Source organism: Tamandua tetradactyla, chromosome 6 (genome assembly GCF_023851605.1).
Source record: "Tamandua tetradactyla isolate mTamTet1 chromosome 6, mTamTet1.pri, whole genome shotgun sequence".
NCBI classification, from domain to species: Eukaryota; Metazoa; Chordata; class Mammalia; order Pilosa; family Myrmecophagidae; genus Tamandua; species Tamandua tetradactyla.
The window spans coordinates 8,764,550-8,908,728 of NC_135332.1; the positions used below are offsets into that span (position 1 = coordinate 8,764,550).

Below are 144,179 nucleotides of genomic sequence, written 5' to 3' on the forward strand. Positions count from 1 at the left end.
AGCTTCACAAGAATAAGCCTCAACATCAAGGGCTTGGCCTATTGATTTGGGTGTCCCTAATGTTTGACACAGTTTCCAAGGTTTCCCCAGTGGTAAAGTTTAATAGTCCCATATTTTTTCTCTCCCTCAAGGGACCTTGCCAATACTTTTTGGTTATCTGCTTAATATACTCTGGGGTGTATCCAGGCATTGCATTAAATTATACAGGATTGAAGGCCCTCATTTTTATTCTGGGCTCCCTGTGTTTGGATGGTTTAAATAATCAAATACGGTTTAATTTTATAGCCATTTACCAAATATTTTGCCAAAGAGAAAAGCACATCTCTCTTCTCTTGACCCACTCTCGTCTTCTTCATCATACCTTCCTTTCCCTGCTTTCCCAACCCAAGATTGTATAATAGTCCCATCATGTTAGACCCTGAGTATTAATATCCATTCTCCCCACCTTCCTTCCTACTATTATAAACTCCAGAAAATTAACTGTTCACACATTGGCCTAACTAGAGACTACATTCCCAGCCTCCTTTGCAGCTATGTATGGCCATTTGGTCAAGTGCAGACCAATGAAATGTGAGTGGAAATGATGCCTGTTATTTCTAGGTTATGAACTTAAAAGGACACTCCCTTCCCATCCCTTCCTCTTTACCCTGTCCTCGGGGCGTGAGCATGGAGGTGGGTATGGTGAACCAGCTTCAGTCACTTCCAACAGTGGTTCTCCACGGCCTATAGATGTTGAACTCACAGGGAGGGGCTCAGAACTGTCTTGACGCTTGGACCCACCCCAGGAGATACTGGTGTGACTGGAATGGGGTGTGGCCACTGCATGGGAAACTTTCAATATTTCCCAGTGGATTCTAACCTCTGGACAAGATGGAGAATCATCATACTAGGCCCTAGGCACTAGGGGATAGGTGGAGTGACAAGGTAAAAACATTGGTCCCTGGATGTCCTCTGTTCCTTGGGCTCCACCAACCTGGGCTGTCCTCTTATCTTTGGACAATTATGTGAGAGAGAAAGAATCTCCCTTCATATTTGAACCACCTCCTTTTTTCTGGGGTCTCTTTGCTGCTGCACTTTTACCTCTTTAGTCTGTATCTTAATGAACCCAACCACAGATGCTGGGGATCTACATAAGATTTGTTTCCTTTAAAACCTTGGGGGGTGGTTAGGAGTGGAGCTCCATAAATACTAGTATCTAGGTTCAGGGTTGAGATTCTTCTGATTCCTTAACATATCAGCAGGTACTAAGCTAAGGTATGGATTGCTTCACCTTAATTTCATTTTACACCAGCTTTGCAAAAAACAAAACAAAAAACTCCGATATGAAATGAATCAGCCCACTCACCTTCTAGGAAAGACCGCCATCTATTTCACTTGCTGCCTAGGGGAAATGTCATTTATTCCCTAGATGAGTGACTCTTGTAAGCTCAGTGGAGTAGATTCTGCAGAATTTGAATGAGTGATTCTCTTTTAGCATTGAAGTTTCTGGTTTCCCTGCAGGGATCCGCAAGTCCAGTTCTCTGCCACACACCTACCAAACACTCATCTTTAGATGGGTGCAAATAGATGGGCCAAGGGAGATAGGTTGGCGGAGGTTCAAAGCAATGAAGGGACTTTGATCTACTAATTGAAATCTTATGATGTTCAGGGTTAAAAGGGAGGGGAATAGTGAGTGGTTTGGATTTGGGGGAACTTTTTTCTTTTTCCATGAGGACTTTCAAGGAACTTCTAAGAATTGTGTTTTTTTCACATGGAGCCCCTAACCACAACATACTGCCAAACCACTTACAATGCCAGCAAGACACTCTGGGGAGGCGCTTCAGGGTGCTAGGTGGAAATGAAAGCCAAGTGGCATAGATTCAGGAGCACGTGGTTAATCTGCAACCTCCAAACAGAATTTCTCAAGCTTGGACTATTGATATTGTTGACTGGATAACCCTTGGTTGTTCTGCACATCTAAGGATGTTTAGCAACAAAATATCCTTCTGCATCTACCCACTAGATGTCCCTCAAGTTACGACAACCAAAAAATATCTCCAGACATTGCCAAATGCCCCCCTGAGGGGTGAAATTGCCCCTGGTTGGGACCCTTGCTCTAGATAAACTCCACGAGGCAGGATGTTGCACTATGTCCTCACAGTGCACCTCCAGGGCCTGGCAAAGCACCTGGCATATGGTAGGGGCTCTATAGGTACTTACTGGATGAATAACTGGGAGAAGACATAAAGGGACATGGTCAAGGCCCAAACCTCCAGAAATGTCTACTGGCCCTGTGCACGCTCAGCCCACTGGCTGCAGGGAGAAGATGGATTGACGATGGCCGCCGCCCCATAGGTCCACTGGCCCCAAGCTTCCCACAGGCACTCCCAGCCAGTGATCCAGCTTGATGGGAGTGTGAATGCATGACGATTACATGAGCGCCAGGGATCCTCCAGTGGTGACCTTGACCCAAAGATGCCCCAGCAGCCTGGTCAACCCTACTGGGAACTGCACCCTTCTCTAGCCCCCAGCCCTTCTCCTTCACAGGTGTTTCCACCATGAATCTCCTGCCCCTCTAATCCCATCTTGGTGTCTGATTCTCAGAGAATCTGAACCAACATTTCCTGGTACTGCCTATAGGTAATTGAATGGTGGCACCAAAAAGATATGGGAAGGTCATATCTGGGAAGTTGGAGGAGTAGGGAGCTCTGGGACTCAGTGCTTCTACCAAAACAGCTACTAAACAGGAAGAAACTGTCTGAAACAACTATGTGGAAACTCCAGAGGCCTAAAGAACACCGTACTGTCACCCAGGGAAGAAGAGTAGGAAGAGGCAACAAATTAAGGTCAAAAACTGTAAATCACTCTCTCTACATAGCAGCTACTGGTGCTTATCCCCCATTCTTGTGGCAAGTCACCATGGGTTTCAGAGCCTGGTTAGCTGCTAGTGACCAAAATGGTCATAAAACGTCTTCCTTGAGAACAGAGGCAGACATAGCCTATCACTGAGCAGGGCTTTTGATTAGTAAATTTAAATCACTGACTCCTGGCTCTGAGGGTAGACAGGGAGGAGGCAGTAGAGATTTAGAGACACAATATTCTCTCAGGGCTACAGAGGACAGTTAGGTGAAGGGCTGCATTTGGTGGGCAAGCCCAGAAAGCTCAGTTTTGGGGAGCCGAGAAAACAGTGGTCCCCCCAGTGAACCCCAGTGTTGCAAAACACCCTCCCCAGCATTTGGAGAGAAAGTAAGGCTGCTAAGGAGGCCCTTGGAAAGTGTGGGCCTGCCACTTTCTAAAACCCAAGGATAAATGACTCTCATACTTTGAATCCAATGGAGTTTGCCCTGCAAGTTTTCAGAATTGTCTGGGTCCAGTGACTCCTGTTTACCTTTAGATTTCTCCCTATGGCAATGGAAACATGTATCCTATGACTGTTCCTCCTTTATATATTGGCAGCAGATAACTTGTTCTGAATTTCATAGGTCCAGAGCCAGAGAAGAATTTTGCCTTACGACAGACCACGTACATAGCTGACTTTGATGAGATTCTGTATTGTTTCTGACTTTGTATGCATTTGTATTGTTACTGTAATGGTTTAAGGTTTTTGTGATATTGTGATATCAAGTGGATGTATTTTGTATATGATAGGAACATATCTTTTTGGGGATCCAAAGGGTGGAATGTGCCGGTTTGAAAGTATTATGTACTCTAGAAAAGCCATGTTTTAATCCTGATTCAATCTTGCAGGGCCAGCCATTTCTTTTAATCCTGATTCAATATCGTAAGGTGGAAACTTTCGATTAAATTATCTCCACAGAGAAGTGACATGCCCAGTTGTGAGTGTGGCCTTTTGATTAGATGGTGCTGTGACTCCACCCTTTTCAGGTGATACTTGACTAGTTTACTGGAATCCTTTAAAAGAGGAAACATTTGGAGAGAGCTCAGAACAGAGACACGAATGTTTGGAGATGCTGGGATCCCACCAGATGTCATCATCTGCCTTCCCATGAGATGTTAAGCAAGCCAGAACCTGGAGAGAGCCAAGGGAAGCCAAGAAATGAAAACCAGCCCCAGAGAAGCAAAGCAAGGAAACCCCGCAGAAACAGACTGAGGAGCAGAAAGAAAAAAAGAAATATTAAAGGTGAAAATAGCCTAAAATAGCTCCGGGATACCATCAGGCGGACTGATATACACATTGTGGGAGTCCCAGAAGAAGAAAGAGAGGAAGGAGCAAAAGGAATAGTGAAAGAAATAATGACAGAGAACTCCCCAAACTTAGTAAAAGGCATGAATATGCACAACCAAGAAACTCAAAGAGCACCAAAAAGGACAAACATGAAGAAAAATGTGCTCTGTGATATATTGAATCAAATGCAAACGACAAGTAGCTCTGAAAGCTGCAAGAGAAAATCAACGTGTTACATACAAGGGAATCCTAATTAGATTGAGTGCCAATTTCTCATCCGAAGCCATGGAGGCAGAAAGGTATTGGCTTGAAACACAGATGCTGAAGGAAAACATCTCCCAGCCAAGAATTTTATATCTGGTGAGACTCTTTCAAAAATGAGGGAGAGGGTGCACGCCGGGGCGGTTCGGAGGTAGAATGCTCACCTTCTATGCGGGTGACCCGGGTTTGATTCCCTGAGCACGCACCCCACCAAAAAAAGGAGGGCGAGATTAAGATATCCTCAGATAAACAAAAGCTGAGGAGGTGTGCAACCACTGAACTGGCCCTACAAGCAATACTAAAGGGTGTTCTTCAGACTGAAAGGGAAAGACACTGGACAGGGGTTTAAAACCACCTAAAGAAATAAAGACCTGTTGCAAAGGTAACTATTTGGGTAATTATAAATGCCAATATTATTGGATTGTTTGGTATGTAATTTTACTTCTTACTTCCTACGTGTGCTAAAATACAAAGGCATAAAAGGTGATGATAACTCTAGGTTTTTGGACACACAAAATACAAAAATAGAAGAGGTTACAAAAACAAGAAAAATGGCAAGGGCACAGAGGGGTAAAGCAAATGCATATGTGCATGCTGTTGAAGTTAAGTTGGTATCAAACTAAATAAGTGTCGTATATTTAGGGTGTTAAATTTTAACACCATGGTAACTACAAGGAAAACAAAAATATATCCATATAGAAATTAGAAGGCACTCAATATAGTACAACACATGATAGCAAGTAAGTGAGCTTTACAGAAGTGAGGGACAAACAAGGTATAAAACTTTCAGAGGCTAAATAGCAAAGGGCAGAAGTCCTGTATTATCAGTAGTGATTTTAAATATAAATCTATTAAAGTTTCCACTCAAAAGGCAGAGACTGGCAGAATGGATAAAATAGCATGGCCCAACTATATACTTTCTGTAAGAGATTCACCTTAGGGTCAAAGACAATTAGGTTGAAGGTGAAAGAAAGGAAAATATATACCATGCAAGCAGCAACAGAAAGAGAGCTGGGGTGGCTATGCAAATATTAGATCAAACAGACTTTAAGTAAAAAACTGTAATGAGGGATATTTGGGTTTGTTAATGCTGCCATAAATGCAATATACCAGAAATGTGCTGGCTTTTATAAAGGAATTTATTGTTACAAGTTTACACTCTAAGGCCATAAACAATGTCCAACTGAGGCATCTAGAGAAAGGTACTTTAATTCAAGAACGGGCTGATGATGTTTGGTGTTTCTCTGTCAGTTGGAAAGGCACATGGGCAGCATCTGCTAGCTTTCTCTCCTGGCTTCTCATTTCAAAATGGCTTTCCCAGGGGTGTTTTCTTTCTGCATATCCAAATGTCTCTCTCTGCATCAACTCTGAAGCCTTTCCCAAAGTGGTTCCCTCTTCAAGGATTCCAGTAAGCAACTTACCTGAGACATATCTCCATGGAAACCACCTAATCAAAGGCGTCTCATCACAATTGGGTGAGACATATCTCCATGGAAACAATTTAGTAAAAAAAGATCCCTACACTACTATATTAAATCAGGATTAAAGGACATGGCTTTTCTGGGGTACACAAGTTTCAAACTGGGGTACATTACACCCTCTGAACCCCAATAAAAAGACATGTTCTTTCCATATACAAAATGCATTCATTCCAATACAATATCGCAAAGCCATATTAAACCATTTCAGTAACAATACAAATATGATACAAAGTCAGAAACAATACAAAATCTTACCAAGGTAAGTTACAGGCATGGTCGGTCCTAAGGCAAAATTTTCCTCTGACTCTGGACCTGTAAAACTCAGAATAAGTTAACTGCTGCCAATATGCAAAGACGAAACAGTCATAGGGTAAATACTTCCATTTCCATAGGGAGAAATTGGAAGAAACACAGGAGTCACTAGACCTCAAAAATTCTGCAAACCTGCAGGGCAAATTCTTGAAGCGCTCCAGTAAATGACCCACCTTGTATAGGTGGAAACACATCTCCATGGAAACCACTAATCAAAAGGTCCCACCCACAATTGGATAGGTTACATCTCCATGGAAACAAGTTAGTCAGAAAGATCCCACCCTACAATATTAAATCAGGATTAAAGACATGGTTTTTCTGGGGTACACAATACTTTCAAACTGGCGCAAAAGACAAAAATGGACATTGCATACTGATAAAGGGGGCAATTAAACAGGAAGATGTAACAATTATAAATATATATGCACCTAATAGCAGAGCCCAAATATATGAAGCAAATACTGACATATTTGAAGGAAGAAATTTGATGGTTCTACATCAATTGTAGGAGACTGTACCTGTTTGAAGTTATTATATACCCCAGAAAAGTCACATCCTTTAATCCTCATTCAACATTACTGGGTGGGATCTTTCTGACTGATTACTGAGAGATGTGACCCACCCAATTGTGGGTGGTAACTTTTAATTAGATGGTTTCCATGGAGATGTGTCCCCACCCATTCAAGGTGGGGTTGCTTGCTGGAGCCCTTTAAGAGGGAACCATTTTGGAAAAAGCATTAGAGCCAACAGAGCCCATGCAGCCAGAGATCTTTGGAGATGCATTAAAAAACACCCCTGGGAAAACTGTTGAATGAGGTAGAGAGAAAGCTAGCAGACATTGCTATGTGCCTTTCCAGCTGAGAGAGAAACCCTGAACATTATCAGCCTTCTTAAACCAAGGTATCTTTCCCTGGATGCCTTAGTTTGGACATTTTCATGGCCTCAGAACTGTAAACTTTCAACTTAATAAATTCCCTTTTTAAAAGCTATTTCATTTCTGGTATATTGCATTCTAGAAGCTTTTACAAACTAATACAGACACTTTAACACACCACTCTCAATAATGGATAGAACATTTAGTCAGAAGATCAATAAAAAGTACAGGCTAGAGTGATGTATGAAATCAACTAGACCTAAAAGGCATATATAGAACACTGCAGCAAAGGAAAACAGGATGGACTTTATTCTCAAGTGCACATGGATCACTTTCTAGGATGGACCATATGTTGGGACACAAAACAAGTCTCAATAAAATATAAAATATTGAAATTCTACAGTGTATATTCTCCAACCACAGTGGAATGAACCTAGAAATCAACAACCAAGGGAGAAATAAAATTCGCAAATCTGTGGAAATTAACATGCTACTAAATAACCAGTGGGTTAAAGAGGAAATGAGAAACAAAATTAGGAAATATCTTGAAGTGAATGAAAATGAAAATACAACATGCCGAAATTTATGGGGATGCAGCAAAGGCAGCGCTGAGAAGGAACTTCATAGTTCTTAATGCTTACACTAAAGAAGAAAGACTTCAAATCAGACCCCTAACCTCAAACTGGAAGATAGAAAGAGAAGAACAAACTAAACTCAAAGCAAACAGAAGGAAGGCCATAACAAAAATTAGAGTAGAAATAAATGAAACAGAAAACCAAAAAAAAAAAAAAAACAACAGAGAGAATCAACAAAACCAAAGTTTGGTTCTTTGAAAACACCAAATTGACAAGCTTTTAGCTAGACTGACAAAGAAAAGAAAGAAGATACAAATAATGAAAATCAGAAATGAAAAGAGAGATGTTATTACCGACCACACTGAAATAAAAAGGACTATAAGAGGATACTATAGGAACAACTATAGTTATTCATAGGATGAACAACTCTATGCTAGTAAATTAGATAACCTAGATGAAATGGACAAATTCTTAGAAACACATAAACTACCTACATTGAATCAAGAAGAAATAGAAGATTTCAAAACAAGAAGCAGGGAGGGAAAGCAGCAGACGTCGCCACGTTCGCAATATACCTTCCCAGTTGAGAGAGAAATGCTGGACCCAGTAGCCTTTCTTAAGTGAAGGTAACCTCTTCACTTAATTTGGACATTTTTATAGCCTTGCTTTAATTGGGACATTTTCTCAGCCTTAGAACTGTGAACCAGTAACTTATTAAATTCCCCTTTTTAAAATCCAGAAGAAAAAGAAGAGGAAGAGTAAGAAGAAATATTGGAAGATTGCTTCTAGTAAAGTGATGGAATCAGTCATCAAAAATCTTCCAACAAAGAAAAGCCCAGGACTAGATGGCTTCACGGGGGAATCCTATCATACACTTCAAGAAGACTTAACTCTAATTCTGCTCAAACTCTTCCAAAAAATTAAAGAGAAGGGAAGACTCCTTAACTCATTCTATGAGGCTAACTTCACCCTCACACCAAAGTCAAAAATATATACCACAAGAAAAAAATGCAGATGTAAAACTCTCAACAAAATATTAGCAAACTAGGGGTGGGCCGCGGTGGCTCAGCGGGCAAAGTGCTTGCCTGCTATGCCGGAGGACCTCGGTTCGATTCCCGGCCCCAGCCCATGTAACAAAAACGGAGAAACAGAATACAATAAAACAAGAAAATGTTTAAAAATGTTTCCCTTTCCTCCTTCCTTCCTTCCTTCTATCCTTCCTTCCTTCTCTCTGTCTTTAAAAAAAAAAAAAAAAAAAAAAAAAAAAAAAAAATATTAGCAAACTAAACCCAATAACATTTTAAAAGAATTATACACCATGGTCTTCAGCCTTCTTAAACCAACGTATTCATCTCTGGCATGTAAGGTTGGTTCAACATAAGAAAATCAATTAATGTAATAAATCACGTTAACAGAATGAAGAGAAAAAACACACGATCATCTCAATTGATGTAGAAAAGGCATTTGACAAAATATGGCACACTTTCTTAATAAAAAATATGTAGAATGCTAGGGATAGAAGGAACGTTCTTCAGCATGCTAAAGAGCACATATGAAAAGCCCACAGCTAACATCCTACTGAATGGTGGAAGACTAAAAGCTTCCCCTCTAAGGTCAGGAACAAGACTAAGATAACCACTAGCACTACTGTTATTCAACATTGTACTGGAAGTTCTTGTCAGAGCAATTAGGCAAGAAAAAGAACTAAAAGGCATCCAAATCAGAAAGGAAGAAGTAAAATTTTCCCAAATTGCAGATGATATGATCCTATATACAGAAAATCTTGAAAAATCCATAACAAAGCTCCTGGAGCTAATAAACGAATTCAGAGAAGTAGCAGAATCAACATTAAAAGATCGTTAGTGCTTTTATATACAGCAACAAACAATTGGAAGAAATCAATTAAAAATTTTATTCCCAACAACTAAAAGGACTAGATATCTAGGAATAAATCTAATCAAGGATTTAAAGGACTTGTATACGTAAAATTACAAAACATTGCTAAAAGAAGTTAAAGAAGACCTAAATAAATGGAAGTGTATTCTATGTTCATGAACTGGAATACTAAATATCATTGCGATCTCAATACTACCCAAAGCAATTTATAGATTCAATGCAATGCCAAAAAATTTCTAACAACCTTCTTTACAGAAATGGAAAAGCCGATCATCAAATTTATAAGAAGGGGTAAGGGGCCCTCAATAGCTGAAGCCAAATGGAAAAAGAAGAATGAAATTGGAGGACCCACACTTTCCAACTTCTTATTATTCCCAATCTTAAAACTTATTACAAAGCTATGGTAATCAAAACAGCATGATACTGGCACAAGAACAGGTATATAGAGCAATGCAATAGAATTGTGAGCTCAAAAGTCAATGCTCATGTTTATGGTCAACTGATTTTTGATGAGGTGGCAAAGGCCACTCAATTGGGAAAGAATATTCTCTTCAAAAAATGGTGCTGGGAAAGCTGGGTCTCCAATTGCAAAAACAAAAAAGAAGAAGAAGAAAGAGGAGGAGGATGACCCTTTCCTCACATCATATACAAAAATAAACTCAAAATGGATTGAAGATATAGAAGGTAGAACTATTAAACTCCTTGAAGAAAACATAGGGAAGCATCTTCAGGACCTTGTGTTAGGCAAGGGTTTCTTAGTCTTTATACCAAAAGCACAAGCAACAAAAGAAAAAATGGATAATTGGGATCTCATCAAAATTAAAAACTTTTGTTCCTCAAAGGGTTTTTTCACAAAAGTAAACAGACAACCTATACAATGGGAGAAAATATTTGGAAATCTCATATCCAATAAAGGATTAATTCTAGTATATATAAAGAAATACTTCTTTTAACAACAAAGAAGATAAACAACCTATGCCAGTCCAAATCTGTTGTTTAACCCAGAAAAGCCACATCCTTTAATCTTCATTCACTATTGCTGGGTGGGACCTTTTTGATTATTCATGGAGATATGACCCACCCAATTGTGGGTGGTAGTTTTTTTTTTTTTGTATGTGGGTGGTAACTTTTTGTGTGTGTGTGCATGGGCAGGCACCGGGAATTGAACCCGGTTCTCTGGCATGGCAGGCGAGAACTCTGCCACTGCACCACTCTTGCACCAACCTGGGTGGTAACTTCTGATTAGATGGTTTCCATGGAGGTGTGTCTCCACCCATTCAAGGTGGGGTTGCTTACTAGAGCCCTTTAGTAAGGGAACCATTTTGGAAAAAGCTCAAGAGCCACGAGAGCCCATGTAGCCAGAGACCTCTGGAGATGAAGAAGGAAAATGCCCCTGGGGGAGCTTCATGAAACAGGAAGCCTGGAGAGGAAGACAGCAGATGTTGCCATGTATGCCACAGGCCTTTCTAGTTGAGAGAAAAACCCTGAATATCATCAGCCTTCTTGAACCAAGGTATTTTTCCCTGAATGCCTTAGATTGGACATTTCTATAGCCTTGATTTAATTTGGACATTTTCCCAGCCTTAGAACTACAAACTTGCAACTTATTAAATTTCCATTTTTGAAAGCTGTTCTGTTCCTGGTGTATTGCATTCTGGCATCTTTCAAACTAAAACAGATTTTAGTAACTGGAGAAGTGGGGTGCTGGTGTAGTTTGCAAATACCAAACATGTTGGAATGGCTTTTTAAATGGATAAGGGGAAGATTTTTAAGAAGTTGTGAGGAGCTTGATAGAGAAGGCCTAGAATACTTTAAAGAGACTGTTGGCAGAAATGTAGACTCTAAAGATAACATTGGCAAGGCTCTAGGCAGAAGTGAGGCATGTGTTATTGCTAACTAGAAGGAAAGCGATCCTTGTTTGAAAATGGCAGATAATCTGGCAAAATTGACTGGTGGTTTGGCTGAAAGACATATTTTAAAAGCCAGGAACTTGGATATTTAGCAAAAGAGATTTGCAAATTAAATGTGGAAAGTGCAGCCTGGTTTCTCCTTGCAGATTATAGTGAAATAATGACAAGAAAGAGATAAGCTAAGAACAGAACTCTTGGGTACAAAGAAAATTGAAGTTGATGTTCTGGAAAATTCTGATTTTCTAGGAAGGGAGACCCCAGAAAATAGTGCCCCACATGAGGTTTTAACCAAATGTGGAACCAGTCAGCCATGTCAGAAAAAGGCAGGATTGGAGACGGAGTTATCCAGGAAGGATTTGTGGAAATTCCTTCTATTGATGGGCATGATCCTTACTTATGACTTAGAAAGCCAACACGAGTGCTGTGGGACTTGTATAAATGGAACCACTACCAGTCTGGACTAAAAGACTCAGAAAAGGGACAAAGTGAAGGTAAAATATCTTCAGAGGCAGAACCAGGGAGACTGGGGTCTGAAGTCAAGAAGCCTCAGGCCAAGAGAGTGGAACCACCCAAGCACTTGGAGAAAGTGAGTTTGCCCCGAAGGCAGAGGGTGGGCCTTCTACCTCATTCATTCCAGTGGAAAAGTGGTGCTCCATCAGGCCTTGGAGGGGGTGGAGCACATTCCTTGGGGACTGGGGAGACCCTGGCTGCCACCACATGGAGGTGTTGAGTGTGTGCCCGGAGATGGCAGAGAGCCCGGGTGCAGCCCTGATCTTTGGAGAGGGTGAAGCAGAGAAAAACATGGTCTCCCCTGTGTCCCCTAAGGTTGCATTTGGACAGAGGCAGGCTGCTGGGTAGGCCCTTGGAAAGGGTGGGACTGTCACTTTCTAAAGTACTGAAGATAAATGACTCTCAGACTTTAAAATCTAATGGAGTTTGCCTTGCAGGTTTTCAAGACTGCTTGGGTCCGGTGACCCCTGTGTTCCTTCCAATTTCTCCCTATGGAAATAGGAATATTATCCTGTGACTGTCCCTCCTTTGTATGTTAGCAGCAATAACTTGTTCTGAGTTTTACAGGTCCAGAGCAAGAAGAGAATTCTGACTTAGGACAGACTATGTCTGTAACTAACTTTAATGAGATTTGTACCATTTCTGACTTCTTATTGTATTTGTATTGTTACTGGAATGGTTTAAGGCTTTCTGATATTGTTCTGGAATGAATGTATTTTGCATTTGGAAAGAACATGTCTTTTGGGGGTGCAAAGGTAGAATGTGCCGGTTTGAATCTGTTTTGTACCCCAGAAAAGCCATGTCCTTTAATCCTTCTTCAATATTGCTGGCTGGGAACTTTTTGGTTATCCATGGAGATGTGATCCACCCAATTGTGGGTGGTAACTTTTGATTAGTTGGTTTCCATGGAGGTGTGTCTCCACCCATTCAAGGTGGGGGTGCTTACTGGAGCCTTTAAGAGGGACCCATTTGGAAAAAGCTTAAGAACCATGAGAGCCCAGGCAGCCAGAGATCTTTGGAGATAAAGAAGGAAAATGCCCCTGGACGAGCTTCATAAAACAAGAAACCTTGAGAGATAGCTAGCAGAAGTCACCATGCTTGCTATGTGCCTTTTCAGTTGAGAGAGAAACCCTGACATCATCAGCCTTCTTGATCCAAGGTATCTTTCCCTGGATGCCATAGATTGGACATTGCTTTAATTTGGATATTTTTCCAGCTTCAGAACTTAAACTTGCAACTTATTATATTCCTCTTTTTAAAAGCTGTTCCATTTCTGGTATATTGCATTCTGGCACCTTTCAAACTAGAACACAACCCAATTTGAACAGACACCTCTTCAGAGAAGATATACAAATATCCAGAAAGCACATGAAAAGATGATCAACATCTTTAGCCACCAGAGAAGCACAAATCAAAACCACAAGATACCATTCCACATCCATTAGAATGGCTGCTATTTAAAAAACAGAAAATAACAAGTGTGGGAGAGGACATAGAGAAACAGGAACACCCATTCATTGCTGGTGGAAATGTAAAATGAGTGTGAAAGAAGACAGTTTGTTAATTCCTCAGAAAGTTGTCACATCACCAGCCAAACCCATTTCTAGGTATGTACCCCCACAGAATTGAAAACAGAGACTCAAACAGATATTTGCACATCAAAGCTCCCAGCAGCATTATACACAATGATCAAAATATGGAGACAACTCAAGTGTGTATCAACCGATGAATGGGTAAACAAAATGTGGTATGTATACACAATGGAATATTATTCAGCTATAAAAGGGGATGAAGTCCTGAAGACATCACATTGAGTGAAAGACAAAAAGGGACAAACACTGTATGATCTCACTAATGTGAAATAATTAGAATAAACAAATTCACAGAGAGTCAGAATCTAGGATATAGGTTACCAGAGGATGGGATGGGATAGGGAATGGGAAGTTAAGGCTTCCAATGTGCAGGATTCCTATTTGGAAGGATGGAAAAGTTCTGGTCATGGATGGTCGTGATGGTATCACAACAGTGTGAATGCAATTAACAGCACTGAGATGTGTATCTGGAATACGATCAAAAAGGGGACAAGTTAGATTGTATATATGTTAACAGAATAAATTTTTTTTTAATCCATGGGACTATACTACACCAATAGTGAAACATTAGTTAAACTATGGACTTTAATAGCACAATTATAAAATGGGCTATCCTCCATTGTAACAAACATTGCACACCAAGGTGCTGGGGTGGTATATGAGAATCCTGTACTTTGTGCACGATCGCTCTGTAAACCCAAAATTCTTTGATAAATAAAATTTAAAAAAGAGGTGCCCATGTCCTAATTTCCAGCCCCTGTGAATGTGACCTTATTGGGAAAAGGGTCTTTGCAAATGTAATCAAGTTATGGATCCTGAGGTGAGATCATCCTGGACTACTTGGGGGGGGGGGGGGACTAAATCCAGTAACGTGTCTTTGTAAGAGACAGAAGAGGAGACCCAGAGAGAAGACCACGTGAAGACGGAAGCAGCGACTGGAGGATGCAGCCACAAGCCAAGGCGCAGCTGGAGCTGCTGCGAGCTGGGAGAGGTCAGGAAGATGACTGCCTTTCTTCAGGAAGAAGAAAATAAATTTCTTCTGTTTTTTGTCTGTTTTAAGCCACGAAGTTGGTGATCACTTATTATGGCAGCCCTAGGTGAAAGGGCCTGCCCCCCAGGCTCCCCACCTCACCCCCTTCCTGTGAGAGGCCAAATGTCAAAGCGACGGCCTGGGAAGCTCATCTGATAAAAGCATTAGGCACAAACCAACTTAGAGAGGGAGTTCTTGGAAGTGACTCAACGTCCCTTTCATCCAGAACACCATATGAGTTTAACTTTATGAAACTAGACACACATCAACATTCCAATCAAAGAGGCTCTTACATGTCAACCTTTTATTGATTTTTAAGGCAGCAAGTAAAGTCTTCTGGTCCATGTGTCTTTCTTCTGCCTGAAGGAGGGAAGCTTAGGAGGAAGGGACAGAGTTGGCCATAGGGAGCCCCAGGCAGAGACTGCCTCCCTGTAAGCTGCCCCATTTTATCTCTCTGGCCCCCATTATGATCTTAATGCACTTTGGTTCATGAGCACGCATGTCCCGAAGCCCCACCCAGCCTCAGTGGGGCTGGAGCCAGCGTGGAGCATCTTGTGGGTCCCTGGCTCAGCCTGCCTTCCCCTCAGCCACACTCTCCCAGGGGCAGACGACCTCCTTGTCTATGGCCCGGGCGCCTGGCTCTCCCATCCTGGTGTCCTCCTCTGTGTCCATCAGACAGGTCCCACTCTCCGTAGGCAAATCCATTTTGATCTGGAAAAAGCTTCAGGTGCAAGAAGAAAGCAAGTTGTGTAGGGCAGGCAGGACAACAATTCCCTAACCTTATTCTGACACCTTGGAGAAGATTTGCACAATCGGTGCATTTACCAAAAGTTTCACATGTGAAAATTTACCCAAAGTTGCGTGTGCCATGATTGGGTCGGTGAACCCCCGTCATGGGAAGAAGGGGGGAGAGGTTGGAGGTGAGGCACATTTTCCTGCTGAATTAATGATCATCCTTAAGATGCTTTATTTTCATTTTCAAAGGGCTTGAATTTTTATGGTTTTAATAAATTCAGGATGTCCATATAGGGCATACCAGTTCTGAATTCTCACCACCTTTAAACCACCTTCCAGGGATGCGGGGCCCCTGAGAAACGGTCCTGTTGGATGTCCCAAGCCCATGTGTGAGGTGTGTTCAGGGTCACAAAGCTAGAACCTTCCTGCAGCAGGATCAGCTGGGAAAAATCCACAGACTCGCTCACACTGGATGCCGACCTCCCTCCTGCGGCCACCGGCGTCACTCTCCTCTGCCACTCCCCGACAGGCAGCACAGGAGAGGGACACCAGCTCTGCTCTCCCCATGCACAGCAGGGACACCCCCCCCTCCTCGGATACCCATGGCCATCGAGGGACTCTGCATGGGGTCTTCCTTCTCCGAGATTTCTCAGGGAGCGTTTTGCTTGGGGCAACTTCTCTTTCTGCCACTGGGCAGAGATCATGATGCGTCCATCAGAGCCACTGGGCTCTGCACCCAACTCAGGGCACTCCGAGTCCTCAGATGTCCAGCTCGCAGGAACACCCGAAATGGAGCTTGGAGGGGTCTCCTCTCAGGCAGAGCTGGACACTGCCCCTTTCACAGGAACTCCTGATCTGCAAGGTCCCTGTGGCTCTTCTTAGAGACTCGTGTGTGTGTGTGTGTGTGTGTGTGTGTGTGTGTGTGCACAGAAGGGGGAGGACAGGTCTCCTGGGGACACGGGAGGTGGGGAAGGGGGGCTGGAGCCCCTGGAACCCTGACCTGTGCAACTTACCATTTTGGTTCTACTCCTGCCTTTCCTGCCCTTTACAAATGCAATTCGTTTATGGAACTAATATTCTTGGGATGGGGCAGGGGGATAAAAAAGAGTGAAGAAACACACCTGTTTCCTCTCCTCCTTCTCAGGGAGACCGGGAGCGAAAAACCAAGTTTCTGAGAACTTTCTAGGGGCCAGGGGACTTGAACAGCCCTATCTGTGGGATGTGCTCCCAGAACCCTCCCAGTTATTTTCCCCTGCCCTGAGCTCAAGTCCACGTTTACATGTCTTAGTGCACACCCACCCACCCACAGGCACCCTCCTACACACACACATGCACACACACACACAGATGCCTCCCACAGATACCTGCACACACATATACACATGCACACACAGGGGTACCTGCACACACACCCACATGTGCATCCACAGAGACACACACACAGAGGCACCCACACACACACTTGCACTGACACACAGACACCCCCCACACACCTTCACCCAGAGTCCAATCCCCTCTGGTCCTTACTTTGGTATTTTCCTGGACTTCAGCCGTGGCAGCTGCTGGCCCGCATCCCCCAGGGGCTGCACCTTCCCGTGGGGCACAGGGGGGCACTTGGGTGAGAGCCTGGCAAAGAGCGACGAGCTTAAGCAGCCGCGTCTCAGGAACCCGCCGAAAGCCAGAGCCGGGCGAGCCTTGGGAGGGGCGCGGGGTGGGGCAGGGGGCAGGGGGCAGCCCGAGCTCAGCTCCGTGGCAGAGGAGGCTCCGGGGGGGCCCTCCAAGGCGGCCCTGCTGGGCGAGGGGCAGACGGTGCTGCTGGGCCAGACGAAGCGGCTGGGCGAGGGGAAGGGCCTCCTCGGGGAGCGGCACGACAAGAAGGGGCTGGAAGGAGAGGGGGGCACGCAGGTCCCGGTGTACACGGTCAGGTGGGGGCTGGGAGCCACGTGCTGGCCCCGCTGTAGGGAAGGAAACGAGAGGGCTCAGTGGTGAGCCAAGGGGCCCCGGCACCCCCACCGGCAGCTAACTTAGCCCCCTCTGCACTCACGGTGCAGGCTTTCCTAGGTGCTTCTGGGGCACCGGAAAGGGCACCCAAAGTTCCCTGTGACCACGGCACAGCCATGCAAAGGCCTCCTGCCCAGGGGCCTGCCTGTCCCCAAGCCCTGGCTATGGTGCCCACGCCCGGGCAAGACCCCAAGGCACAAACAGACCTTACAGGCCCGGAGTGTGGCCTCACTGAATTCCCAGTTACCCCTCAACAAACACCCCCGATGATCAATGCCTAGCACCCCATACCCCGCTACCCCTCTCTATCCCCGGCCCCCCGTGTAAGAACTGGAGGCACCCAAACACCTCTCACGGGGCACTGGCAGGGGCAGAGACGCCCCAGCGCATGCCTTACCGCTCTGCAGACCTGTGGACCCCCACCTTGCCCTGACTCCCCACCATGCCCCACTGACCACACCGCTGGGGGTTCCAAACCCAGGACCTTCCCTTTGGCTCTCCGCAGGGCAGAGTAGGGTGGCCAGGAAGGAAGGCTGAATGTGGAAGCTGGGTGCGCCAGGCAGAAGGAACCTGAGGAAATGCAGAGCGAGGAAGGGGCTTCCTAGGAGAAGGAGGAGGTCTCTAAACCTCCCTGGGCCAGCGTGCCCCGGCATTTGGGCAGAAGTGGTGGATCTGGACTGTTTTCAGCTGACAGAGCCCAGGACAGCTTTGTCCAAGCTGAGAAGAGGAACAGCGGACATGCCCACTTCTCACCCCTTGTAGGACACACAGGCCCAGCATCCAGGGTCTGCCCATCCTCCCCTGGAAGCCTACTGTGGTCATTGCTTGGACAGTTAGATCAATGCTGCCTCCAAGAGAGAGCTGGAAATGACTTCAATGAAGGACAAACTCTCTTTGAAACTGCCACCGCCAGATGGACACCCTGCTCAGAGGGACCTACCTGCCCCTGGACCTTGGCACTGCCCTGAGGGCCAAGGGTGCTGGCCCCAACCTGCAGTGGGAAGGGCAAAGACACTCAAGAACTGCTTGGGGTGGGGGAGGGGAAAGGCAGGGAGGCTGCTGAGGGCAGCAACGCCTTGAACTTGACAAGATAATGTTCTGCAACAGCAGCCACTGGTTCTGCTGTACTACTCAGAAGCCCACAGGCAGGCAAACCAGAGCCCAGGCCCAGGCCCGGGACTACTGGGCCAGTATCATAGTAATAACCGTATTTGTTGACACCCAGTGAGAAATTAGCAAATGTGATGCCTTGAACTGAGCACTTCACATGGATGATTGCATCTAGTCCTCACAGCCGCTAACTATTATCACCCCCATTTTGAAGGTAGGGATTTTAATGGTTGGAGAGATCAAAGGCCCCTCCCAGGGGCCAGGCTGACCGACTGGCCGACTCATAACCGCTAGCTGGTTTTCTCAGGGTGGCCTGCAGATCACCTGCAGCAGAACCACGGAGGGATGCTCCTTACAGATGCAAATTTCAGCTCCACAACAGACTGGCTGAAGGAGAGCCAGAGGGGCGATTCAGGGAACACCTAAGGTCCCTGCTGTGCCCAGTAAGATGGAGCCAGCCCTGCACTGTGCTCACCACTCACCACTTCCCTCCTATAGGGCGGTGCTATGGTTTGTACTGCCTCCCCACAAAAGATATGTTGAAGTTCTAATCCCAGTCCCTTAGAATGTGATCTTATTTGAAATGGGGTCATTTCAGACGGAATAGGCATGTTCAAGAATTCATACTGGAGTAGCTCAGCCTCTAATCCAATGTGACTGGTATCCTTATAAGAAGGGGAGAAGCAACCCAGGCTGATGCGGGAAGGAAGCCATGCGACCTCAGAGGCAGAGAACACTACACATGGCCTCCAGGTCATTGCCAGAAGTCAGGAGACAGGCACGAAACAGACTGTTCCCTACAGACTTCAGAGGACTTCAGGCATCTGGCCTTCACAACTGGGAGACAATACATTTTCGTTGTCTGAAGCTATTCAGTTTACGGTACTGGTTACAGGAGCCCTAGCAAACCAAGACAGAAGGAGTGTCTCCACTTAGGACACTGTTGGCAAGGAATAATTTCTCAATAATGACAGGGCAAAAGGCTGGGCTCAGAAAAAGGCTCTGAGAGACAACTGTGGAGTGCAGGAGTATGCCCTTGAATTTATTCAGCATCTAGGGCATGCAAGGCACTCTGCAAATCCTCACAACCACCCCAGTTTAAAGAGACCCAGGAGGGGTTCATTACCCTCACCAGGTTCTCAAAACTACTAAAGGACTGTGGTAGGTAGAATTCTAAGGTGGTCCCCAAGATTCCTTGCTGCTTCCCTTGAGTGTAGGCCTGAACTGTGACTGCAGTGGGATGTTCACTCCCACAATGGGGTTATGGGATATGGCAGCATTGAATTGAAAAGCCTGACCTCATCAAATGGGCCCTTTAAATCTAGGTCTAAAGATTGGAGACAGAAGAAGTCAGAGAGATTTGAAGCAGAGGGACTGACAACAGAGAAATCCTCCATTGCTGGCTTTGAAAATGGAGGGGACCACATGAAAAGGAATGGGGGCAGCTTATAGGAGCTGAAACAGGCCCCTGGCTGACAGCCAGCAAGAAAACGGGACCTCAGTCCTACAACCACAAGGAAATTAATCTTGCCAATTCCGTGAATGAACTTGGAAGTAGATTCTTCTCAAGAGCCTCCAGACAAGAACACAGACAGCATTGGCCTACATCTGGAGTGTGAGACTCTGAGCAAAGCATCCAGCCAAGTCACACCTGGAAAGCTGTGAACTAGTAAATGGGAGTTGTTTTAAGCCACTAAATTCATGGTATGTGCTGTGCAACAATTTGGAAATCCAAGTCCAGTTTCTGTGCAAACAAAAGCCTCTGTTTTTCTGCCTATGCACATTACCATCTCATTACTTCTGGGGGTAGGGATAGGACTTGGGGTTCATGAGAGTTGGTCAGAGTATCAAAATTAGGAAATAAGGTTTCTCAAGAGAGGTAGGGAAGGCATTGCATTTCCCTCCTTCAAAAAATTGACTGACGAACCCCCTGGTTTATTAAATTGAATTCCACTTATTCAGAATGTGTGACGAGTTTCTTTTATAATCCCCAATTTACAGGTCAGAAAACCAAAGCTTGTGGAGATGGTGCAACTTGCTCAAGATCGTATAGCTGATGACTGGACAAGCTGCTCCACATACCCCACACTGAAATTCTGTGTTGCCCCCCATCTCCCTTTCTATCTCTCCATGTCCCTCTCTACCCCCTTGTCTCTACTCCTGGCATCTTCTCCTTTCCAGACTGCCATTCCTAGAATAAACAGCATGTTAGGAAGGTTATCACTATTCTGCTTCACTTACCTGGACTGAAATGGTCCTTTCTTCTGGGCAAAGAGCCATTAGCCCAACTGGCCTTGGTGGCTCTATGCACTCCCACGGGGAGCCATGAATCCCCACCTCAGCCTCGCCCACACAGGTGTAGACCTTGCCCTTGGAGATTCAGGCCCACCAGCCCACTGGTGTGAAGCAGCAAGGCAGTGGCATGCAAGACACGTGGAAAAGAAATGTGACACAACAGAGACACAGTGAAGAAAGGCTTGATTTTTGTGTGTGCTGCTTTTTTATTATAAAAGAGAACAAAGAGAAGGGAAGGAAGCATGAAATGGAGAGGGTACGCTGCCTTGAGAACACAATCATAGCCTTATAAATAGAAGGCAAAGCAGATGGGCATAGAGATGTGATTCATTCTGTCCTCAGAAACCAGGTATGAATTTGGAGGACGCCTTGTGGCCACCTTAATTCCTACTTGCTAGGAGCAGCAGGGTGAAGAGAGGGCCACATTCAGGTTTAGCATGCAATATACACGGTGCCCTCTTCCAGTTCCTTCCCACTCTACCTTTCCCCATTGCCCTGGAAAGCAAATGAGTAAGGCTGACTCCATGGAGATAAATCCATGTGAGTGAACACTTTATTTTTCCCGTAGTCCGATTTGACACAGTTCGACACAAGACCTTCCCAGTTAGAAATGTCCCTCACTTCAGCCATGAAACTTAGGACCACGGGACTGACCAGTCACTAACCTGTTGCTGGACATCCCTCTCATGGGAGCTGCACACAAAGGGCATGATATCAGCTCCCTACCATACTAATCAAATGTATCCTAACATTTCTTGGAGAACTAGGAGGGCCACACTGCAAGATACTAAGAGAGCACAGAAGTAACATAGTTTGAGGCAATGATATTTAACATATACCCCAGAAATGTCTTAAATAATAAAGAATAATGAGTCACTGTGTTGGACAACACTGACAAATAGAAGAAAGCACAAGCTCATTCTAAGACCATGAAGCTAGCAGGGATAATGGTGGTGGTGGTGGTGGTGATGGTAATGGTGGTAGCGTCAGTGTGGTGGTAGCGTCAGTGTGGTGGTGGTGGTGGTGGTGGTGGTGGTGGTGGTGGTGGTGGTGGTGGTGGTGGCGGTGGTGGAGGTGATGGTGGTGGTGGTGGTGACGGTGGTGGAGGTGATGGTGGTGGTGGTGGTGGTGGTAGTGGTGATGGTGGTGGTGGTGGTGGTGGTGGTAGTGGTGATGGTGGTGGCATCAGTGTGGTGGTGGTGGTGGTGGCGGTGGTGGAGGTGATGGTGGTGGTGGTGGTGGTGGTGGTAGTGGTGATGGTGGTGGCATCAGTGTGGTGGTGGTGGTGGTGGTGGTGGTGGTGGTGGCGGTGGTGGAGGTGATGGTGGCGGTGGTGGTGGTGGTGGTGGTGGTGATGGTGGTGGTGGTGGTGGTGGCGTCAGTGTGGTGGAGGTGATGGTGGCGGTGGTGGTGGTGGTGGTGGTGGTGATGGTGGTGGTGGTGGTGGTGGCGTCAGTGTGGTGGAGGTGATGGTGGTGGTGGTGGTGGTGGTGGTGGTGGTGGTGGTGGTGGTGGTGATGGTGGTGGTGGTGGTGGTGGCGGTGGTGGAGGTGATGGTGGTGGTGGTGGTGGTGGTGGTGGTGGTAGTGGTAGTGGTGGTGGTGGTGATGGTGGTGGTGTCAGTGTGGTGGTGGCGTCAGTGTGGTGGTGGTGGTGGTGGTGGTGGTGGCGTCAGTGTGGTGGTGGCGTCAGTGTGGTGGTGGTGGTGGTGGTGGTGGTGGCGTCAGTGTGGTGGTGGTGGTGGTGGTGGTGGTGGTGTCAGTGTGGCGGCGGCGGCGGCGGTGGTGACGATGATGACGGTGGTAGTGACAATGCCAACAACAATGATGATAATGATAATAATAGCAGATGGCATTTATTGAGCACTTACCTTGTGCCAGACATAGTCCTAAGTACTTGACTTGTATTTTCTCACTTAATCCTCCTTAACTTTAGAAAAAAGCAATCTTTTCTCTAAAAGTCAAAATGGAAAATTCTACAAAGGAAATTCTGGCATCTTATAGAATAACTTTTATTCTAGAATAATAACATGGGCCACATGAGTCGAGGAGCTTATTAAGATGTCTAAATTATGGCATTATGGGGTTAAGATGGTGCCTTACGGCATAGCATAATTGAAACTACTACAGAGCCTGGCTCATTCAATGATGCTTAAGGACCTATCCTGTGCTGGTGCTGGTCTGAATAAGAGGTGATAAGTGGGTTTCTTAAAGTTAATCATCAAAAATAGTCAAGATATTTGGCAGTTAATCCCTCTGTTATTCCTATGGACATGCCACTTTTCCAGTGACAAAGTTGCTGGAAATTCTATAGATTTCTCAGAAATATTGCCAGGTTGACCAAGGAGCATCATGGAATGTAGAACTCTCTCTGAATCCCACCCTCAAGTATACAGAAGGTTCTGGATAAAGAAATTGGACCCTTCTTCCATCTCATAGCTTGTCAACTTTCCACACACTCTATGTGGCTCACCATCACATCTTTATTGCCTCACAGTGACTGTCAAGACCTTGTTCTCCTACAATCACATACTGGCCATGTTCTATTGATTCCACTCCAACCAAGAACCTTCAGGTGTCTTTTTACCACCTCAAAATCTCCCTGAGCTACAACATCAGAGAATGAAGTCTTCTGCCTCCCTTCCACCTGGTCCTTGGCTTGATTTCTTCCATATTTCTCCAGGTTCTCTATTATCAATTCTGACATTTGTCACCTCTCTGTCTCCTCTGGATCATTCCCTCATTCAGCAAATGTATCTGCATTGCTCTGTCCCTTAGAAATGCCTCCTCTGGATCCTCCATCTTCTATTACCCTTACATCTCTCACCTTCATCCCAAACTTCTTGAAAGGGTCATTTATATACTTACTGCCTCTGCTTTTTGACTCCAACATATTCTCCCTTATCCCCATGAACTCTGGCGCTTACCCTCACTATTCCATGGAAATCATTCACTCAAATACTCCCCCTCCCCATGGTTTCCTACTTCCTCCTTCATCCTCAACAAACTCAACATCTGCAGACTTGACACTGAGTAGTTAAGACAGAATAGGCTATGCGGCAGTAGCTCCAGATTCTCAGGGGCTTCGTATAATACTGACCTACTTTTGTTCACATGAAGTACAGCATGGGCCAGGTGACCTCCTGCGTCTCGTGGCTGTGCCATGTGGAAGACAGTGATGTGGACTTCAAGGTCACCATGGCACTGACAATAAAGATGGAGGTGGAATGCTGGCTCGTAGGCTCAGCACAGTTCATTGGCCAGAACTAGCCACATGACCTTCACCTAACGGCATGGGAGGATGGGAAATGGAATATTTCTTGGAATATTCCGTGAGCACCTCCTGTCTCTGCCACAACATTGTTAACAGCCTGTTCTTGCTCTCCATTTGCCTCCTCAGTGGTTCATTCCAACAACTCTCCCTCTCCACACTCAGTTCTCTTTCTTCTCTTGCACATTTAAAAAAGATCCTTCTCCAAATTCTCTTAGCCTTCTTCTTGGCCTGTCCCTCTCCTTTGAGTTTTCATCCACTCTCACCGTATCAACAATCACATCCATGCAAATGAATTCATCTAAAATCACTCCCCGTCCATAACTCCCTCGAACCTGATATATTTTCAAAGCACCTATTGCCTATTGTCTGTCATCTCTCTATTAGAACCTGAAATTATAATTCCATGAAAGGAGGCTTTGTGTGTTTTATTCGCTGCTACATCACGCATGCAGGGGTGAGGATGGGAGAATGGCTCTAGGTCAAGGAGAACTTGAATGCTTTGTTTCAATATACAACAGAATTATAAAACCAATCTGTTTCTCTTTTGCTTGGTTGTTGTCCGAAAGCCCAGATCAAAATTTAATGTTAAAAACATTTAACATTCAGTTGCAATAGCCCATAGGTACACCGGACACAGCATTACTTCTAAAACTGGTTTTTATCTATTTGAAGATTCCATCACATAGTACTGCAATATTATATGCTGCCTTTAATCTTCTATGGAAGTAGGAAGACTGTAAATATTAACCACAACTCTCTGCCTTCCACCCAGAAAATTCTACTCCATCATTAAGGTCCAGTTCACCTAAAGCTTCAAATTGGTTGACCATTCTCTCCTTAATACTCTCCTTCCACGTTGTCTACACTGCTAGGGGAGCACTGCTACCCATTGGATTACAGTGTGTTTGTCTTGTTTCTAGGCTGGAGCTCCTTGAGGGTCCTTGCATCCTAGCAATGGCTGACATATAAGAAATCTCAGTGAATGTCTATTGCATGAATGGTGTATACTTTTTCAACCTTCCTCATGCATTCCCCATTGGTACCACAAAACCCAGTCAATCTTTCCACATTGCATATCTTCCTTACCTTCCCCCATATCCTCAGACACTCAAACCTCAGGGTCATCTTCAATTCCTCCTACATAACCCCATCAGTCATCATGTCCTATCTATTCTGCCTCCAGCATATTTCTTCTTCTTCCTTCTCCACTCTCCTAATTCAGACCCTCATCCTCTTTGAGATGAGAGACCCAGCCTTCATGGCTATACTCTTCATCTTCCAGTCTGCTGAAACCCATCAAACATTCAGAGTACCAACCACATGTCCACACTGCGTGTGAGCGGAGGGCTCATGGCCTCTCCTTTTTAGCAGTTTGACAGCCCAGAGGAAGAAGAAGACATATAAGCTGATTGTTTCAATACATTTCCAATAGAGTATAGAGAGGCCTGAGCAGGATGCAAGGAAAGCCAGAGGACAAGTGTTTAAACCAACCAAGGGCAAGGTGGGGAGCACTACTTTAGGATTATGATGCCACCAGGACCACTTCCTAAAGCACAACTTTGAACTCAAGGCCAATACCCTTTCCAGCTCCCAGAGTCTACAGAAAACAGACCACATTCCATGCATGGCCTTCCATGAGATGACTCCAACACACTCTTCCATCTGTTTGTCACTTACCCCTTCTATGGACCCTGTGCTCAGGGCCAAAAAAAGATTGTGCAAGCTCTGCCCTGCTCAGGAGCATCTAGCTAAGGGGTGCCTGGGCTTGGAATCTAGCAAGGTCCCGTAGGGCTATCCATCTGGTGTCACAGGGCTTTCTCTAACCCCTACAAGTTCTTTATGGGCTAGGAGTAGCTCCTGCTGAACTTTAATTACACACCACCAGGGCTACTCCCTAATCCCTCTGGTGAAACCCTCTCCTCCTTCAAGACCCACCTCAAACATGCCTGCTCCTAAAAGCTTAGCTTTAGCCCCTTGGCAAAACACTTCTCTCCATCTTTGTGCTCCATTGCCATGTTGTAAACCTCGAAGGCTTGTTCACATTCTGCCTAATGCTACAGCATCTGCATCATGCAGTTTCGTCAGCCCCTTGAAGGCAGAGGCCGCCTTATTCAATTTCATATCCACCATAGCACCCACCACTCATTCTTATACAAAACAGGTGCAAAAATACTTTTGTGGAATCGAAGTGCTCCCTCCAGGAACGAAGTCACTTATTGTCTATACCCTTACACATGTCGAATGTTGACATGCTCATTCAGTCATTCGTCCAATAGAGAATGATCATCTCCTTTGTTAGCATGCATGGTTTCTCATTATAGCAGTGCTACCAGTGCTGGCAGAATATCTATCATGTATCTGCCCCAGAGCTAGGAACCTTGGGGAGTGGAAAGGGGTATGGTTGAGTCAAAGATGTACAAGACATAGTTCATGCCTTGAAGAATTCGGTATGTATTTGACACCCCCTACCACCCTCACCTCCATTTGCCAGGTATATAATCTCCGCTTATATGGGGTAACTAGAAGGGACAGCAAATATTCTCTGGCTCTGTACTTCTTAAACTTTCCCACCCAAGTAGGCCAAACAGCAGGAGAGCTGAGTAAACATGATCCCCAGGAGTCTGAGGGCAAAACCTGAACCCACCACAGCTAAGCATGAAATGTCTTTGATGTCTCCCATTTTATCTTTAAAAATTCATGTACATTTTGCATTCTATTTCATAATATATTCATGATTATTTTAATGTGAAATTTTAAAAATACCTAGCTTTCCCCCCATTCCAAATCTTCAAATAAAACTGATGCCCCAGGCTGGGCACCCCTGGAGTTTACCAAGTCCATTTTGAGACGTGTGGATCTGCTCCCACCCCCTCATTTCACAAATGAGGAAGTAGAGGGATTAAGTGGCTTGCTCAAGACCACATGGCTGGTGGTAGATCCATGAACAGATTACAGGAAGCCTTTTCCAAACTCAAGCCTCTTCCATCCATTCATTCATTCATTCACTCATCATTTAATACATGATTATGGGTTAAGCATTAGGCTCCAAGTGGTAAAGGAGATTGATATGGTCCCTCTCCTATGCCACTCAGTTTACAACGGCCCATCACTGAAATTTCTGCTTGAGTTACCCTCCCAGGGTTGGAGGACTCTAACCTTATTCAAAAGAGAGATGAACGAAGCATCTCTCTTGGTGCTTTTTCAGAATGTAAACTATTCTCTGACTATAATAAAAGTGGGAAGAGTAAGCTCCCCTATTTGGGGCCTGAATAATGTTGCTAACATGAAACTGAAAGTCATAAATTTCTTTGGCCTACCAACCCTCAATGACCAGCCCCTACCCATCTCTCTAATTTCATCCTATACTTCCTCCTCCTAATCCCTGACCATGTTCCATTCAGTTCCCTCCCAGCCATTGCCCACCTTTCAGTCCCCACTGCCTGGAAAGTTCTCCCTGCCTAGCCCACATTCTTTCTAAGACCAACTCTTTGTCATCCTCTGCTTATTGGTCTTCTACACATCCCCATCTCACCTATCACAGCACCATATCCCAGTGCCCCTATTACTCATTCTATAGGTTTTATCATGGGTTTGTCTGTGTTGTTGATTGCAATGATGGCCCCAATTCCTCACCCCTCCTATATCCATGTCCTTTTCCATGAGACTTTGTAGTTTCTCTCACTAAAAGGTGGAGTCTAGTTCCCCACCCATTGAATTTGGCTGGCTCTGTGGCTTGCTTTGGTCAACAAAGTCAGGAGAAAGAGATGGTGTGCCACTTCCAAGCCTTTGCCTCAAGAAGCCTTATTGTTCTACTCACTCCTTTGTAATTGTGCCACCACCAAGGGAACGTGTCCAGGCTAGCCTGTTTCAAGATGACAGATATGTGAAGCAGAGCTGAGTCAATCCGCTCATGCCAGTCTAGGCCACCACAGATCAACCAGCATGGGCCAAACCCAGGCAAGTGAGTGAGCCCAGCCAAGATCAACAGAGCACCTAGATGACCTTATAAGAATGAGCAATAAACATTTAACTGTTATATGCCACTGTAGTTTCATGGTTGTTTGTTATACAACAACAGCTAACTGATACTGTTTTTATTGTCAATCCTAGTCTATAAGCTCCACAAAGACAGGGGCCTGTTTTACCAATGCCTGGCACATAGTAGGTATTCGATAAAAGCATTCAATGAATGAGTCTTCCTGCTGTGCAAGGTTGCTTTCTTGCTCACCATTTCGGTCTATCCCAGGTGTATGGGGTAAGCCTAATTTCAAGAATGACCTTCTAGGACTCACAAGGTCAGACTTTGAACTCTCCTCTACTTCCACTCCTGACCACAGGGCTGGCTCTAGGCTACAGCTATAGAGGAAGGAAACCCTATTACCTAGAAAACATCCTAGAGAGCATTATCTTTGACCTTGAGTCATTTTGAAAATTTCACAGATATCTACTATTCCTCTTAAGTGACTGAAAACATCAGCACCTTTGTTTTACAGCCTAAAAGATATCATTTCACTGGGACTTCTCCAGAAGCCACAGGCTTGAGACTATAAGGTATTTATTTACTCTCCCAGCATGTTTAAACGAATGGGGAGACAAAAGGGAAGAAGAGGCTTCACCAACTATCAAGAAATTGTGCCTAAGAAGAAGCTCAATAAGAGAAATATCTTAGCAGGGTCTTTCCAAGCAGGAGTAAGAGAGGAGACCAGGGGAAGTACAACTCGCCCCTTGGTGGCATCTCAAACACTGCTTTAGAAGCAGAGTCTAAATTGGAGAGACAGATGAAGAGCTTCATAAATTAATATGCCAAAAAGAATTATGTCTTGGGGGTAGGGGGATGCCTTCTCTTTAATTTTTTCTAATCAAATGATGGTGTACAAACCAGCCTGTCCCTCTTCATGGTTCTTGAAGAACTTCCTAAAGTGACCAGGTGACCCGCCTTGGTACCAACCCAAACCTGTAGCTTGATGAGGTGGAGTGGGCAAACCAGCTCTAGTTGCTCTGAAGGTCAGAGGAATTGGGGGTGACCCTGACGACCCCACTGCCACACTAATGAGAAATGGAGAGCCCTAAGCCTCTAGTGCTGTTTTTCTTTCTTTGCTTCTCTCAAGTGCATACCCCCAACCCCTGGGAACAGCAGAACTACTTAGGAGGCAACTCCCTTTTGAGTTGGCTCCTACGGTCCAGCTTGCTCATGACCTGCGTGATGTCCACGGTGTTGGCTGCTTCTCGAGCCTTGGCTTCTTCTTCCAGCTGCCTAAGGACGACAGGGCTCGGGCTGGAGCGGAGGTGACGCCGCATAAACGGGAGGCTCGAGCTGGAACCAAGGACAGGATTGGCATTGGCAGAATGTCATACTGCTCACCTAGTAATGACACTGTAACACCTGACGGCAGGTGGGGATGGAAGGACAGAACCTAGGATTATTCCCCTCATTCTCCAGGTGGACCTCAAGTGAGGTCCTCAGGAGGCATGTCCATCATTAGCTCTCTTCTACCCATAAAGAGAATGCGAAGTTTTAGATTAGGCAGAAGGATGACTCTTCTGATGATGAAGATTATTTATACCTTCCAGACTGTTTAAAAATCAACATTATCCTAACTTCTAGTGGGTTCCTCAAGAAAGAAGAGGGCAGGAAGGGTTGGTACTGGTAAGCCTAGAGTTCCTGCCTCAGGAGCAAGTTGGAGCCTTTATTTTCAAAAGCCACGGTTTCAGGAAGAAAGGCAAGAGATAGACCATGCAAGAGGGCTTGGCCCCAACAGGCAGAGAGAGAGAGAAGAAGCCTGAAGAGGAGCAGTACCCTGGGCTTGGATGCTGCTTTTGCACAGTGCCCTGGGAGGTGGTAGAACCTCCTTTGTGAGCCCAACATGGACTCCTGGACCAATTTTCTCTGTCATGACCTTGGCACCAGGGCAAGGCTCTAGGAGTCTGAGTTACGCAGATCAGCTGCATCACCCACCCGTGATGGCCCCCACGAGCTCAAAGAAAAGTATTTCAGCAGCAATAGTAGACTGGAGACCTAGGGCTCACCCCCAGATTTCCAGCCTCCTCAAGCCTCCTAGAAACTTGTAACTACCCTAGAGACAAGGCAGGTTTGCCTACCAGTAACGTCTGTTATTGGGTCTCTTGCCAGCCCTACCAGGGGGAAGGTTTGGAAGTCAATTTCACTTTTCCTAAAAAGAAAAATGCAATTGTTTTAAACACTGCCTTATACCTCAGGGCCATGGAACAGATTCTCACCCACTGCAATCACTGCAATCCCTGCCTGTCTCTCCGCCAAGCTTCAGGCTCTACAAAGCACTGGTAATGATCACAACTTCCCCAGTGGTAAAAGCCCATGCTAGATTCAGTCAGTGTGGCCTTACGCCATCCCAGGCACTCAAAGCACCCAGCATGCCGCAGGAAAGACCCCAGGTGAAGTCTCGTGTCTGCCCCAACTTCTTTCTGGAGAGAAAAGTATGGGACTCCCCTTCCTCCCCTCTGGTTTCTGGTAGAATGTCTGGAGCTAGTAGGGCTTTTCTTGTGGCTTAAAGGAGAAGCTTTCAAGTCCCCCAAGGACACCAAACGCCTCTCCTTACCAGGTGAACCTAACAGAAAGCACCATAAAGGCCTCCTTTCTGCTCTTTACATAACAGGCCCATTATCCTCAAGAATGAAACCAAGTTGGGTTTCTCTTTTTTTAAGCTCCTTTGATAAAGACTCTTATCCAACTATCCCCTTTTGAATGGACTGAAGATGCTGGAAAACAGCCCAGCCTGGGACTGAGCAGGCAAACAGGAGAACATTTACTCATCATGGGGGTATGGGACATGTGGCCGGTGCTGGGAAAACCTCTGCCAAAGCCCCGTGTCTTTGTTCAAGATGTCACTGGTTACTCTTTTGACTCTTCAATCCCTACAGAGGTTTTCTCCCCATCCCAAAAGAGTTCAAACTGTCCCTCAGAGCATTATTTCATCCACTGTCCCAATGGCTCCACAAGATGACAGGATCATTTCTCCAAGGAGGAGAATGAGACAGAAGTTAACAGACTTGCTAAAAGGCAACCCTGCGGAGGCAGTAAGAAGGCTTGGGATGTTACTGTACATTTTCCCTAACAGTCTAGTATTTTCTCTTGGGGAGCAATCCGCTATTTTCTCTAAGGTCACAGGACCTAAGATACACAATGGATTAGAGGAAGCTAAATCCATTCCCATCTATTGGTTTGGAGGTGGAGAGGAGAAACAATTAAAAAGTTAATGAGATGCTTCTATTTGTGGTGAACATAATAATTAGTCTGACAATGATAATCAAAACTCAAACTGCATTAGGGAAACAAAACTTATTGGCGGTAATTACTAAGGAAATCTTGCTAGCGTGATCTCAGGGCATTATGAAGCAAATGAGGCAGTCACACTTGAAGCAATGCTTCCAGCCCCCAATATTTTCATCAAACAAATATCACAATAATGGTCATTTAGCTGAAAAAGACCCTCAGCTCTCTGTAAGCTAAACAGCAGGCAACCAGCAATTACAAACAAGTCTACTTGCCTTCTCTTGGTGGTTTCCTGAGGCTCAATAGCTTTGGCCAGCATTTCTTTATAGATTGGAGATTTTAAATAGCGAGCATAAGAATCCTAGTGGGAACAAAAGAAAAACAGTAATTACAAGAGGGAACATGTCAAATCATATAAATGCATTTGCCATTTTCAAGCCCTCCCTCAGCAATAAGAAAGCAAAGTGAAGAGAATGTGTCTCCTTATCTGAAAGGCATTTAGATGGCTGGATAGAGTAGGGTTCTCAAGTTTGGTCCAGGGAACTTGTAAGAGTTGGACATTTTGGGGCCCTATCCAGGCCTACTGAAATCAGAAACTCTGGGGGTGGGGCCAGAAGTCTGGGTCCCAACAAGCCTCCAGAAGATTCTGACACACTGCCAAATTTGAGAACTACTGGTCTACCAATCGCCATGTAGAAATCCACCTGGTAGGTCTTTGGTGAAGCAAGTATGAAACAAGAGGAGGCTTGCATTCAACCTCTCCTACCTACCACCTTCTTCCAAGAAAAGTGAGCAGAAATGCATATGGTCTTCTAAGCTCCCTAGCATTCTTGCTGCACTGTGTTTTGGGTGGAAATGCTAGAGTACGAAAAGAAGATCAAGGCTCAGACTCCCCTTCTGTGGATGTTCCCTGTAACCCAGCACAAGTTCTGAGAAGGTGCTTCATTAATGACAGCTGGAAATTCTAACCATAGCAAAAATGGGACAAAGCCCATTGCAACAACCGAGCAATTAAAATTAAAAAAAAAAAAATCTACTCTAACAGCCCCACTCTAAAGCCTATATAGTAGCAGTAAAACTTACTTAAGAAAGTTTTAAGAAGTAGGATAGGGCTTTATACAGTACTTGGGTCATGGTGAGTTTATTGTCAATGTGACAATAAACAGGACAGGACCCATGGTAACACAGAGTTCAATTAGTATTTGACATTATTTTTTCAGGCTCCCCATGACTCTGTTTCCTTCCAGGTGGTAGCTGGACTCCCTGGACAGCTCCCTAAAAAGTTGTATGAAAACTATATATCTTTTTTAGGAATCAAAACCAATTTTTATATACATTATGGAAAAGCATTATTAAAGAAACTCTGTTGTGAATCTTCAACAAACACAGGGAAATCTAACCTATGACAAATAAATAGTGAAAAATGTATAACCTGGTTTGGCAAAAATTCTGAAATATTGCATGTTTTAAAAGTAATGCACAATACAAACAGGGAACCTAAAGTTAACCATGGGCTTCAGTTAATAGTACAGTTATAAAAATATACTTTCATCAACTGTAGCAAATGTTCCATACCATTGCAAAGTCTTGATGAAAAGGTGACACATGGGAATCCTGTATTTTATGCGTATTTGTTCTGTAAACCCACAACTTCTTAATGAAAAACTTTCAAAATAAATAAATATATTTCTTTAGATTAATAAGCGACTAAAACATATCATTAATGTCACGAAAATGCACACCAAAACTTCAATAAGATGCCACTTTACATCCACTATGTGTATGGCTATAATAAGAAAAAAAAGTAAAGAACAAGCATTGGCAAATGTGCCAGTTTGAAACTTTTGTTACAAAAGTTTGCATTAACAAACTAAAATCGATTTTGGTACTAAGTGGGGTGCTGAGGTTCGCAAATACCAAACATGTTGGAATGGCTTTTTAAATGTATAAGGAGAAGATTCTGAAGAGTTGTGAGATAAAGAAAACCTAGAGTGCTGTTGGTAGAAATGTGGACTCTAAATATATTTCTGATAAGGTCTTGGACAGAACGATGCATATCCTATTTCCACCTGGGAGAAAGGCAATTCTTGCTTTAAAGTGGCAGAAAAATTGGCAAAATCAACTACTGGTTTTGGATGGAAGGCATATTTTAAAAGCCATAAACTTAGATATTTAGTAATAGATATTTCCAAACTAAATGTGGAAAATGTAACCTGGCTTCTCCTTGAAGCATACAGTAAAATACAACAGGAAAGAGATAATCTGAGAACTGAACTCTTAGGTACAAAGAAACCAGAAACTGATGGTATGGAAAATACTGAGCTTCCAGAAAGGGAGATCCCAGAGAATAGTGCCCCACATGAGGATTTAACCAAACATGGAACCAGTCAGCCATTTTGGAAGAAGCCAGAATTGGAGATGGAGTTATCCAGAAAAGATTTGTGAAAAGTCCTATTGTCTGATGGGTATGATCCCATTATACTGCATAGAAAACCAACAAAAGTGTTATGGGATCTGTTATAAATGGAGCCACTGCAAGTCTGGACAAAAGGGATAGAAAAGGGACAAACTGAAGGAAAAATAACTTCAAAGGCAGAACCATAGAAGCTAAGGTCTGAAGCATAAGAAATCTTGGGCCAGGAGAGTGGGCCCACCCGTGCACTTGGAGAAGGTGAATTTGTCCCAAAGGCAGATGGCTGGCCTTCCACTTCCAATGTTCAAGAAGAGTTTTGGTGCCCCAGGCCTCAGAGATGGTGGAGCACATTCTTTGGGGTTTGGGGAGAGCCTTGCTGATGCCCCTTTGTTCTAAGGAGGTTGTGCATGTGCCTCAGAGATGGCAGAGGGCCTGGGTGCTGCCCTGACACTTGGAGAGGGTAGAGCAGAGAAAAAAGTGGTCTCCCCAATGTCCCTCAAGATTGCAACCATCACCTCAGTGTTTGGAGAGTGCAAGGTTGCTGCATAGGCTCCTGGAAGGGATAGGACTGCTGCTTTCTAAAGCTTAGAGGATAAATGACTCTCAGACTTTGAAATCTAATGGAGTTTGCACTGCTGGTTTTAGGAACTGTTTGGGAACCTTTAACCCTGTTTTCTTTCCAGTATCACCCTATGCAAATGGGAGTATATATCCTATGAGTATCCCTCCTTTGATTAATGGCAGCACATAACTTGTTCTGAGTTTTACAGGTACAGAGCCAGGGGAGAATTTTGCCTTAGGACAGATCATGCCTGTAACTGACCTTGAGATTTTGTACTGTTTCTCATTTTGTATTGTATTTGTATTGTTTCTGAAATGGTTTATGGCTCTGTGATATTGTAATGGAATGAATGTATTTTGTATATGGAAGGAACTATGTCTTTTGGAGTTCCAGAGGGTGCAATATGCCAGTTTGAAACTTTTGTGTACCCCAGAAAAGCCATGTTCTTTAATTCTGATTTAATATGGTTGAGTGGGATCTTTTTGATTAAGTTGTTTCCATGGAGATGTGACCCACCTAACTGTGGGTGGGACCTTTTGATTAGGTGATTTCCATGGAGATGTGAATCCACTCATTCAAGGTAGGTCACTTACTGGATGCCTTTAAGAGGGAACCATTTTGGAAAAAGCTTCAGCGCCCACACAGCCACACACCTTTGGAGATGCAGAAAGAAAATACTCTCAGGGAAGCCATTTGAAAGAAGCCAGTAGAGAAAGCTAGCAGATGCTGCCATGTGCCTTCCCAGCTGACAGAGAAACCCCAAACATCATCAGCTCTTTCAAGTTAAGGTATCTGCGATGGTTAAGTTCTGGTGTCAACTTGGCCAAGTGATGAGACCCAATAGTCTGATGAGCAAAGCACTGGCTTGCCCATTGCTGCAAGGATATTTCATGACTGGCTGATAAACCAGAAAGCTGGTGTGTTAAATCATCAATCAGTTGATTGCATCTGTGGCTGATTACATCTGTAATCAAATAAAGGCGTGTCTCACATAATGAGATAATTTAATCAGTTGAAGGCTTTTAAGGGAGAAGAGAGACTCTTTCACTGCTTCTTCAGTCAGCAAGCCTCTCCTGTGGAGTTCATCCAGATTATTCATTGGAGCCACCAGCTTCAGAGCCCACCCTGTGGATTTTGGACTCCTCCATTGCCAGGGTTGTATGAGACACCTTATATAAATCTCATATTTAAAGATCTCTCCTGCTGGTTCTGTTTCTCCAGAGAACCCTGACTAACACAGTAGCTTTCCCTGGATACCTTAGTTTGGACATTTTTTATGACCTTAGAACTGTAAACTTATAACTTAATCAATTCCCTTTGTAAAAACCAACCCATTTCTGGTATACTGCATTCCATAGCATTAACAAACTAAAACAGCAGGGATGTAGAGAAACCGGAGCCCTTGCACATTGCAGGCAGGAATGTAAAATGGTTGAGCCATTGTGGAAAATAGTTTGACAGTCCCTAAAAAAACTGAACAAAGAATTACCATATGACCATATGACTCTGTAATTCCACTCCTAGGAAAATACCCCAAATAAATGAATACAGGGACTCAAACAAATACATGCACACGCATGTTCATAGCAGCATATGCACAACAGCCAAAGCATAGGAACAGCCCCAATGTGTGTCAGCTGATAAATGGGGAAACAAACTGTGATGTATATCCACACAATGGATTATTATTCGGTAATAAAAATGAATGAGATACTGATAAACACTACAACATGGATGAACCTCAAAAACATTATACTAAGTGAAAGAAGCCAGACACAAGAGGCCACGTGGTGTATGAGTCCACGTATATGAACCATACAGAATAGGTAAACCCATAGACTGAAAGCATGGGGGTAGTTGCCAGGGGCTGAGAGGAGAATGGAATGGGCAGAAACTGCTTAACCTGTAGGGGGTTTCACTTGCAGTAAAGGAAAGGTTTGGGAACCAGATGGAAGCATTGGTTGCACAACACCATGAACGTACCAAACTGTTCATTTTAAAATTGTGATTTTTATATTATGTGAATTTCCCCTCAATACGTCATTTTTAAAAGACTAAGTAAAACTACTATGAAGAAAGGAAGCTATTAAAAATTCACCATTCACACCAACCTACATCCTATAGCAAAGATTAGAGAAATTTTGCCATCTAAAGAACAATTGTAGGCGAAGCTGAAGCCCCTGATGCATCTTGTAAAGGGATGGCACCAAAACAGGAACCCAATTAGACAACATCTCTAAGGCTACCCTGAACCCTGAAGAAATTCTGATTTCTTAAGAAACTGACTTTTTCTCAGGTTCCCTTTTCTCAACAACCTCCTGAAAATTCCCACCATTTCAACTTTTTATTAATAATACATTATTCTCTCCGAGTTCTCCAGGGGTTTTACTCCAATGACACCTAACTTGTCTGTTTCAGACACTCAGCCTTCCACATCGGATACTTATAAGGACCTGGGCCACCAGAACTTCTCAGCACTCCATAGTGGAGACTGGAAGCTCCGCCTTTGGACTCAGGCAGCTGTGAGTTTGAATCCTAGCCCTGCCTCTGGTAAGTTCTCAGGCAAGCTACTCAATGCGGGTGGAGCGGTGCTCATCTAGCCAGGCTGTCTTGAAGTCCTAAGGTCCACACTTGTGCAGCAACAGCACCTCGTAAGCCCTCAGTAAACAGCTATTCCAACCACACTACGTGATTAATGTGATTATCCTACCCATACCGTTGCTGAGGGGTGGGAGAATGCGCCCAGCTGCTCCAGGTGGTCCTCTCCAACCAGAGCGCTGCTGGGGCTCAAGGAGGCTCCAGCCCAGGGGACAGGTGGGTTAGACTCTATATCCCAGCACAGGCAAAGCCACGGCCAGATGTCACCTCCCTTTTTTTTTTTTTTTTTTTTTTTTTGCCAATCTAAAGGACGTCCCAGGTCCCCAGGAAGGGAAGGGGCCCCTGGCACACGCGTGTCCTTGGCACAGACTCCCACCTACCTTCTTCATGAGCATGTAAATGTGGGTCTGCGCGGCGTCCAGGACGTAGCGGTGGGGATGCTTCAGCCCTTTGACGGTGATGTCCATGGTTTTCCCATCTATGTTTATCCACCGTCTCGCTCCTGGGGCCAGGAAGAGCCTGGGGCAGGAGAGGGAAACGTTAGCTGACGCAGTTGAAACCCAGCAGGTTCATGAAAGGTTCATGGCTGCTCGGAAGGGAGAGCCTGAGCATCCTTTTTTCTGGAGATACTGACGATTTTGAACAGGTTATCAAGCAGTTTTTCTTAGAAGCAAGAAGCTAGTACTGGGAATGCAAATATTTAACGGAGATGCCCCAACACCCAGGAGAGGGCAAGAAGCAGGGGGCAAGCCCAGGCCAGGTTAGGCGCTACCTGTTGAGGTCAAGAATCCGGGCCCCTTACCACCTTCTGCCTCCTTCCTCAGCAGGATCCCAGGGCCCAACGTCAGCCAGGCTAAGACAATCCCAAACAGGTGGTCCAGGGGCCTCTGCTCTCCCTGGGGCCCAGTACAAGCATGTTTGGTGACAACTCTCCAAGCAGCTGAGACCCTGACACCCAGAGGCCAGATGCACTGGAGTCCAGGCCGGTACCCACAGCTAGAATCCAGCCAGCCACACCTGAACCTGGGGCTCTGGCTGGGATTCCAGGGACTCAGAGCCCCCCCAGGGCTGCCAGTTCCAAGTCGCTGCGGCATCAGAAATACTCACATAGATACCTTCCTCCCTCCAAGGATGTGCCGCACCATTTCTGGAATTCCCAATGAGATTTACCTAACCAGGGAGCCCAGTGAGGAAGGAGAAATGGAGGCCACCAGTTCCCTGGCAGCGGTTCTCTGGAGTTAGCCATTGTGCCTGTGTCTGGGTGCGAGGCAGTCAGGCGCCCCCAGTTCCGGGGAAGGATGTGATGGGACCTTCGGGACAGACTCCCTGCAGGGGTGTTTGTCTTGGTGTGCAGAGCCCTTCCCGGCGTGAAAAGATGGGCAAGTTTGCCAGGGAGCACAATTGAGAGAGGTGAGCCCTCGAGTTCTTCCGTCTGTGCAACAGAGCATCTGCACTCCGCAGCATCTGCACTCCGCGTGCCTCAGGGTCTGCAGGACAGCCCTTGGGAGGGAGGAGGCCAAGGACGGCTGGTTCCTCACTGGCACGGTGGGTGGGCTCTGGGGACCATGGCTGAGCACGTGAGTATGAACCGAAGCTGCAGGCCTGGGAGTCCAAGCCCTGGTGCCTGCTGCAGCCCGGGCGGAGGGAAGGAGCCACTAGGAGGGGCGGGGGGGGGTGGGTAGGACCACCACGGGATGGGAGCACCCAGCAGCCTCCGCATGCCACCCTTCCCCTCCTCCTGGCCATAAGGAGCAGGGCTGGCCCTTCTGTACTGGAACCCTTGGGTCCCTGGGTAATCAGGAGGAGACTTGCTGCTATACTAAACAAGTGGGGGCAAGAGCCACTAACTGAAAAATAAGGGAGGGGCCCACATCTGTGCCCCAAGCTTGGGTCACTGCCCCAGGAATGCGGGAACCTTCCTCCCCTCCTCTGAGGCTGCCATCCCCTGCCTCTCCTTCTCACCACTTCCTCCTCCTCCCCTTTCTATTTCTCTTTGGCGCTCTCTCTCTCTCTCTCTCTCTCTCTCTCTCACACACACACACACACACACACACACTCACACACAGACACCTCTGTGTGCACCTCTCTTGGATCTCAGGGGTTCAGTCAAGGACAAGGCACTCTGCACTATAAATCAGGGTAGTTTGCGTTTTAAACTCCTAACACACACTCCCACAGAAGCAGGGAACTGGCACGCGCCTCAGCTTTCTTCAGAGGACCCCAGAACCTTCCAAGGCATTGCTGAGATATTTACAGCCCAGTGGGCGTGAGGCTGACAGTGACAGCTCGCAGCCAGCCACGCGTCCCACCTCCGACCCCAAGCGCAGCCCAGGTGCTCAGTGGGAGCACGCCGGAGGCTTTCCCAACTACTCTCCTTACTTGTAAATCTCCTCCGCTTTCTCCTTGACCTTGGACTGATCCCCGTACTTCAGATCCTCACAGGCTTCCCAAAATCCCAGATTCTCCCCTGCACCGGGAGGAGGGGTCCAGACAGACGAAAGCCAGAGAGGAAACAGGGTGGGAAAGAAAAGAGGAAAGAAAAGAAACAGGTCAGCTGGGGTAGAGTCCGTTCCTGTCCGGGCCAACACCTTTCCTTCTGCGAAACAGCCCATCCTGCATTGTGAGGTCAGACAAAACCCCCAGCGGGGAAGGAACTGCTCGTGGCTTCCAGGACCTGGGTCAGCACTATGAAACTGGACTGGCATGCTCACGTTTGCAGCCAGCCACTCCCACGTGAGTCCTATTTCCAACAATACACAAGTCAGATCTCATGGTCAATTCCCCCAGGGGCTGCCATGTTCATTTCGGGCTGGACTTTGGCTATAACAAAGGCTGTTTGAACAAGCAAGCATAAGATGAAGCTTATAAACAGGTATTGCTAGGCTATCCGGATGCCCTGATGCATGCTGCTCATGTCCCAACGAGTACACGACTTCTGCGTCCTCTGTCCAGCCATGCGTGGAGGCACTACCTCTGCAGCCCCTCACAGGACACATGGCAGCCCACAGGTCCTTACGCGGTAGCTGCCCCAGCTGCGATGCTGGCAGATGGTGTCTAGGGCAGGGCTGGCCCTCCAAGGGGGATGTAACTGACAGTCATCTGAGACCTGAGCCAGGAAGACTGTGCTCCTCTGGGCCCCAAAGGTAAAGCCAGACTCCTGGCAAGGTTCTCTGACCAGGTCTCCACCCCACCCATACATAGGTAAATATGTCGGTACAAGACATCCCAGGGATCAATTTTTGTCTGGGAAAATAAAGACAACCCCACCAACAGGACACAAGAGCCTGTGCGTGTGTGTCTAACTATGTGCGGTCGCAGGTGAAATGTCCAGGACAGAGGCTCTCCTCCCCTTCCACGGCCTGTCTTAGGTCCCCAGGTGTTTCAGATGGAAAAGGCTGGGCCATTGATTCTAAGCTAGTTAGTCCCACAGCTCCAGAGTGGCCTGTCTTCCTCAGCATGGACTTCAGGGTGCCCTCAGGGCTGAGTTCACAGGAGTCAGTAAGCAGGCCAGTCTGTGCTCTTACAGGGCAGCCAAGCAATTTTACACTAAGTTCAATGTAAACGTTTTGCCCATAGGAAAAGGCAGGTAACTGCTTAGGGTGAAAATTGAAAGAGCACACAAAAGTGGGTAAATGAATGTTCATAGCAGCATTATTCATAAAAGCCAAAAAAGTGGAGGTTAATCCATTGATGAATGGATTAATAAACTGTGGTGAAGCCACACAATGAAATATTAGTTGGCCATAGAAAAGAATGATGTACTGATACATGCTAAAACACAGATGAAACTAAAAAAAAAATTCTTACTGAAATAAGACGTGTACAAAACGCCACATACTGGATGATCCCTTTTGTTGGAAGTACACTTTACAGAGACAGAAAGTAGATGAGTGGTTGCCTAGGGCTGGAGATGGGGTGCGGGTGATTGGAGGGTAAGATGGGAGGTGATTGCAAAGGGAGTCACAGTTTGAGTAAATCATATATCAATTTAAAGTAAAAATATGATTAAATGAGCAAGCTAATGATTCAGCTGCACTGTTCATGCTTGAAGGTTCAGAAGTCCCGTGAAAAGGTCGCCAGTGATATGGTTTAGTAATGCAGGAAACTCTTTCCCTTGGATTCTCACTGCTAGAAGAACTGTGTGGGTGCAGTTTGTTGCTTCGCCACTAGGTGGGGCCCTATCCACTAATTTGCCAGTTGCTTCTGGCCCAGGCTAAGAGAGCTTCCCTCTCATCCACTTTTCTGCGTTTTATTATATCATGGCAATTAGTCTTGATTAGGGACAAGGATTTTCAACAATCTATATCATAATGTAATATTCTGTAACAAGCAGGCAAACTGGCTAATGGCATGTCAAGTAGAATTAGTTTCAGCAGCAACCACACAAACAAATGGGTTACTTAAGTATCGAGGCTCAAATGCAGCCCTCCCGCAGGGTGGGGACACGGCAAGGAACTAAACGCATCCCACAGAAGTAATCGTTCCAATGTGTAGCCTAATGAAATTGGTTCTCCTTTGGCCTCCTGGTTTCCCCAGATGTTTCTCAGTGCCATATATTTAAGAAGTCACAAGTACCCAGCATGATGAGACATCCAGGGACGGGATATTAAACACGGCCCTGCCAATTCCATTAAAATATGCACCTTCCCAAGGCCCTGAAGAAATCAGGCTGCGAGCTAAAGCCACGTTCTCAATCATGACTCCACATTAGAATCACCTGGGGAGGTTCCAAAGCTTTGCCAATCCCACCCCAAACCAACTGAATAGAAACTCTGGGAATGGGATCCAGGCAAAAATGTGTTTTAAAATATTCCCAGGCGAATCTAATGTGCAGCCAGGAGAGAGCAACTGAGCTAAAGAAAACGGAGGAAAGCTTGCCTTTGTCTCTTCCCCTCCTTTGTGGTTTCCCCGAGGAGCTGTACACTTAGAGGCAGGGGAAGCAGGAGCCACCAGAGCCCCTGTGGCTGGTAATCCTAGGATCGAAGAGATGCAGTGAGGGGAGCAAAGAGGAAACTGAAGATGTGGAAATGTGAAAAACGCTACCATGGCTTTGCGAACAGATGGTGGGGCCTCTCTGAACCTCTGGAAAGAATGGGTCCTGGATTCTATGATTCTTAAAGCTGTAAAATGAAGCACCTGTTTTAAGAGCACAAGCAAAGCTATGAAAACATTTGCTGAGATATCACCGAAACCCTATACTAGCCATTAAAGGAGTGTTTCCTTTTAAAAAAATTATTCAGGAAGAGCACTCACCACTGAATTCTTTCTTGAGAAAGTACTGAAAACTCTGTCGGCCCTTGGGGTCTCGGATCAACTCACTGAAGTTGAAGGCCCATCGCTCCACGCGCATCTTGGTTGGGATTTCAACCCTGCAAGGACAGTAATGTATAAATGCAAATGCATCAGAAACTCAACGCTGGGGCAGGAACTGTGCCAGGCGGTGGCCTGGGTGGGAGTAAGGGACTTGAATTTTTCTGACTGCCAATGGGCCCAGGGCTCAACCCAATGCACTCCCCTCCAATCGCTCCCTAAATATACAATCCACAGAATCACTTGCCAGGCAAATGCAGCCTCAAATAGGTCCCCTGGATCCCAGGTCGAGGAGATTGCCATCCCAAAGGTGAGGAGGAGACCTACCCTTGAGACGGCACACTCATATCCTGCTCCCTAAGCCCTCGGGGCAAAGGAATGTGAACAGCTTCCCCAAAGCTTGGAAGCAGCCTGAAGACTGGTCAGCAGAGGGTCATCAGGCTGCCATGACCAGGAGAAAATTCTAGAGTAGCACCAGTGATAGGCACTGTGGGTAAATGCCTGTTGTCACGCAGGGCATAGCTGCCACTTCACTGCAGGGACACACTGGCATCTGGAAGGGGTCGACAGCGCTTGGTGCTAGAGAGTCCATGATGAAAATGGCCTGAGATGCCTGCACTTGACACCCTGACAGTCTTGTTGACACGTCTACCTGTGTGTCTTCAGGCCGTGCGTCTTTGGACAGACACCAGTTGTCATCAGATATGAGTCGGCATTACTTCCGTGTTTTGAAAGGTTTCCCTGATCCCAGGTAGGACATCTGAGCCCACCAGTTAGCTGAGGACTAACATTCCAGAGAATCAGGAAAATAGATGTTTTTCTCTCCTATTCCTTAAGGAATTCCAACCCAACACAGTCCCATTTGAAACAAGGCTTCCAAGTCCATGTTACCACATTTCCCACTGACGATGCAGCTGGGACTGGGATCTGGATACAGTTCATGCCTATGGGATCTAAAACAAAGTAAGCCAAGCAAGCTTACAGAACACGTATAAACGCAGTAAGAATATCCTAATTCCATTAAAGCTACCATCAATGTCTGGTCGCTGCGGTTGAGGCATGGTGCTTTAAACACTGATTATTGAATCCCTAAGAGAACATTCTGAGTTGAGTATTTTCTCCCTTTTACCGCTGCAAAGACAGAGGCTCAGAGTGGTAAATACTTGCCCAGGTTCATATGGTTGGTAAGAAGCAGAGCTGGGACTAAAACAGCGGTTTGCAAACTTCAGTGTATATAAGAATCACTTGGAAGATTCATTAAAACTCAAGACTGTCGGGTCTCATTCCCAGAGTTCCTGATCCCGTAGGGGTGGGTAGGGTGGGGCTCAAGAATGTGCTCTTCTACCAAGCCCCCTGGTGATCCTGACGCTGCTGGGAATCAATACTCCAAGTGAGTCTTCTGTCCTGGCTCTCCACTGTCATCACTGGGGAGCTTTCTAAGAAATACTGGGGGTGAGGAGGCAAGCCAGGCTGATCAGTCAGAGGCTCTGGGAGGTAAAGGCTGGTGGACATTAGTTTGCTTTGAATAAGCTTCCCAGGTAGTTTTAATACTGCTCTAAAATCTAAGCCTTCAAAAGCAAGGCTTCCTAATTTCAATGGGGCCTCCCACATGGCATCTACCACGTTCCATGTGAATCAGTGGCTCCAACACAACACAGCCCCCCTTTGCCCTTCACCCACGAATCTCCACTTTGGCATTCAATACCCTATTCTCCATTTCATTTAAAATTCATCTGCCATCATGTCTCCTTTCCAAGCCCACCTGAGACAATCTTTTCCTAGCCATCTCCTCCATGGGGAACCAAATCCTGTACATCCTTTCCCACAAGCGGGTCCGGGTCACCTCCCCTATCTGACTCACTGGGAGACAGGCATAGGCTCCACAAAACCAGCCTAATAACTTGAGACTCCAAAGAGTGAGGGAAGCTTCCCAGAAGGGGATTCTAATGTCTCTGGCTTTGTGGTTGACGCTAAGCTCAGCTGCCCACTGCAAGCAACAAGTGAAATGGCTTGTCCAAGATCAGAATTTAGCTCTGCTCCCCAGGCTACACATGCAATTCCCAGAGCTGCTGGCCTGGCTGGATCTGTGTTACCTGTTTGTTCCTCCCTGCCTCAGGTAATGATGATCTGGCCTTGACCTAGATTGTGGCAAGTACTTGGCATTACTTGTATGGCCAGCTATCCCCCTTTCCCATCAACCTATTCCCCTTCTGCATACCTACCAGTCTCTCTTCCCTCATCTCCACATTTCTCTCTGACTTTTTTGTGCCCTCCTCTTATTCCTTCCCTTTTTTTTTCACATGGGCAGCCTCCCTTCTTATCTTGAACTCTCCTTCTGCATTTCTGCCTTTGCCCCTCTTCCAAAGATATTTGCAGGCACACTAAGCAACAATAATTCAGAATTATTTCAAACAGAACAAAGAAACTAATGATACAATTTACGAAGGCAGGTTTAGGGCTCTGCCCTCCAGAATCTTATGTTTACTCTAATTAGATATCAAGTATGCAAAGCTAAAAAGAGGATTTTTCTCTTTTCACAAACAATATACTGAATACATACAACTTGGCATTTAAATCCCAGAACTGGGTATCATCTGTTATCCAAGGATTGCTGGGGAGGCAGCCTGACATGATGGCATCATTGGAGGAAAACTGTTCGCTGTACTTGACGATCCTAAAAAGCAAATGAAAAATAATGTTCTAGAAGTCCAACACCCAAAGAAACTAAATCAATACTCAGATTGATGATTCTCCTTTTCCTATACTGATTTAGTTATTATTGTGTAAGTAGAGAAATGCTCTGTTAACTCTTAGGTTTGTCCCTATCCTACTTGTGAAAAAAAAAGTTATCTCCCAATCCAGTCTTTTTGTAATTTCTCTGTATCTATTTCATTAAAACCTGGCCTTTTTACATTTTATCATGAGGTTTAAAATTCAAAGCAGATACTGTTTGCATGTATTCAAATAAAGATGAGTCAGGCAAAGACTCGCTGAAATTCTGTTACCATGTTGGGCTCCACCCTCTAGCCGGATATTGTCTAAGTTTTAGAATTTAGACCAATTATTCAAAACCTGTGGTCTAATCGATGTGTGGGCCCCAAACATACAAATTTTGGACAAGAACTAATTTTCCCTAGTGGACTCAAACTTTCTGAGTCAACACTTATCCGGGCATCTGGGCAGTTTGTCAAAAAACAAAAACACAAAACCCTGTGTAGCTCCACCCCACAGCTGGGGGTTATGCCGTGGACTTGGAGAGAACAGGCTCCGGGCTCTTCACACACACACACCAGAGGAACGGGTTTGCAGTTCTGTGCAGAACTCAGGCCCTCTGGCTTCACAGCTCCCAAGACCCTCTTAGTTGTCCATCAGACTTTTATCAGTAGAACAACTGGAAAAACAAAAAACTGGCCCACAGGTTCAACTACTAACAAGGCCAAAATGATGGGAATGAGGCACCGAGACAAACTGGACAGTGGACCTAAGAAGTATTCAACAGCCCTTGTCCCCTTCAATCTCATTTCTGTTTAGTTTTGTGGACACTAAGACGGTCTTTGTCAAAGAGCAATGATCATCATTATAACGCCAGGTGAGCCCTCCTGAGTATGTGTTTGTTCTCCTTGTCTGTGACCAAGAGTCAGCGGCAGTAGACAGAAGTCACTAAAATATGTGGGTGGCATCAGGGCACATTTTCTCAGGCCGGTGGCATTTTTTTGAAGCAAGGATTTTGGAAAACTTTAGGGTTTTTGAAGATTTTTACAAAAGCTTGGCTCTTAACCATATGGGAAGAAGGTACTAGAAAAACACAGCATCCTGAGTCCTAATCAGCACCACATTCATCATAGATGGTTAGTCACATTGTGACTTCACAATAGCAAGCCAAGGCCATTTCCATGTGTGCAGAAAAATCCCTGCATTAGCGAGGTGGTCCTAACATGGGGTTCACATTTCAAAGGAACTGCATTCATTTGGGAGGCATTATACCCTTTTGTGTCTCCCAAATAATGTCCTGGAGGGACATTCAATAAATCGATATATAAGTTCAATAAATCAAATATAAGTTTCCAACTTATTCCAACTGGATTTCAAATCAAAGATGAACAATGGACATGTAGTAGAACAGTGAACCAGGAAACACAACCTATATATCCCTAATAAATGTGAATGGTTAACGATAGGGACATAGGCTACCGTGAATCCACGCAGGTCCCAAACTGTGGTCTTTTCTTCCCCATACAATTATGATGGCAAGCTTGCACAGAACTCACACTTAATTTTGCCAAACCCAACATTTGAGACCTAGAGACTGATTCTGAGTAGAGAATTAGGATACTAAGCCCCCAAGAGACTGGTTTTGCCTCTCACAGTCCTTTAGGACCTTAAATCAGTCAGTCCATGACTTGTCAAGTGAATCTTAAAGCTAAAGTTCTCCATAAGCCTACCTATTGCTCAAACCTCAGCATGACCAACAAATCAAGGACATACCCTCCAAGGGACACCGAAGACTTCACTGTGGACCTCATTAAGGCCTGCTGATAATACATGATCTGGAAGAGAGAAAAGGTGTTAGAAGCTGTCCAACATCCCCACCCCTGGAGGTCACTGACACTCCAAATTCAAAGACCAAGTATCCTTCCCAGCTTCCATTCTATGCCCTCGAGCCAGCCACCTGAGAACCAGTGGGGCTCGGGCCCACCATAGATGGATGGAACCCAGTTCCAAAGAGTGGCCTCTTTAATCCATCATGTGATGGTCTGGGCAAAGGCACCGGATGGAGAAGAAGAAGGTTCTAAGGAGAATGAAACCAAGACGTGGGGGCAGACGCTTGGCTTTTCTCTCTTAGGTTTCTGGCTGAATTGAGTGATCCTTCCTGGTTCTGCAGTTACGGCAGGAGTGAGCCATCCCTGTCTCCCACCACCTTCTTCCCTAGTCAGATGTCCACTGTCACATCCCAGCTCAAGGACCAATGCTTTCTGCAGTAGGTTGAATTATTCATCCCAACAAACACAGTGTTCTTAATTCACATCCATGTGGGTGTGAACCCATGTACATGGAAGCTCTGGAAGATATTATTTTAAATTAGGCTCTGGCCAATTGAATGATGGTGGGGCTAAACGCAGGTGACTGAAGCCCTTATAAAGAGAACCAGAGAACCCAGCAGGACAGAAACTAGAAAGGAGAGGACATCGCCATTTGACAGGAGGCCGAAAAAGAAGCCAAGGAACCCCAAGGATTGCTAACGGCCAGCATCAGATCACTACAGATTTTCAAGAGAAAACAAGCCTTGCTGATAACCTCGATTTGGACTTTTCCCAGCCTCAAAACCATGAGCCAATAAATTTCTGCTGTTTAAGCCAATCCATTGTTGTAGTGTTTACGTAGCAGCTCTGACAAATTAAGACACTTCCCAAAGCTCTATCTTGGGTCCAGATCCAAGATTTTCTAAAACAGTTCATTTTCTACCCTGGGCAGATTGTGAAAGGCCCTATAACTGCAGGTGGGGATGCGAACACTCTGAAGTGCCCCCCTCCCTGCCTTGCCCTCTTTCCCCTCCCCTTTTTCCCTTCCCCTCTTCCCCCATTCCCCCATTCTCCTGACCATTTTGAGCGCAGCCCTACTCAGACCTTACAGAGGTGCTTTGTCATTCTGTGTTGTCCATTAGCTTGGAAACAATTGTTTGCACATTACACATGGTCTTCATTCCACCACTGAATGCAGGCCATAAAGCCAAAGCATATGTAATTTGTTAGGGGGTTTAAAGTCATTTTTCTGGAACTTGGGGGACACATTACCTCTTTTCTGATGGCAGTGACTGTTTGTTTCTGCAAAACAAAGAAGCGAAAATCATTAAACAGATATCATCACATCATTACAGTTCTAATACCCATTCAAAATATAAAAATCCCTCCCTAAGATAAAACTGTCCATCTGTCCTTACTCCAAAGACAGGATTCTGCTACATTATCACCTCCACCCTATGTTACCCAACAACTGAAGAATTACACCAACTAAGAGGTGAGAGGCGGATGGCGATTTACCACCAAAACTTTACCCTGCTCTCCCAAAAGCCAAGGGGAATTGAAGATTAAGTCTGAGGTCTGCCCCCCGTCTGCCATTGCGCCCACAGGACCACGCTCAAAGGAATGAGAGAAAAAGCTGGGGACCTAGCATGGGGGCTGGATTTTTTAATTTTCCTTCTCACAAGGAAGAGCTCTGAATGAATGGTTCATTCCGCAGGTATTCATAACAACGTGACCAATACCACAAGTTGGGGGGAAAAGCCACATTGCCAAATAATAAACCGCACAATTAAACCCCTTGAGACCCGCCTCTGCTCAAGCGGAGGCCCAGAGCTGAGCTGCAGTGGAGACCACCTCGGGCCCCAGACCCTCACTGAAGCCGCTGAAGCAAGCCCAGGACCGGTAGGGGTGAGATGCAGGGAGCTCTCTCTCTCTGCGCCCTTTAAGCTACGGCAGAACAAAGGATGGTTCCAAGAAGGGCTCCAAATTTAGGCTCTTAGAAACTCCTGGCAAATATTCAGACCCATCTCTTACTAAAATACATAGATCTTCTACAGTCCTAGAGGGGCGAGCTTCCTTGGCACTGTGTGTCTGCCCCCAGCCCCTCACAAGCGGTGAACCCAGTCTCGGTTTTCCCAGGTGGGGTTGTGTACAGGGGCGGCCTGGTCCCGTGTCTCATACTCCAAGCTGGGCATCTTAATCCCTGGTTGCAAACATTCAAGATGCTTAACCCAACTGAGTCTTCACTGCGATTAGAGTCAGAATCCCGAGGAGGACACTACTTCTCATGGTCAGAAAAACAAGCTTTGACCCTCAAGCCCACTGACAAGAAATGGGTAGCCCAGTTTGAAAGGCCACATACTAGCCTCTCTTAGTCCACTTTGGGTTCTAGGGTTTGTTTGTTTTGCTGGATTGCTTTTAGGTCATTGCTTCTCATAAGAAAGCTTCTTCTGGGGTGGGGGATAGAGAGAGTTATCTCGGACAGGTATTCAGTAAGGTCTCCCTGTTTGGGACCCTCTCACACACTCTGACTTCCTCCTGCTCAGCGCTTATTACAGCTGTAATTGCATATTTATTTGCATGACTCTCTGCTTAAGGTAGGTATCGCGCAAGAGGCGTCACTCAGGGCAGGGTGACCACCGCATCTTGGGACTGCCATGTTGCCTAGCAGAGGCCTGCTGAACAGTAATCTGCTCAATATTGAACAGATTACATTCGCAGTGTGCTTGGAGGCATGGAAAAATGGGGACATTTTCCAGGCTCAATAGAATATTTTTCCACTTAAAAAAGTGAAGACTATCCAAATGATCCAAATATTTTGGCAACCACCCTGATCATTTGTTCCCATTTTTCTCCCAACATAAGGCACCGTTTTAGCCAACATATGATTCAGGTAGAGAAGGACCCTAGGGGCAGAGTGGATTTGCATTCAAATCTAATATAATCAGTTCTTCTGTTAGAGTCCTGCTGGAGTGGACTCTTCAGAATTGCATCTACTGGTCTGTGCCCTCCGCTCCTAGAGGAAGCTGGGCTTTTGCATAATGATAACTGCACATTGGTTAGTGCCAAGAAATTGACTCCTCTTTGAACCCTCACAAGACTTAAGGAAAGGAGGTCTTACTATTCTGATTCGAAGCTGAGAAACCGAGGCTGTGAAATGTCACAGGTAACTTTCCCAACATCTCCTGGTCAGTAACTGGCCATGCCAGGATTCAAACGCAGCTCTGCCAGATGCCAGGGCCCTTGGATTTGAACCTAATGACCCAAACGTCCTCTTTGCAAAACTGAGGAGTAATCCATGAGAAACCTATCAACTTTCTCCAACCTAGGCTGCTCTCTTTACCAAAACCTTCTGGGCCCTGAAGCTGAGAAGACTGCAGAATGAAATGACTCTGTGCAGTCATTTAATTTCAAATGGAAACAAAAAGAGGCCTGGGCCCCCATCATGGGATGAAACACAAACACAGGAAATACTCTCTAATTATCACTAACGACGGTAAAGATGCAATCATGCTAGGCACATGCTCAGCAGCCAACATCACAAGCGTCCTCCCTCCAACAGTCCGAGAGCAAGCCTCCTGGTGGCCACTGTTCAGTGGCCTTCTCTGTGGTCACAGGCTCCTGGGAGGCCACCCCCATGGAATGAGCGGGATGTCTCAGGCTGTCCTGCTGTTCTCAGGGTTGCACTCTGAGAGATGCACTCAGGGTTGCGGAGATGCACTCACAAGCCACAGTCCCAGGCATACTCATTTCTACCTTCTGTGGTTTTCCTTTGGCCTAGTTGTTAACTCCTAGAGCCATTGCCCTGGTCTTTGGACTTTTAAAAAAATATGTATTTTAATTCACTTCATTTGACATTATTACCTTATTAGGGCTTTTGTAGCTGGTGTGACTTGCTTTTTGTTTTTTTTTTTCATGCTCAGAATTAGCAGCTCTCTTCTGGAAACCAGACTGCCATATGCTCTCTAATAATAGGGTTTGGTTGAGTCTGAGGCTTCCCCACCCCTCTCTTGGATTGGCCACATGAATTTCAGCCTTTATTCCTAATTAAATAAAACTCTCCATATTATCAACTTTCTCTAGATTGGCACACAGGGTATCTCTGTCCTTCTAGGGGGTGGGTCTGTGTGTGCGTGCTGTGGCACTGGAAAGAGAGGGTTCTGGACTTTTCTCAGAGACAATCTGACCTCAGAGATGAAGACTGGTTTAGGAAAGAGTGTGAGCTTAGGGGTTCAGGGCAGGGCCAAATTCCTGGTTTTGTCCTTACTGGCCAGGTGACCTTGGGCAACTTGTTTAGCATCTCTGAGCTTCTGTGTCCTCACTGGTAAAGGGGGGAAATTAAAGGGGATAATGGACATCAGGGGACTGGCCTAGAGCAGAGACCCAACATACAGCAGCAATTAATTAGGGTTAATAACAGTCTGCTGCTGACCACAGGCCTGGGACACCTGTAACCCTAATTGCCAAATAAAAAGAGGACACCTGTGCAGTATTTGGGACAAACACTAAAAACAGTATTTGTCATTTTATCTGAAATTCACATTTAACCAAGGGTCCATCATTTTTATTCAGTAGCTCTGGCAACCCTATTATTAATATTACTGTCACTCAGACAAAGGCCACAGAAAACATTATTTTCAAAGTAAAGTTGTTTTAAAAAATATGTACACTTCTAAACAATTCAAAGATCACCTAGTGATAAAATAAGAAAAAACAGGCATGTTTTTCACCATGCAATCACATATAAACCCCCTCCTTTCTCGTCAGGTGGACCAGCTGGAAAGAAGCCCATCTCTGTATTTCCCAGCAGTGACAGACTTTGCTACCGTGTGAATTTTCTGCATAAGGGATCCATGAGTGCTCTGAACTGTGGAATTCTAATGACTTATTAGTCTTCACGTGCAGAGGTGCACATCTGGGGATACATCCAGAGCTTGTTTACACAGCCCCATGCCCAATGAGGTGGCCCCCAAACCAGACGGAGGCTGCAGGCAAATGCTGAGACAGGCCAGGTTGGGGTGACAGCCCTGGGAGGCCCTGGGAACACCGCCAGCAGGAGGGCAGAGCCCAGGGAAGAAGAGAGCAAGGACCCCGGCATCAGGTAGTCAGCCACGGAGGGAGACCCCAGATGGGAGAACCAAGAAAAATCGGGTGGCGCAGGCACTGAGAGCCAAGAGCGGGGCCAAAACCAGAAGCCAAAGCACCCAGAAACAGAAGAGGTTAATGCAAAGCAGACCGGAAAAACTGTAGGGAGCACCTGTCCAAGGAGACCAGAGTGCTGAGGATTTATCACCTGAAGTTAGCCTCGTCCTGCCAGATAAGTCATCTATGGGGCTCAGTACAAAATGAAAATGCAGGGCACCTTGTTCAGGAAGTCTTCAGGATTTTCAGATTGCACCCACAGAACATTAAGCCAAGCAAAGGTCCTTCTAGGGGCCCTGCATGAGTGCCCATCACCTGCCCATGGAGTCGGCCCTGGGGTCAAGCCCCAAAGGCTGCAGAGTGGCTGCATGCTGGAAGAGCAAGAGTTGTGGGGCTGCAGAGACCTAAGTGTGACTCCTGATTGGGCCACTCGGGCAAGCTGCTAAGCCTCTCTGTTTCAGTCCTATGAAAAATGGAAATGATATGACCTTTCCTGGCAAGTTGCTGTGTGCCTTTCGTGAAATCCACCGAGCTTCTACAAGTCACATAATGGACATCAGAACACATCAGGCAGGAACAGAGTGGGCTCTGGGGCCTGCCAGCTGAGGTTCAAAATTTGGTTTTACCATTTCTGAGCTGAGTGCTCTTGGACAAGGTTCTTACTCTCTCTTGGCCGGTTTCCTCAACTGTAATATAGGGCTGCAAGTAATATACTTACTCACAGGGTTATGGGGAGCCTTAGCTGCACTGTCATTAGGTGGGAAGCACTTAGCCCCATGCCTGGCACCCCGTGATTTCTGGCACATGCTCGTCAGTAGAGCTGTCCATGCCCCAGTCAGCACCTTCACACAGAGCCATGAGAAGAGAGCAGCTTGTCTCTGACGGGTAGGGAGGCCCCCCTTCACCGAGGCCCCAGGCTGAGAGCTCTGCAGAGCACAGTACTGCATACTCTGGAGTAATACTTTTGGCTTCTGCTGCCTAGTGACCAGCGTGGAGCACTAAGCAGCTATTCACTGGCCTGGGCAGAGAAGACACGACTGCTAGGCGACTTTCTCTCCCTTCCTCTCCCTGCCCCCAACAGGACTAGAAGTATAAGCAGCTCTAAGGAAAAAAGAGGGAATTGGCTAAATACAGCCCTCACCCCCAAGTTCTCTCTCCCACAGCATGGAAAGACTTATAAAGATAACAGCTCCTGTTTTGAGAATGTCTCTACATTTTGGATGCCATTCTAGTCATTTCACATAAATGATAATGCTTAATCTTCTAAAGATGGGACTATTGTTATTCCTATTTTACAGCAGTGGGAACTGAGGATTTGAATAGCTCAAGAGGTTGCCCAAGATCACACAGCCAGTGAGTGGCGGAGCTGGGACCCACTCCAATACTACAGCCCTCTGCGCGCCCTCTGGATGAAATGATGCCCCTGTCACAAGCAGCCCCTGCCTCGCCATCACTTCCCAGGCCCCCCAGGCATGCGACTGCCCCCATTCAGGCCGGAGAACAGATTCAGCTCTGTGTCTTCTCTGTGGGGCCAAATTTTCTCTGTAACACAGGGAAGGTTGGGGGCTGTGCACACTAGGCACCCTGAGTGTCAGAGGGCTCACTCCCTGGGTGGGGCCATCAGCCCATGGCCAGCTCCTCCCAGAGCGGCGGAGCTATGCTGCCCACTGGCCACCAGCCCAAGGAAACAGGTCACCCCATGGCCCGAGCCAACAGCCTACCTAATAGCCTCCATACTTACGCTTCGGTGTATTTATTTCTTTTGGGCTATTTGACTTCATTTAAGCAAAACAGACAGATACCTTTTCAAGATTTCACTAATTCTCAGAGATGGCCCCCTCTCTTCAAACCAGCTCATGCCCTGTGAGTCCTTCTCTGCACTGAAACAAAGATCCAAAGCCTCTGCACTCTCAGGACTCATGAAGGTTCCTGGCCTTCTCAGATGCCTCGACCCTCGGCCAATGGTGGGCCATGCTGGCCGAGGGTCACACCCTGCACCAGCCTCCACTCTAGGGCCGGGCTGGGGCTGGCTGAGGGGAGGGGGCTGGGAGAGGCGCCTGCAGGAGAACTATGGTTCTTTATTCTTCTGAAGATCCACAGCAGCCAGAGCACACAGACAGGAGAGAGCGAGCTGGTGGGAGAGACAGAGAGAGAGAAGATGATGGTAAACCAAGACAGAAGCACAACCCGCTTCCAGTGTCACCAGAGAGAAGACACGCTCAGTCTCACACGGAGACTCTGCACGGTGAGCTGAGGTTACTGCCAGCGTCACCCTAAGAGTTGAACTTAGAGGGTCCCTCACCCCATCTTCCCGCCCCACAGGAGGACAATCCTGCAAGGCCTCCAGAGAGGAGGACCTGGGCGCAGGCCTTACCCCCTTTCACCGCACACCTCCCCCGCGTCAGGGTGGCTGACGGGGTGCCGCCCCCAGCCTGCCCCTCCGGAGAGCTTTTCAGGGTGTCAGTTATCTATGAAAAAGCAAACCTGCCACCCAGGCTCCGTATTTCACTCGGTGATTCTGTTCCCATGGCAACCAAGCCTACGGGGCCTCAGCAATTATCTGTTATCTGACAAGGGGAATGTGGAAAAGGCTGCCGTGGGGTGGGAGTGGGAGCTGCGGGCGGGCCACAGCAGTGGTCCCTCTGGTGGGGAAGGGCCCTAGGGATCCCTTTGGGTCCACCTGGCTACTCCCAGTCTCCTCCCGCCCCCCACTGGGCCTTAAGGCCAGAGAGGCTACTTTCGACCTTTGTGGCTGATTCTTCTTTAGAAAGCCGTCCAGCCATCTCCTCAGTTTCAGGCTGATTTATTTGGATCACTAGTTCTTACCTGGGGTAATTCTGCCCTCTCAACCCCCAGGAGACGGTGGGCAATGCCAGGAGGCATTTTTGATTATTAAGACTGGGGGCAGGTGGAAGGCAGAGCTACATTGCTAAACTCCACCGAGGCACGGGACTGCCAACCCCACCCGCCACAAACAATCTGGTACCAAATGTCAACAGTCCCAAGGTGGGAAATCCTGACCTGGACGCCCACTGTTGCAACAGCTTAGGAACGGCATTTCTTTAAGTATACAAAAGATATGAGAAATGGGCCATCCAACCAACAGGAAGGAGGCCTAAGGAACATGGGAGAATCTTTGCAAAGAGGGGTAAAGAATTGTCCCACTGGGATGCCAACGAACTGAGGCATTCCAGGCCCAGCCATGTCAGTTAAGGCTTCAAGTTGATAAGCAGAGGTTTTAAACTTGGGCTGAAATTATATGCAGTGTCTATACATTTTTGGGCAGAATGGGCTCAGATTTGCACCAGGGGAAGTGACTCAGAAAAGTGTGAAAACCAACCATCTAGATGCCACTGGCTGTGACCTACACTCTCCATTCTCGTGTCCGAACAATTATAATCTCTCCTTACCTGGGAGCCCTGTCATGGTCTTCCCCCTGCCCCAAATCCCAGAGCCCGCAGCCCTCCTCTCTTTGTTAGTCTCAAAGGGGGAATGCCGTCACCGCCAGAGACCCGAGGAGACGTGTGGACACCTTCCCAGCCTCAGAATCTGACCTAGCCCCACTTAAGCAGGCAGCAGCCACCGAGCACCTCCAGTGCAGACATACCTGGTTTACCTTCATTTCGTTTGGATTGGTGACTCGGTCCAGGCCATAGTCCAGCACGTTGTCCACTCCAGGCTGAAAGAAACAAATGCAGCATAAGGACACCAGACAGTGAGTCTCCAGTTTCTGATTGACTTTGTGTCTAGGCCAAGCTGCCAAATGTGAAGTTGAGCTGTGAAGGGCATGGGGCCTAGACCGTGGGGAGTTAAGAGGGTGTGTAAGGCCCACTGGGGGAGCAGGTAAGCTCTGCGGGGGCTGTTCTGATGCCACAGCAGCTCCATAACCTAATGTGGCAGGATGGATAGATGGATGAACAGATGGATGGATGGATGGATGGATGGATGGATGGAAGGAAGGAAGGATGAAAAACATTCCAGCTCACTAAGACTCACTGGATGGATATGTAGGACTCTCAACTCTCCCTCCAGCTCTTCCCCACTCTACACAGCTCGGTGTCTAGGCTGGCCTGGAAGCAGAGGAAAGAGACCCCTCCGGTGCTGTGGGAGAGCCCAGCTGCAGCACCTGTGGGTTCCAATCCTGATTTCCTACTTCCCAGCTATGCAAAAGATCTTGGGAAACCACTTGCCCTCTCTGCACTCACTTCCTTTCTGAGAAATGGAGAGGACTCCTCCTCCCTGGCAGATTATTATGAGGATTTGACGAGATGGGGCATGAAGCTCTCAACAGTGGGCAGCTATCACTGAACAAAGGGACTGTGAGTAGAAAGGGCTGGGTCTGCGATCCTTTGTCAGGCCCCTTCTCTGCCAGGCATCCAACTCCCCAGCCAATCTCATTCTCACTCAACTCCTTGAAGCCAGAAACTTGGGTCTTTCACTTCACTCTATGGTGTTTGGTGCCAGGCACCCATCAAGTACTCAAATGTCACCAGTTACGCTGACCTCCCTAAAGCAGGGAGTGGAGGAGTAATGGGCTTTCTCTCCACCAGATTGAGCCCCAACAGGGTCAGGTACCTTTGCAGTTCAGAGGTGGGGTTACCAAATAAAATACAGGACACCCAGATAAATTTAAATGTCAGATAGACAACAAGTGATTTATCTACCAATATTAGTATACTTATTTTATTTCTATGCCAAAAATATTATATCTAAAATATGTTTTACATAAAATAATGTATTAAAAATTATTCAAAATTCAAATCTAACCAGGCATCCTATATTTTATTTGCTACATGTGGCAACTCTACCTTAGCAGGCTACTACCAGGGCAAACAGAGGGCATACAGCCCAGACCAGCGAGAGAGAATGGAAAGAAATAGAAAATGGGCAGGAAGGAGGGTAGGGAAAGGGAGACAGCGTTCTTTCCCTCCTTGTTACATATGGAATGAAATCACCAGATATTTATTAGGCACTTATTATGCGCTGGACATCGAGCTCGGTGCTGGGCCCATGGTGAATACGGCCCGAGGCGCCTGCCCCTGTGGCCCATCCAAGCTTGTAGGAAGTGGCCATTTGGCAAGTAGTCACTCAAAGATGAATAACAGTTGGAACAAGTGCTGTGTAGGGGTAATGCAGAGGTCTGAGCGTGTGTGTGTGGGTGTGTGTGCCTGTGTGTTCTAGTGGGGGCTGTTATCATCAGAATGAGTGCCTCTGTCTAAGGGAGATTCTAGAAGTTGCTCCCTCCACCTGGTATGGAGAGCCCCTTCCCCAAGCATGATTAAAGCCAGACGCCACAGACACACACTCACACACACACTCACACACATGCCTGCACACACACACACTCTCATGCATTGACACATCCAGCCCTTGCCTCCCTCACTGCTCCTGCACAAACCTCAAAGTGAGGTCGTCTGCTTCACTTGAATTAATGATCCAGCTCTTTGCTTTGACTTTGCCCCACTCTGGGGGAAATAAACTCCGCTGCCCTGGAGCACTCGTGGAACTGTCATCATAAGCAGCCCAGACTGGAGGACCTTGATCCATCGGAGCCACCAGCCTCCCGCCGGACTTCCCTGCTCTCTGCGGGTCCTGCCCTAGCTCTCTGGGCTCTCCTGCTGCCTCCATGGAATGAAGTAGCCAGGCTCGGACCCCTGCCGCCCCTGCAGAGCCACCCAGAGCTGCAGACACATGCAGGTGGTCCCATCCCAGCACTCCGCCTTCAAAACTCCCAGAGGCTGCCCTGCTGCCTTGGCTGGTTCTGGAGCATCAGGTCCCTCTCAGTCCTTCGCCAGGTAGCATAAAGCCTTTGGGTCCTCTGTGACAGCCAGAGAGCCACTCCGACGCAGTTTCTGGCATACAAGAAGGTGCTCGAAGGAGATAAGCCAGCGCTGCCTCTCAGTGCATGGGAAATAAGGGCAACGGCGCACGCTGCAGAGGGCTGCTGGGAAAGAGAGGGGCCGCTGCCGCTCCCAGCCCTGCACCCCAGACAGGGAACCTTCCGGAGAAGACCCAGCACCCTCCTCCACCCACTCAGCCAGAGGAAACGTCAACGTCGGGGGGTGACGCCCCCAACAACCACGCCTTGGGCATCAGCCAAAGATGCAATGCTTTAAATGTGGTGTACTTTAGGTCAGGAAAGGATCTGTGTGCACCTGACGACTGCTCCATGAGGGTGACAGTTTCGGGAATCAGCACTGCAGACCAGGGCCACCTACAAGGCTCCCGCCGTGCTCTCTGTCCCTCCTGCTCTCATCCCCTCTCTCACCAGCACTCTCTTTCCTAAAGCATCAGTTAAGACCTTTTTGAGGCATGGGGCAGAAAACAAACAATAAAATAAAATACCAAATAGCTGTAAGAAAAAATAAAGCAGGATAAAGACAGAGTGAAGAGGCTGAACCAGGGGAGAAGGGTTTTAGATTGGGGGGCTAGAGAAGGCTGCTCCCAGCAGGTCTCAGCTTGAAGCCCACTTCCACACGTCCCATCCTGTCAGGTCCCTTGCCTCTTACAAGCTGCCCTGGCATTCTGTAGATCTCACACTTATTTGTATAATAATCGTTGATCTTTGTCTCCCCACCAGGTTAGTAAGCTCCTTGAAGGTGTATGCCCACATTTGTCTTGGCTCAGTATCCAAATCCAAACATCCCTCACTGTCTAGAAAGTTCCTGGCATAGAACAGGCGTTGACAAAATATTTGTTGAATAGGCTGCAGTTTGTTTAAGAAAATCTAGACCACACAGCTGATGTAAATTTCCCTCCTGGTTTTATAATATAACATTATATGTCAGACCATTTTCCCAGGTCATTAAATGGCCTTTAAAAGAATTAATGTTCATTCAACAGCCTCACAATTTTCTGTCACTGTGGAAAGCCAAAGGAACGTGCCTGGGAGTTCTGTGATGAGAAAACCCAGCACATCCTTTCATTTATTTTGCCCTTCTCCATTGATGGACATGCAGCCCAACCTCAACAGGAAATGGAGGGCAGACATCCTCTTCTCTGGGGGAATGTTTGTGTAGGTGGTTGAAACATAGGCCATTTAGCTTGACATGCAATCCAGTGACCTCTTGATTTAGAGCACACACTGCCAAAGGCAGTCTCTATCCACAAAACCAGGCCTTAGCAATGGGCGACAGCCTTGGGAAGCATGGAAGCAAAACTGCTTGGAATGCCCCAAAAGTGACATTTCCAAAGGAGGCATTTCTCCCTACGTTCACTTATAAAACAAACTGTCATTTGCGTCATGCTTGGACTAGAACTTAGTCCTCTTTGCGTAAAAATGGGAGCAGAATGTCATTTTCCTTCATCACCGGATGCCAAACAATGGATGGCACTTGGGCTTGGGCCCCATGCGGAATGGGGTCGGATCACTCACCCACTGCCGGCCACGTCTGATCCTGGCCTCTGCTGGTGGCGACATCCTTGACACAACATCTGGCGCAACATTCCCTCCCTCCCGCAAATCAATGACCCCTCCCTATACTCCTTCAGCACTGGGCTCTCAGCCTGGAGAGCACTGCTCCCCTGGGCAATGGCGATTTGAATTTTGAGCTCCTGGAGAAGAGAGAAGGGCTCCACGCATGAGTCCTCCGTGTACAGCAGCAGTAATGTCAAGCTTTGGAGTCAGACAGATGTGGACTCACATCCCAGCACTGCGCAAGCTGTTTAACCTGAGCTATGATTCCTCCATCTGAACTGGAATGATGACCCTCCCCACTTCACAGGGTCACTGCCAGGTTCAAAATGAGAAAATCCAAGCCAGGAGCTTCACACAGGCACGTGGGAAGAGCTCAATAACATTTAGCTGTGATTTCATTCCCAGCACCTAACCCCTCACCTGGCTCAACAAAGCCAGGTAAGGGCTCAATAAAGGTTTCACCGAATAACAAATAGACAAATGAACACATGAATGAATTGATTCGGGAACATATGCTACAACAGTTGGTTAGCGTCAGTCCACACACTGGCTGCTTTCCACCCCCCAGTGCCAAATGCTTTGTTTGCGTTGGCTGACTTTTCCCCCACTGAACTGGCAGTGTGTTTGGGTCTCCTGGAGACAGTCTGACAGTCCGCAAGCTCCTGGGCTTCCTGGGGTTGTCAGTCAGATTGCTCAATTTCTAAGCTGAGATATTCTTCAAACAGATGCTCTCCAAACAGAACAACTTCCACCCTGCTCAGGTCAACAAGAGGCTGACAGTGTTTATAAAAAGTCTGGGAGAACAGGGTCTAGATGCACTGTGCCTCATCTCTGACTACTGGCCCAGTTTTGATTTAGGGGAACAGCAGAGAGAGAGAGACTAGATGAAAAGAGCAGTTTCGTGTCCCAGGATTTTTACGACTGCTCAGAGAACATCAAAGCCTGATTCTGAACTTTGGTCCCTAGTGCTATCAAAAGAGGGACCACGTGCATGTGAATCCACGCAGTGACTTGAACAATCTGCTAATAACCAAGGAGGTTACAAAGAGCCTTAAATGTACTAAGACATCACATAACATGTTATGGGAGATCAAACAGCACAGTGGTCAAGACGGAGAGCCCTGCAGTCAGCTGTACATGGGTTCAGATCCTCTGTCACTTACGAGCTATGTAACTTCGAACACGTCATCACTATTTCTGAGCTTCAACCCACTTATCCTTAAAATGGGAATAATATTACTGCTTTTCACACAGAGCTATGAAGATTAAATAAGACAATGAATGTAAAATGCTTAGCACAGTATTCAGCACACTATCAACTCTCAACTAATTTCTCTTGTGATGATGATGATGATGATGACAACAATGATGATGGCGGCAGAGGTGGTGGAGGTTGTAGACGTGGAGATGGTGGAGGTGGTGAAGGTGGAGGTGGACATGGTAGAGGTAGAGGTGGAGGTGGAGGTGGAGGTGGTAGAGATGGTGGTGTGGTGGAGGTGGAGATGGAAGTGACAGAGGTGGATGTGGTGGAGATGATGAAGGTAGTGGTGGTGGTGGAGGAGATGGTGGTGGTGGAGGTTGTAGACGTGGAGATGGTGGAGGTGGACGTGGTAGAGGTAGAGGTGGAGGTAGAGGTGGAGGTGGAGGTGGTAGAGATGGTGGTGTGGTGGAGGTGGAGATGGAAGTGACAGAGGTGGATGTGGTGGAGATGATGAAGGTAGTGGTGGTGGTGGTGGAGATGGTGGTGGTGGAGGTTGTAGACGTGGAGATGGTGGAGGTGGTGGAGGTGAAGATGGAGGTGGTAGAGGTGGTAGGAGTGGAGATGGAAGTGACAGAGGTGGAGGTGGTGGAGATGATGAAGGTAGTGGTGGTGGTGGTGGAGATGGTGGTGGTGGAGGTTGTAGACGTGGAGATGGTGGATGTGGTGGAGGTGAAGATGGAGGTGGTAGAGGTGGTAGAGGTGGCGGGAGTGGAGATGGAAGTGACAGAGGTGGAGGTAGAGGAGACTGGTGGAGGTGATGATGGTGATGATGAATTTGATGGTAATGGGGGTGGGTGGATGTGGGGGGAGGTGTGGTGGCAGATACATTGTGAAGTTTATGTATTTCTAGGTACTTATGTCATCCTAGGCAGAGCCATTCAACCAGGTGCCTGGAGTGAGGACTGAGAGTTTAACCCACAAGAACTGGGGGGAACTCAGATGATAAGTTTTTCAGTTGGGACTCCTGGTTACAAGATCATGGAGGAGAAGAAGGATGCTAGGTAGAGAGTTAAAAAGCCAGTGTGTGGGGTTTTGCATAGAATGCAGTCACACTGGCATTCCTACACTGCGGAGTCTCCATATATTTTCTGGAAGACATTCTCCATTCTCCCTGGTCATGGATGCTACTGGACACCCAGGCATCTTACAAGATGAGTGGTTCATCTGCCATTCTCCTTTATCCTTAGCAAGGCTCCCTTCTTCTGGAATATATGACCAGGTATGGGCTAAACAATGTACTGCTTCCTTTTCATGCAAGGATTTCCCTCCTGAGCTGTCAACAGGTGGCATGTCCTGGCACTGTTTCTCCAGGACCTGGAATTCAATCATCCACCTCCTTCCAGCCAGCCCCCAGGGGCCTGGGCTGAGCATTTTCAAACTATTGTACCTAGAAGAAGAACTGTGAAACAAATCAAAACCAAACAAGCTGCTTGGGGATCAACCCCAGGATATAATCTGACAACTAGGCATCCAAACAGACGCCTCCACAGATGGACCACCTTAAGGGAATCCATTTGAAGACAGAAAGAAAACAAACAAAATGGCCAAAACCTGATGAACCAGAAGTTCAAAAGTCCTTAAATTCTGGCACCAAGACTGACCCAATTCACGGTCTGGTTCTGAGAATTTCAGATACCTAGCAGGCGAGAAATCTAAAGAAGGAGAAACATTTGTTTTAAATGCTTCACCTTCTGGAATTCCCTTCATATTTCCCACTCCCCATGATCAGTAGGCAGCACATGGGTCTGACACAGAAGGAAACTGAGGCACTAGAGTTAGCTACAGTGGGTGGCAGTCAGTGTCTGTCTGTGTTCAGGGATAAGGCTTCCATTTCCCAGGGATGAGCTGTGACAAGTTACACTCAGTTATGTCCAGCTGGTTTCCCTGGACCTTTAAAAGTGCCAAAGCCGCAGGTGTAATATGCTCTAAACAATAAGATGCTTAGCAAACACTTATTCCTTCTCTCCTCCTCCCGTCTCAACCCCTAGTGAATGGATACGGGAAAGCAAATGGGGAGCGAGCAAGAGACATGAACCGTGCCTTTGGCTTTCAGAGTTTCAGCTGTCTATAACATTTTGATTTTCTGCTTTGGAGCCTGAGTTAACGATTTTTTTTCCTTCTTATATTTCTTTTCTAAGGCATGATATCCTGGCCCTCAACAATTCCAGCCCTTATAACAGAAATATGCATTCACATCCTTCCCTTGGGGAATTCCAACTAACTCCTAACTCCTAGAGGTGGCCACAAGTAGACCCCATGCAGACAGTGCATTTTCCTCTTTCAGCAACAAGGCACTGGATGCTACCCTATCAGTGAGCAGGTCCTTCTGCTGATCCCCTTCTAGCCCCAGGAGACAAGCTGGCAGTGAGCTGGAGAGCACGGGGAGGGGTCAGGCGCAAAGGAAGAGACGGGTTAAAGCCAGGGAGGACAATACTCACAGGGCATCGATGCACCAGCCAATATGCCTTCTCTTGGCAATCCAGCGCATACCTGTCTGCTTTGTTCCTTTCCTTTCCAGTCCTGAAAAGTCAAGAGCCATGGTTAAGGCCAGTCAGTAATACCTGGCAACTGTTGGTCAGTGATGGCCTCCATTCCTGCTGACCTGGACCACTCTCCCCAATCTGCCAAATAATCCAGACTGGCCATAAAAATAATAATGGCGAATGCTAACGTCGCACTTACGGGCGAGGTACCCTCCCAAATACTTTTGCTTGTATGAGCTTGTTTAATCTGCCCAGTGACCCTTCTTCAGTTCACAGGTCAGGGAACTGGAGCAAAGAGAGGCTAGGTGCCCTGCCCAGGGCCCCGCCATGAGCAAGCGGCAGAAGGGGGGCCAAAGCGGGGCTTGCACGTGGGCAGCCGGACCCAGAGTCCAGCCCTTTCCTGGGAATGTGCTGCTGAAATGCCATCAGGCTGCCAGGACCGAACACAGAATCAAATCAGCCTCACCCTGAAATGAGACACGGACGACACTCTGAGCTGACATGGGGACCAGCTGACTTCTTAATTTTCCCTGCTTTGGTAAACAACACAATCATCATCTGAACACACCGGCAGCAGTCCATGCTGAGGATGGGATGGGGACCCTCGCCCTGGGCTGTCCCTTCCTGTTAGTCCCACCCTTTCTCTCCAAAGAGGGGCTTTTCTGAGGCCAACTTATCATTGTAAAAGGCTCTTTCCACTTTCATCTCTTTGTCTCTCCCGTTCCCATGAGGGATAGCAAATGATGCTGGGCTTTCCTTCGACAGGAGCGAGCGACAGAAAGCACCATGCCGTGGGCCCCAGTCAGCACCATTTCCACGGCGACCCGAGCCCACGCTTAGCAATGCTTGTTTTCCCAGGCAACGCGGGGTGACGCACGAGCCCTTCACAAGGCAGAGACGGTGGATTTATTTCCCAGCTAATGTATCGTGAAGAGCACCCAGGGAGCCAGACGGGGTGAGAAGTGCCATTGCAGCGGGGTGTTTCACCAGCCTCTTCGGGAAATTAAATGTGAACACTGTCATTCCCACTTCCCCTCGCCAACCTAACTGGATTTTCTACCAGGTTAATCAGCCACGTGTCCTCAGGAGGAGGCACCATGGGGGACCTAAAGCCCATGGGACTTTCCAATAGTGGACACGCTTGTAAATAAAGTCAACCCTAAATTACCCCAACACTGTTTTCTGGCTTTGCTTTTCTATGATGTGTGTTATTGGGGAAGAGTCACGAGAACTGGATCCCAGGAGAGCCCTAAGCTAGGTGTCATTTTAGGTTGTCATATTATGATTCCTTTTTTTTTTTAGCAACAGCATCCACTTAATCAACTAGTAAGTTATGTATTTGTTGATCTTCCACTATGTTTCAGACACTGGGAATATATTGGTGAACCAAACAGGCAAAGTTCCTACCCTCGAGTAGCTTTTGGTATGAGTGTTACACACCCAAGTGAGAAATAAGTATCAATTTGCAAGTTGAATTACATGCTATAAGGAACTGTTCAAGGTTCAATAATGCAGAATTATTATAGGACGGACTCTGTGGTGATTTTAAATATGCCCACAAATCCTTTGACACTCCTTCCATTGAAGGTGGGTCTATGTCACAGACCCTAGAAGCTGGGTGGGCTCTTGTGAATGTTCTGACTAACGGAGGGGGGTCACTGTGTGACTTCTGAGGCAGGGCCATCAAAAGCGGGACAGGAGTCACCTTGCTTGCTGAAATGATTGCCCTTGAAGCTCTCGGCCAGCTGTAGCCTGAGACCACCGTGCTATGAGGAAGCCCAAGTTAGATCACATGGAGAGACAAACGGAGACACACAAACACGTGGAGAGATACAGCAAGAGAAGACGACATGTGGAGAGACCCATGGAGAGAAAAAGACACATGGAGAGACACAGGGACAGGAGAAGACACATGGAGAGACACACGGGGATAAAAAGACACACGGAGAAACACAGGTAGAGGAGAAGACACGTGGAGAGACCCTCGAAGAGCAGAAGACACATGGTGAGACACGGGGAGAGGAGAAGACCCATGGCGAGTCCCAGGGACTACACGGAGAGAGTACACACTGCCTGGCTAGCCCTCACTGCTCCAGGCCCCTTGCTCTAGCCATGTGACCACACCCATGAGAGACACTGAGTCAGAACTGCCCTGCTGGCCCTTCCAATTTCCTGACCCACAGAAACCATAAGAGATAATAAAATAATTGTTACTGGTTTGAGCCACTAAAGTTTTGGGTGCCTTGTGGGCAACAATGGTCCGTTAGAACAGCCTATGTGAGGAAGTAACATCGGAACTGAGAGTGCGCTCAGATACTGTCTGAAAGGAGTGACATGATCCTGTTTGTATTTCAAACTGGACACAAAATGGGAGCAGGTAAGTCAGTTGAGAGGACGTTGCCATGTTGCTCATTCCAAGAACTGGAGAGTATGGGGCAGGGAAGAGAGCCATGGGGTGGAGGCCAAAGACTGGAGGAAAAGAAATGCTATGGTGTGGGCAGCACAGAGCCTTGGCCAGGCTGAAGTCAAGGCCCGAGTGGTGGGGTCTCTGGGGCCATAAGAACAGGTCTGTGCTGCAGGAAAACCAGAGCCTCCTGGAAGGCACATGCCAGGTGAGAAGGAGGCTGGCTCGACCAGGTAGGGACAATGAAGACAGATTTAGTGCCAGAAATGGTTACAGGCCTGGATGACTGATTAGATATGGGGGTAAGGACGGTGGCAGATGGTGTTTTCTTTACTACTATGGGTAAAACTGGAGGAAAAGAATGTTTGGGGACTGAGGGAAACATTCAAATATGGAGAAGTTACGTGTGAGATGCCCATGGGGCATGAACATGATGATGTAGAGTAAGTGGCTGGAGTCTGAGTCTGGAACACTGAACAGGGGTCTGTGTTGAAGAACTCAGAATAGCAAGATGGCTACCTCATGGGGAACGCTACATGGTGAGACCCTAAATCTAAAATTAGAGGCCCCTTTTGAGTTAAGCAATGGAGTGAATGGAGGAAAGCCAGCACCTTGAATGGAGAGAGCCTTTTAGGAATTGCTCATTCCAAGAACTGGAGAGTATGGGGCAGGGAAGAGAGCCATGGGGTGGAGGCCAAAGACTGGAGGAAAAGAAATGCTATGGTGTGGGCAGCACAGAGCCTTGGCCAGGCTGAGGTCAAGGCCCGAGTGGTGGGGTCTCTGGGGCCATAAGAACAGGTCTGTGCTGCAGGAAAACCAGAGCCTCCTGGAAGGCACATGCCAGCGTTTGTGGTCCACTGGTCACCAGACTCATCGTGCTCAGAGCAGAGAGGTGAAGGGAGCAGGGAGCCCCAGGAAGGGTGGGCACATTTTTTTCATCTTTGTGCCCGTGGGACCTAGCCCTGTGCTGGAACCTAAGCAGGAACTCAAAATTATTACACTAAATGGAATGAAGTAATACTAGCCTGAACTCTGCCACTACCTCACTGACTAACCTTGGCCTAGTAATTTTGACTTTTCAGTTTCCCCATCTGTAAAAGTGACAGATGACAACAATTACTACATTGGCATTTCCCACACATCACTCCCCTCGCCCCAAACACAGTTGAAGACAGTCTTCAACAACTCACAACATGAAGCCTAAAAACAAATACAAGTGGTGAAGGATCATAAAGCGGTTCCCATGTTGCTCTGACTCAAACATGCCCAGGCAGAAACACGCTAGTGGCTAAAAAGCAGTGCCAGCCCTTTCTTACTGCTCTTCTCTTTGAATCTAAACTATAAGGACATAGTTCCCCCAGCAGAGGCAATAAAGCCATCTCCTGTGAGCATTTTACTTTTCCTAAACTAGCCCTCTTGCCTAACTGTGCTAACCACTTCTTCAATTCCAAGGCTGCTTATTGAGAATGGGGTCTCCAGTGTCCAGCCCAACAGTGTACCAAGCAAGACATTTTGGGGGCTGGGCTCGAGGTGAGTGAGGATGGGCCATCTGCTGTTTACCAGATAGCTCTGGTTCTCCCACTTTTCAGGCAAAATGTAGGACTGTATGTCTTCACCCATCTCATCTTTGAGGTTGGGAATAACCAAGTGGCTTGCTTTGACTGATGAAATGTGAACAGAAGTGACATGAGTCAACTGTGAGCCACACAGGCTCTCTCTCCCTCTGCTTTAACCACAGGCAAAGCCCAGATGGTGCCACTCCATCAGGATAGGTCAGCAAGTGTAGACAAGGTGGGGCACAGCTCCCAGCTGACCCACAGGGGACACGGACCATGAGAGAACAATGAGCTTTGTGGTTTCAAGCTCCTGAGGTTGGGGGTTGTTTGTTACAATGGCTTAACCTCATCCTGACTGATATGATACACTCTTCCCCATTACTCATCTTCCCCAACATTTACATGCGGCTCTCACTAAAGACTTAGAGCCCTTGGGGGGACTTTCAGCTCTGGTTCTAATGTAAATGGCAGGTAAATGAAAAAGCAAATCTGATGCTATCCCTGTCCTGCTTAAAATCTTTTCATGGCTCCCTGTGGTCCTCAGGACAAATCCCTTTCATGATCTGTTCCTATGGAAGCTTCCAGCCTTTTTCTAGTGCCCAAGCTCCAAGCTTTCTGCTCCAGCATCAAGGAAATGCTTAGTAATGGGTAAGCTCTTGCCTCCCGACTCTGGTCCTATCTGCTTAGAACACTTCTCACCCGACCCCACCTCTCCTCTTGATCCACCAACACTGGCTACTTCCTATGTGGAGGAGAGGTCACCTCCACAGCTGCCTGTGCAAACCCAGGGCAGCATCATGACCTAATGACATCTGTCTGACCTACTGTGTTCTTTTAGGCCACATGCCTCGCCCCATGTTTGCCACATCAATGCCCAATAGAGATTTGTTTTAATTAGAGGAAGCACAGAAGGGAGGGAGGGAGAGCTGCAGAGGAAGACCATGATCTCTTTAATCCACTCACCTGTACTGCTCTTTGGCCTGCATAATGACAAAGTCCCACTTGTAGTTGATTTTTTTGTTCAAGAAGTTGTAATTCTCCTAGAGAAGGAAGACATAATAAGAACACTGAGTCCCATGACCCATGCTGTGTGTGGCAGGGCAGAACACCCTAAGTCAACCAGGGATTGCCTCGATCTTGCTGGAACTGCAGACCCAGCCACTTGGCCGTCCACTCGGGCTTGGCCATGGTGTTCATTCAAGGGGTAGCAGAGACTTCGCCAAAGGCTTCACAACAAGCCCTACTCGGCTTGGATTTTTCTTTAAATAAATATATCCCAGATGCAATTAGGGCAAAAGCACTAGGGTTGGAGAAGAACATGGAAACTCAACATAAAATGCCACATATCTACAAAGATAAGCCCTATGATTGATGTGTTGCTGGTCTTTCTAAAAGCATGTCTATAAAGAATAAAAACAGTGAGATTGTCATCCTCTGCTAACAAATATTAGCCCCTTGAGGGTTAAGATGTGTTCTTTGGGATATCTGACTCACTCACAGCTGCAGTCCTTTGTATTGTTTTCCTACCACTCACTCAAGCTGGAATCTGTTACCCAAGGGTTGTTGATTATCACGCTGATTAATTGTTATACTGTTTGGGGACAGCAAAAGGAAGATGGTAAACAGTGTGCCCAGTAGCCAGTGAGGCAAGGGCTTAAGTTATGGCATGAGGAACCAAAACTAGACATGGGGAAGAATTGACTTTCACAAGCTGCTTCAAAATAAATAAACAAAAAATGAGGACAAAGTGCTCTTCTTAGCAAGGGAAGAAAGCTCAGTCACATCAAAGTGTGAATGACTCATGACCGTTTAAGAGTGACAGGCCTTTGAAAGAGGTTTCCTGGGGCGTTAATGCCTGCCTTCTAAGGCAGTGGTTCTCAATACTGGTCTCTGGCCCTGCGGCATCCCACAGCCACCGAATCAGAAACCTGTGGGGTGCAGCCCAGGAATCTGTGCTTTAAGGGGCCCTGCAGGTGATGCTGATGTGACTCAAGTCCAGAACCACTGCTTTAGATCACGGATTATCACTGATCACCCATCCTTAAATCAAAGCGAAAGTTCCCACACCTGGCCGAGCTATGGCATCACCTGGACAAGGTTGTTAAAACACAGCAGCCCGCTCCCCACCCCCACCCAGATCTGCAAAATCTCCCAGGCCAGAGTTCAAGAATGTAGGGTTTTCAAATTACTGCCCAGGAGATGTACTGGACCAGCGAAAGATGAGTAAAGAGGCAGGAGAAAAATGGGGGCTGGAGAGGGGGCAGGGCTGGTTTATGGTGCAGCCAAACCATTGCAGGCAGCATCTTTCAAAATGCTTCAGGAGGTTTCCTACCTAATCCAGGGGTCCCCAGAAATTTTTTTAACTTTGGGGTGCCAATGGTTTTATTTTGCCAAGTAAGGGCATTTTTCTTAAAAAGCCATACCATCTATTATTGCCATCATTTCAAACAGGAAGAAAATTTTAGCACAAAAAAAGCAAATCACAGAATAAAGGCTGTTCTACCCAAGAAAGGACATATGCTGGGTAGCATCTTAGACCTAAGACTCATGCACATATAACAGTCCTCATTTTCTGTCTCTGCTGCTCTTTCCACCTCTTTTTCTGGACCAGGGAAACTAGCCCAGTCCTGCAGAACACCAGTTTGAAAGTTGGGTCGGACCCAGTTAACCTCAAAACTCAACAGAGAGGGAATGTTAATACACATGAGATAGTGGACAGTACACACCCCACTTTCTTTCCCAAAGTGACGCCACAACCTACAGAGCCCTGGGTGATGGGCTGAGCACTGTGGAAGATTCGGCGCTCAAAATGAAAGAGGAAGAACATAGTAACGGGGGAAGAGGGGAATAACAAGAGCACAAGACTATATTCCATTCAATTACAATAACCTAGGCCTTGAAAGCACCTCCATACCTTCTCATATTCTTCTAAAATCCCTTTCTTCTTGATATTTCGCTTGGCCAGATAGATGGCTGGAAAAGAACAAAAACATTTGCTGTCATCCTCATAATTCAACATCATGTATGCATCTCTACGCATGAGGCTGCAGTGCTCAACTCAACAGACCTGGTCCCTTTCCCTGGCAACATCCCCAATGCAAATGTGAACTGACATAAACGTCATGAGGACAGCAAGACAAATGTCGCCAAAATGCAACAAGTCAATTAACAGCATGTTAAGCACTACCAAAAGCATGTGGTGGGGTAGGGCATTTACCGTAGTCTGTATCTTCAGCCGGCCACTGCTGGGTGGGCCAGAAATACGGGGTCTACAAAAGAAACCAGGGAAAGCATGCGTGGATGCTAGGCTGTGACTCCGTGGACCCCCAGCCCTGTGACACTTTCGCCCCCTCTGCTGTTTCTAAAATGCTCATCAGTGAGGCTATGAAACCAGCCATTGACCTTTCCAAATAGGATTAACATACGAGTAAGAGCTGAACCCCAAGATCAAGGCCAAGGCTTACCTGAAATCGGTACAGGCTGCTGTCAGGCTTGAGAACAAGATTCTTGGGGTCTTGCAGGGGATAGATGTAGCCATATTTGACAATAAAGTTGCCCAGGTTCTGTGCCTCTGGGAAGAAGCAGTTCAGACACGGAACTTAAGAGCAATAGTCCAAAGGGTGAAGCTCAATCCCCAGCCCCCACCAACCACCCCATATTTAGGGACATATACCCCCATCCTAACAGCACTGCATCCAGGCGCAAGGAGAGCAGTTCTTGAACTTCACCATGCAGCAGCAGCAGCTGGAGAGCATGTTAAAAGGAGGCTTCCCCAGTCCTATCCAGGAATGACAGCTCAGCAAGTCTAGTATGGGACCCTGAATTTTAACTGACATCATAGGTGTTCCTACGCAGGTGGTCTGGGGATGACACTCAGATCTCTGGGTCTGGAGGAGGCCACAGGAGTGGGCACAGAATGTCTCTGGCGGAGGGAGGCCATTTTTATTTGTCAATTTCTATCCCAAGCTCTACTCTGCATGCATCCAGGTCCAGATTCCTCCACTGTCTCCTCCCCATCTCACTTTAATTTCCACCCTCTTCAACTCATGGCCCTGTCTCTGGATTTGCATCAACTAAAGGGAAACCTTCCTGTTTTTTCCCCATTCTTTCTGTTCCCAAAGCACCAATGAAAGTTAGTGTCTTTCCATGCTGGAGAGAGGATTTCATCCCACCAGTCCTCAGGCCTACCATGCAACTGACCTCTCATCCCATGGCTGACCACGCCACCTCCCATCCCACGGCTGACCACCCACCTCCCATCCCATGGCTGACCACACCACCTCCCATCCGACGGCTGACCACCCACCTCCCATCCCACGACTGACCACCCACCTCCCATCCCACGGCTGACCACCCCACCTCTCATCCCATGGCTGACCACGCCACCTCCCATCCCATGGCTGACCACCCCACCTCCCATCCCACGGCTGACCACCCCACCTCCCATCCCACGGCTGACCACGCCACCTCCCATTTCATAGCTGACCACCCACCTCCCATCCCACGGCTGACCACCCCACCTCCCATCCCACGGCTAACCACCCCATCTCCCATCCCACGGCTGACCACCCACCTCCCATCCCACGGCTGACCACCCCACCTCCCATCCCATGGTTGACCACCCACCTCCCACCCCACGGCTGATCACCCCACCTCCCATTCCATAGCTGACCACCCACCTCCCATCCCATGGTTGACCACCCACCTCCCATCCCACGGCTGATCACCCCACCTCCCATTCCATAGCTGACCACCCATCTCCCATCCCATGGTTGACCACCCACCTCCCATTCCATAGCTGACCACCCCACCTCCCATCCCATGGCTGACCACCCACCTCCCATCCCACGGCTGACCACCCACCTCCCACCCCACGGCTGACCACCCACCTCCCATCCCACGGCTGACCACCCACGTCCCATCCCACAGCTGAGCCTCCAAAGCTCTGAAAGACATCCTCCCCACCTCTCCCTCTTGAAGTCCACTCCCTCCACCAAAGGCTAGACCCTCATGTTTTATGCCTCATTATAAAATATATATAATATATAAAATATAATACATATACAGCCTGTTTTTCTCATGGGAAGCCTGGCCCCCAGATGCTTTCTTCTCCAACCTATTCTTCCAATCGCTTCTAAACATCCTAGCTTCAATATGATTATCATACATACGGTCATGCTCAAAAATCTCCCGTGGCTTCCTATTGCTTAATTCCCAGTTGGAACGTGGAATCTGCAAAGACTCCAGGTATTCTTTCCTGTCTCACCCACTTTCCATACTCCGCCGAAGTCATTCCTCCCGATTTCCCTCATTACTACTCCACTTCCTGTTCAATCCGTTTCTGCGCCATTGCTCTTGCTCGTTTTCCAAGAATATCCTCTGAACTCCCCTACGCCGATTTACAAGCATCACTTCTTTCAAGATAGCCCCTCTACACATCCAATCTTTGCCTCTCTCGCGGAACTTATTTTCTCCCTGACAATCAGTTGTGCATGGACCATCACCCATCAATGAGAAGTAAACACACCTCCAAGAAGTCTCTCCTGACCGACTCCTCCCCAACTACCTTTTTACTTGCTCTCAACAGTTTGTGTACAATAATCATTTCTTCCCAAATTATCACGCCTTGGCTTTTGATTCTGATTGCTTCACGCAAGAAGGCTTTATCCTTCCAATTAAAATGTAAATTCCTCGGAGACACAGCCTAATTCTTCACTTGGCTTCTACTCTCCGAAGATTCTCACGTGCTGCTGTGCACACAGTAGGGCTGATAAACTCTCACCCAGACTGGAGATCCAAAGCCGTTGTATGATCCACTGTAGAACATCATTGCCTGCAAAATAAGAGACAGGGGGCCTTTGTCTTTGCCTCCAAACACATCTCCCAACCTCTTAACACATCTCTGGGACCATGTCCTTCTCCTGATCAAAATCTCCGGAGACTTCCCATTTCACTCCATCCAAACTCTGCAGCATGTCATTCAAGGCCATCTGTGAAGAGCTCGCACCAGATTTCCAGTCTCACTCCCGGACATGCCCTAATCTTCATCTCTCTTGTGGGGCTTATATATACATTTTTTACCTTATAACACTTTGAGTATGGGACTATTTTTCATGAACTAGAGAGTAAACAGACTGAGTCTTACTACTGAAAAAATAAATAGATAAACCAGAAGACAGCTGCTTGTGAGACTCTGGATGGAGTCTGGACTCACGGGAGTAAAACAGAGCCCAGAAATGGGTGCAGAATTTTTGGTTTGGGACGATGATAAAAATTTTGATTAAGGATGGTGGTGATGATAGTACACTGAATAATTTATCAGAAAGTGGCTAAAGGGGAAAGTTTTGAGGTGGTAAATCTGTTACTAGAATAAATTTTTTTAAAAAACCAGCTATAAGACTGTACAGCGCAAACAGCGAGCCCTAATGTAAACTATGGACTATAGCTAATAGTATGATTGTAGCAACATTTTCTCATCAAATGTAACAGAAGCACCACATTTATGCAAAATGTTAATAGTGGGGGCGCGTGTGTGGGAACTCTGTATTTTCTGCATGATTTTTCTGTAAACCTACAACCTCTCAGAGTCCAGAGTGGGAAGAGAAGGCGGCGGGCTGAGGACAAAGGGCCCACAATTCCAATAAAAACTGAGGAGTCAGGAACTTCTAAATTCAAACCTGGCCTTCCAGGTTGTTGTACTCTTCTCAGAGTAGGTCATATTTTTGTTACAATTCGCAGACTGATTCACAGCTAAGGCCACCGTTTGCACTCTTGCCCTGGGGGCCTGCAAATCCTAGGGGCCAGCCTGGGAATACTGCAGAACGAGGAGAGACATGAGAAACATGGGGAGAGACAGGCAGGGATGAGCTCGGGAGAGAACTGCGCCCCTCGCCCCCTCCTCAAGGACTCAGATTTCATCTAAGGGCTAAGGCAAACCAAGCTCTGCCAACACTGTAGCTAGAACTGCTGCAGGAGACCACAGAGGTCCCGAGTCTCCTCCTCAGTCCCCAGCCCTTGGCCCCAGAGGTGGAACATGCTCCTTGCAGGTGGAAGGCGTCATCTCAGAAGCAAGACCACATACCCTGGAGCCAACACCCCAACTCAGGTGTCACCTCGCAAACACCAAAGACCACATTGTCTAACCTGGCTTCCAAGGCTTCCGAACTGGGTCTCCTGCCTGCATGGGAACCAGCCCACAGGACATGCCACTGAGGAAAGGTAGCCACGTGCCCGGTCAGGGACTGAGACCCTGATGTCCTTGGGGCTGGTCATTGCAAATGAGGTTTCCTTCCTCAGCGGTGGCAAAGGGCATCTCTTCTGGGACCTTCCAGAGAGGGCCACAGCCCCGCTCACAAACTGTCTGGCAGCGATGGTTGTGCACGGACAGCCTGGAATGCTTCCCTTCCTCCCCATGCCCTGGGGCACAGCTGTCCACCATTCCTTCCGTCCCCTCCCACATGGCCACCACTATTGTTTTCACTGGGTTCTCCTTCTATTGCTCTCAGCCTTAATCATTCCAGGCTGGCTGTTCAAAAGCAAAATTCTTCATCTAAAATCTACTTAAAATCTTAGAACTGTGTGTTTTAGATTTTCTACCCCAAGTCCTTAAATGCTGTTTAGCGCTGTGCCAACCAAGAGAGAGACCTATGCAGACATTAGACTGTTTATCTCTCTCCACCAAGGAGCCGAGGGTTTTTTTCATCCACTTAACTGCTTCCTAAAATAGAGCAAAGAAGATTATGGTGCCACCGGCCTCTGCATTCCATGGTCTGTGTTATAGCCCAGCAGGCTGTTCAGGCTCCCTCATCCCCAGGAAGCCCTGGGTCCCCTGCCACCCGAGGAGTGGGGTGGCTGGTGACCCAACGTGCTTCCATTGCTGTCATGTGGTAGGAGCAAGGCTTCTACTTGTGTTCTGCTCTAGCAGCTAAAATTCACCTGTGCTCAGTGGGGAGCAAGGGAAAATACAGCCCAGATCCAGGAACCACATGCCTCTATTGTACAAGGAAGGAAAGCAGCTCTGACTGGACACTGGAAAGGTGTATGGACTATGGAGTCATCTACCTGGGCTCAAGTCCAAGTCACCTGTTAGCTAAGTGGCATGGGTAATTTGCTGAGCCTCTTTGTGTTTCAGTTGCTCCATCTGCAATATCTACCCCTCACTTTATTATGAATGCTAACAGATACACATGGAAAGTGCTATGCCACCCACTGAGCGTCCACCACAGGCCAAGCACTTGCACAGCACTGTCCGTTTAATTTCTGCAATAATCCTCTTAGCAGAAATTGCTATTACCGCTTTACAGATGAGAAAACTGAGACTGAAACTAGATAGCTAGTAAAGGGGCCCCCAAGGATTCAATTCCAGGGCGCTTGATTCAATGTATAGAGCTGTTTGCACAATGCTCGAGCAGGACCAATTCATACATTTGAGAAATGTTTATTGAACATCCCCTATGAACCAGGGCCCTGCTAAGCTCTGGGGTTGCCCAGAAGAGCAAGACATTTATTTCCCCTCGAGGGTCTCCCCAGCCAGGTGGAGAATTCAGGCCCCAGTGAATGAAAGCCAGGGGCAGGGAGGGAGCAGGGGTCAGGGATGCCTTCAGGAAGAATTGCCACAGCTGAATCTCAAACAATGGCAGAGGCACTCAACAGAATCTTTCCATCAGTCCCTATTCTTTGGGTGCCCAGAGCAACTCTGGTTCCTAACTTTCCGCAAGTCCAGCCCATCAGTGTTTCCTTTACTTTTGTGAGCCACCCTACAGCATGTCAAAACAATTCCTCTTTTGCTTCAACCAGCCAGAGGGGGTCTTCCAGGGCTCGCGCTCCAGGAGCCCTGAGTGACTCCTTGCAGGGGGGGCACCCCTTCCCCTGAGCAGTCAGGAAAGGGAACAGGCGATCAGCAGCCAGGCGGAAGGTCAGCAGCCAGGCTCGCCTCAACAAAGACATGGGCACCTTGAGTAAAAACTGAATAGTCAGGTCACGGACCCGAGCAGAGAGGGAGTGCACCCAGCAGGGGTCAGCAGCAAGTCCCAGATGTGGGCTTTGTTTCTGCATGCAATCTGCTTCCCCCAAAACCATGCTTTTTACTGCAAATCCAAGATCATGAAACACATGCAACACATTAATCAAAGCATTGTGGTGTCTCGCTCCTTCTGCTGTGCAGGCCCTTTGCCCCCCACAGAGAGAGGAGGCAAGGGTGTGGCGGGGGAGGGGCAGGGAAGTATGTGGATGAGAAGGTAGGGACAGGTGCAGCAAGGTAGGGGCCAATTATTTCCTTCTGCAAAATGTTTTTCTTTTTTTTTCCTGCTACTTGATTTCATAAAAACAAAACAAGCCAAAAAACCCAACAACGATAGTAAAGGTTTTAAAATGATGACCGCCTGAGAGCAGGGGCTTCAAGAAAAAAACTCCGGAGTCCTTTTCTCTTTCCTCCCTGACCTCTCCCCCCGAAGGAGAATGGAGTCGGCAAACTTACTCTGTAAAGGGCCAGAGAGTAAATGTTTTCGGCTTTGTGGGTCATGCGGTCTCTGTCACAACGACTCAAGTCTACCATTGTGGCGTGAAAGTGGCCACAGATAACACGAAGTGAAAGGGCATGACTGTGGCTCAACAAATCTTTTATTACAAGTACTGTCAGGGGCCATGGTTTGCCAGGCCCTGTGTGCGGTCTGTTCCAGCAAGGCTGTGCTGCAGGACACCTCACCTGTCATGGCGTGGGGGACGCTGGTGACCAGGACCCTCTGGTTCTGCACTCTGACCCCCGTCTCTGGGCTCTGCATGTCCTTCACGAGGGCTTGAATCTGTAAGACAGAACAGAAAAGGCTGCCTGGCGGGAGCCGCTGCACAAACTAATTGAGTGAGGCCCTCTGCTTGGCACGGGAGGATCAAAAGACAAAAATGGGCAGCATCCCTCTTCCCAAAGGAGCTTACGACATGGTGCAGCAGACAGATGGGCACTGAATAAGTATCGTAACAAGCAGAAATAAATGCATACTTCATACACATAAACAAACAAGCACCCATGTGCGAAAACTCAAAATGATTCTTTCTGTCTCAGAGATTCTGGGAGAGCCTTTAAGAGAAGATGGGATTTAGTGAAAAAGGATTTTGCTGAAAGGAAAGGGAGAGATGGAGAGCAAAGACATGGAAGGATGGCAGTGCACTGTGCATGAAAAGAACAGAAAACAGTGGGAGATGGGCTTTGGAACACTGTATCCCAGAAAAACCTGTTCTTAATCTGAACGCCATTTCTGTGGGTGTGAATGTTTACAAATAGGACCTTTTGATGAGGTTATTTCAGTTAAGGTGTGGCCCTGCTGAGTCAGGGTGGGTCTTAATCCTATTACCAAACGCCTAATAGAGAAGGTCGCAGAGAGAGAGAGAAACACAGAGGGAGCAGCCAGAGCCGGCAGTCAGCGGACGGAGAATCCAGGGGAGGCCACTGTGTGCAATGCCAGGGGACAGAAAAGCCAGAGGCCAAGGATTGCCAGCAGCCAGCCCCAGAGTGCCACAGTCTTCTGGGGGAAAGTGTAGCCTTAATGACTCCTTGATTTTGGACTTCTTTTAGCCTCAAAACTGGGAGCCAAAGACCTCCTGGTGTTTAAGCCAAACCATTGCAGGGTATTAGCTTCAGCAGCCAGGAAAACTAAAACAAAGGTGAAGGAGGAAAGGCAGCTGGAAGCCAGCCCGCAGTGGGTCTCCAATGCCACCCTCAATGGGTTGGATCTTATTCTAGCAGCTACTGCTGCAGAACGGCATAACCTGGCCTGGGTTTTGGAGATGTGGCCAATGCCAGTCAAAGAAGACCGAGATGTGAAGAAATGTGCTAAATTAGAAAAAAGCAGGGTGAGCCATTCAGAGCTACTTCAGTAGTCCAGACAAGAAATGATGGGGCTCCCTTCCAGCCAGCTGCCACCCTGCCTAGTCGCAAAAGTGCACCCACAGTGAGTCTTTAAATTAATTTAAAATACATCACTCCACTCAACCCCCTTCAGTGGCTATGTTGCTTGGAATAAATGGCAAAGTTCCCCTCCTGGTCGGCGTGGTCTGGGACCCTGCCTCTGTCTTCTCCAGTCCTTTCCGACCCAGCTCGGTCCCATGCAACACAGTGGTCGCCCTGCTGCCGCCCGACCATGCCACCCACACTCCCAGGCTCCTGTCTGTCTTTGCTCTGACCATTTCCTCTGCCTGAACCACCCCTCCCAAAAGAGGTCGTCAGCTCACCGGCCTCCCCTCCCTCCTCTGATAGTCTCACGATGCCCTCCTGGGCTATTCTACTTAATGCTGCAGCCTTAAACTCCACCCATGGCATTCCTGAGCTCCTATGCATGTCCCAACAGACCAGATGATTTACCTATTTTTCATATTGTCTACTGGTGTGCTGTACATCTCCCCTGCTCCGAGAAGGTGAGCTCCTCAAGGGTGGGTCTTTGTTGCATTCCCTGCTGTATTCCAAATGCCTAGAGCGGTGCCGGGAACACAGCAGTACTCAACAAATAGCTATGGCATGAAGAAATACATGAAGGGAGGCGGTGGCAGGGAAGGTGGTTTTTAAAGCCCTAATGAAGTTGAGAATAACTGTCTTTGCAATGATTGGGTGGTTCAACGAAAGTGGCAGAGAATAATGCCAAGATTTATAACCTAAAGACCAGAACCACTAGTTACCAAAACAGAAAACAGGGAAGACAATGTGTCTGTTTTGGAATACTGACTTTGAAAAACTACTGAGCTATCCAAGGCAATGTAGCCAGCCTACTGGAAATGACTGCCCCAAGTTCAGAAGAGATAAGGATCAGCGAGAGAAATGAGTATAGAAGACAGAGATGAAGCCAAAGAGAATCAATGAGCTGCCCACGAAATACCAAACAGTAGGCAAACAGCCAAGGATAGTCCTTAGAGTATTTAAAATTTTTTATTAAACAATATATATATTTTTGCATTTGAAAAAAATAAATGGAAAAATAATCAACTGAGGGGTGTTTTTAATGAACTGAATGTTTGGCACTCTTCACAAAAGATAACCAAAGTTTCTCACCATTCAGCGTCTATGGTGTGATGTCAACAAGGCCTTCCATGAGAGGTTGGGAATGTCACATTCCATGAGAAAAGCCCTCACTGATGGGGAAACCATCCATTCCCCCTGACCCAGATGCAATGCAGACGCTCAGTCAGTCATTCAACAACCAGAGTGAGACGATGTGGTCCCTGCATCCCAGGAGCTCACTAGCTAGTGCAAGAACATTACAGGAATGGGTACAACGATGAAGGTTTGATTAGAGTGCAGGAGTCCCTGGACGGGGTCAGGTAAGGCTTCCTGAAGATAACTCTTCAAGTGAATCTTAAAAAGACGGGGAGAAATTGGGCACAAGAAAGGAAAAGCAGGGAGGGAAAGGGCCTCCGGGGCTGAAGGGGCTACAGTGAGCAAAAGGATAAGAAGGAACAAAGGCCTTTCCCGTCCTTCCCCGACCCTCCACTCTCCCCTGAGGCTCTGGCAGCCACGCACAGCTGGCCATGTCCTTGTGGAGGAGATGCCACCTCAAACCTGAAACTCGAGCCACACCCAAACTAAACAGCTCACTGAGCCACCTGCTTCCCTCAGTTTAACTACCTGAGTTACATACTCATTACTCTCCTGCCATTTACTAAAAGAACACTCCCCAACACTGCATAGTCCCTTACAATTTCCAAAGGCCTTGTGCAGCTGGAATGTGTTTGCGGTCTAAAGAAAAAGAACCCTGGGTCCCCACCGCCATCAGAGAGCTTCCTTTTTCTACTAATTGTGAGGTCTTGGGCAACTCATTTAACGTCTCCGACTTTCCTTCCTCCACCAGCAAACGGGCACAAGAATGATATGCGCTCTGTTCACCGGCGCGGCTCCTCTCATTGTCTAATCAAAGAACTGTGTAGACATGGCTTTACGAGGAGAGAGACGAATGTTTGCGGTTATGATTAGGACTGTTAACATCAGAAGCATTCATGCAATCAATACATCTGAAAGTCTGCATGCAGGGCTGCATCTAGATGTCTGAGGACAAAACCCCAGCTCTGTTAACTAAACAGAAGTTTCTACTGAGTCTCCCTCAAAAAGCCAGGGAGACAACCAGTACAAAAACAAAGTCAACTAATATAAAAGCTAGGGCTCTTGGGTCAGAAAAAGCTCTGTCCAAACCCCTGCTCCAATTCATAAGCTAGAGGCCTGAGGAAAATTACTAAATTGCACTAAAGGTCACTTCTTCGTAAAACAGAGATTACAATAGTATGTACATTGTGGCAGGGATGTCGAGAAAATTAAATAAGATTAGTACTTAGAAGGCTTCGTCCAGAGCCATGCACAGAGAAATTAGCTGTTAGAGGACCCTCGCAGACTGAATCATGCCCCAAAAAACTAGGGAAGATGCTAATGGCAAAGAAAAGGAGAGGAGGAGGAGAGCAGAGATGATGGAGCAGGGGTGCCCAGTGAGTAAGGCAGGATGTCCCCAGATGGTGGGGAGGGGGCTGCCCTGCACAGGGAGGGATGACGTGACAAGGCAGGGCCTCCCCTGGTGGGAAAGCGAACGGACTGAGCTGGCTGCTGGAGGTTGAGGGTCACACTGTGCCTCGTGCCCCCTTGGGCATCAGGGGCCTGGCGGGTCTCAGACCACTGGGCCAGCTGAGTGACAGCAGCAAGGGGGGAGCAAAGAGCAACCCCCAGGAGGATGCTGGAGGGTGGGCTGGGAGGTGGCCAGGGGACCAGGGCGGGGGGTGCGTCATGGTCTGTAGGAGTCTCTCCTTGCAGAGTTTTCACCTGACCACAATTTGTGGTACCCCCCAAAGTCCATTAACTTTCTAACGATGGAGCCCTTTTCCACATTAGCCACCAGATTAAAGCCCATATGGACTCAAAATACCTTATGAGAGGAAATGACAGTGTTTCATGGAAACAGGAGGACCCACGTATCGAAGGAGGAAAAGAAACCTGTGGGAAACTTGAGCTTCTCCAATAAAAAGTTACCAGATTTAATTCCTTCTCTTTGTATCAAAAAAAAATCAACTTATAAAGAGTTTGAAAATAACCTTCAGAGGAGGAATAATGAGAGTTATTTTAAAAACACAATGAGGGGAGTCAGATCTCTTTCTAGCAGGTGTAGCATCCTTCACAGAGGAGGGGTTGAGGGGAGGAAGCCACATCACATGAGCCTCGCGAACTTTTTAGGGAGTTTGGTCCATGAGGAATCCGATCAATTTCCCTCAGACCCCTCCTCATATAAATAGCTCTGACAGCGTCTCCCCATGCCCCCAACAAGGAAATGACAGAATTCCTGGCTCATGGCCCCATCTCTGGGAGACTCAATCAGAAAAACCCCTTGCCTATTGCAGAGATGACAGAATCTGAATTGCTTCTGAAGTTCTCCAGGGAAACTCTTGCCTTTTAGCTCCCAACTATTCGAAAGCCTCACCCCCTTCTCCATGAATCCTCAGAGGGGCCCTGCAAAAAGTGAGTGCCACCCCAGCAGCAAAGGCCCATGTCTCTAGGCTCCTCCCAAGAAGAATCCATCAGATCTTGTTCCCAGGCAACAGACGCTGCCAAACCAGGCCACTGCCATGACCCCGGGCTGGGGGCAATGAGGGTGTCGGGCTCATGTTCCCTCCTCCACATGCCAGCATGCTAGGACATGTCAGGGAAGCCCGTCAGCACAGAGGGATCAGAAGTGACGGCTCTGATGGCTTCGGTGTCCCACCCACCCAGCCCCACACTACTGCGTGCATTAAGGAGCTGTCACTCACTTCTAAGATCTTCAGGGATGGAATTTTCCTTGAAGCCAGAAAAAGTTCCCAGGGGGACAATAATCATCAGTACTTTTATGTACAGAGAAGAGGAAAATGACCCAGAAGCACAGGGCTGTTTATCTAGTGGAAGAGAATGTGCTCGTGCTAACAAGGCTGCCTGCGGAGCCCAGTGCCCCGTGCCAGTGCCCTGACGACACAGGCTCAGCGGTGCCCTCTGCACAAACCAGACCTTCCCACCCTGGTCAAAAGCCCAGAGAGCTCCCAGATGATCCCGCCACGCAGTGACCAGCTTCTTCTGACTCGACTTTTTGTGTGTTTTAATTTCTAAATTTACAAACCTCTGTACTCACCAAGCAACAACTCTCCCTTCCTCTACTTTCCTCACACCTAGGGGATCTGCTTTCTATCTCTGAGTTTACCTGTTCTACGGACCTCATATAGTAGAATCACACAATATTCGTCTTTTTGTGTCTAGCTCATTTGACGCAGCGCCAAGGTTTCAAGGTTCACCCACGCTGTAACACAGATCAGAACTTCATTCCTTTACACAGCTGAATAATATTCCATTCTGTGTCTGTGCGAGGTTTTGTTTATCCATCTATCTGCTGGTGGGCCTTGGGTTGTTCCCACCTTTTTGGTGACTGTGAACAATGTGGCTATGAATATTAGTGTGCAGGTCTGAGTCCCTGTTTTCAATTCCTTTGGGTCTATCACTAGGAGCAGAATTGCTGGATCACGGAATAATCCTACATTTAGCTTCCTGAGGAACTGCTATGCTGCTTTCCACAGCAGCCGCAGCATTTTACATTCCCATCTACTTTGGGGTTCTAACACCTCTTTTATCTACCCACTAAATCCGGCTTAGTGGAAGGTCCTCTAACCTCCGTCCTGGATTGTCAGACTCTGCCTTTACCCAGGCGTCTGTCTCAGCTTCCAGTGCATCCTCTAGCCCAGGGGTTCTCAACTGCTGTTCTATCTGCATTTGGGGCTATATAAATTCATTGTTGTGGGGAGCTGTCCTGTGCTTTGCCAAATGTTTAGCAGCCTCCCTGGCCTCTACCCACTAGATACCAGGAGTACCCCCAGTTGCGACAACCAAAAAATGTCTCCAGATACTGTCAAATAGCCTCAAGAACTTTCACTTCAGATGCACATTCAAATCACCTTTAAAATGACCAATGCTTGGGCCCCACCCCAAGCCAAGCAAATTGCAAACTCTGAGTTCCATATCAATATCTTAAAGGACGGCCAAGGTTTGAGAACCACTGATGCCCTCGAATCTGAGTATCTTTCTAGCATATAAAGCGATTCATTTCATTCATCCCTGGTTTTAAAACTTCCAATGGCTTTCCGGCAGACCCAGAAGGCTCCAAACTCTCAACGTCATATAAAACGCCCTCCGATTCTGGGCCCTGCTTCCCTGCCCTCCTTTCTATCTATCACCCCCTCCCCCCTTAATCTGTCTGCAGCCAGCTCTGGGCATCCCAGCCACTCCTAAGTCCCCCAAACTACATGCCATCTCATATTTGCCTAAATCATCACTCATTATCCCACCTTCCTGGCAAAAACTTTCTAATATTTCAAATCTTGCCTCCGTTGCAAACCCCCTTTATGAACCCCACCCTGATCTGTCCACCCCAGGAGAAATGACCATTCCCCCTTTTGTATGTTATATAGACACATCCTCCAGCAATGCCTGCCACAAGGTATTCTCCTTATCTAAGCACCTGTCTTTCTCCGTTTGGCTCTAAGCCCAGGGGGGCAGGGGCTGTGTCTCAATCCCCTTGCTGCCCCGAGCGCCTGGCACAGCCCTAGCATGTACGTGCTCAGTTATACAAGTGCGCTCTGAGTGAACGAACGATACAAGCAAAAGATACCACCCTCTGCCCGGGTCCCCTGATGTTTCTGGCCCGGCACTCCCTTCCCAAGCAGACAGGCCAGAAGCACAGCAGTCTAAGGGGAGGACTCTCCAGGTGGCATCAAGAAAGTGAGACCCACGGGGAATCCCAAGGGCAGCGGCAACTGCACCAGCTGAGATGGTGATCTGAGATCTGAGAACCGCAGAGGGTGTGGCCAGAACTGGGACAAGCAGCCCCCCTGCCCCCACCCCAGTACCGGACCCACCGCAAGCCACCCACCCAGCTCTGCCATCCACTGCTCATTACCCACTGACTCCCCCTTGCAGAGCCCCTGGACTGGTGGGCTCCCCACCTCTTTCTGCCACCCCAGCGGGGGTGCCCACCACCAGGCCACCAGAAAGCAGAGGCAGGCGGCACCCAGTTGGCACAGCATCTCAGCCCATGGCTAGCACGGAGTCCGAACCCAGAGGCTGTGGGTGCAAAAGCCTCGGGGAGTTGCGGGAGAAGGGAGAAAGAAGGCCCTAAGTGAACTCTCTTAGCCCAGGGAATAGAAGAACTCCCAGCCTTTCCCACCTGCTCCCAAGAGAGCGACGTTTAGCCACCACAGCCACCCTCTCCAGAGTCCTCAATGGCCCCCTATGGGATAAAAGTGTACCGTCAAAAGGTTCAAAAGGACTTTTAGGGTCCGCCTGGCCACTGTCTACTTTTCCAGACTTCTTCCCCCCTGTACTTCAGACTGGCTATGCAGAGCATGTCCTCAAACCCACCAGAACCCCATGCCTCTCGGCCACACACATGCCATTCCCTCAGCCTGGAACAGTCTTCTCCTTTTCTCCATCTGGACTTCCCTACACACCTTTCACTTCTCAGGCCCCCAGGCACATTCAGCCGGGCTGTCCCGCAGCCTCCTACAACGTGCACAAGTGCACAAACACCCCACTGGATGACAGACCATGGCTAGTCCTGTGATTTTTCCTGGCTTCCCCACTCAGTGACTGTGGGGCTAGTCCATGTCACTTCGCATCTCTGAGCCTCAGTTTCCTTCTCTTTAAAATGGTGACACTAGCCATTGGCTTGTGGAATAGATGAAACAATGCATGTGAGATGAGCAGCTTCTCACTAAGGACACGGCCTACTTCATGCACAATCACTGAGCCAGAGGGGAAGGACAGCACCCATGCCCACATTCCTTTAATACGGGCCCTTCTCCAGAAGTCTGGGCAGCTGGTTCATCTTTAAGGGACCAGGCACCAGGCTCCCGAGACCTGTTATGCTGACCTGGATTGTAGCCCCAGTTTCTACTCTAAGGAGCTCTGGGACCCAGCAAAAACCTCAGAAGACCAAGAAAGGATCCAGCCCAGCAAGGAGCTGTGCTGAAGCAGATGTGCTTGGGGCAGGTGGGGAGGGGGGAGTCAGGAGAACTGGCCTTCACAGAGGAGGGCACCTTCAGCTGAACCTGGAAGGAGGAGTGGGAGCTTGGCAGGTGAGAAGGGGAGAAAGAGCACAGGGTTTGCTGGAACAGGCAGGAAGTCACTGTGGCGACAGCGCCGGCCAAGGGCTGGTAGCTAGTTCTCCCTAGAGGACAGGTGTAAAGAAAGGAGGACGGAAAGCCAGGGAGATGGGCCCAGAGCAGGACTTCAGCCAGGCTGAGAAGGCTGGGCTTTCTCCCGTGAAAGGAAAGCCACAGGAAGCCAAGGGAGGGTTTCAGGTGCAGGAGCTCAGCATTGGTTTGGGAAAGAAAATCAGTATGTGTATGAAAGTTGGCGTGAAGGAGGGGAGGCTGGAGGAGAAGAGGGGAAGTGGGAAACTAAGGCACCAGCCAGATAGCCAAGGAAAACAGGATATAATAGTCATGATAGAAAAGAATGCCTGAGATTCAGGAAGCAAACAGAATGTGTCCAGACAATTACTCTCTGAGCCTCTAAGCTAAAGTTGTCCTGGGAGAAGCAGCAGCCCTGGGAGAGATCCTGAAAGATGACTGATGGCTTTCTGGTCTCAGGCTTAGATGGTTTCTTCTACTTTTAGGAACTGGTGTTTGCAGGAGAGAAACTCTTGGGCTTCTTTCCTAGATGATGCTCGTCCCACCTGGTTAACAGAGAGGAAGACAAGGTGTCTGCTGCACCTCTACTGCCTGGTGATATGAGCACAAGCTTCTCCGGGTAGGTGGACCCAGGGAGACCAACCATCCTGGGATGTCCCAGTTTTAGAACTCAGAGTCCCACATGGGGCAAATGAGGACAGCTGGTCACTAACTGGACCAATCTGCTGAGTCCAGAGGCCCCGGGCACAGGGACAGGCTCCTCACAAAGCATTTGGCTAATTCTACTCAACAGGATAAGCCTAAGAAGATGGGCTTTGTGGTGAAAAGTGGCTCTGGACAGGAGGAAGGACAGACAGGTGACCTGAGACCAAAACTCTGTAAATCTTTTCAGACACCAATTATCTCAAAAGCCCTGAACAAAATGAGTCACTTCGTCCCCAGTATATCACCCCACAAATGCCTTCTACCTCCAACATGTCCACAGGGGACCAGCCCCGTGTCTGGCCACTTGGGCTGAGAAAAAACATTCACAGCCAAAGGGAAAAAGTTATGAGCCTAGCGTGGGCACAGGGACACAGATACCCACACACGGGTCCATGTTCACACACGCTCTTGCACAGATCCCAGGGGATTGAAACCAGTGGCCCTTTACCCCTCGAAGCACACCATTTTCATGGTACACTCCCTTCTCCACACACATTTACTTTAAAATACTACACTTTTGGATCAGAAAAACAGCAACAAGGTAGGTGCTAATTAATTGAACATCTGGGTGTCTTCTAACAATATCAGGAGACTGTCTCCAGCCTGACAGAGCCTCTGATGAATTGAGTAACAGGTTGTTTTCTCCCTCCAGCGGACCACCCAAGCAGTGCCTGTGGCTTCAGGTTCTCCTCCATAAACAGGCTACACAGAAACCTAATCATTACTGCCTTTACATGACACACACACAGCAAATAAGCCATCTAATAAAAGCCAAAACACACTAACCCGGCACGGGGACAGCCTTCCTGGTGGCCCCGTGCCACCCCCCCCCCCAGCTCCCGCACGCTCTCGGGGCTGCCCCCGCGATCCCCCCTCCGCTCCCGCACGTTCCCGGGGCTGCCCCCCGCGAACCCCCTCAGCTCCTGCACGCTCCCGGGGCTGCCCCCCGCGTCCCCCGCCCGCAGCCCAGGGCAGGCTGTACCTTCTGGAGAAAGGCCATCCTCGGCCTGTACTGCTGGCCTTGGTGTCGGACTGTCATCCTGGACCCTGGATGAATTCAGAACCAGAGCACAAACGGGAGCGAGAGGAACTGCAAAGGCCCCAGATTTAAAAAGCCAGCGGGGCTCCCACGACCCCCGGACATCCGCGGGGGCGGGCGGCTGCGGGGGGCGCCCCCGGCCCCGCACGAGGCGCCCGGGAGAGCGGCTGGAGCCCGCGCCCGCCAATCAGCGAGCGGCACCCGGGCTCATTAGCATGCACTGCGCTGGCGCCAACCTGCCACCAGGGGGCGGCGCCCGCCGCGGCCGGGACCCCGCGGGGCCTCAGGTGAGTGGCCGGGAGTGAGCCTTTTCACCCGGGGAGCAAGTTATGAACAGACGCGAGACGCGGCGGTCTCAGCAGTGCAAACGGATTGATAAACCCGGGCTTTCCCATCCTGGCTCTGCCACGGGCCAGCTGGGCGACATTGGGCAAGTGCCTTGAAATCTCTAGGTCTGAATTTCCTTACCTGAGAAAGTAAAAAACTAAAAATGGAATGACACTATATAACAGAAGGGCTGTCTTATTTAATGGGGAAATGTGCTAACGGTGCTTGGCCTTCCATAACGGTTTAGAAAATCATCGGTGGTGCTCTGTTGTCCGGGTAGCAGAGGAACTGGTGAGGTGTTGGTTGAAGAAAGGAGGTCAGAAAGGAAGAGAGGGAGGCCATCGACCCTACTGACCAACTGTCTGGCTTTGGGCAGCTTACAGGTTACTTCTCTGCTTCCCAGTGCTACCATCTTTTAAAAAATGAAAGAATGAGCCCCTGTAATAATCATCCAAAAGCTTTGTCATATAAAGGATCTTCTCTCATTTATACAGGTTGGATGGCCCTCTAGTGTAGAAGATGAAATGCTAAGTGGAAAGAGAACAAAGAGGGGTTTGTCTCAAGAAGTCATAATTAATTGATGTCTCGTTAAAGCAGTTGTTCTAGTCCGTATTTCTTGTCATATAGAATGTAAGAATCTGAAGAAAGCTGTGAACACAGGAAACACTCTTGTGTGTGTGTGTGTGTGTGTGTGTGTGTGTGTGTACAATATAAACATACAACGCTAACTCAAGTTTGCAAATAATTTCAAGAGGTTCATGGTCGGTTCCCCCAGGACCCTTTGCATGGACTTCCGATACAGAGCTCCCACTTTAAAGAATCTGGTTTCTATCCACTGCAGAAAACCAGAGATCCTGCCAAGCAAACCAGGCTACTGAGAAACGTGCTCCTGGTGTGAGCTGAGGCCTGAGTTAACATGCTGGAATATGCTGCCCTTTTCCCATCGATCATCTTTTGGCCTCTTGTTCTATAGAAACCACCCTGGGTTATTCCAGAGAAGATGAACTATGAGGGACCGTCCAGCTTAAGCATTTCTTGATTCTATAAATCCAAGCAGAGAGAAGAAGTGGTTTTCCTTAGATCAAGGGTGAGAAAACTTAAATTACTCAAGAGAAGAGGGGCAAAACTGCAAGGATCTTTGTTCAGTAATAAGATAGGGGAGGTCCCCGAATGCCTGCCCCTCTTCTCTCCGCCACTTCTTCTATCAGGCCCTGCTCTCCAAGAAACCACGTTTTGTGGGACCCACCCTTACTCCTCAGACCAGGGATGCTGAGCGTGTGACCACATGATATCAGAAGAGTTTGCCAGATTATTACCCTCCCAAATGTCAACTTGAGTCAGGACCAGAGGAAGCTAAAGTCAAATGCAAGCTGAAGATATGAGGAAGCAGAAACTAGGGGTGCACAGAGGAAGCCAATCAGAAAAGGGGGGGGCAAACTAAACAAGCAGAGAGCAGCAGTGGGGCCAGGTTCAGTGGCTTTCTAAGGGCACATACATCTTTACAAATCATCCTACATATCTTGGTGTTTGTTTCTTGCAACCAAGATGACCTGATTAAAGCAGTGGTGGGTAGAAAGCTTTATATTTTTTTCAGATGAGAAGGGAAGCACTGCAGATAAGGATGAATCAGGTGTGGGAAACTTTCATTCTTTATTCCTGAGAAAGCAATAAGGGCCCATCCCAATTAGGCCTTCGGTTTCAAATATCTAATATGGTGTTAAAATTTTAGTGGTTGTATAAGTCAGGTTCTCCAGAGAAACAGTATCTACAGGATGTGCATATTTATGTAAATAATAAGAGATGTATATTTATGTAAATAATAAGAGATTTATTATGGGGATTGACTTACATAACCATAGGGATTACTAAATCCAAATTCCATCGGGCAGGCCACAAGCTGGAAATTCTAATGCAGATGAAAGTTGAATTCCCCAGAAGAAGCTGGCTGGTTGAAGTAGAGACAGAAATTCTTCTTTCTCACTTCTGAAATTCTCAATTCTGGCTTTAAAACCTCTAACTGAGTAGATGGGGAGTCTCCCTCATTGCCAGGGACAATCTCCTTTGTTAATTGTAAATACAATCAATCACAGATGCAATCAACTGACTGTAGATGCAAATCCATCTATGTAATACTCTTATAGTAACAGTTAGGTCAGAGCTTGCTTGACCAAACAACTAAACATCATAACCTAGCTAAGATGATACATAAAATTCACCATCACAGTGGTAGTGTCCTAAAAAAAGAGTCATTTAATTCACCCATTCATTTAAACAACATATTGCATGTCAGGCATTGTGCAAGAGACTGGAATTCAAGGCAGAATATGACCCAGTCCTTACCCCAAGAAGTTCACAGTTTAATGGGAGAGAAGAATACTTGAAAAAAAAAGTGATAAAACAAAGTCTATATATGATGGAGATATATTCAATATAATACAGGTGGAAAGGCACGTATGCAGCCTGAGTTGACGAGAAAATCAGGGGAACCTCCCTGGAGGAGGAGTCCCAAAGGAAGCCAAGGAGATAACTAGGTGCAAAGGGGCAAATGCATCACAGAGAACAGAGTAAGCAAAGCCACAAACACAAGGATCAGCATGGTTTTGAGAATAGTAGCAAGGAGTTAGCTGGACAGGAGGCGACTGCAGTAGACTGAGGTGAGAGAGGTGGGCAAGGGTCAGATGTGGAGCACAAACCTTAAGCTGTAGGTGACTGGGGCCACTGAAATGTTTTAGGCCAGATCTCATTGCTTTGCTCTGTTCCTCATTCTCCTACTTCCCTGCTTCCTACAGCTTGTCTGATCTGTAACTTCAACTTTCACATGGCTTATCCTCGCCCTGACTCCAACCCATACTCAGCTCAGCTATCCTGCTGTCCTCCAGCCTTTCTGTGTCCCAAGTCTACCTTCCCTAAAAAAGAAATCTGATTTGACTAACCCAGCTGTCATATGTCCATAGCCCAATCAGCTGCAGCCCCAGGGCAGGTCACATGATACAAGCATGACCACCAGTGTACTGGTCAAAAGGAACTTTGATGGGGGTGAATTCAATAACTAGCACCTCTAAACCAAACTCAAAGTCACCTTTGGCTCCCTACTCTTCTTTAACCTCTATTCAGAGCAATCACCTTGTCCATTTAATCCTTTCTGCACAGCATTTCCTACATACATCGTGTCCGTTCCCATGGCCCCACTCAGATTCAGACCTTCCATCTCTTCTTGCTTGGATTCTGGAAAAGCCTTCTACCTGTTCTCACAGCTCTTATGCCCTCTCTCTCTCCATGTCACTCTGTGTTTTGCACTTAGTAAGTGTATTGGTTTCCTATTTTGGCTGTAACAAATTACTCCAAACTTAGTGACATCACATATTTATTATCTTACAGTTCTGGAAGCCAGAAGTCTAAACTTTGTCAGCAGTGTCCTGTCCTAGTTCTGGAGGCCCTAGGTGAGAATCCTTTCCCTTTTCCAGCTTCTAGACGCTACCTGCATTCCTTGGCTCATGGCTCCTCCTCCATCTTCAACCCCAGCTGCATAGCATCTCCTCTCCTCTCTGACCTCTGCTTCCATCCTTGTATCCTTTTTCCCTCCTTGTAATAAAATACTGATACATATACAACATGGATGAATCTCAAAAATATTATGTCAGCAAAAGAAGCCAAAAACAAGAGAATACTTATCCATGATTCAATTACATAACATTCTAGAACACACAAAACTAAACTATTGCAACAGAAATCAGAACTGTGGTTGCCTTTGGTGGCAGAGGGTTTGAGGATGTGGGTCAGGGATTGGATAAAAAAATGGCATAAATTAACTTTTTATAGTGATTGATAGAAATGTTCTGTGTTTGGATTGAAATGGTGGTTACACAGGTGAATGGATTGTTGGTAAGTTGGATGTTTCATCCAATTGTACACTTAAAATAGGAGCATTTCATTGTATAAATTGGCCCCCCAAAAAGCAAATGTTATCTTGCAATATGGCAAAGAGACATAAGTACTAAAATGAAATCCTCCCATGGCTTGCACATGTTAGTGGACATTCCATCATCCTCGTCTTCATCTTCATCATCACTATTGTCATCAATAAAAGGTTGTGATTCAGGCCCTAAATTGGAGTCATGCTGCCTTGGATATTATATAATGTGATTCAGGTAAACTTGGACCTTGTCCCCTGGAGCATAAAACCTCCTTCTGGCACAATCATATGGTCATCAACCAGCAAATACAAGCAGCAGATACCAGTTAAAACCCAGGTCTCATGTCACCTCCTCAGTAGAATGTGCCAACATCCCAGGAAACTCAACAAGTCAGTTCATTCCAGTCCCCATGCTGGGTGCTGGGGACACAATGCTTAAAAAGATGGAAAGAAACAGAAATGTAAATCTTCATGACCTCAAAGCCTTTTGTAGCACAAGCAGCAAAAGAAAAAAAAATGGATAAATTGAACTTCATCAGAATTTAAAAGTTTCTGCATCAAACGACACTATCAAGAAAGTGAAAAAACAACCAGCAGAATGGGAGAAAATGTTTGTAAATCATGTATTGGATAAAGATCTAAGATGTAGAATATATAAAGAACTCTTACAGATCAACAATGTAAAATCAAGTAACCCAACTAAAAAATGGGCAAAGGAGATATACAAATAGCCAACCCATGAAAAAATGTTCAACATCATTAGTCATGGGGAAGTGCAAATCTAAACCATAATGAGATATCACTTCATTCCCACTAGGATGCCTATAATTTTTTACAAAAAGAACTAACAGATGTTGGCAAAGATGTGAAGAAATTAGAACCTTTTTGTGTTGCTAATGGGAAGGTAAAATGGTATAGACTGTGTGGAAAACAGTTCGGTGGTTCCTCACAAAGCTAACCGTGGAATTACCATATGACCCAGCAATTTCACCCCCATTTATGTGCCCAAGAATATTAAAAACATATTCCCACACAAAAACTTGCTAATGAATGTTCGTAGCAGTAACATTCTTAATAGCCAGAAGAGTGGAGGAACCAACCCAACTGTCCATCAAGAGTTGAATGGATAAACAAATTGTGGTCTGTCCCCATAATGGAATGTTATTCGGCCATAAAAAGGAATGAAATGCTGATACATGTTAAGACATGGGATGAGTCTTGAAAACATTATGTTACATGAATGAAGTCTGACAGAACAGCCACATATTCTATAATTTCATTTATATGAAATGTTCAGAATAGGCAAATTCATAGAGACAGGGGTGGAGTAGGAAGTGACTTCTAATGGGGTGATGACAATGTTCTGGAATTAAATAGTGGTGATAGCTGCACAACGCTGTGAATGTACTAAAAATCACTGGATTGTGCTTTTTAAATGTAAAGATGGTGAATTTTATGCTATGTAAATAAATCTCAATTAAAAAATAAATGTTCGTTTCCTGGTGTCTACCCATGCAATAAATAAATAAATAAATAAACACATGGTCCCTCCGCTTGGGCCCCTCCCGCAGCCTTGGAGGAGAATCTTTCACAGTGCATTTCAACATGGTGGATGTATCCTACCACTTTCAGGCAGAGCTGTCCACTTAGGGACTTCTCACAGAGATGGAGCATGATGAGGGAACCATCCAGAAAATAGATGTCACCAGGAGCCTTTACCATCCCTAGGCCTGAAGGCAGGGGCAGGAATGCCTTGACTGGAGCCTGGGTCGAGGGGCTGCCCAGCAGGCCTGGCATCTTGAGGGCCAGAAAGGAAGCGAGGGGAATTGACAACCCCCTCTCCACGTCCTGCCTCAGTCTCCTCTTGGTGCGTCCCATCGCTCAGACCTGCCTGGAAGCCAGAGCAGCCTGGGTAAGTCGGAGTGATACAGTCTGTTAGGGGTCAGCCTCTTGGAGCACAAAGCAAGGCGGAGAAGGGCAAAGGATTTGCGAGGGGGGGGGGGGTGCGGAGTGGTATGCAGGGGAAGCACACAGTGAGAAAGCAGCATAACGGGTTAAATTTTATGACAGCAGGGACTCCCAGAGGAGAGGTCTTGGAGTGCATCCTGGGTCCCCAAGCACATGGACACCTTGGTCCCAGCGTCTCCCACCACTGTGCAGTGTCTTCCTGATTAGGCTGAAAATCAATGTCAGTCACCTGACTCCTCAAGCCACTGCCCAGTGTGTGCTACCTTTGCACTTTTAAAAAAATTATATAGAGGGGGAAGAAAACCTAGATGCATGAATGTTTCTTGCGATCTCCTGCTGGAGAGGCCATGGCTCATGAAAATGTTTTCTGGCAGAGAAACTGCAGAGTCTTTTTTTCCAGGCAGTGGGTGTCCTGGGCCAGCTCCTGGAGCCTCCAGCTCCATCTCAACTCCAAGGGAAGGGTGGCTGAGCGTGTCCCCTCTTCCACCTGGAACTTTCACCTTCTTCACAAAGAAACTATTTTAGATCTCTGGAACCTGGCCATACCTGGTGGCTCTGGATGTTTGTTCAGGGGGAGAGGATAAAAAGGAAGGGTTGAGACTTTCTGGAAGGCATTTACGCCTCTTCTTCCTTCAAGGACTATCCAGAAACTATTTTGGCCCCATGGGGACCACCAGCCACCCCCTCAAAGGACAGTCCTATAATAAAAAGTCATATTCATCCTAAATGAAATTTGTTGGATGCATCCACTGTAGACACTTTTCACAAGCTTTGCCAGGAATAAACACAGGAAAACAGAATAAACTTCTGCCTCCCCTGGCCCACCCCCGTCCCTGCTCTTTAGCACAGGCTTCTGCCTCTCTAGCCCAAGTCAGATTGGAACTGTCCAGTGATGTTTTTGTTCCCTGGCTACTAAACACATACCATACAGTGGGTTGGCTTGACAACAGGAATTGATTGGCTCACGGTTTTCAGGCTTGGAGAAGTCCAAAATCGAGGTGTGAGCAAGGCAATGTGTCCGCCTGAGAACTGTGGCCTTCTGGAGCTGGCTGACGGCGATCCTTGGCCCTTGGCTTTTCGGTCACATGGCAATCACGTGGCATCATCTCCTTTCCCTTCTGGGTTCTGTTGGCTTCCAGCTTCTGGCCGCTCCTCGTGCCTTGCTCTTGATGTCCAACCTCCTTTGCTTATAAGGACTCCAGCCGTGTTGGATGAAGCCCTACCTCATTCAGTGTGCACACATTAACCAATAACACACCTTCAAAGGTCCCATCTGCAAATGGGAACACACCCACTGGATCAGGGGTTGGGGCCTGGACATGACTTTTTTGGGGTGACGCGATTCAATCTCCAACAAATGGCATCTGCTACCTTGTTTTTTTTTAAGAGTGTTATCATTTTCCATTACAGAACATTTGAAGTCACAATGTTTAGAAAGTGACATTATAGGAGGCAGTGCTATGATGGCTCAGCGGCAAAATTCTTGCCTGCCATCCCAGAGACCCAGGTTCAATTCCTGGTGCCTGTCCATGCCCCTTCCAAAAAAGTGACATGATAGGAAAAGGCATTTTTAGGACTTAAAATAAGCTTTGACTTCAAAAGATAATGCCAGGCTTAAGGGGAAGTGAGGTGGTCTCAAGACACAAGCTGTGTGTTCTGGTACCTGCTCTGCCTCTAACTGAATTGAAGACTTTTTTAAACAGTTTTATCGAGGTACACCTGACATGCACTAAACTGCAAGTGTAGAAAGTGTATAATTTGATAAGTTTTGATGTGTATATCCGTGAATCCATCCTCACAGTCAAGAGAGTGAGCATTTCCATTATCCCCCAAAGTGTCCTCATGGCCCTTTCTGATCTGTCCCCAGCGTCCCTGCCCCAGCGCTACCCCCAGCCCTGTCCCCAGGCAACCACTGATCTGCTTTCTGTCACTATGGATTACATAGATGGGTGACTTCGATCAAGTTACCCAACCTCTCTGTCCCCTGGTTTCTCACCAGTAATAAGGGAGAATTAGACTTGATGAACCCAGAAGTCCCCTCCAGTTGTAAAACCATATGGCTTTGGTATTCTAAGAATACAAACCTCACCCAGCCCTCGAGGGTGCACTGTCGGCCATCTGGGTGCCAGAGTGGGATTTGGACCTCTCTACAAAGCTACCCCTCTGGACTCAGACCAGTCACGCCACAATGGGGTTCCGTATGGCGAACCCACAAAGGAGCTGAGCACCATCATCGATGCATCCCAACCACTGCTGCCACAAGTGGGCAGAGAGACAGGGACGAGAGAGACCCATGTGCAGAGAAGAGACCCCAGGGATCTGTACTACTTGGTGGACCCGATTTGTATAGTCTTACTGAAGCTCTTTTCTTTCGCCAGTCCTGTCCATACTCACAAAGGATGCTAAACAGAATGCATGACGGCTGAGGGTCTCCCAAGGTTGCCGCCCTGCCCTGACTGGGGTGGGATGGCTGAGACACCACAGCCCCAGATCCCCAGCCCTCCCTCGTGCTCCTGGCAGCCATGTGGGAGGAGTCAAGAGGGGAGCAGGGGCAAGTATCATTCCTGAGGCTTTTCCAAGCAAGGGATTTTTCCAAAGTTCCTGCCCCTGCTGCATTTTCCACTCAGTTTCCCCAGAAATGGCAATGTCTAGAAGGGTGCAGGAAGATGGTTGGCACAGGACATGCACAGAAAATTAAAACTTTTAACCCATGCAAGAATTCTTCTAAACATCAGTAACTTCCACTTTATCAGTACTTCCCACATGCTCACTGCTTTTACTCCCATAAAGATCTAACATTGCTGCCCCCCCCCCCCCACCTTCTGTTACATTGGTTGGACCTTGGAAAAGTTAGTTCTGCCCTTTCTCCTTCTCTCTTTGTTCTTTGGGACACAGCCCCTTTGTGGTTCTCTGCAGACACCAAGCATGGTATTTTTGTAAAACCCCTTGTGGGAGGCAGGAATGGAATGACTGTTAACAAGTACTGATTTCTGTTGGGGATGATAAAAAATGTTCTAGAATTAGATGATGGTAATGACAGCCCAACCTGGTGAATATACGAAAAGCCACTCAATTGTATCTCTTAAAAGGGTGAGTTTCATGGTGTCTGTATTATATATCACTTTTAAAAGTACAAACCCAGAGAATTAATTATCCTGAGGTATTGTTATTATAATGCCCTTACTGTACTTGAAAATCTTCAGTGGCTCCCAACTGCCTCCAAAATAAAGTTCATTCTTTCATAGTCTGGCCCAGTCTAATTTTCCAGCTATAATTTCACTGCTCCCCAACAGCAACTGACTTCTTTAGCCAAGCCTGAAATTCCTTTTTCTCCAACACCTGTTGGACTTTCCACCCTCAACATCTTTTTGCTTGCCAGTTGCTCTGCTGAAAATCCCCTCCTCCACATTTTTTGACAAGTGAAAACCTCTCTGCTGCCCCCACTTCAGACACCAGCTCAAGTTACACCATCTGAGAAAATGCCACCCTTCTCTTCACTCCTTTGGCAGCTTTGAGTTTGTGCCACATACACACACACACACACACACACACACACACACACACCATTTTCCACTCAACAACTCTGGAGTGTAGATATTTGGGACATATCTTAAATCCTCTCCTAGTCAATGAGTTTCATCAAGGGTAAGACCAGTCAATAGCTTATAGGCAGTGGTTTCTGGTTTGTAGCTTGCTTTAGTTTTGTGGGCCACAGGGACAGACATGATTTGCAGCATTTGCCTATTTCCCTGGTATAAATATTCCTACCAAATGGGCATCATTAAGCACAGAACCATTGGACAACAGTTGGGAAGAGATGCACATAGTCAGCTCTCATGAACAGGTACCAGCTGGCTCCAGCACTCCAGTACATGTCTGACTTTTGTCACAACCTCTCAACCCAATGCTACTCTACCCAACTCCCCACCCACCCATCCACTCATGCTGCCTCCCCTCCTTCTGCTGTGTCTCAAGAGTGCCCCTCATGAATGCAGTCCTCCCTGGTCTCACAGAAAGTTCTACTACATCTTTGCTCTAGGTACAGCTGGGGGTTGTCCACACTTCCACTGCCATTTCCAAGCAATTATCCTTCCACTTTTGTGTTAAATGCTAAACCCTCATGCTCAGAGGTCACACACCCAACCCTTCCACCCTCAGTCCTCCTTTGGCTCTCATTTCTCTTCCTCCAGCTCTTCCCCCTAGAACTTGGGTATTCTTACCCATTTCTTTCTCTTGCCCTCATTTTGGGTGATTTCAGGGTCCCAGGGGATCCTGACCCTTAGTCTTCTCCTTTCCAATGACCTTTGCTCCACTTCACTTCAGCCACCCACTTCCATGGCCGTATCCTAGGCCTCGTCCTCACCCCACACTGGGCCTTCCTGCAAAGCCTGACTCCTGTATCTTGCTCTCTAAATTCAGCTTCCAGTCCTCCCAGTTCTCTCAACCCTCCTCACTCCTCTTACCTATTCTCCATCTACCTGGAGACACCCAAGTACCTGAACCCTCTGCTTTCTACGAGTTTCCCATCTATGGTAGATTAAACAATGTACCCCAGCAAAAATTTGTTCTGAAACTTAATCCGCATCCCTATGGGCATGGAACCATTTGTAAACAGGACCTCTTTAGATGATGTTATTCTTAGTTAAGGTATGGCCAACTGAAAAAGGGTGGGTCTTAATCCATATTACTGGAGATCCTATAAAGAGAAGAGAAGAGACCAGCAGCCTGAATTGGAGAGGGCCATACAAGAAGAAGCCAGAAGTCAGCACAAACTAGAAAAGCTGACAAAAGGAAAAGAACTTTGCCACGTGATGGGAGGCAGAAATACAAGCCAAGGAATCTCAAGGACTCTGCTGGCAACCAGCCCCAGACCGAGACAGACTCTGGGAGAAAGCAAGCCTTAGGGTATCTAGACGTGTACTTCTAACCTCAACACCATAAGCCAATAAATTCCTGTGTTTAAGCCAACTCACGGGGTGGTATCTGTCATAGCCAGACAAGCCAAGACACTTGCTTCTTCGCCTCTCAGTTGGGTCTGTCACATGCAGTAACTTTGTAAGAGCCCCTCCATTCCCTCACACCCTTGTCTCTCTAATGGACTCATCCTAAAATCCCCCAGACATAGACCAATCCTATACCCATGTAGACAGCCAAAATTTATTTTACTGAATTTGTGTTACTGCTCTCTGTGGGTTTAGGGAGACAGAGCACTGTGGTCATGGAAAGAGCACAGGATTTGGAGCCAAAAGACCTGTGTCTGAGTCTCAGTTTGGCTAGTTACAAGTATGTGTATCCCTGGGCAAGACAATAAAACCTTCTGAGCCTCAACTTCCTAATAATTCATTTAGTTGCTATGAGGAATCAAATGATAATTGTCAAATTATAATCAATATATAGCTTTTGTAATATGACTGTGTGATTGTGAAAACCTTGTGTCTGATGCTCCTTTTATCTACAGTATGGACAGATGAGTAAAACATATGGATTAAAAATAAATAAATAATAGGGTGAACAAATGTTCAAATAAAAAATATATATATCGGGTAGATGGAAATACTAGTGGTCAATGAGCGGGAGGGGTAAGGGGTACGATATGTATGAGTTTTTTCTTTTTCCTTTTTCTTTCTTTTTCTGGACTGATGCAAATGTTCTAAAAAATGATCATGGTGATTGTATTAGTTAGGGTTCTCTAGAGAAACAGAATCAACAGGAAATAGAGAAACAGAATCAACAGGAAACATTTGCAAATATAAAATTTATAAAAGTGTCTCACATAACCGTGGGAACACAGAGTCCAAAATCCGCAGGGCAGGCTGTGAAGTCGATGATTCCGATGGAGGGTCTGGACGAACTCCACAGGAGAGGCTCACCAGCCGAAGCAGGAAGAAGAGTCTGCGTCTTCTGAATCCTCCTTAAAAGGCTTCCAGTGATTAGATTAAGCATCACTCATTGCAGAAGACACTCCCCTTGGCTGACTATAAATGGAATTAGCTGTGGATGCAGCTGACATGATCATGATTTAATTCTATGAATTGTCCTCATCACAACAGACAGGCCAGCACTTGCCCAACCAGACAAACAGGTACCACCACTTGGCCAAGTTGACACATGAACCTGACCATGACAGCGATGAATATACAACTATGTGATGATATTGTGAGCCATTGATTGTACACCATGTATGGAATGTTTGCATGTTAAGAATGTATGTGCTTGTACATTGTTTTATCGATAAAAAATGTTTTTAATTACAATCAATATATTAAAATGTTTGAAGAATTAAAGAGTCTGGCAGTGTTAGCTATATCAAGAAGTCCCTCTATAATTGTTAGATTTACGTTGCAGCACCAAAGATCACTAAGGATTAGTAAAATCTGAACTAGGATATAGTTACAGGAAGATCAATTTGGACTGAGTGGAAAAAATTTATAGCAACTAGAATCGTCCCATAAAATCAGCAGTTTGTCTCATGGACCAGAGAGTTGAATATCATTGGAGCGTTTAGACCTTTGGTGGACACGGTCTGAAACGTTTTAGATGAGGTCTTTACTATACACACTGGTAGACTAGAAACACCTGTCTCTAAAAATATTTGGGTCTCAGATGGGTGTGGCTCCAAGGGAATCTCGTATGGCAGAAAAATAGATACTGATACCACTTACCCATATCATCCACAGAGGTAGGCTAGAACCCATCAGAAAGGGTTCCCTGGCCTATCCCAAGGCATCTCTTCCATGCACCCTCTGGTAGTTAGGTTCAGGTGTTAGCTTGGCCAGGTGAAGGTGCCTAGTTCCTTTGCTGTGGACATCAGCCAATAGCATGTGAACCTCATCTGTTGCTGAGTACATCTGCAATCAGCTAGGAGGCGTGCCAGCTGCAATGAATTATGTTTGATTTAATTAGCTGGTGCTTAAATGACAGAGCTCAATGTAGCACAGCCCAAGCAGCTCAGCATACCTTATCTCAGCACTAGCAGCTCGGCCCAGGTCTTTGGAGATACAGAAAGGAATCATCCCAGGGAAAGTTGTTGGAACCTAGAGGACTGGAAAGAAGGCCAGCAGAGATCACCCTGTGCCTTCCCGTGTAAGAAAGAACTTCAGTTGAAAGTTAGCTGCCTTTCCTCTGAAGAACTATAAATTTTTAACTAAATAAATCCCCTTTTATTAAAAGCCCATCCATCTCTGGTGCATTGCATTCTGGCAGCTTTGGCAGACAAAACACACCCATGGGAGCCTGCTCCATCTGTAGTGTCTTTCTGTATATTAAGCCATCTCCACTTTGCACTGAATGTGTGATTTTTTTGTGCATAAATATTAAACTTGTAGGGTGATATTTGGAAGAGATAGGTTCTCAGACAGAAAGGAGGCAGTAATTTAAAAAGTGGACCTTAGGTACTAGTCTCTTCCTGGAACTCATCTGCCCCCCATGTGAGAGTACGCCCAGGGCTAAAAAGAAGTGGGGTTTGCAATTCTCAGGGATCAAACCATGTTTGGAAAGAAAATTGTTCTAACTTCATGTGGTTCTCTTTATTTCCCTTTTTTTCATCCACTAAAATTTATTACAGTTTCCTTAATTGTTCCAAGTACATCTGTTTTGTGTTTGGGAGTATTCATTTTTGATCAACAAACTTTTATTGAACACCATTTCTGGGACAGGAACCATGTTAGGCACCCAAGGTACAAAAGCAAATAAAGCACAGTCCTGCCTTCAGGGGATTACAAGTCCAGTAGGCAAGAAAGATAAATAATAATTTCTGGGATAATGCAATAGATGACATTGAAGTATTCAGAAGGAAAAAAAGGTAAAGGAAAGGTGGTTAGAGCCTGCCAGCCATGGGAAATATGGCTCAGAGGTATAGATAATGGTCATCCAACCAGGCACTATTATACATACTTCACTTATTCTCCTTACAACCCTATGAGATAGGTGTCTATTATTAACATCCCCACTCCGCTAATGAGTACAGCCAGACTCACAGAGGCTAAATAGTAAGCCAGAGGTCACGCAGGATTAAGCAGCAGATTCAGGATTGGGACCTAGGCAGTCTGGCTCCTGCCATGCTGGGATCTTCAGACTGGCAAGGCCGGGGTCATACTCCCCACCGTGGATTAAAATGGATTGAGCTGGTTTCCCACACACAAACTCACAGCGCTATAACCAGAAAAAGGGAAACTGGATGTTGGGTAAGCAAAAACAACAGTTGTCTGTTGTAGAATAGTTTCAAAGACGCAGCTTTTCCTTTCTCTTGAATTATTTACTTGGGGCAAATTTTCCACAAATGTCAACTTTTTTTTTCTTTTTAACCCAATGACATTTGATATAGACTGCCAATGGTTCGTCAACGTACATTTATATGCTGCCCAGAATGACTAATTTCAATGCACCTTTATTTGTGCCGGATGCTATTACATTTTTTTTAACTTAGACAATTCTAATTTTGCTAGATTCTACAGTTATGTATATTTGCATAGTTTCCCCCTTTGTCTTTTTTAGAGTGGAAAATCCAAATAAGAAACTTTATGAAAAGTTGGTTAACATGAACCTTAGAATCAACTATCAGAGATGCTGGTTGGGGCCCCTGGGGGTGAGAGGGAGGGCAGGTGTGCCTGCTCATGCCTGTAAAACCAGGACACAGCAGGGCCCAAACGTGAGGAGACCCACAGCAGCCCCAGCCCCAGCCTAAGGCTCTAATTCAAAAAAGACATCAAAATTAAAACCTTTCTTTTCTTTTGAGTCATTTAGGATGATCCCAGCTGTATTACCGCATGAAAGCTATAGACATATCTCAAAAATATATATATGCGTGTGCACCATACACTAGGGGAAAAAACTGTTAGAAAACTTTTGAGAAATAGGGAGATGCTTTATTGGGTTGCTATTTCCTTATTTTAAAAAATGGTGTTGACAGCAATTTCCGCCCCTCTGCTGTTGGTGCTGCCAGGTTGGCATAGGCGTGGAAGGATAGGAAAGGGATGCCCAAGACATTGACCCGCGCGCGCCGCCTCAGACAATCCCTCAGTTCCAGCCCCGGCGCCCCCTTTCCTCCCCCTGGCAGGGCTGCTCGGGGGTCAGACCATAGAGGCGTGGAACCCTCCAGACTCCTAGAGAGGAAAGGCAGACCCCCGGGAGGAGGGCTTCCGGCGAGGCTCACTTCCTGCTCCTCGGTGTCCCACGTTGGGGCTCACACCGCCAGCCGGCGTGGCGATTTTGACGGGTGCTGGGTGTTCGCCGCGTGCCGTCCTGTTCCCCTTTTCCGGGCTCTCGGGAGCGCCCTGCGAGCGGGCATGTCCTCCCATAAGGCGCTTGACAGCGACGGCGCCTCCTCTGCGGGACGCAAAAGCAGAATTGGGGAGGGAGGGAGGCGGGAGACTACGCAGAGTTGCCTTGGAGCCCCTGGACCCGCGGTCCGTTTCTCCCGGGTCGGCCCTTCGCACAGCCCAAGCTGTGGACCTGTTTTTCTTACTTTGTATACTCTCTTGAGACCAACTATCTTAGAGTAAATAATGAAAGTGACACCTGACTTCCCTCTCGCCCTGGCCCTTGCAAAAAGCAGATGGACCACAGCAAACCCTGGAGATAACGCCATACGATGGACCCACCCCGCCGCCTACCTCCCCCTCGATGTCCTCTAGTACTTCTCCACCCATAAAGTAAAACCCCTTCTGCCCATCTGGGTTCAGATTTAGTTTTGGCCTTTCTACTCTATTGCGGTAGTCTTCAACAAAGTCATCCTCACCTGTTTAACGTTGTCTGGTGCAATTCTGTTTGACACACCCCAATTTAAAAACTGGTAATTTAGAGCGTGCGTGTGTGTGTGTGTGTGTGTGTGTGTGTGTGTGTGTGTGTCTGAGAGAACATCCAATATCTCCATTTTTAAAAGCCAAGTAACTGAAGCAGAAAATGTACGTTACTATTTATTTATGGCCAGATACGAGCGAGAGGGAATTAGGTAAAACAATGAGGAACTGCAGGCCTTAAAGAAGGATTGGAGAAAATGGGGCTAAGACTGCATTCACAGGGCGAAAGATTGGTACAGGTGGAAGATGTAGGGACAGGAGGGGGAAGGCTTAGAATCAGGGGGAATGGGACTTGGCACAATTTTAGGTACCTTGTGATACTGGCCTGCGTTCTCATCCCAAGTCAGCCACAGGCGCCAGCTGCCTAAACATTTTGAACTGGTGTCCTCAATGTTAAAAAGAGGGTATTGTCTGCCAGCCCATCCAACTTTAAATGGCTGTACAGTGGTATATGTCCACTTAAGATATTGATAGACTTTATCTGGTTCTTTTTTTTTCCAGCTTATACATTCCTTTCAATTATGTCCATACAATTTTCAATATACAAATCACATTCCAAAACCCAAAGTAACTTTTCTAAACAAATGAGATACATAGACGAATTCAGGGCCCAAATTATTAAGAAAAATTTTTTAAATCACAGGAAATCGTTTTGTAACAAAACAAAAAAAAAGATACATACAATTAAGTTTCAAAAAGCTCAATGATGGAGCAGCGTTGCCACATTTTATTTACGTGTACTGTTCATTAATGCTTGTATAATATGCCTGTCTTAATTTTCTGTTAAATAATAGATTTAAAGAACAAATTTTGAAAACCCAAAAATGGAATTATAGTTATTCTTAATATTTCCTAATTTTGCCCATGTGTCCAAAGTTGTGGATTACAGTAATAGCCTCCAGAAAAGTCAGGGTTTTGGTGAAGCAAGATCAATAGGACCAAATTTTGATAATGGTGCTTTTTCTTTGGTCCTGTAATTATTTTAAATATGCTACGTATCCTGGAGAGTCTTAAGATGACTTTCAATGCAAAATAAATAACTTGTATAAATCTTTTTTTCATAAAGCATACATCCCTGCGAAATTAAACAGTATCACAACATTGAGAATGTCAAAATGAGTGATACTGAACCTAGTTTAAAAAGCAAAAAAAAAATTCCATTGAATGGCTATACAATGGCATTTTGGGGGAGGGGGGGCACTTAAGATACTGACACCCTTTATCTGATTCTATCTTAGGAGTTTGTATTGAAAAAATTTCACATAAAGTCTTTTGCAACACATTCCTGAGGGAAAAAGTAAAAGTCAGACAATTGGGATTTGAACTCATAACAACTAGCTGTTAATGATAGAATATTCAGTTGTTCTAAGAAGCCTGGCAGTAATAGAACTTGCTTAACTTTGTTTAGCCTGGTGTTTCTCAAAGCATTTTGATAACAGAAAGTTTTGAGTAACACTCTATTAATATCTCTCCAATGTGTTTTTTCCCAGAACATATTTTGGGAAATGCTAACATAAAAAAGCATTCATCTGGGCAGTCTTGCTCAGAAGACACTCTCACTTCTCAAAAGGCATTTTAGATCTACATTTTGAAAATCATCTGATTGGATTTCGGTAAGTATAATTTTAGTTTTATAAAGCAGTCAAGAAAATAGTCCGTAATCAAAGTAACACAAGCCACATAACATTCAGAAAAGGAAAAAAAACAATGTTCTCCCCTCCTTGCCCTTCTTCCTGCAATGTACATCATAAATAGTAGACAACACCTCTCAATATTATTAATATTATTGAGCAAATATTATCAATATATATTTATAAAACAGTGGAAATAAATATTTGGAAAAACGAACTGTTTCAAGTGGCAATTCTATGATTCAGCAAATTCAGAGCTTCTTGGTGACAAACCTGGGAGATTTGTTAGATAGACCTACTACAGTGAGAGATGAGTAATATTTTCTCATCATATTAATAAAAATTAGCTTAAAATATAATGCATGTATTCACTAAGTGACATTCACTGGAATCCTGCTTCAACATCATAGAATAAAGGATGGATAGTCTTGAACTTCATTCAAGATACTTTAATTACTGAAGCACCAATGAGGTAGTTTCACATGTTTGGCACAGAACTCTGTCAAGGAGAGCTTTGAAGTGTCCCGTGGCATGTTGCTAAACTGTTGCAATTTTAAACAAGATTCATCTGAGGATGACAGGGTAACAGTACCTTGGAATGCCCTTGTTGCAGTCCCTGGTTCACTCTGTAGGGCTGAAAAACCAGTTAGTTCACACAGAGGAAAGCTCACCAGGAGACACACTGATGCTACCCACACTCAGAAAGCCTTCCTTTCCAGCCTGGTCTAAGCCAAACTGCTCCTGCAAAGGCCAGTGGAAGGAAAAAGGATGGTTCTCCCATCAAAGAGGTGTCGCCAAGGAGTACACCATCAACATTCACAAACACATCCATGGAGTGGGCTTCAAGGTACAAAAATACAGGGCCCTGTGCCCTCAAAGAGATCCAGACGTTTGCCATGAAGGACATGGGACGCCAGATGTGCACACTGACACCAGGCTCAACAAAGCTCCAGAACTAAAGGAATAAGTAGTGTCCCATACTGTGAGCATGTACAGTTATCCAGAAAACATAATGAGGATGAAGAGTCACCAAAAAAACTTTATACACTATGTACCTGTCACTACTTTCAAACACCTACAGATAGGCAATGTGGTTGAATACTAACAGCTGAATATCAAATAAAATTATAAAACTAACATAAAGTAGTACAAAAAGAGACTGATGTATAAATTCAGAGTGTGAGTTAATTCCTATCCAGTGAAAAATATAATTATCAGTAGACTGGATAACTATATTTGCCAACAGTGTGCTTCTCCCCTGTAGAATATCTATATAGGAGATCAGATTCTTATACTATGGTTTATTATATTGGAGACACATAGTGAACATTCAATCAGGTTAAGGAGAATGAAATCCAAGTAGACTGACATACCCATGTCCACTCTAGGGGGGGTATCTGTCAATTTGGCTAGATCTTCATTTTCATGGTTGAAAAACACTCTCTCCCATGGTGTTAGAGGTAAGATGAGTCTCTCTGAACATCCCTTTCAGAGATAATCTCCCCAAACCTATTCTTTCTCAAACTAAAGTATGATACAATTGATAAAGCTTTTCAATTTATAGCTCCTACCCAGCTGTGCCTCCCTGAAGTTTCACCCAAGTCACCCAGTGTAGTTTTGGGGTCTTCATAGATAGTCTCTTAAATCCTCTCTAAAGATGATTGGCTTTATTCTATATATATATTCAGACTCTCTAAAATGTAAGTATCTGTGGGCTCTGTATAATACCTACAACAACTAGGACATGCATTGATCTATTTAGTAACCTTCTTTATGCTGTGAAATTATACTCACCATTGAGACTAACTTCACATCATTTTCTAATCCAATAACACCCTGCAATTCCATGGGACAGAGAGTCAAAATCACTTTTGCCCATTGTGATATATTATAGCTATCGTTTATATCTTGGTAGTTCTTAAGTCTTTTCTGCCTTTCTAATAAGTTCCAGTAGTTTATGTATATTTTATGTGTGCTCCCAACAACAGTTGTCAGTGGTCTACATTGATAATAATTTGTTATGCTTGAGCCGCGGCCCTAAACAAGAACCATCAAGAATTTGAAGACTTCTTGTAGTTTCTTGGGGTTTGAGCTCTCTGAAGAACCCATCTGTGACAAGTGAATAATGATTGCAGTGTTAAAGGATCCAAAAACCTAGGATTCCCATGCTCCACTTGAGCAAGAGGAATCTGGGATAGAGAAGGTGGAAAAAGGAGATGCTTGGGGCCAGAATGCAGCCAGGAGATCTTATGCCAGGACTTTAGAAAAGTCTTGTCCCAGATGATTCCAATATCCAATGAAATTCCAAGCAGACCCCATGAGCTTTGCCATGAAAGGCTTAGTGCAGACACTGATACAGGAGAGCAGATGACCATCCTGCTGGAGGACACCCAGACCTGAGTGAGAAAACCATCCAAAAGTGCAGATGACCATCCTGCTGGAGGACACCCAGACCTGAGTGAGAAAACCATCCAAAAGTGCAGATGACCATCCTGCTGGAGGACACCCAGACCTGAGTGAGAAAACCATTCAAAAGTGCAGAGGACAGGAAGCTGGATGAGTGCTGGAAGTTTTAGAGAGGAAGCCTGCTGAAGCAGGGCAGCAGATGATAGTCAGGAGATGAATGTGGTGAGTTGGAAGAGAAAGGAAGAGACTGGACTCAGACTATCAGGCTAAAAACAAGGTGCATGAGCCCAGCAGTGAGAAGAGAGATGCTAGATTTAGTCTCTTCCAGGCCAGGACTGAAAACATTAGCCTCACTCTAATCTGACTCTCAAAGCTTACCTTGTATCTTACGGCCCTTGGAAATTAATGAAGACTTGGATTCTTTTCTTTTTTTTCCCCCTTGTATCCTTGGAGATATTGTGTTTCCTCCTAGGATTTTCACTCCAATTCTATGCTGATTCTTTCACAAGCCCAAAATTGCCTATGTATTTACAAGCCTCCTTCCATATATATGGATGAAGTGCTTCCAGAAGAGGCTCATGTTGTCACCAGCTAATGAGTCTCAAGCTAATGGAAACAGCCCATTTCAGGCCCTCCCAGCTCTGTCTGAGCATTACAGGCAAGAAGCAAAGATTGAGTGGATACTTAAGCTGAGAGCCGCTCAAATATGAATATAGTGGACTCCATGAGATTGAAAAAGGAAATAAGGATCAAAATTCTCTCTTGGGCAGAGGGTTCCCCAGACTCCAGACACAGCATGTATCTTTGGTGTGTTATAATTCCAGTCTCCCCAGAATTTTGTCTCTCTGTTTCCTTCTCCCTGTGAGAGATGCCATCACTACCCAGATGCAGATGTTTAGTAGGGCATGAAATTTATTATTTCCTTATCTTACTACTCAAAGCATGCTGAAATCATGCTGCCTTTTACTACAATAGTCCAAACCATCCATTTGGTTTGTAGTGGCCGCCATCTCACTGATCACCTGCCTCTACTTCATATTATCAGAGTGTAAAAGTTTAGTAACTTCCCTCCCTTTTTTCAGGCCTTAGACCAACTCCCACCACCACCACCATTTTTTATTGGACCTCAGGCTTATCGAATTGGGTTCATCATAATTCTTGATCTATGTTTCAATGTTCCATCCACAGCCTCTCTAGTTATTTTATTTACTATTTAATTGGTAGTATCAGGAATACCCATGAGCCAATGTTCCCAATAACTTACATTTACCAATATGCCCCTCTCCGACCAATCCCTCTGCATCCCTATCCCAAGCAAGTGCTTTGGTACAAGGATATGAGCCCTGCTCACCTCAGGGAGGCCAGAAATGATGACCAACATGAGCTTTGTTCTTACTCATTCCCTCGCCTTTTTGTTTATGTTTTATCTCATATGTTTATATCTCTTTATCAAAAAAGGGTATTGAAGGGAGATGCAGATACGTGTTTCCTAAGAGAAGGTTATTTTCAGTCTGGCACATGTGGACGCTAGACTGGACTCTGATGGACAGAATCATTACACCCCAAATTACAAAAATTACCTGGCTTTCATCAACCATTGTCCTCTCATGTCAGAGGAAATTCCAACTGGTGTGGAAGGCTGCCTACTGAGGAACCTGTCTATAATTGGAGAACCATAATCAACAGTGCTGCAGACTTCTATTTTGAAGGAAATATACATCAGGCTCTACAGAATGCCACTGAAAACCAGCTAGTACAACTTGCTATCCTACAGCAGAAGGGAGAAAAAGGCAGAAAGAAACACCGACTGTACGAATACCTTCATGAGTCCTTATGTAATCCCGAGATGGCATCTTGTATTCGGTGGGTAGATAGACCTAACAGCATCTTTCAGTTTGTATCAAAAAAAAAAAAAAAAAAACAAAGAAAAACATGCAGAACTTTGGGGAAAACAAAAAGGCAACCAGAAAACCATGTCTTATGAAAAGATGGCCAGAGCACTGAGCAGTTATGGAAGAACTGGGGAAATCACCAAAATCTAGAGAACGCTAACTTACCAGTTCAGTGAGGCCATTCTCTAAAGACTTTCTCCATCTTATTTCTTGGGGAAAGAGATCTTCTTCTTGCATTTTGTTCAACTAGAACAAGAATATCGCAGTTTGAATAACTGAATGCCAATTACAATTATGCATGTGCCAATTACCATGAGTTAAATAACCCTGATTGCTAAATACAACCTTACATGTAATAGTCTTCTGGTATCAGAAATCCCTGCAAGCTTCAGAATTTTCCTCTTAGAGCATATATCAAAGAGAAAAAATAATTAACTTGATGACTGCTATTTTTATTAAAAACACATCATCTATGCTATCTTGGTGGGAAATTCTGTCTGTAAACGACTTTAAATGATCAAGATCCGCCTGAAAGTATGTCCTCCATTTTACTACTTTCTATGCAACTACATTCTTCTAGATTAACAATGCCAACAGAGATGATTTGGTTTATATAATATTTGCCTGTCATAAACTCAGGTGAAAAAAAAACACTTGAATATCTATCTGATGGCTTTAATGAGAAAACAAAAAAACAACTGCATATGATACAAGTCTTTACACCAAAATAGGTTCATAACTTTAAAAACTTCCATGGATATCCTAAATCCATATTTCCTCTGTACTTTCTCTCATGGTCTGTGGCGCTATAGAAGAAATAGCCAAGGGAAACGCCACCTTCCTTAATAATAAAACTCAGAAGCATGCATCTCCTACAAATAAAAAGAGGGGGAGTCTTGCTGTATTTTGTCTTCTGTTGAGCTTTTTTCACTCAACATTATACTACTAATATTAATCCATGTCATTGCCATTAGCTATAATGGCATTCATTATCACTGCTTGTATATCATTCCAATTATTCCAATCATCCTTTCCCAATTTTACATGGTTTTAGTTCTAGACTCTTCCCTCATACCACAAAAAAACAAACATTTCTTGGATGCTTTTGTGCTTTCATTCTTCATTCATCGAGTATTTATTAAGTGAACCAGAGTGAGCAAAGGATTAAGACACAAACCCTCCCTTTGTGGAGTGCCTAGCATATGGCAATGTGGGTGAGGGATATATAAACTAGAGCATTGACATATTTGAGGTGTGAAGGCAAGAAGTCTATGTGCCTGAAGGTTACCCAACAGACATGGGCAGGAACGGTTGACCAGAAGATCAGAAGAGGCTTCAGAGGGAGTGATGTCTGGAGTGAACCTTCAATGCTGAAGCGATCACTAACAGTTTGAAAAGAGGAGAAATGTGAGTCCAGTAGAGAGAGCCTAAGGCAGAGATGTAGGGACACTTATACCTTCCGGGAAGCGGAAGCCCTTTGAAGTGACTGTTTCATGGTATGAAGATGTAGTGAGAGAGAAGATTGGTAAAGTTGTCAGGAGGCAGATCAGGAAGGCAGAGTGTGTGGGCAGGACTGAGCAGGGGGTGGGTGGGTGCCCAGAGGTGGAAAGGATTCTAGGCAAAGGGAACAGCATATGCAAAGGCATATAGCATATTCAGCGAACCACAAAGGTTTGCAATAAAGAGTAAACGTGGAGAATTCAGGATTGGCAATGGTGGGAGGTGGCCGAAGGGCAAACTGACTGATGAACAGAAGGGCAAATGGTGGTGTATACATGCGATGGAATATTGAGCAGCTGCAATAAGGAATGAAGTTGTGAGGTTTGCAACTAGGTGAATGAATCTTGAGGACAGTATGTTGAGTGAAATAAGCCAGAAATGAAAAGGCAAACATTATAATGCTGCACTAACATGGACTAACTATAATCTGCAAACTCTGAGAATTGAACCCAAGAGCATAGGCTATCAGGGGAAAACCTTTATTGTAAAGGTTCCTAGACTGTAAACTTTTACAGTAGTCATATCTATTCCTGAGTTGTAATGGTTATTTCTAAATTCTGAGATGCTGAGCTCTTTGTGTATAACCTGGTCATTCCCTGGAACTTCAGGTATTTGTGTGACACCTGGGACTCAGAGCTAGAGTTTTTGTTTTGTTTTGTTTTTGGGTGCATGGTCCAGGAATCGAACCCCTCCCTCATGGAGGGCAGGCATTCTAACCACTAAACTACTCATGTACCCAGAGCTAGAGTTTTAAAACTATGAAAATCAGCATTACCCCAAATAGCAACTGTTCAAAACACTGAAAAAGGGCTCAGATATCAAGAAGTGACATGAATGAAGCTGATCTGATTAGGACGAAGGTAAATCAGACTTAAGGGTAAAGGACGATACTGACTATGTTTTAAAACATCAACTTCTGTTTGAGACCAAAGGAAGAGTTTTATTTGGTACAAAATTTGTATTTTCTGTAGCACATTAATTTAATTTGCATGGTCAGTTTACTATAATTGCACTGTAATTACATGGAACCTTGAATAGGGCATGAGATCTTGTTGGTCTGCACAGATTAGCGTGATGCCCTGATACATCCCAGAATAATTTGGGCAGAGAATAAAAAAAGTATTTGCAAAGCCCCCTTGAGGGACTAGGGGAAAATGTGGAAATATTAAATTTCCCCATGTGGGGAATTCCTGTACTATCACAACATTGGGGACTACCTATTTAATAGGCTGAGCCCTCAAACATGGGGCTTGTCCTTCCTTATGAAACTTTTTCCTGCAAAGAAGAAGCTAAGCCTACTTTAAATTATGTCTAAGAGTCACCCCCAAAGAACCTCTTTTGTTACTCAGATGTGGCCTCTCTCTAGGCCAACTTGGCAGGTAACTCACTGCCCTTCCCCCTATGTGGGACATGACTACCAGGCATTAGCTGGGACCCAGCATCATGGAATTGCGAAAGCTTTCTTGACCAAAAGGGTAAGAGGAGAACTGAGGCAAAGTTTCAGCTGCTGAGAGATTTCAAATAGAGTCGAGAAGTCTCTATTTGAAGTTATTATTAAGTATTATATAGATATCCTTTTTAGTTTTTAGTGTATAGAACAGATAGAAGGAATACCTGAAATGTTGAACTGTAATCCAGTAGCTTAGACTAAGATGATTGCATAACTATACAGCTTTTGCAATGTGATCATGTGATTGTGAAAACCTTGGGGCTGATGCTCCCTTTACCCAGCATATGGACAGATGGGTAAAAAAATAAGGAAATTTAATCCAGGACTTCTAACTCAAAAGCCTACACACTTACCAGTCTACCACTATTTGATCATAGTAAATGAGAAAAAAATTTCATTTAGCACACAATATTCTTCATTATAACCTATGTCCTATCAATATTTTAATAAGTATTATACTTTTACAACAGAATACTAATTCAGGAAAATTTTGCTAAAGTATTCTACTTTCTAACATCAATCTGGGAAAGAGCCAGACTAACCTTTCAATTTTTAAATGGCTGGGAGGGAGCGTGAGGTGGAGGGGGTGAAGAGGTGGAGGGCAGAGATGGGAACACAATTAAAGATAATGAAAGCTAAAACAAACAAACAAAAAAGAGTAAGTGTGGGGATGTGCCAAGGCTCCCAGGCATAAACTCTAAACCACTAAAAACAGGGATTCAGAGACTTGCACACCAATGTTCACAGAAGCATCATTTACAATAGACAAAAGGGGGATAGATAAACAAAATGTGTCATGCATATATGCACAATGGAATATTATTCAGCCATAAAAAGGAATGAGGTTCTGATACATGCCACAACATAAATGAACCTCAAAACACTGTGCTAATGGTGAAGCTAAGCCTACTTATAATTATGCCTAACAGTGGCCCCAGAGACCTCTTTTGTGGCTAAGATGTGGCCTCTTTATCTAAGCCAACTCTACTTGTCCCTACATGGGGCATGACTCCCAGGGATGTAAGTCTCCCTGGCAATATGGGACACCAATCCTGGGGATGAACCTGGTCCTGGCATCGTGGGAATGAGAAAGACTTCTTGACCAAAAGGGGAGAAAGAAATGGAACAAAATCAAGTTTCAGTGGCTAAGAGATTTCAAATACAGTCAAGAGGTCATTCTGGAGGTTACTCCTATGTAAGCTTCAGCTGGATATTGTAAATTACCACAGTATGCCAAGCACCAGACAACCCTAAAGAATACCCTGGACTCTATCTGAGACTCTATAATTATAATGTTTCACTTAGTAAGTTTATGTTTTCAGAAACTTACAGCCTCCATTTTGTTTCTATGTCAGATAAGCCCTGAAACCCAGAGGTACCAGTCTCTCCAAGAACGTCAACCATTTTCATTCCTCTATCCTATAAGGCTGACATCCTTCTCCAACACAAAGAAGCTAAAATGGTCATTGCTCAGAAATCCCTGAAAATTGGGACAGTGACCAAATGAGAGGGAGGAGGTGTACCTGAGAAATTAGGATTTAACAAATGACTGTAACTACTGACTCATTATGTAGATATTTCTTTTCAGTTTCTAGTGTATTAGAATAGCCAGAAGGAAAAACCTGAAATTGTTGAACTGCAATCCAGCAGCCTTGATCTTTGATAATGATTGTATAACTATATAGCTTTTATCACATGTCCAGGTGAAAACATGTAAAAACCCTGTGACTGACACTGCCTTTATCTACTGTAGGCGTAGATGAGTAACAAAATAATGACATGCATGAAAACAACAATAACAGGTCGAGACTATGGAGAAAAAATACTCCTCGTACGCTACGGACAATAGTTACAGTACTACTTTATTAATCTTTCATCAATCGTAACCAAGGTAACTACTGCTAAAAAAAATAGTAGAATTATAGAAAAAGTGTTAGCATCAATTGTAACAAATTTTCCACACTAGTGCAAGTATTGGCGGTGATGTGGTGAGTGGAATCCTGTATTTTATGCATGATTGTTCCGTAAACCCACAACTTCTTAATAAAAAATAAAAAACATTATGCTAAGTGAAATAAACCAGACACAGAAGGACAAATATGGCATGATTCCACTTATATGAGTACACAGAATAGACATAGAAACTGAAAGAAGAATCGTTGTCACCAGGGACTCAAATGGGAAGTCATTGCTTAATGGGTAAAGAGTTTCTGTTTGGGATGATGAAAATGTTCTGGAAATAGATAGTGGTGACGATTACACAAGATTGTGAATGTACTTAAAGCCACTGAACTGTATTCTGAGAAATGGTTACAACAGTAAATTTTATGTTATGTATATTTTACTGTAACAGAAAAAAAAAAGATGACTTCTAAGAAAATAGCTTCAAGAAGTAACATCAGGTGGACTTCTGGGAAGATGGCCAACTAGAGTAGCTTGAGATTAGCCCTGTTCCACAGAAAAGTTAGAGAAGAGACAGGAGGGCAACTGAGGCAGCAATTCACAAGTGCGGCTGACCTGGGAGAACCTTCTGCATCCCCTGCGGCAGCCCTGGTTGCAGAAGCCGAGGAACTGAGAGGCAGAAAGCTGGAGCCCACCGCAGAGGCACGGAGCACATGTGAGTGAACAGACGGGAACACAGGACTAGGAAGTAAGCCAGGCCTTGTTCCTTGGGCGCGCTACCCACACCAGTGCAGCCCCATGCCCAGCGACTCACCCCACACCCCACGCACCTGAACCCCATCACCAGCTCCCATTCCCCACGCTCCAGGCGCCCCCACCCCACCAGGCCCCGGTGCACATACCTGCCCCCCACCCCCACCCCAAGTGCAGCCCAGCCTGCCTCTCCTGCACCCCTCCCGAGCACTACCTCCCCGTCTCTGTTCCCTGCAGGCTGTTGCCAGCGCATAAAGGCTGTGGGCACTAACCTCCATACCTAGGCTACTCCCACCTCCCACCCATAGTGTCACACAGCCTCACCCCACCCTCCCTGAGCTCAGTGCATCCGTTTACAGCACTCCCAGGCCCATGCATGTGCAAGGACACCCAATCATGTCATTCAGCTCTGGGAACCGCACTTTACAGCAGTCCTAGAACTGCGCATGCGCACAGCCCTCAGCCACACTTACCAGCTCTGAGAAAGTGCCGACCTGCACAGCCGCGTCACATCTGCCCCCAATCCAAGAAGGCATAATGCCCATCTGCTGCCACAGCTCTACACATGCGCACAAAGGGCCCTGTGCCTTAGACCAGTGCACACCAGGGTTACACCCCCCCAGGCTGCACCCGCACAGCTACATCCTCCCTGGCCGCTCGGCACCCACATTCACAAGCATCAGTGTATCATCCCCAACCTGTGCCCATACCTACCCTGAAACAAATCACCATACTGAGTGCTCCACCCTGTGCCCTGCTCCCTGCTGCACAACCATCCTGCAAACACAAGGCCTTAGACTACTGACAGAAATCAACTCCCAAAGTAAATCAGTCAAGATATTTACATGCAATGAAGACAGCAGAAGATCACTAACCATATCACAATGCAGACAGATATAGCCCTGCCTAATGACCAAATTAAAACACCAGAGGAGCAACAGACATTGGAGCAACTAATTAAAGTGTTCATACAACTCTACTTAATAAAATAAGTGGGACAGCAAATGACAGATCAAGGAGATCAAGAAGACAGTAGAAGAGCACAAACAGGAATTTGAAAAAATAAATAGAAAAATAGCAGAAATCACAAAGATTAAAGACTCTGTTGACCAAATAAAAAAATACACTAGAGGCACACAATACCAGATTTGAAAGGACAGAAGAAAGAATAACTGATATAGAAGACAGGATAATTGACTTTGAAGACTCAAAACAGCAAGTGGGAAAAAAGACGGAAAAAATTGAATGGGAACTCAGGGAAATACAGATAAAACAAAGCACACAAATATGAGAATCATTGGTGTCCCAGAAGGAGAAGAGAGGAGTAAAGGGCTAGGAAGAGTAGTTGATGCTATAATGGGGGAAAACTTCCCAATCCTCATAAAGGACATAAATATACAAGTCAAAGAAGCCCAAAGAACTCCAAACAGAATAAATCCCAATACGCCTTCCCCAAGACATATACTAATCAGTCTGTCAAATGTTGAAGAGAAGCAGAAAATCCTTAAAGGAGCAAGAGAAAAACAATCTACTACATACAAGGGAAATCAAATAAGACTGAGTTCAGACTACTCAACTAGCACCCTGGAGGTGCCAAGGCAATAGTATGATACATACAAGATCCTGAGAAAGAAAGACTTCCAGCCCAGAATTCTGTACCCAGCCAAACTGTCCTTCAAATTTAAGAAAGAGATTAAAGTTTTCACAGACAAAGCAGTCCTGAAAGAATTTGCCAATAAGAGACCAGCCCTACAAGAAATACTAAAAGGAGTTCTGCTGGCTGAAAAAAAAAGACAGGAGAGGGAGGTCTGGAGAATGGCACAGAATTGAAGAGAACCATTAAGGGTAATTTAAATAATACAAAGAGAAAGAGGGAAAAGAATATATAATCTAACAAATAAAATTTTAAAAAAATAAGATGGTGGAATCAAGAAACGCCTTTTCAGTAATAACTTTGAATGTTAATGGACTAAACTTACCAATTAAAAGATACAGTTTGGCAGAATGGATTAAGAAACATAATCCAGCTATATGGTGCTCACAAGAGACTGATCTTAGACACAAGGATACTATTAGATTGCCCATCAACAGACGAGTGGATCAACAAAATGTGGTATAAACATACGATGGAATATTATTTAGCAGTAAGACAAAAGGACGTCCTGAAGCACATGACAAGAAGGATGTGGCTTAAGGACATAATGCTGAGTGAAGTTAGCCAGACACAAAAGGATGGATACTGTATGATTCCACTTTCATGACCAACATAAAGGTATAATCAAAGGCTTATAATACAGAATATAGGGGACTTAGAGATACATAGAAGCTAGAGATGGGTGAACCGTTAGATAATGAGGTTGAACTCCAATGTAAGGGAATAGATAGGAGTGAAGGTGGTTCTCTAGTGGGTCTATAAGTAATATTACCATATAGAAGATGAACAAGATTGAAAGGGGTTGTATAGACCTACATGCCCCACTGACTCCTCTTAGAAATATGAATGAGTTCTCATAAGAATTACTTCAAAGATATGATTCTTGTATAAAGAGTGTTTAAGTCCAGGGTACAGGAGGAAAACTGCTATTGCATTCTATAAGCTGTGTTCAGGACGAAACCATCAGCACTACCACAGCAACTGCAGAGGTAAATAATGGGGTGAAGGACAAGAGTGAAGAGGAGGTTTAAATTTCCTATTTGGTGAGGGTGTTTTTATTGGTTTTCTGTCTCTTGGGAATAATGAAATTATCTAAAATTGAGAATGTTGATGGGCTGTGGACTTGGGCCCTCTACATGATGCCTCATGAATGCAGGTGGCTGAAGGATGCACTGACAGAGAAGGAGATTGGCGAACGATGGTGTATACTTAGGAACGAAGGTTGTGCTGCTACCAAAAGGAAAGATGCCATGAGGCATACAATGATGTGAACCACCATGTGGGACCTTTGGTGAGACAAAATAAGCCAGAAATAAAAAAACAACAATGTCACCTTTAGAAAATGCTTATAAGAAAACAGGGGCCTAGATTGTAAGCTTTTAGAGCAGATACATTAAGTCCGGAGGGGTGATTATTATTTCTGGATTTTGAGAGGCTGCTTTATATAAACAACCTGATATACAGAGATAAGAGCAAAGCCAAACAGGTTGGGGTTAAAGTAATTCAAAACATAGGGGTAAGGAAGACAGTGTTTATATTTTAGAACCACACATACTCTTTGAGACCAACAGAAGAGAGGTTTATTTGATCTGGAACTGAAATTTTCTGAAGTGCATAATCTAATTCAACCTATCAGTATAGCTCATTTGAACAACTGAAACACAGGAAGCACAGAATAAGAAAGAGGTCCTTTTAACCTGTATAGATTATTGTAATGCCCTGGAAATCTCCTAGAGTATACTAAAAAGATAATCAAAAAGTATTGGCAAAGTCCCCTGAGGGATGGGAGAAAGACTATGGAACTATTAAACCTCATCATCAGGGAATCCCCTGATACTGTGTCAAACTTTAGGGACACCCAAATCAATAGGCCATGCCCTTGATCATGAGGCTTACTCTTGTGAAGCTTTTGTAGTAGCGTAGAAGCTTAGACTACATATAGGCATGCCTAAGAGTTACTTCTTCAGGACCTCTGTTGTTGCTCAATGTGGCCTCAGTCTCTCTAAGCCCAACTCTGCTAGTGACATCATTGCCCTTTCCCCTACATGGGACATGACATCCAGGGGTGAAAGTTTCCCAAGCGACATGGGAAATGACTCCCAGGGATGAATCCAGACCTGGCACCGTGGGATCAACAATTACATCCTGGCAAATAGTTACAGGACACATCCCACAGTCTGTTATGGGTTTCCATATGATCATCTCATATTTTTCCTTCATTGTGAAGCCGACGACTCTCATGGAGGGTCTGGACGAACTCCACAGGAGAGGCTTGCCAGCCGAAGCAGGAATAGAGCCTGTCTCTTCTGAATCCTCCTTAAAAGGCTTCCCGTGATTAGATTAAGCATCACTCATTGCAGAAGACACTCCCCTTTGGCTGATTACAAATGGAATCAGCTGTGGATGCAGCTGACGTGATCATGATCTAATTCTATGAAATGTCCTCATTGCAACAGACAGGCCAGCACTTGCCCAACCAGACAAACAGGTACCACAACTTGGCCAAGTTGACACATGTCCCTGACCATGACAGTGCTCCCTCACTAACTCTTCACGTACTTAATCAACCATAGGCCAAGAATTAAGTGTCAAATAGACACATAAGTTGCACATGCTATGAAAGCACAAAGGAAAGGGATTAATTCTGATCAGCAGTGGATTGGTTCTGGAAGGCTTTCATAGAAAAGTAGCATTTAAGCTGGGACTTAAAAGATGAAGATTTTAACTGGAAGATAAGAGAGTGTATCAGTCAGGATAGACTAGGTTTTGCTGCAGTGATGAAGGTTAATACAACAAAGGTTTATTTCTCTCTTGCACAACTCCCTCTACGAGGTGACTCAGTGATCCAGGGTACTATCATCTCATGCAATCAATATGCAGAGGAAGCAAGAAAAGCATGGAGAACTGGCATCTGTCCTTCAATGCCACAGCCTGGAAGCCATGCAGATACTTGAACTCATGGCCCATTGTTTCTAAGACAACACATGAAATATTTGGTGAGAATGAAAATTGCCTCTGCCACAGAGAAAACATGGGCATTGTACACCGAGGAACAAGGATAAAAATGCCTGATATGTATGATGAAGAGAAAATAGATTTAGAACACAACAGACCTCAAATGTCATTCCATGGGCATCTGGAAGCTCTCAGAGAAGAGTGTCACTGCTCACCTTTATTATAAAATTATAGATGGTAGCAAAAAGGAGAGAGTGCAGAGGTGGGAGAGGGCAACTGGGAGGCCAGTGAAGTGGTCATTGCAGGAGATGGTGGAGCAGAGTGGAGCAGGAGGAGAATGCAGGGACCAGCAACTCCATAGATGTAGACTCTCCTCTTGGACTTGGCAACTGATTCCATCTGGGGAGGGAAAGAGAACATGATTCCAAGGTTTCAAGCCTCCTCACCAAGGAAACAGGAAACATGAAAGAAGCAGTTTGTTTTGGAAAAGAAAATCTTCAGTTTGCACCCCACTGTTGGAACATACGACTCAGAAATGTTCGGAGACAGCTGGAAATAACAGCCTCAAGCTCTGGTGTGTGAGGAAAGGAGGCCCAGGACAAGGGCGCAGCAGAAGCCAAGGCATGGAGGTAAGAAATGTTAGGGTCTGTGAAGAGAACAGAGGCCTTTCCTGCTCATTCACTCAGTCCTTTCCTCCTGTTTCCAGCTGCTGCTACACATCTCCATCTGAAGGAACCCCAAGAACGCAGCCGACGCTTTTCTATCAACCAAATTCAGGCCCAACAAAACAGGTTGCTCTCTCTTGTTTCAATCACACAGTAGCTATTTTTCTGCAATTCATCAATTAATAATTCTATGTAAATCTGTATGACCCTTCAGCTCACAAAGTCCCTTTTCCATGCACAAATGTACTTGCGGTTTGAATAAAACCACAGGGCTCTACTAACCTCACCAAGACTCTCTGTATCAGCTGTGGGAGTCCCAGACCAGTCATTTAACCTCTCTGAACCTCAGCATTTCCATCCACTGGGGAAAAGAAAAGTAGTATCTGCCCCAACTATTTTAAAAGGTGGTTGTGAAGATCAAATGAAAATATTGATGTGAAACTGTTGCATAATCGCAACGACAATATAGGAACGGTGAGAGCTGGGGTGGGGGCGGAAGTGATAGAGGTGATTGTTGTCACCAGTGTTTCTCCCTGTCTGCCCTTTAAGGTCCAGCCAGGAGAGCTACAGATGAAAAACTCAGCTAGACAACACAAACCAAAGAGAGACGTATTAAATGCTTCTTATGGAGTCAATACTGTGTTTGCAACAGGTAAGTAAAAGACACGCTCTTTGTCCTCAGGGAGCTGGGGTGGCAAAGTATATAGACAGAGTGACTAAGAGCAGCCACACAGGCTGCACAGCTTCTCACTGCAGAGGAGCTCAGAAGGAACCGAGACCAGAGGTCTGGCCTGGGAGCACTTCTCGGAGGAAGTGGACTTTGAAGGGAGCCCATGATGGAGCCAGGTAGAGACGGAGAAGATTACAGGTTTTAATGGAGGGATAATGAGAGCAAAGGTACACAGGTGGGGCCTCATCAAAGCAGTCAGGGGACAGTGAGTGGCCTGACGTGGCCACTGGAGGTGAAGGATCATGCAGGGCAGTCCTGAATTGGAAAACTGCGCCCCACCCCCTCCCGTTCAACCAGCCTGCTCCTGAAAGCCTTGCGTCTTCCCAGGAACCCAAGGAGGGCTCCCACTTCCCAAGGAGGGAAGGAGCAGAGGACAAAGTCCCAGCTCAGCACTGGCTGCTGAACCTGGAGAGACAGGCCGAGACGAGGTGGCCCAGTGGAGGACAGGTTGAGGACAGCTGCTCAGGCTCCAGGGCCCAGTGCCAGCCTGGGGGCACTGGACACAGACTTGCCCAGGCAGCAAGGCCACAGCTCCTGATGCCCACGGAGGCTTCCATGGCTCTCAGACTTGTTCTGGAACAGACACTCTTTATTTCAGCCCCATTCAGAGCTGCGGACCTTGGACATCTGCAGAGCCGGGGCCTGGCGGGTCTCAGGCCACTGGGCCAGTCAAGAGGCAGCAGCGGGAGGAGAGCAAAGAGCACCCCGCGCCCCAGGAGGGCAGAGCAGTGCAGGGTGGGCTGGGAGGTAGACAAGACCTTCTTCCAGGATGGCCAGGGGACTGGGCCTGAGAGTGGGGAGAGGGACACGGGCTGCAGGTCACCCCTCCCCCAACACAGACTCTGATCTGCTGGTTTCTGAAGACAGGGCTTAAGGCATCCTCCTCCTTCACTGATAACTTTTCAGGCTAGGAATAACTCCAGGAGATGTTGTCCTTCACTGGACGAAACAACTTCTTCTCTACACAGAGGTGGGGGAGGGCAGTAGGGGACGGAAGGGTATACTGGTTTTGTCAATTCAAAATTGAAACTTCTCTAATAAAAATATCCACAGATTCCTTCCTTTTCCTTTGTGTTCAAAACCCAGCTATGAGGAATATGAAAATAACCTCCGAAAGGGATGAATAAGAGGTATTTTTAAAAACACAGTGAGGAGAGGCAGATTCTTCTCCAGTAGGACGGTCATTCCCAGGGTTCCATAAACAAACAAAAATAATAATAAATCCTAAGTGCAAAAATGCATGGCTCAGTCCCAGGGTCTGGGATGGGGTCAGAGAGGTGCTCTTTGCATCAGTCTGTCTCCAGGGGAAACCCCACCCACAACCAGGAGGAAATCCACCCTGATTTTTGAGCACTCCAAAGAGGGGGCTGCAGGGGACTTTGCCGCCCGCCCACCCTGTCGACAGCCCCCTTGTTGTCCAGCCCGCAGCTCCCCAGCTCTCCCAGAGCCCTGACTTCTCCACAACTGTTTCCTGAAGAAGCAAATAGAGGCTGCAAAAATAAGCCGTCGTCGACCCTGTCGGACCCCACGAAGGCCCGGCAGCTGACTGACACGACTGCAAGCATCGAGAGAGCCACGGTGGTCGCTCAAAGCTCAGAAAGCAGGGGCTTCCCTCTCCCATCCGCCCCCACTCAGGCTTTCTGCTCACCTCATGGGGCTGTCACTCTCTGTAAGGCCTCGGGGACTGCAAGTCTTCCGCAAACCAGAGAGGACTCTGATCACGCGCTTTGCTGCACAAAGATGTCAGTAGTGACCCCACCCCCCCACCCCCACGGCTGTGTCTTCCTAGCCGGGGGCTTGAGGCCCAGCCCCAACACAGCCCTCGCAGTCCAAATGCCGCTGCCCCGAGCCCACCTGAGCTGCGCAGGGCCTCTGCCATGCACGGGCCCCATTCTGTCGTGTCCTCAATGGTCAGCTTGGTGTATGCGGGTCACTCGGATCTTCATCTCAAGGCCGGACCCTTCCTCCAGAAACAGACTCTCCGACGGCCCTTCAGCGTCGGCCAACACTCAACATGCAACAGACCCACTGCTAAGTGCGCGTCCCTGCTCCTCCGCGGTGCACGCTCTCTTCCTGCACCCCCTGTGCCCCAACAACACCCTCCACCCCCAGACCCAGCAAATCTCCTCCATACCTTTCAGGAGTCTTTCCTGACCTTCCACCCAGGGTAAAGCGAATGTTCACACTTGGCATTTCCTTCGCTCTGCGGGTGCCTGTCACAGCGACTGGGATGCATCGTTGGTGCATGTTGTGGCCCCTGGCGGCAGGGACAGTGCTTCCGAGGTCTGTGCCTCCGCTGTACCTAAAGGGGCGCCCGATCCATGTCAATGGAGGAATCGCATCAACGATACGAACAATTCACAATTCTGTTCAAGCCGCGTGAAGATCCCTCTTCCTTGCAGTCCCCCCCCCAAGCCCAGCGAATTTTCCAGTCAAAGAGGGAAGCATTTGGGAAGCTGGAGGAGCTTTTTTTTTTCTGCCTCACCCCCAGGCAGCCAAGTCTGTAGATTAGGCTGGAACCAGAACAGGGCCCCCGGGTACCGAAGCCACCGCAGGCTGCCTGCCCAGCTCCTCCGTCCACTGAGCGTCACCCACCAACTCCTTCTGGCAGAGCCCCTGGACTGATGGGCTCCCCATCTCTTTCTGCCACCCCAGTGGGGTGCCCGCCACCAAGCCGGCAGACACCAGAGGCGTACGGCACCCTGGCTGGCCCAGCATCTCGGTCCACGGCTAGCACAGAGCCCAAGGTGGAGGCTGTGGGTGTGAAAGCCTCGGGGACCCGTGGGAGAAAGAAGGGCCTGGAGGAGCCAGCCATCCTCCAGGTGCCTGGGGGTATGGGGGGTATAGGGGACCCTGAGTGAATTCTCTTAGCCCAGGGAACACAACTCCCAGCCATTCTGCCCCCAAGAGAGCAGTAGCCACCCCTCCCTATGGGATAAAATCAAACCACCTTAATATAGCAGGATCCCTGCCTAGCCTGCCTGTCCCTGGGTACAAAAAGCTTCAACAGCAGAGAACAACCTGCCCTCAAACACACCCGATCGCCTCACCCTCTGGGGACCGGCATGGGCTCTTGCTGCCTCCTGGGTCCTCCTCCTGCCCTTTCTCTGCCAGGCAGAGGCCCCACGCATCCTTCCTTCTCAACTCGAGGCTCCTCCTCCGTGGTGCCACCAGACACTCCTCGCTGCCCTCTGCACTCCCCATTCCTACCACTTCAGTGAGGCCAGCCGAAGATTCTTCCAGTGTTGGCGCTGCTAGCCAGGGCTTCCTTCCCTGTGGTATGGGGACAATAACTGAACCTTTCTCATAGCATTGGTGGGAAGACTGATCCCGGGAAGCTCCAAGAAGGAAAGAAGGACAATACAGGGTGCATTAAAGAGCAGGCGACCACAGTGGGCCACTGGGGTTCTATCCAGCCCACCCAGAGGCGAGGAAGCTGGGTGTTTATCCACCAATTCCCCGTGCTTGCAAGTTCCTGGCTGCTCCTGGGGCATCCAGGTGTGTGCCAGTCACCTATCAGTGGCGGAAGAAAAGCCATAGGCAAAGATTCTGGGGACCTATGGGGGGGACCATTAGCAGGCCCTGGACCTGGGCCGGCAGAGAGGCCATGGGAGGGAGGCCGGCAGCCTCTGATACAGTCTCCTTCCACTGGCTGCTGTGTGAGCTTGGGCAAGCGTTCTCTGGGCATCCAGCAAGTACATGCATTTGCCTAGGGGAGCCCCAGCAAGTACATGCATTTGCCTAGGGGGGGCCTAACATCCTTCTTGGTGGCCCAAGGCCCCACTCAGCCCCCACCCCACCCACAGCATAGCCTCCTTAAGCTCCCCTCGGGGTGTCACTCAGTCTCAGGGGCCTCAGAGGGCGGGGCCATGCCTGAGTGTTCGCCACTGCCTCTGGCACCAGCGCTAGCTTTTTGTCGTTGTTGTTCATGGGCAGGCACCGGGAGCAGGGTTAGCTTTTTAATACACTGTTTCACTGACCGGCTGACTGAAGGGGAAATGGTGCAGAGTGAAGACAGACCCCAGCGACACCGCGGTATTTAGATTCAAAGCTGGCGCCAGAGGGTGGAGGAATTGGCAACCGTCGCCTTTGCAGCTGCACCTTCCCTGTGGTCTACGCATGGAAGACACGTTGTAACTTTCAAACATCGCCCTTTCGATCCAGAACTGGCAAGATACAGGCGCTGCGGGCGTTAACATCAAGGTGAACTGTGATCCTGTGTGGTTCAGGGCTGGGTTGCGCCCACCTGAACCGTCGCCAGCACCTCTGCTTCCCCTGCAGGCTCCTCCCTGTTCCAGCATCTTCAGGGCCTCAGGCCAGCAGGCAGCCTGGAGACGGACGCAGGTCTAAGCTAGAACACACGTTCCAGTCACTTCATAAAAGCCACAAACAGCAAGCAGGGCGCGGGGACAGCCTTCCTCGCAGCCCTCACCCCACCCCACCCCCCGCCCCAGCTCCCACACGCTCCCGGGGTGCCCCTCCACCACCACCCCCAGCTCCCGCACGCTCCGGGGGCTGCCCCCCGTGCCCCCCGCCAGGGCAGGCGGTACCTTCCGGAGAAAGGCCATCCTCAGTGTGTACTGCTGGCCTTGGTGTCAGACTGTCATCCTGGACCCTGGATGAATTCAGAACCAGAGCACAAACGAGAGCGAGAGGAACTGCAAAGGCCCCAGATTTAAAAAGCCAGCGGGGCTCCCACGACCCCCGGCATCTGCGGGGGAGGGCGGGGCGGGTGGCTGCGGGGGTCGCCCCTGGCCCCGCGCGAGGCGCCGGGGAGAGCGGCTGCAGCCCGCGCCCGCCAATCAGCAAGCGGCGCTCGGGCTCATTAGCATGCACTGCGCTGGCGCCAACCTGCCACCAGGGGGCGGCGCCCGCCGAGGCCGGGACCCCGCGGGACCCCAGGTGAGCCCTGCAAGGAGGAGGAGGAGGAAGAGCAGGGAGGGTCCCAGCACTAAACCCTGGGGAAGTGAGAACAGCCCGAAGGGTTTTGGATCCCAGCCCAGCCTGCTACCAAGTCACTGAATGCCGTTAGCAAGTTGAACTTTCTAAAGGTCAGTTTCCTCGCCGCACCCAAGAAAAACCAGTGGGAGTTGGCTAATGACACCTGTCTGTCAGGCACTCAGGACTGAGCTGAGAATGAGTTCAGGAGTGGTGGCCAGCGGGGTTGATGGTGAGGAATGCTGCTCGCCTGCCAGATGGACTGACTTTGAACCCGGCTTTGTCACTTCGCTGGAGGATCTCAAGAGAGTAAGGGAAGCTCTCTGAGCTTTATTTTCCTCATCCAATCAATGAGGTTAACAGCACTCTTCTAATAGGTTTTTCTGTTTGTTTACTTGCTTTTAAATTACTGAGCTAATGAATATAAAAGCACTTAGGACAGTGCCTGAGTAGTGGTGAGTAGCCAATAAACAATAGTTTTTCTTTTATGTCACTTGGGACTCCTTTTGTTTTTTAATGATGTGCCTACTTTTTCCATTATATGTACTTACATGCAAACATACATATATCTATCATGCATATAATGCATGCATGCATATATACACATATACACACATACATATACAGTATACTGATTATTCTGAGATATATATATAATCTCAAAATAATATGACAACCATTGGATTAGTGAATGAAGGTAAGAGAGTAGGCTATGGGATCCTATTTGTTGACAAGAGGCAAAAAAATTTATACGATCTGAAGAAAAACCAGAGTGTGGAGTCAGATTAATTGGGATCAAATCTCTGCTATTTCCTAGCTGTGTGACTTTGGACAAGTTACTTAACCCCTCTGTGCTTCAGTTCCTGTAAAATGGGGATGATGCAATGAAAGTGCCTGTCTCATAGGGTTGTTAAGTAATGGGATATAAAGGAGCAAACAATCAATAACTATCAGTTGTTGCCACTATTATTGGTGTTAGTATCATTAAAGACAGTGTAATAGAAAAAGCCCAAAACATGGACTGAGAATAGTCTTCTCTGGAGAGTTACTTCCTCCCCCTGGTTTTCAATTTCCTCATCTATACAATGAGGCACTAGAACTAGGTCATCTCTGACAGGATGAACCTCCCAAGTCTAGCATTCAGGATTCTTGGGGTCAGGGACATGCCTTTGTCCCATTTATAGACCTGGTCATCAGGGTGTGGCAAATTAAACTGATGAGTGTGGCAAATAAAACCGATGTCAGAAGAGGACAAGTGGGAGCTTGCTGTAAGGGGCGCTCTCAGAGGAAACCTCTTGAGATAACGTCCCCATCCTGTGAAACAGCCCAGCTCCCGCCAAGCTACCCAAACAGCTTAGCTCCCAGTTAAAGGGCTGGAATAACAGTCTCAAAAACCAAACTCTTAAGGGCATTCGTTTCTTGGGAACTGAGTTGGCAGAAAGCCATGGAATGTAACTTACTTTCCCATCTCGGCCACTGCAATGGTGATGACAGTGGGGAAACCACTTATTCAAATGCATTTCAATGGGATTAAGCAAAATAATCTCAAATCTTAAAATCTCATCTTAAACTTGTGAGCATCTCTGCTTGCTTCCCCATTGTCCTATTTTGCTGATCTGGACTTTCTCCCTTTTTTTCTTGATTACTTTAAATATGTGATTTGTCTATGATAATGAGATGTGCCTTGTTGTTGTTTTTTTTGGTTGTTGTTGTTGTTTATTTGAGAACTGGGTTTTATGTAAAAGTTAGAAAGAACTTTAGAGTACATCTACCCACTGGATATTGATGCTGTTTAAATTAGTTAACAGGTGTGGGTGGGTCTGGTGAACTGGAAAGTGACAGTTTGTACCTGTCACCGTAAAGAAGCTAATGATGTCCCTTTGTACTCTCAAAAGAGACTATATTTGGACAATAAATCATACGGTCATCCAAATCATATGGCCATTTCCTACTCTTAACAGTGACCTAACCAAGCTTCCTCATTGTATAGAAGAGGGAGATGTCTTGGAGGGGTGGAAAGAAATGGGACTGGGGCCCAGGACATTTGGATTCCGATTCCAGATCTACCATTGCTTCATTGTTGGGCTTCGGGCAAGGCCACAACACCTCCCCCAGCCTCAGTCACTAGGCCAGAGTTGTCCATCACTTCTCAAACTTTGCTCTACAGGCAGCATTTCTCAAGCTTTAAAGTATATATAAGTCCCCCGGGGATCTTGTAACAATGCAAATTCTGGTTCAGGAGATCTGGAGTGAGGCTGAGTCTGTATTTCTAATGGATTCCCAAGGGAGACCCGTGCTGGCATCATTCTGCGTAACAAGGATCAAACGAATACTTGTTCCACAGACTATAAATCAATATTACATGTAAAAAGGAAAAAAAGTGTGGGGAGGAGGTTGTAGTCAGTACATTCAGACATCTATAGGCTGAATACATTTAAAAAGATTTACTACAGAACTCCTAAAGCCTCTACCATACTTTCAAAAAGAAGGACTTGAGCAATCGAAAGAAAAGTGTCACAGAAAGACAAGAGTCTTTATTTTATCAACAGGTAAAACAGAAGAAAGAAGGTAGCTAGTTTTCCCAAACTCATGCCCAGTCTCTTGCCGAGATGAGTAGGTGATGTCTTCAGTTGCTTCTCATATTAAAACTTTGTCCCCAGGGAAATAGTGTCACTCATAGCTCTCTCTTCATCCCCTACACCACCCTCTGGCTTACATTCCAAATTATTTGACTGAGTGGACCAAGGATATTGGATACTGGATACCTGACTCAGACAACCAGTCCACAGACTGTCATTCAGCCCGTAGCACAGCCTGACATAAAAGGATAAACTGGACGGACCAGATTGTCATTCTTGGAAATAGCACTTGAGCCAGCAGCCACTTGAAAATAGTGAGAGGAAGCCAAATGTGAAAAGAAGCCCCGATGTGGATTCGGGGCCATGATGTCAAAGCCCTATGTGAGTTAAAATTGTGAGAGAGACAAGGAGGCAATGGAGGCTTGAAGTAGAAAAGCAAATGGAACACAGCCTGATGCAATGCAGAGATACCCCAAGCGCTCTTGAAGATGGAAGTGGAAGTCAACTGTGGCTTTTGTTGGGTCACAAAGAGCAATGATATCATCTTTAGTTAGTTTTTCAAGATAGCAATGGACCACAGATTGGGGGAAGGCTGGAAACATAGGATGGTGACATTTCAGGAAGACATTTGTGGACCAGAAGGGAAAAGTGAACTCCCCTCTTCCCCTCCAGGAAGCTAAAAGCCAATTTGCAGCCAATTTGTGCCAACAGGAACTTTAGTGCCCTCATATTTTCATTCTGTCCAATCTCACCCTACACCTGCCCTGGTCTTAACTCCATATTTAATGTTTCCCTTTGTCCTAATTTTTAATTTCTTTTTTATTATTTTATTCTTGGCATCTCCTGTATGCCTCATTGAATCACTCGTGGAAAGAAACACAGTTTAAATAAACAGATCAGATGAGAACGGAATTAGATGGATTTGTGGCTGAATGATCATACCCCCAGTTCCTCATGAATATACTGCAACCTGTGTCGAGGTATGTCTAGTTGCATGCCGCAGAATTCATCCCAAATTGCATCCTGTTAACAAATCTTAAATAGTGGCTTGGATGACAAGATTGATGACACTGTGTTCCTGTTTTCAAACAAAGATGCAAAAGAATGACTAATCCATTAAAAGAGAACATTCACATCCCAAAGCTCCTGCCTATATGAGGTAAATCGAATGTGTTTTTGAGAACTGATCAAATGCCAGCACTCAATCAGCATCTCTGGATAAACTCCAGAGATGTTGGAATTTTCAGCCATTACCAGAAGTCATTAGAAGAACTTAGCATATGAATTTCTCTTTGAAAAAGTTCTGATTTGCTCCAAAACTGCTGTAAAAGTATTATCCATCCTACCTGTCTACCATGTACCATAGAAGAAATTCCTTTTAAATTTAGTACCAAGAAAGCTTTGTCTTCCTTAAAAAGAAAAGAAAAAAGCAATGCTTTCTTTCCCCTGATCAAGAGAGATATATCATGTTCCTTCCTCATCTTGGCCACTAGAACAACTTTCAGTTGCTGGAATGAAAGATTTGATTTCTATTTTTCTCTCCACCCTGTTTTCCTATTTGAATTCATATGTCATGGGTTTTATTGTCCACAGTTTTATCTTTTGGTAAGCCACAATTCAGTTTTTGGAATGACTTGGGATATAAATAACTTATATTTGAATGGTGAGTGGAACATGGCTTGATGGGTTGGACAAGGTGGGGGACCAAGAGCAAAAATGAGCAATCCCAACAGTGTTCAAGATAAGTAACTATATTTATCAGAAATAATTTCCTAAACCAACATTGTTTTATTTTTAGCCCAAGAAACTTCCAGAGAGAGAACAGTCTTGTGACCTTGTATTCACCAAGTTTGAAAAATTTCATCTTGCAATCCTTACAAGACAATTGCTCAAAGTGCTTCTGGCTGTCTAAGTCCATAGTCTGAGCTCAGCAGTGAAGGAATGTCTCCTTCCAGAAAGCCTGGCTTTCTGCTCTCTCCCCCATTTCGCCATCATTTTCAGAAAATAACTCTTCTGACTCCCTAGAGAGAGAAAATAAGTCAGGGAGGGGAGAAGGGAGTGAGTAGGAGAATGGATGGGTGCCAGGACTTTGGGGATATCTCATGGAATGACCTGACTTACGCCCTCTGGTCACCCCCTACAGGCCGCCCTATAATAAGGGATGTTTCCATCCTGAGGAGTGACGGTCATGCAGTGTGTCCAGGGCAGAAATTTTCCTGAAACATTTGCTAGAAATTATCAAGGGCAAATATGGCAATTCTGACCAGTATCCCTCCTTAAACCTGAGTCAGGTGAGTTCTGCTTTATAACAGTGATGCCTCTGATTTTACCTGTTTTTCCCCCCACTATAAAATATTACAGTACTGAAATACAAAATTTTTTAAAAATTTCATAATATCTAATTCTAGAAAAAGTAGTCTGAATGATATGAAATTAAATGTTGTTATTTATGAGTTAAATGGCCCCAGAGAAATTTCTTAACCTACCTGTGCTTCAGTGTCCTCATCTATAAAGGAAAATAATGACAATATCTCTCACATATGATTCGGTGAATGTGAACTCCCTTTTCCCTCCTGCATGTGGCCTCTGCCTTTCCAGCCACACCTCATCGGATGCCTCCCTTCCCATCACTGCTGCTCTGGGCTAATGGCCAAATGCCCTCCGTGCCTTTGCCTCCACGTTTCCTTACATCTAGTCTGTCCTCCTCACACCTCTCACTAACGCTGAAGTCCACCAGTCCCATTGTCGCCACCTCCCCTTCCATTAAACCTCTCTGCATTCTCCCAGCTTAGAACACCCATAGCACTTCTTTAATGCTTTTTGTGACGTGTCACATTGTAGGTCATATTCTTGATACCCGCATCAACATTTACGTAGAAATGCCACTTGCTGCCTTCCTGTCTAAAAAGCCCTCCAAGGGAGTCAGCCCTACCCCAGTCCTTATTACAGCAGCTGTGACTTCCTAGAGAATCCGGTCACCTGCACAAGGATAGGATTCTTGGCATCCATGCTTTCTTGAGACTCCATAACACTATGTGCTCCTTATTTTCCTTCTACGTCTTTGGCCACTCTTTTTCAGTCTCCTTGGCCAGCTGCTCTTCCTTTCCTGAATTTTAAGTGCTGGAATTCCTCAAACTCAATTGTTAGCTCCATGCTCTCTCCCCTTTAACATCATCTCTTTTAACCCAGTTTCTGGCTTTAGTTGCTAATCACTTTAATGTATATCTTTAACCCAGATCTCTCTTCAGAAAGCCACACATGCGACATTGTCTACTCAGCATCACCATCACATCTCATGTCACTCAGCTTCTCAATTTGGTGATGTACAAAACTGAATCAATAATTCCTGGGCTCCTGCAACCCAGGCCTCCTTCCCTCTTCCCATCTTAGTAAATAATGCCAACACCCACTTACCTGCTGTGCCAATTTGAAAGGGTGTGTGTACCCTAGAAAAGCCATGTTTTAATTCTAATTCCATTTTGTAAAGGCAGCCATTTCTTCTAATCCCTATTCAGTACTGTATATTTGAAACTGTAATTAGATCATTTTCCTGGAGATGTGACTCAATCAAGAGTGGTTGTTAAGCTGGATTAGTTAGAGATGTGTCTCCACTCATTCGAGTGGATCTTGATTAGTTTATTGGAATACTATAAAAGAGGAAACACTTTGGAGAATGCTTGAGAATCTGAGGGAGCTGAGAACTTCACAGCACCCAAAGCAGAGAGTCCACCAGCCAGTAACCTTTGGAGATGAAGAAGGAAAATGCCTCCCAGGGAGCTTAATGAAACAGGAAGCCAGGAGAGAAAGCTAGCAGATGATACCGTGGTTGGCACATGTCTTTCCAGATGAAAGAGAAGCCCTGTGTTTGCCATGTGCCTTCTCACTTGAGAGAGAAACCACGAACGTCATCAGCCTTCTTGAACCAGGGTTATCTTTCCCTGGATGCCTTAGATTGGACATTTCTATAGACTTGTTTTACTTGGGACATTTTCTCAGCCTTAGAACTGTAAACCTGAAATTTATTAAATTCCCCTCTTTAAAAGCCATCTCATTTCTGGTATATTGCATTCTGGTAGCTAGTAAAATAGTGTTCTAGTTTAAATGCCCCAATTAAAGCAAGTCTATAGAAATGTCCAATCTAAGGCATCCAGGGAAAGATACCTCGGTTTAAGAAGGCCAATGATATTCAAAGTTTCTCTCTCAGCTGGAAGGGCATATGGCAAACATGGCGGCATCAGCTAGCTTTCTCATGGCTCTACACAAGGGACACTCTCCAAAATGTTTCCTCTTATAAAGGATTAATGGGTGGAGTTAACTCCATGGAAGCCATCTAATCAGAAGTTACCAATAATTCCTGGACTCCTGCAAACCAGGCCAATCAAAACAATCAAAATGCTCCCAGCCAGCAATATTGAATGAGAATTAAAGGACATGGCTTTTCTGGGGTCCATCACAGATTTAAACTGGCACACCTGCTCAACCCACAAACCTGGGAAGCATCCAGATTCATCTTTCTCCCTTACTCCTGAGATCTAATCAATTATCAAGTTAGGTTGACTCTCGTCTCCTTAATGTTTTTATTTTATTTATTTATTTTGCATGGGCAGGCACTGGGAATCGAACCCAGATCTCCGGCATGGCAGGTGAGAACTCTACCTGCTGAGCCACCGTGGCCCGCCTTCCTTAAATGCATCTACTTCTGTCCTTCTCCATGGCCACCAGCTAAATCCAAGCTACCAGCATGTCTTGCCTGGGCAACCATGATGGTGCCTAATTGGTTTCCCTGCATCCATTGCCCCTAGTTCCTTTCAACTTCCAATTGATTCTTCCCACTCCATCCAGAGCGGTTTTATTTTTAACTCCATATTTGAACATTTTGCTTTTCTGCTTAAAAGTCTCCAGTGGACTACTACAGCTCTTAGGAAAAAGCCCATTTGTAATGCATCTTACAAGGCCACTCAGTCTGGGCACTCTCTACCCCTCAAGCCCATCTTTGCCCACTTCTTGGTTTCTATGACCCTAACGCACTGACTCCCTTTCCTTTTCTGTAATAGCCCTAGCCTTTTCCTGCCTCAAGGATATCCCTTGGGAACAACACTGTTCTTCATTTATCCATTACTTGCCTAGGCCCTTCTCCTGTGGATTCCAGCTGAAATGTCTCTTCCTTAGGAAAACCTTCCATGACTCCCTCCGCAGGGCAGGTTAGGTTCTTCCATTGTGCATCTCCTTGGTTCACTTTCCTTGATCATTTAATTCTTATGCAATTCTCTCTGTACTGTTTGTCTGTCTTTCTTGAGGGCAGGAGCTTGAGTATCTCATTCACACACTATTCTCAGCACTTGGCCCCATGCCTAGAGCACAGCGAACCTTTAATAAATGTATGATGAGTGCATGAAAGAAGGAGACTCCAAAAGACATGCAGTGGGAGTAGAAATGAGGGACCAGAAATGAGGGACCAGAAATGAGGGAGCAGATGGCTCAGGAACCTCACTTTCTGCCTGTACAACTCCAGCCCCCGAGAGGCCCCGCTGTCTGATGGTTTTGTTTGCCTGTCCATGGTTGCACAGAAATTTAATGAAAATCCCTTTACATGAGATAGCGAGGGCACTCTGTTCCTGCAAAGCTGGAACCGAGGCTGCTGCTTCCTCAAACCTCCCATAGAGACTTTCAAATGATAATAATAGAGACATCAATAACAAATGCTCATGAGCCAGGAACTGGTTTAAGTTTTAAAGACCACTCACTTAATCTCAGCAACCCCTGGAGGCAGATGCCATGATGGGCCTCCCCGCTGTTCAGAGGGCAGATCCAGAGGCCTGGTAGGAGATGGCATAGGGCTAGGAAGTAACGGAGGTGGGCTTTGAACCTGCGTAGTCCAGCTCCCAAGTCCACACACTGAACCAGGGCACTGCATTGCACCCCCCCACAGTAAGTGGACTAAATAAAGGAGTAAGAGCGATGGTGTTATGGGGTGTCAGGAATGTAAGAGGAAAGGCTTACTCTTCCTTGAGCATATCCACTGGGTGTAACCCTCCCAGCCTCACTCCCCCATTTACTCTCTCTGCCTGGGAGGAGGCAGCGTAGTAACTTAGCTGTTGGACAAATTTAGAAAAGGCAGCCATTCCCTTTCCTCTTGGGTTGCAAGCTTGCTGCAGACAGCATCTCTCCTGCATTGCCACACCCAGGAAGCAGGGCTGTGACCTGATGGAAGATTCTGTCTAGTTCTGACTCGAACTTAGCCATTATCAGCAATGTAAGTTCTATTTCCACCCTCGATTTATCCAGTCCAGGCAGGGGAAAGAGGTGCTTTTGGGTATCCCATCCGAGACACACAATGGATAGGGTCTTACGGGAGCTCCTGGTGGTCTGAAGGCGGGGGCAGGTTTTAGTGTGAGGCCTCACTGAACGTAACCCAGACACCCCAAGCTGAGTTTCCAGTGGCAGGTGTTCAAGACAGGTATGACCTCCCCCGCGGGGCCCCGCACTTCAGGACATACCGCCCCGACCCCCGGCACTGCCCATGTCCTGAATGAAGAGCGCCAGAGGTACCCTTCCAAGATGGGAGGTGCCCTCTGTCCGCACTGCAGAACCCAGGCTTGGTGCAGCCACCTCGTCCCGGGGGTGGGGCCGGGGCAGCTCCCTGCTGTGTAAAGACCCCTCCTCTTGTGGGGCCTGGTGAGAGAGTCCACCAGTGTCTACCTGGTGTCTACAGGGTGCTGGGCCCTTGACTCATTTAATCCTCACAACATCCCTATGCTTCCCATTTTACAGGTGGAGAAACAGTCGCAGAGGCTTGCTGGGGTTTGATCCCAAGCAGTCTGACACTGGGCTGCTTCGGTAAAACTGACACCAGCTGCTGGTCCCCAAAGGACACTGTCCACCAAGCCCCACCTTGGAGTTTGGCCATTCCCAGTGTTTCTGCGACAGGACCTGGGGCAGCTCAGGCTCAGCCTTCCCCGATCCCCCGCCCAGCCCCTCCTGCTGCCAGCAGATGCCACCTGCCCAGGAGAGGGGGGAGGGGCAGCACCAGGAGTGTATCCAACTGTGACTTTCCAAAGCGAGGGAATTTCCAAAGTCCCCGCCCCCTCTGCTTTCTGGCCCTGATTTTCCTGAGAATATGACATCTAGAAGGTGCCGGAAGATGACTGATCCAGGATACGCAAAGGAAGTAAAAACACAAGCACCTGTGAGAGTTCTGGCATCCACAAGTTTTCACTTTATTTAGACAGGAAGTTTCACATTCCATCTCCCTGGCTTTCATTTCTCTTTGCTGTCATGTGAGTGGACTGCTACTTCTTTCCTCCCGCCCCACCATGCCCCCGCTTCCCCTTTCATCTGTCTGTCCGTCAGTCTCTCCTCTCTCTCTCCCCAGTAGCATTAGCTGGCACTTTCGCTTTGGAAACAGCAGTTCTGCTCTTTCGCCTCCTCTCTCTGTTCTCTGGCAGGCAGACTTTTTAGGTTCAAAGACAAGGCCACCCTGAAGATACTAAATCTTCTTCTTTTTTAAATCCAAAGAGAATCCAACAGAATTTTCTTGCTCAAGGACTGCCAGCATCCAATCCACGCCCTCCCCAAAGGTTGTCCAACTCCCAGTTTCCTCCCTTCTGAAGGCCATGCCCCTCACCCTGCCATTCTCAGCTGGCCCAGACCTAATTTCCCACCATCACCTCTCCCCACTCCCTGACAGTCTCTTCTTGAATCAGTTCAAGCGACTCGCCTGGGCACATGTTGAATTTCCCACCTCTTGCCTTCCCTTTTGCCTAGAATCCCCTCTTCCACATCTTTGACGGTTGATGTAGACCCCAACCCCCCCTTCCGGAACCTACTCCCTGCGCCCTAGTCAGCACCCTGCTTCCTTCCTCTTACCTCCTTTAGCCTCAGTTCTATACCCGTCTTGTGACACTCAGCACTCCCGTGGGGCTCCGTATCCCCTCTGGATTGTCCCCAGGGGCATAGCCAGGGGCTCCCACAGCTTCCATGTCCTCTCCCTGCGCTGTGTACCTCTCCACCCACACTCCCTCTCTATTTTATCTGCTGTGCCCCAGAAACCCCCTTCCCAAACTCCCCTCTGTGCCTTCACAGGAACTTCTCTGCAGAGCTTTGTCCTCAGTCAGTTCAGCAGCCCTGACTTTTCCTCCCCTCCCTCCTCTCCCACCCAAGGTGATTGACCATGAGCTGTGGCTTCGCCCACTCCCCGCCACTGCACCCCAACTTTGATGCAAGACACCTCCTCTTGTGAGACTCATACAACCCAGCCTTGCCTCTTCCCACCCATCCAAGGACCTGTCCCAGGCTTCTTTCCTCTACTCACTCTCTGGTCCATATCATGGGTGACTTCAGGGTCCCACAGGTTGGCCCCTCCAACTTCCCAATCTCATGGATCCTTGATTTCCACAGCACCCAGTACCTTTGTGGCCACTTTGCTTCAGCCACCCACAGCCAAAGCCACACTGTGGACCTTGTCTTCACCCAGAAATTGCCACTTTCAAAATCTGATTTCGACTCCACTCCCTTTGAGCCAGCATCCCATCCTCCAGCTGGTTCTCGGCCCCTCACTCCCCTCCCCACTGCTCCTCCCTCTGTCCCGTCAGAGGTATCAGTCCCTTGTAGGCCACACATCCTGCCCCACGAAGCCTACACCCCAGGCCAGTTGTGTGAACAAACTTCTCAGTTGCCGCTTGTCATTCTGATGGACTCACCCTCAAGCGTGCCGGGACTGGGCCAACTCCATAGGTAAGTGAGTAAGAGAATCTGGATGAATACACAAGTGCAAAAGCACACCAGGTTTACCAAGGCCTCCTATTTGATTTGGGTCCCCAAACTATACATCCCCTCCTTCCACCATCCCCCAGCAGCTGTTTCACGTGTTAGACCCTTTTTCAGGTTGCCGACCAAGCCCCGACTTAATCCATTCTCTGTGACACACGGCAACCAGCCCGGTTTAAGCAGTGGTCAGACCTAATTTTACCTTCCCCCACCACAAAGCCAGCTTCACGGGTTCCCATTCTTCCCTCCCATGTCAGAAGATGAGATATCCTTTTGCCTTGTTCAAGGCCACCCCCTCCAGCCATGTGTGCTCTCGAGTCTGTTTCCTCCTATCTCCTCTTTGACCTTGCTCCATTTCCTTATCCTCTTTTCTTTCCAATATCTTTTCTCTCTCTGTCTCTCTGCCTCTCTGTTTCTCTCTGATATCTCCTTCATCCTTGGCCTGTAAATATGCTGAAGACATTCCTATCTTAAAATAAAGAAAAACGACCCAGCCCTCCCTGCCACCTTTGCCCAGCTACTGCTCTATCTCTTTCACTTCTAAGCTTCCTGGGAGAATTCTCCTCACTTGCTATCTCCACATCCTGTCCTACTCGCTCCCTAACCTGGTGCTAGCTAGATTGAGTCCCCGCCATTCTACTTAAACTGCTCTCTCCACACATTACCTCTCAGTATCAAATGCCTTTCATTCCTTTTCTTATATTGTCTGTGGCATTCCATGCCACCCACCCCTTCCTTCTGGAGGTTTTCTTTTGATTCCTAGGTTGCAACTCTGTTCTAGTTCTTCTCCATCTGACAGCTGCTTCCTGATCTTCTTTGCTAGGTCTCAAGCCACCATCCAATGTTTCAGCTCTATAGCAGCTCCCCCCCTTCGCCCACTTCTCACTCCTCACACTCTCCAATTTGAACTCATGCATCCAACAATAGTTAATTCAATTCCCCTTAAAAGTTGAAGGCACCAAAAGCTCTATGTTCAGCCCTAACGTCTTCCCAACTTTATAGGTCAGTGCTGTCCAGGCTTTCTGTAATGACGAAAACATTCTATAAACTGTGCTGTCCAATATGTGAGCTGCTAGCCATGTTGGCTACTGAGCACTTGAAATGTGGCTACAGCAACTGAGGAACTGAATTTTAAACACTTTTGTTAATTTTAATTCACTTAAATGTAAGTCACCACATGTGGCTAGCAGCTGATGTGTTGCACGGTGCAATTCTAGACCCAATCACCAACTGTCTTAGACATCTTGATAAAGACGCTTATCTGGTCCTTCACCACATTCAAAGATAAGCACTGCACTCCCCCCACCCACCCACCACCACCAGGCTCTCAAGCAAAACAAAAACTTGGTCTTCTTCTTGTTTACCTTCCTGAGCTGGCAGTAACAGCAGTCATACAGTTACCCAAATGAAAGCTTGACAAACTCTTCCTCCTCCCTCACCTTCAGCAACTCGATGGTTACCAAGTATGGCCAATTCTCCCTCCAAAATGCCTTTTCAAACCTTCTCTAAGGCTAACATTCAGGTTCAAATCAACTCTTACTCAGGCTATGACCAACTCCTTGTCCCCGTCTCATTTTCCTTCAAGCCGTCAGCTGATCTTCTGGCTTCTTCTGGAAAAACCCACTGGATGGCTCTCATTCGCTTTTCCAGATCCATTTTCTATCCTCTTCCACTCGTTGTGCCCTTTGGGGGCTGGCTTCTACAGACTACCACCTGGGCTTCCTTATCCTCTGGTTTCCAATTGGACAAGGAGACTGGAGGGTGGGAAGAGAAGGGGTATTTGATCACTTAGCTCCACGAGTTCCCACTAGCTGCCTCCCTTTACCAAAGCCATGCTCTTGTCAGGAGGCTTCTCCTCCAGTTACCAGGGTTCTGACTACCACTCGTCCCCGTTGCTGCCTCCAGCCTAGATGCACCAACAATTTCCTGCCATTGTAGCACCGGGGTATTGCACCACTCTTTGTTGGCTTCCCTAAATCCTTCTCAAATCTTTATAAATAGTTCCTTTATTAAACTCTCCTTCATGACCCAGTTTGTGTCATCTCTCTTCTCCAGGACTTGTGTGATAATCCAAATCCTGCAGTGTTTCCCCATCACCCATAGGAGATGCTTCGGAAAGCACATGAAGCCACTTATGACCTGTTCCCTTCTTACTTTTTTCAGCCTCATCTCTCATCCCTCCTCCCTTGTACTTTCCACTCTTGCAATACCAGGTCGTTTGGTATGAATAGGCCCAGCTGGTCCACACCGCCATGCTTATGCCTATCAAACTCTTGATCGACCTTTAAAACTCTTCTCTGGGTGTCACTTCCTCTGTGAAGTTTCCCAGGCCTTCCTCTCCACTACGGCTATACCCTGTACATATTCCCTTTATTTCTGGCATCACACTATATTGTAATTATTTGTTTAGCTGCATCTCATCTTTCCCACCCATGAGATTATGCCTCTCAAAAAAGGACTATGTGTATATTTTTTAACTTAACCAAATACTTGCATTCTAGGTGCTAGATATATCAGCAGTGACTCCTTTCTACAGACACTGTGCAGTAAGTATTATTATCCTTGTTTTAGAGGGAAGGAAACCAGTGCTCGGATGTTTTATGCCAAGTTCAGAGAACTGATAAGAGCTTTGGACTAGTTCCACAATTCATAATTTTGACTCAGCTTTATGCTGCTGTAGGTCTTGCCAAGAATAGTCTGGTAAGGCTGGGGAAGCTGACCCAGAGAATGGTTCATATACCCTGTTGCAGTAAGACTGAGGGTCATGGAAAACCAACTGAATTTGGACCTTCCCTGGAGCTCTGCTGGGTACTGAATAGGTCCCTGGCAGTCACAGAATTGAAATTTGTGCTTCCAGCTCTGCTCTAGTGAACTCGAGGTCTGTGACATGCAGTAATTTATAGGCCTGAGGCATTCCGAGGACTGTATCCTAAATACACACAAATCTCCAGCCTTGGCACAAGGCCTGACACCTCATAGGCTGCCAGTGCTGTTTTTGTGGAGTTGGTGGAGTCTGGTCAGCTAAGGGAGCATGTGGAGAGTTCAGGGCTTTAAGAGGTGTCCCCAAGCCTGGGATAGCTTTAGTGCACACTCACTGGGCAGCCCCTGGGACATATTTATGCCATAGTCAAAACAACCAAGTAAAGTTTTGGGATGTTCTGGTGGGTTCTGCTGATGATTTCTCAAGGGTGAATCATAGCTTTTTGGAGAGAAACAAGCTGGGACCCAAGAGCCTGTGCTTTCTTTTCCTTTCTTCTGTCATTCCAGGAAGTCCTTGGAACAGGATATAAAAGCAGCACTTTCCATCCAGCTTGCCGTCTTGCTTCCAGATGCAGGAGGGTGAGCAGACCACTGGGATAATCTTTAAATGGCCATAACCACAGTATTCCAATTTGAAAACTGGAGCCCAGAAACTTCCATACTTGCCCCTTACTCGGCTCTCTCCCTACCCTGACCAAGTCCTTAAAATGGTCTAACAATATAACACAATCTTCCTCATTAGATGTCAGCACTTTGGAAGTCAGGGACTCTGTCATTTAAATCCTTATGGTCTGGGATTCTGCTCCTAGCAGGAGCTCAATGAATGTTTGGTAAAATGAGTTTTTAAAGTAATTGTTGAATTGTCAGGTCAGTGGGAGAGAAAATTATACAAAGAAACCAAAACAACTCACAAAGGTTTGCCACAGGCTCTTCTAGCGCTGCCCTGACCAGGATCATCCTGTATGGGGACTGCATGTGTGGCAGAGTCAAACTTCCTCTCAGCATCTCAAAGCCCAAACTCCTAGACCAGGAGGCCAGAGCTGAAGCTAGCTGATAGGTTTATGTGGCTTGTACTCTTAAGCGAAATAGATGCCAGAAGTTCACGGCATCTATCAATGTTTGGCTGATAAACAGAAGGTATTTTTAATGTCACCAGAGTCTGCAGTGGGAGCTAAGAATGATCCGGAAAGGATCAAGGAACCAAGCAATATGTGGCCACAGGTCAATTCCCATTGCACAATCCCAATCTCATATTTGGATAAACCTGTTTGGGTAAAACGTAGGACTATCTAAACAGAAACTTTTCTTTTTCTTCATGCAGTGCTGTTGTCTTGCTCTCTCTGCCAGGCTGCAATTCTGCTCAGCCTGGATAGAGTTTTACTGTATTTCCATTTGATAAGCACCACAACCGACTGGGAGAATGATTAAGTTCTGAGCTAAGGTATGCAGCACACCTGCAAGCATTTATGGAGCCCTTATTATATGCACATCATGGGTAGGATGAAAGGCAAAGGAACTGTCTCTAGAAAAGCAGAGTCAAATTGAAATACAGAGTTGAAATCCGCACACATGGGACAGTGCAAAAGAACATGGAGAATGGTGGCCAAGGACGCAGGCTTTGGAGCCAGGCTGGGTTCAGATCTCAGCTCTGCACACCCAAGCTAGGTCCTGGACACACCCAAGCTAGGTCCTGGACACATCCCTCAAATTCTCCCTGTTTCAACTTTCCTATATGTGATAAGAGTACATATTTCATCGGGCCACTATGAGGCTTGAATAGATTCATAAAAGGTATGAAAACATTGGAACAGATTCTGGCACATTATCAGTGTTAATTGTTGTAATTGTTATTATTGACGATACTGTTAAATGAGAAATTATGTTAAAATGCTAAGAAGTGCCTGGCACTTGCCAAGTATTCAGTAATGCTACCTGCTTTTATTATTAGCATTCTTATTATTCAGAGCTGAATTAGTTATCTATTTCTGCATAAGAAAAAAATTATCTCCAAACTTAAAACAACAAGAAACATGATCTGACGTAATTTCATGGGTCGGGGATTTGGATCATTTCAGCTGAATGGTTCTGGCACAGAGACTCTCCTGAGGTTGCAGATAAGCCGTCACCAGGCTTGAAGAGGATCTGCTCCCAAGATGGCTCCCTCACATGGCCGGCAAGGTGGGACTAGCTCTTGGGAGGACGCCTCAGTCCTTCACCAAGGGGACCCCTCCACAAGGCTGCTTCGATTTCCTTACAAGATGACGGCTGGCTTCTCCCCAGTGAGTGACCCAAGAGAACAAGGCTGACGCCACACTGTATTTGGTGACCTACTCCCAGAAGCCGTGCTTTGTTCCACAATATCCTGTTGGTTACTCGGGTCAGCCCTGTTCTGTTTGAGAGGGGACTGCACAAAGGGCATGAGCCCCTGGAGCAGAGACTCGGCAGGGGCCGTCATGGAGGCAGGCCACCACAGCGCTAAATTATGTGACACTTATCATGAGTGCCCTAGGAGTTCATATGAGAGGGAGAAAAGTTAGAGTGCTCAGGGAACGATCAGATTTGTTATCTGTAGCTTAAGGGACATCCTTGGCAGTTCTTTTCCCTCCTACCCCTTACTTCAGTAGGACTTTCACAGTCAGAGGCATGAGAGAGAAGCAGGCACCATATGAGGAAAAGTTTAAAGCAGGATCTTTTTGAGGAACAGTCTAAAAATAAGATGAAGAAGGCAGCCTGAGCCTGCTTAAGGAGGGCCCGGAAAAAGCCAAGTAAATATATTTAAATCACTGAAATAGAAAGTAAAATCTTTAAGGACTTGAGATCTTGACTAAAAAGCATTTTCAGAATTCCTGCAGACTCGTTTGATGCGGTGGGTTTGAGACAGGGCAATGGACTTTTGGAGCGTGGGGGAAAAAAATCTCTGAGGGACATTCACTTCAAGAGTGTCCTAGTGGGGTCAAGGCAATGCCAGGAAACGGACTTGAATAGCTTCCTTACATCAGCATAGGAAGCTCAAGATGATAAGAACGTTGGATGCAAATTTCCAAGTTGGAGGAGGGGACTCCCCAAAGGAAATCTTGGATTAGGAGGCACAGCCCTTGTCTACCCAGAGCCCCTGAGATGGCTGCAGTTTACACAAACTACATCCTCAGGACAAGCTGAAGATGGTCCAGCCTGGCCCAGAAAAGCCTACGGCTGCGCCCAAGGCCCAGTGCCAGGAGGAAGCTCCTGCCCGGTCCCACCCACCAGAGGGGCTCAGAACTGCTTGAAAACATTAGAGGCAGCGGGTCCTGCACATTGCTCCCCTGACACTGGGCAGCACCAAGATGGCCACTCAAGGATCCCCTTCACGTATTGTACACAGCTAATTGTACGATAGCTAAGTCTGGTTATTCCAATTAGCAAAACGGAGTACCTCATGAAGCCCTAAGTAAATGGCTTTGGTCCACTCATCAAAACAATAATCAAACCGACCATTTGTGGATGAGTCTGGGTTCCCTGCATGCTCCCAGCTTGATGCTGAATGGCTTCCAGATGTGCTACTAAAAGTAGAGGCTTGAGACAGGTGTTTCGGAGTTCAAATCAGTAGCAGTCAAGGTCATTTGAATGTGACCTTGGACAAATGCATTTCACCGCACGGAGCTTCATTTCCCTGCCTGGGAAATGAAAGAAGCCGAATGGATAAGAAGCCCTTGGCACAGCGCTGAGCAGGCAGCAAGAGCACAGCAGATGAACTCTACCATCATCTCAGTATTCTTTCCTTCTCATTCTTTGTCCCCTTGCCTTCACCCTGATGGTGTTCCCCAGCCCAGAGTGCCCTCTTTCACATCGCCCCTCTTCTCCTCTTCTCTCAGCTCAAATGCCATCCCCCTCTTTTCAAGAAGTCCCAAAGAGCTCCAGAGCTGGCTGAGATACTATAACTTCCATTGTCCTAGAAAGCTGTCCCTCCTCCCATCATAGCGCGAAGGATGCAACACAGCAGTGACGGGCTGATAAGCTTCCCTTGACCACTCTAGACTCCTTGTAAACTTGGTCTCCTCTGTTCCCCCCAGCCCCTCGCACAGTGCTGGCACACGGCAGGCCCTCCTCTCACGTCCAGGCAATGCAGTATTGGGCTTGTTGCTGTAATAGAAGGCACAGAGCCTAGGCCGGTCCCTAACAGTGGCTCTGGTGGGTGCCCACCTGTGGGTGTAGCAGCACTTTCTTTTGACCTGGACCACCTGCAGATGGTCACTGGAGATTACAGGGACTCAGAGCAGTGGAGGATTAGAGCAGCTGGGAGCCAGGGGATGAGCTGCAATGCCTTTTCCACCTATCCATTACAACAAAACCGAATTCACATGAGAAGTAATGAGCTTCCCAGGGGAAATAGCAGGGGTAAGAAAAAGCTTGACAGAGAGCAGAGGAGCTGTGGCCCAGACCCCAACCTTGACTTCTGAGAATGTGGGGGCCACCTTAATCCAGCTCCAGTCTATACCCAGAACCCCAAGGAGTGCCCTAGTTTTCACAATCTCGAAGACTCTGGGCAAAGTCCAGAGTAGCTGTGTGATTAAGAGGGTGGAGTGGGTGCTACAAACTACGCATTTGCTTCATGAAAAAAAATTCCATAAAAAATATACAAGACTCCTGGGCCTGGGATCAGCTGTCTGTCTTAGGGGAGCCCCTTCCAGACTGGGCAGAGGTAACTTAGTCTCTTAAACCTTTCAGTGGCAATCCAAAGGCCCTTTCCATCTCTGCCTCTCTCCTTGTGAG

At 46.5% G+C, this 144,179-nt stretch overlaps 1 protein-coding gene, 2 long non-coding RNA genes and 1 pseudogene across 8 annotated transcripts; 2 read left to right on the plus strand and 2 right to left on the minus strand.

Moving 5' to 3' along the window:
- Positions 1-14,903: 14,903 nt before the first annotated feature.
- RGS9 (regulator of G protein signaling 9) lies at positions 14,904-86,990 on the minus strand. 2 transcript variants are annotated; one of them, XM_077163641.1, is made up of 19 exons: positions 86,788-86,990; positions 76,639-76,735; positions 72,718-72,768; positions 70,400-70,506; positions 70,153-70,204; positions 69,850-69,908; positions 67,899-67,975; positions 62,931-63,012; positions 55,431-55,493; positions 47,945-47,974; positions 46,638-46,699; positions 44,713-44,826; positions 42,096-42,211; positions 39,222-39,309; positions 37,223-37,361; positions 31,545-31,630; positions 29,217-29,334; positions 16,869-17,296; positions 14,904-15,327 (listed from the first exon to the last, which is right to left on the minus strand). In XM_077163641.1, the coding sequence occupies exons 1-19, from the start codon at positions 86,842-86,844 to the stop codon at positions 15,174-15,176; spliced, it is 1,980 nt and encodes a 659-aa protein (XP_077019756.1). In that variant the 5' UTR covers positions 86,845-86,990; the 3' UTR covers positions 14,904-15,173. The 2 variants fall into 2 exon arrangements, with proteins under 2 accessions (XP_077019756.1, XP_077019755.1); XM_077163640.1 differs by having other exon boundaries at positions 55,422-55,493.
- LOC143687049 (uncharacterized) lies at positions 54,364-64,139 on the plus strand. 3 transcript variants are annotated; one of them, XR_013177364.1, is made up of 3 exons: positions 54,364-54,820; positions 55,294-55,529; positions 63,741-64,139. It is a non-coding gene; the product is annotated as an uncharacterized LOC143687049 (long non-coding RNA). The 3 variants fall into 3 exon arrangements; XR_013177365.1 differs by having other exon boundaries at positions 63,834-64,139; XR_013177366.1 differs by having other exon boundaries at positions 54,364-54,645.
- Positions 86,991-107,099: 20,109 nt separating the features above from the next.
- LOC143686556 (transcription factor Spi-C pseudogene) lies at positions 107,100-109,116 on the plus strand (annotated as a pseudogene).
- An 11,411-nt stretch (positions 109,117-120,527) lies between these two features.
- LOC143685793 (uncharacterized) lies at positions 120,528-125,074 on the minus strand. 3 transcript variants are annotated; one of them, XR_013176733.1, is made up of 4 exons: positions 124,938-125,074; positions 124,368-124,738; positions 122,242-122,689; positions 120,528-122,117 (listed from the first exon to the last, which is right to left on the minus strand). It is a non-coding gene; the product is annotated as an uncharacterized LOC143685793 (long non-coding RNA). The 3 variants fall into 3 exon arrangements; XR_013176732.1 differs by lacking the exon at positions 120,528-122,117 and having other exon boundaries at positions 122,203-122,689; positions 124,368-124,715; XR_013176731.1 differs by lacking the exon at positions 120,528-122,117 and having other exon boundaries at positions 122,203-122,689.
- Positions 125,075-144,179: the final 19,105 nt, after the last annotated feature.

Excerpts from the sequence above, each read along its gene's own strand:
- RGS9 (XM_077163640.1), bottom strand. The coding sequence starts at position 86,844 with ATGACAGTCCGACACCAAGGCCAGCAGTACAGGCCGAGGATGGCCTTT. Across the intron at positions 72,769-76,638 it reads CGTCCCCCACGCCATGACAG|GCAATGATGTTCTACAGTGG; the intron begins GTGAGGTGTCCT and ends CTTATTTTGCAG. Across the intron at positions 44,827-46,637 it reads TCTTCGGTGTCCCTTGGAGG|GATCGTCAAGTACAGCGAAC; the intron begins GTATGTCCTTGA and ends TTTGCTTTTTAG.